At 42.5% G+C, this 122,903-nt stretch overlaps 2 protein-coding genes across 12 annotated transcripts; one reads left to right on the top strand and one right to left on the bottom strand.

Moving 5' to 3' along the window:
• Positions 1-1,418: 1,418 nt before the first annotated feature.
• Positions 1,419-110,439, bottom strand: LOC140467035 (transmembrane protein 243-like). 9 transcript variants are annotated; one of them, XR_011955331.1, is made up of 7 exons: positions 110,360-110,439; positions 91,590-91,834; positions 84,796-84,846; positions 81,677-81,781; positions 47,136-47,231; positions 44,730-44,796; positions 40,567-40,751 (listed from the first exon to the last, which is right to left on the bottom strand). XR_011955331.1 is itself a non-coding variant. In XM_072563083.1 (6 exons), the coding sequence occupies exons 2-5, from the start codon at positions 91,665-91,667 to the stop codon at positions 12,138-12,140; spliced, it is 252 nt and encodes an 83-aa protein (XP_072419184.1). In that variant the 5' UTR covers positions 91,668-91,834; positions 110,360-110,439; the 3' UTR covers positions 1,419-3,083; positions 12,122-12,137. The 9 variants fall into 9 exon arrangements, 7 of the variants coding, with proteins under 7 accessions (XP_072419184.1, XP_072419183.1, XP_072419177.1 ...); XR_011955332.1 differs by having other exon boundaries at positions 40,568-40,751; positions 44,741-44,796; XM_072563083.1 differs by lacking the exons at positions 40,567-40,751; positions 44,730-44,796; positions 47,136-47,231 and adding exons at positions 1,419-3,083; positions 12,122-12,155.
• On the top strand, positions 19,512-77,789 carry dmtf1 (cyclin D binding myb-like transcription factor 1). Of its 3 annotated transcripts, XR_011955330.1 has the most exons (17): positions 19,513-19,647; positions 21,492-21,623; positions 26,796-26,902; positions 40,678-40,795; positions 44,895-44,971; positions 46,419-46,576; positions 46,666-46,698; positions 48,238-48,347; positions 49,794-50,022; positions 52,935-53,086; positions 53,754-53,972; positions 56,850-56,935; positions 58,394-58,543; positions 67,954-68,349; positions 68,591-68,723; positions 76,352-76,451; positions 76,887-77,789. XR_011955330.1 is itself a non-coding variant. In XM_072563074.1 (16 exons), exons 1-16 carry the CDS (start codon positions 19,539-19,541, stop codon positions 76,961-76,963), a joined length of 2,286 nt encoding a protein of 761 aa, XP_072419175.1. In that variant the 5' UTR covers positions 19,512-19,538; the 3' UTR covers positions 76,964-77,789. The 3 variants fall into 3 exon arrangements, 2 of the variants coding, with proteins under 2 accessions (XP_072419175.1, XP_072419176.1); XM_072563074.1 differs by lacking the exon at positions 76,352-76,451 and having other exon boundaries at positions 19,512-19,647; XM_072563075.1 differs by lacking the exons at positions 67,954-68,349; positions 76,352-76,451 and having other exon boundaries at positions 19,512-19,647.
• Positions 110,440-122,903: the final 12,464 nt, after the last annotated feature.

Raw genomic sequence — 122,903 nt, 5'->3', positions numbered from 1 at the left:
ATAGATTCATTTTTAGAATGGATATTTAGCAATTACTTTCTTCAGATTAAGGGTGTGAATTTTGAATGAATATCCAGTATAGTGAAGGAAAGACCCCAGAATATTTAAGAAACAAATGGATACCTCAATTCTAATTAAAGAATTTCTCTAGTTGTATTAATGTATACCAAATTGCTTTATTAAACTTATATATTATCAATTTTAAAACGTATTTAATAAATGCAACTGGAAATCTGAAACAGATGATGTTGAATACACTCATCATCAGGTAGCATCTGTAAATTTGCTAAAAGATAAAAGCTTCCTTTTCTTCAGAGTCCTTCTAGTATCCAATTTTGTTTCAAAACGCACAGATCCTATGATTTTGTTTAAATCAGTTTGTAAGGAATGGCAGATGGAGTTTAGTTTAGATAAATGCAAGGTGCTGCATTTTGGGAAAGCAAATCTTAGCAGGACTTATACACTTAATGGTAAGGTCCTTGGGAGCGTCGCTGAACAAAGAGACCGTGAAGTGCAGGTTCATAGCTCTTTAAAAGTAGAGTTGCAGGTAGATAGGATAATGAAGAAGGTATTTGGTATGCTTTCCTTTATTGGTCAGAGTATTGAGTACTGGAGTTGGGAGGTCATATTGCAGCTGTACAGGACATTGGTTACGCCAATGTTGCATGTAATTCTGGTGTCCTTCCTATCAGAAGGATGTTGTGAAACTTGAAAGGGTTCAGAAAAGGGGTGGCACAGTGGTTAGCACTGCTGCCTCACAGCACTGGAAACCTGGGTTCAATTCCTACCTCAGGCAACTGTCTGTGTGGCGTTTGCACGTTCTGGTTTCCTCCCACGGTCCAAAAATGTGCTGGTTAGGTGAAAGGCTAAATGTAAGGGAACGGATCTGAGTGGATTGCTTTTCGGCGGGTCGGTATGGACTTATTGGGCCGAAGGGCCTGTTTCCACACTGTAAGTAATCTTTTAAAAAAAGATTTGCAAAGATTCGAGGTTTTGAGCTATAGGGAGAGGTTGAACATGCTGGGGCTGTTTTCCCTGGAGTTTCAGAGGCTGAGGGGTGACCTTATAGAGGTTTATAAAATCATGAGGGGCATGGATAGGATAAATAGACAAAGTCTTTTCCCTGAGGTGGGGGAGTCTAGAACTAGAGGGCATAACTTTAGAGTGAGAGGGGAAAGATGTAAAAGAGAACTAAGCGGCAACTTTTTCACACAGAGAGTAGTACTCATATGGAATGAGCTACCAGAGGAAGTGGTGGAGGCTTGTACAATTGTAACATGTAAAAAGCATCTGGATGGCTATACGAATAGGCAGGGTTTGGAGGGATATGGGCCGGCTGCTGGCAGGTGGAATTGTCATCCCATTCCTGCCTCAGTTGAAGCAACACGCTCAGGAGACACAGTATAGTTTTACCTCCTTCATCTTTATTTCAGTCCCTGAAGGAAAAGAGAACAACCGCCCACATGTACAGAGACATGAGTTCTCGGTCTTTTGTGGAATTGCAGTTTCTTAATGAATTATGTAGTCATTTTACAGGGACGACCATCCAGATAAGGCAACATACATATTGATTGGGTTACCGTTACAATCAGCGAGCATCAATAGTAAAGATTAAGTCATCTGCTGTTATACAATGAATGTTCTTAACCATAACTGACTTTACATAATGAATACCTTACACTTTGTTAACAGACCTTACATACTGAATGCTTCCAATATTGTTAAATGGCTCTACATAATGAATGCTTTTCGACCTTGTTAACCCATAATCCTTGCCACCAGCACCCCATTGTTAACTGCATGCTCTTATCTGATCTGAGTCATGCTCTGCTGAACCGCTTGTTTCTCAAAACTCAAAACTTAACTCTTTCCCTACTTGTTTATACCCTATACACTCTCTCAGGGCTACATTAGGTTGGGATATCTGGTTGTCATGGATGAGTTGAACCGGAGGGTCTGTTTCCATGCTGTACATCTCCATGTCTCTATGGGCTTATCAAATTTAGTTAAACCCCATATTTCTCCTCCACCTTTCACATAAAAATCTGCCAATTTATTTTGCTATTGTCAGATTGCTTATGATTCATGATAATAAAAATGGAAACATTTTTCAGGTCTGCCTATCACTGTGCAAAGAGATGTTGAACTGTTGCATCTGACTTTAACTCTTTGCAAGTGGATGGTTTTGAATTAGTTAAAATTTGGCTGAACTTTTCGGTGTTGACCATCTTGCATTCGAACTGTTCTCTGAAGGTCAACAATGCAAAACATTGCGGTGTTTTTCAATGTGATAGATGATACTGCTGGATTTCTGAGTCAGAGTTAGAAACCTTATGAAACAAATAAGGCCAGTTGGATCATAGAACTGAGAGCAGGAAATATAGAATGATTGCAGCTATCTAAGTGGGCAGGAGAGGTGACCAACAACCTGCCATTGACCATCTCTAACAAGATAGAATCTAAGCTTTGCCTCTCGGCCTTCAATGGCATTACCATTGCTGAGCTCTCCATTATCAATATCCTGAGGGGACCAGTGAAGGGTCAGCAAAGCAAAACATTGCGGTGTTTTTCAATGTGATAGATGATACTGCAGGATTTCTGAGTCAGAGTGACTGAAACTTATGGAAAACAATAAGGCGGGTTGGATCTGACAAGAGGATGGGTCGAATGATTGCAACTCAAATAAGTAAGTGGGCAGGAGAGGTCTGAGGAAGGGTCCACAGATGCTGCCACGACCTGCTGAGCTTTTCCAGCAACTTCTGTTTTTGTTTCTGATTGATACAACACCCGCAGTTCTTTCACTTTTGACTATGTACTGGGTGTCATTGGGCAATAATAATAAAGCACTCACTGTCACTGGGAAGTGGGTATTTGAGAGTTAGGCAGACGGTTGTGTGGAGATGCTGAAGGCTTCAATCGAGTGTAGGCCGCGTTGCTATGGCAGCTGGGCGGATGTGAGGTAGGGTGTGTTTCCGGTGGACGGAGGGAGAGGGAGCGGCCTCTCTCTCTGTGTGGGGTTTTTTTCTTTCCATCCTGGTATTTTGTCATCCTGGTCTCTTGGACGTTGTCAAAAAGTGCCCGTACTTCAAACAGGAAGTAAGTAAATGCAGCAAAGATTGTGATGGAGGCGGCCGGGGCCGAGACAGAGATAGACGGACACGGGGAGGGGGAGATACACAGAGAGAGAGAGAGAGACAGGCTCCGGGAGAGGGCGCGGGCGGATCGTCACAACATGGCGCCGGATGGCCGCCCGCTCCCCTCCATCTCCCTCACAACAGACCCACCGCCCGCACTGGGCCCCGCACGGACCCTCCACAACTCGGTCACTGTCAATCCGGGAGATGGAGTACGCCCCATTCACACACCCCCTCCCCCTGGGGTGACTGCCCATTCCCCTCCCTCCTCTCCTCTCCCCCCCCCCCTCTCCCCCCCCCCCTCTCCCCCCCCCCCTCTCCCCCCCCCCCTCTCCCCCCCTCTCCCCCCCCCCCCCTCTCCCCCCTCTCCCCCCCTCTCCCCCCCTCTCCCCTCCCCCCCCCCTCCCCTCCCCCCCCCCCTCCCCTCCCCCCCCCTCTCCCTCCCCCCCCCTCTCCCCCCCCCCCTCTCCCTCCCCCTCTCCCCTCCCTCCCCCTCTCCCTCCCCCCCTCCCCTCCCTCTCCCCCCCTCCCCTCCCTCTCCCCCCCCCCCCCTCCCTCTCCCCCCCCCCCCCTCTCCCCCTCCCCCTCCCCCCCCTCCCCCCCCCCCTCCCCTCCTCCCCCCCCTCCCCCCCCCTCCCCCCCCTCCCCCCCCCCCCCCCTCCCCCCCCCTCCCCTCCCCCCCCCTCCCTCCCCCCCCCCCCCCTCCCCCCCCCTCTCCCCCCCCCCCTCCCCCCCCCCCCCTCTCCCCCCCCCCCTCTCCCCCCCCCCCCTCTCCCCCCCCCTCCCCTGGGGTGACTGCCCATTCCCCTCACTCCTCCCCCTCCCCCCCCCCCTCACCCTCTCCCCCCCCCCACCCTCTCCCCCCCCCTCACCCTCTCCCCCCCCCCTCACCCTCTCCCCCCCCCTCACCCTCTCCCCCCCCCCCTCACCCTCTCCCCCCCCCCCTCACCCTCTCCCCCCCCCTCACCCTCTCCCCCCCCCTCACCCTCACCCTCTCCCTCTCCCCCCCCCCCCTCACCCTCTCCCCCCCCCCCTCACCCTCTCCCCCCCCCTCACCCTCTCCCCCCCCCTCACCCTCTTCCCCCCCCTCACCCTCTTCCCCCCCCTCACCTCTCCCCCCCCCTTCCCCCCCCCCTTCCCCCCCCTTCCCCCCCCCTTCCCCCCCCCTTCCCCCCCCTTCCCCCCCCCTCTTCTCCCCCCCCTCTTCTCCCCCCCCCCTCTTCTCCCCCCCCCCTCTTCTCCCCCCCCCCTCTTCTCCCCCCCCCTCTTCTCCCCCCCCTCCCCCCCCTCTTCTCCCCCCCCCCCTTCTCCCCCCCCCTCTTCTCCACCCCCCCCTCCTCTTCCCCCCCCCTCCTCTTCCCCCCCCCTCCTCTTCCCCCCCCCTCCTCTTCCCCCCCCCTCCTCTTCCCCCCCCCTCCTCTTCCCCCCCCCTCCTCTTCCCCCCCCCTCCTCTTCCCCCCCCCCTCCTCTTCCCCCCCCCTCCTCTTCCCCCCCCTCCTCTTCCCCCCCCTCCTCTTCCCCCCCCCTCCTCTTCCCCCCCCTCCTCTTCCCCCCCCCTCCTTCCCCCCCCCTCCTTCTTCCCCCCCTCCTCTTCCCCCCCCTCATCCCCCCCCCTCTTCCCCCCACCTCTTCCCCCCCCCCCTCTTCCCCCCCCCCCTCTTCCCCCCCCCCTCTTTCCCCCCCCCCTCTTCCCCCCCCCTCTTCCCCCCCCCTCTTTCCCCCCCCCTCTTTCCCCCCCCCCTCTTTCCCCCCCCCTCTTTCCCCCCCCCCGCTTCCCCCCCGCAATCCCCCCCCTCATTCCCCCCCTCTTTCCCCCCCCCCTCATTCCCCCCCCCCCTCTTTCCCCCCCCCCTCTTTCCCCCCCCCCTCTTTCCCCCCCCCCCTCTTCCCCCCCCTCTTCCCCCCCCCCCTCTTCCCCCCCCCCCTCTTCCCACCCCCCCCTTCCCACCCCCCCCTCTTTCCCCCCCCCCCCTTCCCCCCCCCCTCTTCCCCCCCCCCCACAAGCCCCCCCCCCTTCCCCCCCCCCACTTCCCCCCCCCTCTTTCTCCCCCCCCCCTCTTCCCCCCCCCTCTTCCCCCCCCCTCTTCCCCCCCCCTCTTCCCCCCCCCTCTTCCCCCCCCCTCTCCCCCCCTCTTCCCCCCCCCCTCTTTCCCCCCCCCCTCTTCCCTCTCTTCCCCCTCCCTCTTCCTCCCCCCCCCTCTTCCCCCTCCTCTTCCCCCTCCCTCTTCCCCCCTCCCTCTTCCCCTCCCCTCCCCCCTCCCTCTTCCCCCCTCCCTCTTCCCCCTCCCTCTTCCCCCCTCCCTCTTCCCCCCTCCCTCTTCCCCCCTCCCTCTTCCCCCCTCCCTCTTCCCCCCTCCCTCTTCCCCCCTTCCTCTTCCCTCTCCCCTTCCCCCCCCTCTTCCCCTTCCCCCCCCCCTTCCCCCTTCCCCCTCCCCTTCCCCCTCCCCCTTCCCCCTTCCCCTCCCCCTTCCCCCCTCCCCCTTCCCCCTTCCCCCCTCCCCCTTCCCCCCTCCCCCTCCCCTCTTCCCCCTCCCCCCCCCCTCTTCCCCCTCCCCCCCCCCACTTCCCCCACTTCCCCCCTCTTCCCCCCTCTTACCCCCCTCTTCCCCCTCTCTTCCCCCCTCCCCCCCTCTCTTCCCCCTCCCCCCCTCTCTCCCCCCCTCCTCTTCCCCCCCTCCCCCCCTCCCCCCCCCACTCTACCCTCCACCCCCCCCTCCCCCCCCCTCTCTTCCCCCCTCCCCCCCTCTCTTCCCCCCCCCCCCCCCCCACACTTCCCCCTCCCCCCCACTCAACCCCCCTCCCCCCCTCACAACCCCCCTCCCCCCTCTCTTCCCCCCTCCCCCCCTCTCTTCCCCCCTCCCCCCCTCACTTCCCCCCTCCCCCCCACTCATCCCCCCTCCCCCCCTCACTTCCCCCCACCCCCTCTTCCCCCCCTCCCCCCCTCTCCCCCCCTCCCCCCCCCCTACCCCCCCCACCCCCCCCCACCCCCCCCCCTCCCCCCCCCTCTTCCCCCCTCCCCCCCCTCCCCTCTCTTCCCCCCACCCCCCCCTCTTCCCCCCTCCCCCCCCTCTTCCCCCCTCCCCCCCTCTTCCCCCCACCCCCCCCTCCCCTCACTTCCCCCCTCCCCCCCCTCCCCCCATCCCCCCACCCCCCCCTTCCCCCCCCCTTCCCCCCCACCCCCCCCCTTCCCCCCCTCCCCCCCCCTTCCCCCCTCCCCCTTCCCCCCCTCCCCCTTCCCCCCCCTTCCCCCCCTCCCCCTTCCCCCCCCTTCCCCCCCTCCCCCTTCCCCCCCTCCCCCTTCCCCCCCTTCCCCCTTCCCCCCCCCTCCCCCTTCCCCCCCCTCCCCCTTCCCCCCTTCCCCCCTCCCCCCCTCTTCCCCCTCCCCCTCTTCCCCCCCCCTCTTCCCCCCTCCCCCCTCTTCCCCCCTCCCCCCTTCCCCCCTCCCCCCTCTTCCCCCCTCCCCCCTCTTCCCCCCTCCCCCCTCTTCCCCCCCCTCTTCCCCCTCTTCCCCCCTCCCCCCCCTCTTCCCCCCTCCCCCCTCTTCCCCCCCTCCCCCCCTCTCTTCCCCCCTCCCCCTCTTCCCCCTCCCCCCCCCTCTTCCCCCCTCCCCCCCCCCCTTCCCCCCCCCCTCCCCCCCCCCTCCCCCCCCCTCTTCCCCCCTCCCCCCCCTCCCCTCTCTTCCCCCCTCCCCCCCCTCTTCCCCCCTCCCCCCCCTCTTCCCCCCTCCCCCCCCTCTTCCCCCCTCCCCCCCCTCCCCTCTCTTCCCCCCTCCCCCCCCTCCCCCCTTCCCCCCTCCCCCCCCTTCCCCCCCCTTCCCCCCCTCCCCCCCCCCTTCCCCCCCTCCCCCCCCCTTCCCCCTCCCCCTTCCCCCCCTCCCCCTTCCCCCCCCTTCCCCCCCTCCCCCTTCCCCCCCCTTCCCCCCCCTCCCCCTTCCCCCCTCCCCCTTCCCCCCCTCCCCCTTCCCCCCCTTCCCCTTCCCCCCCCTTCCCCCTTCCCCCCCTCCCCCTTCCCCCCTTCCCCCCTCCCCCCCTCTTCCCCCTCCCCCCTCTTCCCCCCCCCTCTTCCCCCCTCCCCCCTCTTCCCCCCCTCCCCCCCTTCCCCCCTCCCCCCTCTTCCCCCCTCCCCCCTCTTCCCCCCTCCCCCCTCTTCCCCCCCCTCTTTCCCCCTCTTCCCCCCTCCCCCCCTCTTCCCCCCTCCCCCCCTCTTCCCCCCTCCCCCCCTCTTCCCCCCTCCCCCCTCTCTTCCCCCCTCCCCCCTCTCTTCCCCCCTCCCCCCCTCTCTTCCCCCCTCCCCCCTCCCCCCTCCCCCCTCTTCCCCCCTCCCCCCCTCCCCCCCCTCCCCTCCCCCCCCTCCCCTCCCCCCCCTCCCCTCCCCCCCCCTCCCCTCCCCCCCCTCCCCTCCCCCCCCTCCCCTCCCCCCCCCTCCCTCCCCCCCCCCTCCCCTCCCCCCCCTCCCCTCCCCCCCCCTCCCCTCCCCTCCCCTCCCCCCCCTCCCCTCCCTCCCCTCCCCTCCCCTCCCCTCCCCTCTCCCCCCCCTCCCCTCCCCTCCCCTCCCCTCCCCTCCCCTCCCCCCCCCCCTCCCCCCCCTCCCCCCCCCTCCCCTCCCCCCCCTTCCCCCTCCCCCCCTTCCCCCTCCCCCCCTTCCCCCTTCCCCCCCCCCTTCCCCCCCCCTTCCCCCCCCTTCCCCCTTCCCCTTCCCCCTTCCCCCCCCCTCTTCCCCCCTTCCCCTCTTCCCCTCTTCCCCCCCCCCCCCCCCCCAACACCACCCCCACCAGGTCACTGCCTGTTTCCACCCCCCCCCCCCAAACTGGAGTGTGTGCTCATTCTCCTTCCCAACCCTGCTTTCCCCATGCCCCTCACCTCCAGCCAAGGGGGTCTATACCTCCCCTACCCTCAGCCCACTCAGAGTGATTGCCCCACCTCCCACCCTCGGATTAGTGCCTATTTCTCCAACCCCACTAACCCCGTCCCTTGCGGGGTCCGTGCCCATTCCTCACCCACCCCAGGTCAGTGCCTCATCAGCTGCAATCTCTTAGTGGCTCATCTTCGGCTATACCCAATTTGACAGAATAAATGTTATTTTTGTGTTTGTTTTTCATGTGCAATAAAATTTGGTGATTAATGTACAATGTTTTGTTTACTTTATCCTAACATTCCTTATTGCAACTATTTTAAGATGTTTGTGTATTGTATTTATATGTACATTGATCATGAATGTTCATTTCAAACGTAAACATTTGTGCATCACATGTATTTGTGTGTCAAGATTTAGCAAAATTATACCTAGGCTCTCATGGATTAGTCTGCCTGGAACGTTATGAAATCTTGGATAGTATTTCTTTGAATGTAGAATTTTAAACTGTAATTGATTGACTTTTTTGAGGTTTTTAAGAGAATCTGGTGATTATTTTCCAGAGTTCAATAGAATCGGGGTCGGTTCCTGAGGATTGGAGGGCGGCTAATGTTGTGCCACTTTTTAAGAAGGGTGGGCGGGAGAAAGCAGGAAATTATAGACCAGTTAGTCTGACCTCAGTGGTGGGAAAGATGCTGGAGTCTATTATAAAGGATGAAATTACGGCACATCTGGATAATAGTAACAGGATAGGACAGAGTCAGCATGGATTTATGAAGGGTAAATCATGCTTGACTAATCTTCTGGAATTTTTTGAGGATGTAACTCTGAAGATGGACGAGGGAGATCCAGTAGATGTAGTATACCTGGATTTTCAGAAAGCTTTTGATAAAGTCCCACACAAGAGGTTAGTGAGCAAAACTAGGGCGCACGGTATTGGGGGCAAAGTACTAGATTGGATAGAGAATTGGCTGGCTAATAGGAAACAAAGGGTAGTGATTAACGGCTCCATTTCGGAATGGCAGGCAGTGACCAGTGGGGTACCGCAGGGATCCGTGCTGGGACCGCAGCTTTTTCCAATATATGTAAATGATATAGAAGATGGTATCAGCAATAACATTAGCAAATTTGCTGATGATACAAAGCTGGGTGGTAGGGTGAAATGTGATGAGGATGTTAGGAGATTACAGGGTGACCTGGACAAGTTAGGTGAGTGGGCAGATGCATGGCAGATGCAGTTTAATGTGGATAAATGTCTGGTTATCCACTTTGGTGGCAAGAACAGGAAGGCAGATTACTACCTCAATGGTATCAATTAGGTAAAGGGGCTGTTCAGAGAGATCTGGGTGTTCTTGTTCACCAGTCAATGAAGGCAAGCATGCAGGTACAGCAGGTCGTGAAGAAGGCTCATAGCATGCTGGCCTTCATAACAAGAGGAATTGAGTATAGAAGCAAAGAGGTGCTTCTGCAGCTGTACAGGGCCCTGGTGAGACCACACCTGGAGTACTGTGTACAGTTCTGGTCTCCAAATTTGAAAGACATTCTGGCTATTGAGGGAGTGCAGCGTAGGTTCACGAGGTCAATTCCTGGAATGGTAGGATTGCCTTACACTGAAAGACTGAAGCGACTGGGCTTGTATACCCTTGAATTTAGAAGACTGAGAGGGGATCTGATTGAAACGTATAGGATTATGAAAGGATTGGACACTCTGGCAGGAGGAAACATATTTCCGCTGATGGGGGAGTGCCGAACCAGAGGACACAGCTTAAAAATATGGGGTAGACCATTTAGGACAGAGATGAGGAGAAACTACTTCACCCAGAGAGTGGTGGCTGTGTGGAATGCTCTGCCCCAGAGGGCAGTGGAGGCCCAGTCTCTGGATTCATTTAAGAAAGAATTGGATAGAGCTCTTAAAGATAGTGGAGTCAAGGGTTATGGAGATAAGGCTGGAACAGGATACTGATTGGGAATGATCAGCCATGATCATATTGAATGGCGGTGCAGGCTCGAAGGGCTGAATGGCCTACTCCTGCATCTATTGTCTATTGTCTATTGTCTTATCTATCTCTGTTGGTTGAATACAGAATTCAAGCCAGACACCTTTCAGAAGTGTAACTTGGAAACGCTTCACTATATATTGGATTGTACAAGTTAGAACTGTCTTCTATATGTGGTGTTCAGTTATTAATGTTAAGACTCCAGGTTGTTTGAAATGCAATTGAAATATGTTAAAAGCCAAGATTATAGAATTAAGTCAGAGATGAAGCATGGTCTGATTAACAGGCTTGAGGGGCAGGTTGTTTAATAGAATAATTGCTTGTCTTGGTATTTGATCACTGTTCTAAGTGTACTCCTGATGACACAAGTTCAAGATGCTCAAGTTTTTAAGTTTATTCCAGAACTATGTTAATAAAGCGACAAAGGCTGAAATAAAAGCAGAAAATGCCAGAAAAACTCGGGTTTCGACATCAGTGGAAAGAAAGAGAGATACCGTGTTAATTTTTGAGTCCGAAATGACTTGTCTTCAGTTTTGGAAAAAATTTTGGACTCTGTTACTTCTGATTTTCCTGACTACAAAAGCCCCCAGGCTTGCTGAGTTTCTTCAGCGCTTTGTTTTTATTTCAGATCTCTAGCATTCTCTGTATTTCAGTTGTTTGAATGCAGAAGGCATTTGTTTGCTCAGGAACATTAAAAAAATCTGTAGCAAGTTGATTAGTGTCTCAAAAAGTGCCAACTTGGGAAAGTTTTGTCAGACACTCTTTTGGAGACCATTCTTTTATTTGCGAGAGAAGGATATCTAGTTCGAAATTGATTTGTATCCAGATTTCTTCTCAACATTTTTATAAATAGGTGGATGTTAAGTTTAAGATATTTATGGTTTTTAATCAGACGTATTTGAGAGATGAGAAACTGCTTGAACCGTAGGGTCACATCACTGCAGTAAAATTGTATAATATAATAAATGTTTCCAAGCAGTACATCAAGAATATATATTAAAAAACTGGACATTAAGCATGCGGTAGAAAGATTAGTCTGGTGATTAACCCCAAGTAATAATCACAGGCTTCTGAAAGAATATTCAATGGGGCCAAGATGTCTGAAGTTGAAGTGAGGGAAGGCATTAAAGGTAATCAAATTGGTGAGCAAATTATTTGTGCAGGAACGAAGTGAAACAATCTTAAGGTTTCAATATTTAAACAAAAATATTCCTCTGTCTTATGCATAATTAGTTGGTGTAAAGAAAAATAACTGGCTAATATTTAGTTCTCCAAAAGCCTCATAATTGCTCATATACTAACTGCAGTTCTGGGTCAGATCTAAACTTTGTCATGATAAAACATTGTCACTTTTTGCAATGAGAACCGCTGTTTGTTGTGTACAGTAGTTAATAATATTTTTGGAATCATTGAACTGATTTCACTGTTATTGGTGCTTGTTAAAATATCCCAGCAAAGATGAATGTACTTTTGAATCTAAGATAGTTAATTTCATTTTATTACAATTTTGTTTATTTTGGCTTTGGCAATTTCATTATTACTGACATTGGTTGTTGATGCTTATATAAAAGCATCAACCTTTTAATCAGCAAACTAAATCCTAATAATTACTAAATCACTTGATTCAATTGCAACTTGTGGCAGGAACTTCAATTATACTTGCTGGCAAGCTGTTCTCAAAATTTTTATAATTTACAGTATGTTAACAGAAGAACTCTGGATAATACACTCAAGAGGGGTTGAAAAATCATTGGAAGTATACTAATTTAATGTGATTGTATTCAGATGGCTTATGGCTCCATAGACTATATAGTACTGTTTCACACATATACATTATGAAATAAAAGAAGAAAATACAAGTATCTTTCATTCTCCGTCCCAGAACAATGATTGTGTTCTCCCTGTCCACATCTTCCACCTTATCAGTTTCATATTGATCAGATTATCCTCCATCATTACTGCTACTTCCATTATGATTCCACCACCATCACATCATGCCTATCAGTCCTCTCCCTTTTCAGCATTCTAAAGGGCCATTTACTATACAACATCCCAATCTGCCCTTCTGGCATATCTATTCATACAGTCCTATGGTGCCCTTCCATGTAGGTACAGGCAATCCAAAATATTCCCTTTTACCTTGTCTCTTCATTGTTCAAGGTCCCAAACGCACCTGCAAGATGAAACAGCAATTTTGTAAACACATTTCAGTTTAGTTTGTATTTGCAGCTCAAGTACAGCTGCTCTGTGCTGTGGAAAACCAACACACAGGCAACTGCAGAAAGCCCACTGTTGTGGTCCGAACTTCTGCTCGTGGTATTTTATGAACATATGAATTTAGGAGCAGAAGTGGACTACTCAGCCTTTCAAGTCTGCTCCACTTTGCAATAACATGGCTGATATGTTTACATTCTGAATTCCACATACCCATTGACCCTCAGTAGCTTTCTATTTCATTCTTTCTGCCAAAGTGAACAAATTCTCATTTTCCCAAATTTGTGCTCCATCTGTCAGATTTTATTTCTTCACTTGCTCTGATTATGACCTCTCTGTCCTCACTGTTGAGTTGTGTTTCACTGTGGATCATGCATGCTCATGGAACAGTGAAGTCATGGAGATGTACACCCTGGAAACAGACACTTCAGTCCAACTCGTCCATGCCAACCAAATATCCTGAATTAATCTAGTGCCATTTGGCACATATCCCTCTCAACTCTCCCTATTCATATACCCATCCCTGATGCCTTTAAAATGCTGTAATTATGCTGCCCTCCACCACATCCTCTGGCAGCTCATTCCATATACTCGCCACTGTCTGCATGAAAAAGTTACCCTTTAGATCCTTTTAAATCTTTACCCCCTCACCCTAAACCTGTGCCCTCTAGTTTTGGGCTCTGCTACACTGGGAAAAGGACCTTTTCTATTTTTCCCTATCTATGCCCCTCATGATATTATAAACCACAATAAGGTCACCCCATAGCCTCTGAAGCTCCAGGGAAAATAGCTGCAGCCTATTTAGCCTCTCCCTATAGCTCAAACCCTCCAACCCTAGCAGCATCCTTTATAAATCTTTGCTGAACCCTTTCAAGTTTCAGAACTCCTATACTAAATGCTGAGTACTTTATGTTTTGTTTGGGTGCTTTGCAATATTCTGGGTTCAACGTTTTGTTCAGTAAATTCAGTCTATAATCTCTGTCCGCATTTTGTTTTTTAATCTTCACACAAGTGTTGATATATTCCTTTCACATTTCCTTTCTTCTTGATTTGGATGTCAGCTGTTCCTCAGACGCTATAATTCATACCTCCTCTTTACACACCCTGTTTTCTAACCCGTCTCTCCAGTTCTTGGTCTTGCACTGCCAACTCTTTGTCATTTAATGTCTCCCAGCCACCAGCTATCATGGAATTTTTCTTTTGTTCTTATTTTGTCGTTCTCTTTTCAACTGCTAAATCCTATTACTGCTTTTTCCCAGTTCTGACGAGAGGTTATTAACCTTCAGTATTAACTTTGTTTCTGTCTCCACAGATGCTGCCAAACCTGCCAAGTATTTCCAGCATTTTCAATTTCAGTTTCAGATTCATAGCTTCAGCATTATTTTCTTTCTTATGAAAGGTGGCTTTGGTAGTTATTGCAAACATTGCATAAACTGTAAAAGGCACTTGCCTGATTTTACAAACCAGTTACTCATGCCAAAAGACGTCACAAAATTTCCACTTAGATGTTTATCAGAGTTTCGTGTTACATTACAAAAATTCATAACCTAACATGCAACTCTATTATACAGTTTCTCAAATATTTTCTCAAGAAAAGGTATAGAGTTATGTCTTCCATTTAGACAAATGGAATTATCTGTTTGGACTATGGTGAACACCAGAGGGAACCAGAACCATGGGGTCTTTAACTGCCGGCAATGGCTCAGCATGTAGCACACACTTCTGAATCCAAAGATTGTGGTTTCAAGATCTCCTCCAGAGTCAGTGCTGCACAGAACAGAAACAAACTCTTTGGTCCAACTCGTCCATACCAACCTAAATTAATCTAATCCCGTTTGGCCTATGTCCCTTTAAAACCTTCCTACTCATGTACATATCCAGATGCCTTTTTAAATGTTATAATTATACTAGCAACCATACTCTGCTTGAAATAGTTGCCTCTTGGATCCCTTTTATATCTTTCACCTCTCACCTTAAACCTATGTCCTCTAGTTTTGGAACCCCCTACCCTGAAAAAACCTTTTGCGCCCACACCTCCCCCCCCCCCCCCCCCCTTCCCCCCCCCCCACCCCCCCAACTTCCCTCCCCCCACCCCCCCAACTTCCCTCCAAGGCCCCAAGGGATCCTTCCATATCTGCCACAAATTCACCTGCACCTCCACACACATCATTTACTGCATCCGCTGCACCCAATGTGGCCTCCTCTATATTGGGGCGACAGGCCGCCTACTTGCAGAACGTTTCAGAGAACACCTCTGGGACACCCGCACCAACCAACCCAACCACCCCGTGGCTCAACACTTCAACTCCCCCTCCCACTCCACCAAGGACATGCAGGTCCTTGGACTCCTCCATCGCCAGACCATAGCAACACGACGGCTGGAGGAAGAGCACCTCATCTTCCGCCTAGGAACCCTCCAACCACAAGGGATGAACTCAGATTTCTCCAGTTTCCTCATTTCCCCTCCCCCTACCTTGTCTCAGTCCCAACCCTCGAACTCAGCACCACCTTCCTAACCTGCAATCTTCTTCCTGACCTCTCCGCGCCCCCATGCCCACTCGGGCCTATCACCCTCACCTTAACCTCCTTCCACCTATCGCATTTCCAACGCCCCTCCCCCAAGTCCCTCCTCCCTACCTTTTATCTTAGCCTGCTTGGTACACTCTCCTCATTCCTGAAGAAGGGCTCTTGCCCGAAATGTCGATTCTCCTGCTCCTTGGATGCTGCCTGACCTGCGCTTTTCCAGCAACACATTTTCAGTACTTATTCTCATGGGTGGGTGTTAAAGGTCTTTCGACACTATTTTGACGGAATGCTGCTGAGTTACACTGCGATCCTCGCCAATATTTATCCCCCAATCAACATTGCAAAAATTAATTATTTGATCATTATAACATTGTTATTTGTGGTAACTTGCTGTGAGCAAATATATTCAGTATTGTAAGTACAGCAGCATTTTAGAAATTTCAAAGTATGTTTGTTATAAAGTGTCTTGCGACTCATGAAGTCTTGAAAGATGTCATATAAACAAATTCCTTTCTCTCCTTTTAACACATACGCTAAACCATTAATTATTCATTTGTCTTACTTGCTCAGTATTGTATTCAGCTTCTCAAATCAAAGATTTCTTCAACTTGAATCTAGACCCATGATTGGCTGGAAAGTTGGTTTTGTTGACCATTGTTTGCAAATAAACTCTTGTTGATATCTTGAAACTACCATTCGCAAATTAAGCTGTTCAATGGAGTCAATTAGAATGATTTTGTACAAGACATTGGTAAGTTAGATAAACCTTCAACTTCCCAGTCAAAGGATTCTGACTGAACAGAGTTCCCAGAGGACTGAACTGTTGATTTATTGTAATGCTTTAATGAAAAATGAGCCAACAACTTGGCCATGAAATGGAAACACTTTGATGAATGAGGGAGATCAACCAACATTTTTTTTTTCACAAAGAAGTACACCCTTCAAGTGTGAAAGGACAATGTCAGTTCCATCTTCTACATGAGATTCAGCTGTATAGTTCTTAAACTGACTCTGATGTGAACTATCAAATTTGTTTCCAATGCTACACTGGGCTTTACTATTCCTAATGAAATAGATGGAACTGTAGGTCACACTTTCTTGACTGGATGAAGTTTTTTGTGAAATAAACACTTTCTGAAGTGATGCCGAAAGCCATAATTATCCTGGATTGTCCAATTTGCCTGTTATAATAAAAAGAAGCAAATTTTTGATGTACTCTGAAATGAAGTTGCCATGTCTCAGGGCTGCTCTCTCATTACAGAGAGATGACTGATAGTGGGTTGGTCATGTCTCGGATGAGGGGCAAGCTTTAGAAGGCAAGACCTTCATGACAACCTCAGTCAGTGTGGGAATCGAATCTGCATTGTTGGCATCATTTTGCATCATAAACCAGCTGTTAAGCCAATTAAGCTAACCAACCCCCTTAACCTGCAATACTGAGCTATCACTTTATCTTAGTCTTGATCTGTTTTATTACAGCGGTAGACATCGTTTACATTATTTCCATGTGGTAGACTAACTAGTAAAGCAAGATCACGTGGAATTCGGGGTGAGCTTGCAAATTGGATGCAAAATAGGAGAGAGAGTGGTGGTGAAGGTTTGTTTTTCAGATTGGAGGCCTGTGACCGGCAATGTTCCAAGTGATTGGTACTGGGTCCGCTTTGTTATTCTTTAAATAATTTGGATCAAAATATATCAGGCATGGTTGGTAAGTTGGAAAAGCTCAGCAGGTCAGGCAGCATCTGTGAAGAGAAATCAGGGTTAATGTTTTTGGTCCGGTGACTTTTCCTCAGAACCTCATCAGACCTGAAATGTTAACTCTGACTTCTCTTCCCAGATGGTGACATGTCTGACAATAGACAATAGGTGCAGGAGTAGGCCATTCTGCCCTTCGAGCCTGCACCACCATTCAATATGATCATGGCTGATCATCCTTAATCAGCATCCTGTTCCTGCCTTATCTCCATAACCCTTGATTCCACAATCCTTGAGAGCTCTATCCAACTCTTTCTTAAATGAATCCAGAGACTGGGCCTCCACTGCCCTCTGGGGCAGAGCATTCCACACAGCCACCACTCTCTGGGTGAAGAAGTTTCTCCTCATCTCTGTCCTAAATGATCTACCCCGTATTTTTAAGCTGTGTCCTCTGGTTCAGCACTCACCCATCAGCGGAAATATGTTTCCTGCCTCCAGAGTGTCCAATCCTTCAATAATCTTATGTCTCAATCAGATCCCCTCTCAGTCTTCTAAACTCGGGTATACAAGCCCAGTCGCTCCAGTCTTTCAGTGTAAGGTAATCCTGCCATTCCAGGAATTGACCTCGTGAACCTATGCTGCACTCCCTCAATAGCCAGAATGTCTTTCCTCAAATTTGGAGACCAAAATTGTGCACAATATTCCAGGTGTGGTCTCACCAGGGCCCTGTACAGCTGCAGAAGAACCTCTTTGCTTCTATACTCAATCCCTCTTGTTATGAAGGCCAGCATACTATTAGCCTTCTTCACTACCTGCTGTACCTGCATGCTTACCTTCATTGACTGGTGTACAAGAACACCCAGATCTCTCTGTACTGCCCCTTTACCTAATTTGATACCATTGAGGTAGTAATCTGCCTTCCTGTTCTTGCCACCAAAGTGGATAACCATACATTTATCCAGATTAAACTGCATCTGCCATGCATCTGACCACTCACCTAACTTGTCCAGGTCATCCTGTAATCTCCTAACATCCTCATCACATTTTACCCTGCCACCCAGCTTAGTATCATCAGCAAATTTGCTAATGTTATTACTTATAACATCTTCTATATCATTAATATATATTGTAAAAAGCTGCGGTCCCAGCACTGATCCCTGCGGTACCCCACTGGTCATTGCCTGCCATTCCGAAATGAAGCCATTTATCACTACTCTTTGTTTCCTGTTAGTCAACCAACTTTCAATCCAAGTTAGTACTTTGCCCCCAATACCATGCGCCCTAATTTTGCTCACTAACCTCCTATGTGGGACTTTATCAAAAGCTTTCTGAAAGTCCAGGTACACTACATCTACTGGATCTCCCTCATCCATCTTCAGAGTTACATCCTCAAAAAATTCCAGAAGATTAGTCAAGCATGATTTACCCTTCATAAATCCATGCTGACTCTGACCTATCCTGTTACTACTATCCAGATGTGTCGTAATTTCATCCTTTATAATAGACTCCAGCATCTTCCCCATCACTGAGGTTAGACTAACTGGTCTATAACTTCCTGCTTTCTCTCTCCCATCTTTCTTAAAAAGTGGTACAACATTAGCCACCCTCCAATCCGCAGGAATTGTCCTGAATCTATCGAACTCTGGAAAATAATCACCAACGCATCCACGATTTCTCGAGCCACCTCCTTCAGTACCCTGGAATGTAAACCAGGAGGCGTTGATTGGGAGCAAAACCCAAACACAAGCATTCGGTTGCATTCTAAATAATCTTGGACAGTAATAGAATTAACACTACAACTGTATAAGCAAATCTCGAAAGTATATTTTCTTAAAAGCCATAATGTTTGAAAAATTGTTTACATAATGTGTAATGATTGTTTCATGAAACATTCAACTTGATCTCTCTGGCAGTTACAAGGCCTGTTTCACTATGCTATTAAAATTTGTTGCTGTTAAGTCGAAGACAATGCCTAGTGGTATTATTGCTAAGCTACTAATTTAGAAACTCAGCTAATGTTTTGGGGACAAAAACAGAAGTTGCTAGAAATATTCAGCGGAAAAACCGTATTCTGAAGAAGGGTCATTTGATCCAAAATGTTAACTCAGCTTGCTGTCCGTGCTGCGGCTGCCAGACCTGCTGAGCTTTTCCATCAATTTCTATTTTTGTTTCTGATTTCCAGTGTCTGTGGTTCTTTCTTTTTTTTTGTTTAATGTTCTGGAGACCCTGGTGCAAATCCCACCACAACAGATGGGGGAATTTGAAATCTTTTTTTAAAATCTGGAATTAAGAATCTACAGTTGATTGTGAAACCATTGCCAATTGTCAGAAAAACACATCTGGCTCACTAATGGCCTTCAGGGAAGGAAGTCTGCCATCCTCACCTGCTCGGCCGACATGTGACTGCAGATCCACAGCAGTGTGGTTCGCTCGCAACTGCCTTTTGAAATGGTCTAGCAAGCCACTCAATTGAAGGGCAATTAGGAATGGGCAATAAATGCTGGCTGGCCAGTCACATCCATGTCTCATGAGTAAATAAAACAAAAGTATCTTCTCTTTATAAGAGATACTTGTTAGTTTCCAATATAATGTTCCAGAAATTTTAAAAAAACCTAAGGGGTAAATATTCACCACTTAATGTACTGAGGGTCAACTATCTTCTCTCAAACTGTCAATAATATATGTCACCACCTCATGGAGGGAAGGAATTATGTATCTGAATGTTGTTATGATATCTCCAGAATATGGTAGTCAGTTGTACGACTAAGTGTTACTTTGGCTGAAAGTGTCACAGTCGGTTTTGATGAGAATGTCAAAGGCCCACTCCAGAACTTGATCACGTCGTTTCAGTTCAGTACTGAAAACATGTACATTCTCAAAAGGTAATACCTTTTGAGAGAACCTTTAAACCTAGACTACATGGAACATCATAGGTGGTCAGCAAAATTCCTATTTATTTTTCTGATAGGGAAATAGGAAATTCTGCTGAATTCATGCCAACATTTAATTTTGAACTAGCAATAACTTTATGAATATCTTATTAAAGGTAACAAATAAATATCAAATTATTTCCAGATACATCAATATTAAAATCTTTCCTTGTATTTTGTTCAGATTGAGTATGAACACAATTGAAGACGAATCTGGCACAGTTACCTTGGAAACAATCAGAGCAGTAACCATAGGCCAGGATACAGAAGGCAATCTGATCTTACATTGCCCTCAAAACGGTGAGTTGAATTATCCATTTTGTTTTCATTATATATACTTATTTTTTAAAACTCAGTTCCTTTGTTAATTAAGTTTTAATCTTTCTCCTGTTTCCATTTCTTTTCCATCCCAAATATTTCTTGAAGGTGGTGATCTTTAATTGTAGCAGGATAAATTTATGCAGGCAAAATACATGCTTAAAAGTATGACTACCAGTGTGAAAGTTGGTGAATACAAAAATAGAGTTGGAGGATTAGAACTCGTGGAGGTGGGAGCGGTAGGGCTGGAGGAGGTGATAGTGACAGCAGAAAAATAAGGATTAAAAATGTTGGATATCGTAGGAGTTAGTATCAGTCAACAGGTATTGGCAAGTGTATGGCAAATGGAACTTGGTATCAGACAGGATATGACTAGCATTATTATGGCTGAATTGAGAGTGGAGAATGGAAGACTATCTGGCGGCACCTTTAGAGTAGTGAAGTCTAGAGGTGACAAAAGAGATGGTTGAGAGTTTCGTCAGCTGGACTGAAGTAAGTGAAGACTTAGGTGATGTTACACCTGTGAAGGGCAGTGATGTACAGCGTTTGTGGTTGCAATCTTTTAATTCAAAATTCATGTGCTTTCTTTGAAAGCAATTTGAAACAAATTCACAACTTCTGGACTTTCTGTCCCTGACTAGAAGGGATTGAAGTTTACAAATAATCTGTATCAGCATGTTTGCTGAATGTTCTTAAAATTCAGGAAAGTTTGGCAAGCTACAGGCAAAATTCTGAGGGAGGAGCTTGCTGTGATTGATATGACAGGACCCAGTCAAGACAGTTACAATGAGAATAGTCAGCTAAAACCAGCCAGGACTTCAAATTACAACAAAATATTCCAAATTCAAGACTCAATGCAAGGATAGGTCTGCCTGTAAATCCAGTGGTTTATAACAATATATGGTGACTCTAAGTAAGAATAGCAATTGTATCTTGATGAAAAAAAGAGACTATTTGTCAAAGCATTTCATCTTGCACTGATCAGATCAACTTGAGAAATACCCATGTAAAGAAAATGAGCCAATTTATACTGTATGAGTAGAAAGTGATTGGTTGGCAAGTGCATTCTGATTAGTCCTGGTATTGCCATAGAATACCTGTTGGATGTTAACTGTCAGGCTTTTCAAAAATTATCATCCAGACAGTTCGGCATTGGACTGGCCAAGGCACAAACCTGAGAAGTGAACCAGAGGATGGCCGTCACTTATTGTGTTGTATGCATTATAGACACACTATGTATAATTGTTCTTTCTGTCTAAAAGCATTTGATGTAATTCTGTGATTGGGCAACATTTGTTAAATAGTCCTGAGTATTCTAAGAATAGTTGGGCTTGCTGTATGGCATACTTGTAGTGTAGCACACTGGAAGCTACATATGTTAATTGACAAGGCCTTGTCCTTTGCAGACAGGAAGAACATGTGCGTACATTGTGCCTGTTTCAACTCAATAAAACAGGTAACAGCTATTTTCGAATTTATGTCTCAAGGCAATGATTTAACCAAAAAGGCACCGAGCCAAGTTAATTTTGATCCAGATACTTTTTCTCCTTGCAAGTTTCCCCATTCCTTGTAGGAAAGATCACAATCTTCCCTTCCAGCAAGAAAGATTATGGTTTCTTCGTATATTTCCTGATTCGGAAGCATATCATTTGTTTGAATCAAAGGAGGTTGTGATTATGCATCGTCTATTATTAGAGCACTGCCAATCCTGCTGCTTATATTTAATATTGCTATTCTATTATCAGTGATAATAAAGGTTATCTAAAATTTATTACAATATTATTTTTCATTTACCTTATTATAAGTATTTTATCTATTAAATGCAGATTTAGAATCTGAGGACAATCAAGAACCTCTACACAAAAGGCTTTGTTTGTCGACTGAAGATGATGCTAGTCTTGAATCTACAGGTATTGCTGGTCCATTTGCAGCTGTACAATCAGTTGTTACGCTTCCAAGTAAGATCATTAGAAATATTTGCTGTTGTTTATTAATGTTGATTGCATAAATTATCTTGTATGTGATTAACTTCCTTTGATCACCAAATAAAGTCTCTAAATTCTTCTGTCCATTGCAATTTTGTACCAGGTTGTATAAGCTGTCTGTTCAGCCATATCCTGTAATGAGCTACATTTCAAATTATATTATTTTCAGTAACATTACTTTTTAAAACTGTGACTCTGCGTTGAAAGTGACTATATAAATTAGTACTTTTATTCAAAACAGAGTCAAGAGTGTGGTGCTAGAAAAGCACAGTCAGTCAGCAGCATCCAAGGAGCAGGAGAATTGATGCTTCTGGCATAAGCCCTTTGTCAGCCTGAAACATTGGATCACCTGCTCCTCGGATGCTGCCTGACCTGCTGTGCTTTTCCAGCATCACACTCTCGACTCTGATCTCTAGCATCTGCAGTCCTCACTTTCTCCTCCTTTTTATTTAAGAGTCTAATATGTTTTATTTTAGTATTAATGACAGATATGAATTTTAGTTATTATGCATTAAATAAGAAAACAATTTTGCTAAGTTTTTGCTGTGAGGCTTTGAGGTTTACATATTACTGATTCTCACCTCTTTTTGCATTATAATCAATCTGATGTGTTGCTACTTCTGAACATGCGTGGGAACAAGATAGTGAGTTCTAAAAACAATTTGTCAGAAATCTTCCATCTGGAAGGTCAAATTCAGAAACCCTCGAACTAACCGTTGTCAAGAAAGATAAGGTGTAATTGGAAGATAGCCTTGAGTGTCAATCCATATTACCAGTTATACATATAATTGTACAACTGCGTATGAACAGAATGTGGAGCAGGATGTACAAGTGAGATTTACTCAGTATAATCCAAAATAAATTTCTACCCCCACATATTCTAGCCTCCTAATGAAAATAAAGTTAAAATTCTACATCAGGTGTTGCTGTTTTTAAAAAGTGATGTGGGGTGGCGCCAGGGACCTGGGTTCAATTCCAACCTCTCTGTGTGGAGTTTGAACATTCTCTCCGTGTCTGCTTGGGTTTCCTTTGGAAGCTCTGGTTTTCTCCCACAGTCCAAAGATGTGCAGTTTAAGTGAATTGGCCATGCTAAATTGCCCATAGTGTTACGCTAGGTGCATTGGTCAGGGGTAAATGTAGAGCAAAAGGGTCTGGGCAGGTTACTCTTCAGAGGGTCGTGTGGACTTGTTGAGCAGAAGGGCCTGTTTCCACTATGTAGGGATTCGATATTTGATATTTGTGAAACAAATGTCTGTGATCTTGGAATATAAGCATTTCAGTTTATAAAATAGCTGGTCATTTCTACACATAGTGACTGTATATTAACGTACCTGAATAATATAATTGCAGAAATTTGCTTTGGGGAGTAGTGTGGTATAGCGGTAATATCATTGGATTAATAACCCAGAGGCCAAAGTTACTGTGAGGATATGGTTTCAAATCCCACCACATCAGCTAGTGTAATTTAAACTCAGTGAGCATCTCTGGAATTGAAAGTTAGTAATCATGAAATGATTGTTGTAAAAACTTGTCATTGCTACCTGATCTGGCCTACATGTGACTCCAGGCACTCAGTACTGTGGTTGAATCTTAGCTGCCCCTCAAATAGGCTAAGAAGGTGCTCCAGTCAATTGGAGGTGGGCAGCAAAGATCTCCACTGTGAAAGAATGAAAGAAGAATTTTGGTGCCAGCACCAAGTTAACAATTCTTACCACTGACGTTGAAGAATGCTTGAAGATATAGCATCTTTGGTACAGATTTCATCTCCCAGTCCTGACTGACTTCGGGGGTTAGCTGAAGAGGATCTGCAGTATCTTTATCCAGTAAAAGTGATATCATCAAACTGCCTAAGCCAAACATTGGAGAATTCGAACTGACAGAAACCCAGAAACTAAGAATCACTGATTATCCTTCAGACTTTATGCCTTTGAAAGACATAAAAATAAAAGATTGGAACACATGTATGGAATAAAGATTGAAGATGAACTGTAATAAACCTTTAAATTATTTTTAATTTCATCAAAACTCTTTTTTTATTATAATGGAGAAATTTGACCTTCCACAAATATAAAATCAGTTGTTCAAGGCCAGAGAGGCTGCTCAGCAATAATTATGACTTAGTGCAGCATTAAAACACATTATCTGGAAAAACTTTAACAGTACTCCCCATGGTAAAGCACAGATTCACAAACAATAGTCTTCTGGACTTCTGTGATTAATGGTGCATCTGCAGGTGCCAACAGACACTGTTTCACAGGTGTGACAATGCACTCTTACAGTTTCTTGTCATTACAACTGCAATGCCTGTTCATTGTGTTCACAGCTCCAAACAAGCAGCAATATGACAATCTCGTAGAATCTTGTAAGGTTGCTGCTCAGAACCCTTTGGATTATTTATTGCTAAAGTGAATACCTGAACTTTATTTGAAAAAGTGTCTACCCTTGCCTTCCACACTACCCACAAGCATTGTTCCTGTTGGATAACTATTCCAAACTGGTTTTGTCAGTAATTACCCTGCAAGGCATTTTCCACAGAATCAATACTGTGAGCATCTCTGTTCGAGCAACAGGGATAAATTAATAATGGCATTTCATTATTTTTTGTTTCATTATATACTTATTGAGTCACAGAGATGTACAACACAGAAACAGACCCTTCGGTTCAACTCGTCCATGCCAACCAGATATCCCAACCCAATCTAGTCCCACCTGCCAGCACCCAGCCCATATCCCTCCAAACCCTTCCTATTCATATACCCATCCAAGCGCCTTTTAAATGTTGCCGTTGTATTCGTCTCCACCACTTCCTCTGGCAGCTCATTCCATACACGTACCACCCTCTGCATGAAAAAGTTGCCCCTTAAGTCCCTTTTATACCTTTCCCCTCTCACCCTAAAACTATGGCCTCTAGTTCTGGACTCCTCCACTCCAGGAAAGAGGCTTTGTCTATTTACCCTATCCATGCCAATCATGACTTTATAAACCTCTATAACGTCACCCCACAGCCTCCAACACTCCAGGGGAAAACAGCCACAGCCTATTCAGCCTCTCCCTACAGCTCAAATTCTCCAACCCTGGCAACATCCTTGTAAATCTTTTCTGAACCCTTTCAAGTTTCACAACATCGTTCCAATAGGAAGGAGACCGAATTGCATGCAAAATTCCAACAGTGGCCTAACCAATGTCCTGTACAGCTGCAACATGACCTCCAAACTCCTGTACTCAATACTCTGACCAATAAAGGAAAGCATACCAAATGCCGCCTTCACTATCCTATGACTCTACTTTCAAGGAGCTATGAACATGCACTCCAAGGTCTCTGTTCAGCAACACTCCCTAGGACCTTAACCATTAATTAGTAAGTCCTGCTAAGATTTGCTTTCCCAAAATGCAGCAACTGATTTATCTGAATTAAACTCCATTTGCCACGTCTTGGCCCTTCTGATCAAGATCCCATTGTAATCTGAGGTAACCCTTCTCGCTGTCTACTACACCGCCAAATTTGGTGTCATCTGCAAACTTGCTAACTATACCTCTTATGCTCACATCCAAACCATTTATATAAATGGCAAAAAATGGTGGTCCCAGCACCGATCCTTGTGGCACTCCACTGATCACAGGCCTCCAGTCTGTAAAACAATCCTTCACCACCACCCTCTGTCTTCTACCTTTGAGCCAGTTCTGTACCCACATGGCTAGTTCTCCATGTGTTCCATGAGAGCTAAACTTGCTAACCAGTCTCCCATGGGGAATCTTGTCGAAGTCCATATATATCACATCTACCACTGTGCCCTCATTGGTCCTCTTTGTTACTTCTTTAAATACTCAATTAAGTTTGTGAGACACGATTTCCCATGCACCAAGCCATGTTGACTATCCCTAATCAATCCTTGCCTTCCCAGATGCATGTACATCCTGTCCCTCAGGATTCCCTCCAACAACTTGCCCACCACTGACGTCAGGCTCCCTGGTCTATAGTTCCCTGGCTTGTCCTTACCGCCCTTCTTAAACAGTGGCACCACATTAGCCAACCTCCAGTTTTCGAGCACATCACCTGTAACTATTGATGATACAAATATCTCAGTAAGGGGCCCAGTAATCGCTTCTCTATCTTCCCACAGAGTTCCAGGGTACACCTGATCAGGTCCTGGGGATTTATCCACTTTTATGCACTTCAAGACATCCAGCACTTCCTCCTCTGTAATATGGACATTTTACAAGGTGTCGCCATCTATTTCCCGACATTCCATATCTTCCATGTCCTTCTCCACAGTAAACACTGATGCAAAATACTCGTTTAGTATCTCGCCCATCTCCTGCGACTCCACACAAACACCACCTTGCTGATGTTTGAGGGGCCCTATTCTCTCCCTAGTTACGCTTTTGTCCTTTATGTATTTGTAAAAACCCTTTGGATTCTCCTTCTCTCTATTTGTCAAAGCTATCTCATGTCCCCTCTTGCCCTCCTGATTTCCCTCTTAAGTATACTCCTACTGCCATTATACGCTTCTAAACTGTTTTACATCCAGGGCAGTTATTTGGGTTGAACTGAGAAATAAGAAAGGGATGATCACCTTATTGGGATTGTATGATAGACCCCCTAATAGTCTGAGGGAAATTGAGAAACAAATTTGTAAGGAAATCTCAGTTATCTGTAAGAATAATAGGATGGTTATGGTAGGGGATTTTAACTTTCCAAACATAGACTGGGACTACCATAGTGTTAAGGATTTAGATGGAGAGGAATTTGTTAAGTGTGTACAAGACAATTTTTTGATTCAATATGTGGATGTACCTACAAGAGAAGATGCAAAACTTTACCTACTCTTGGGAAATAAGGCAGGGCAGGTGACTGAGGTGTCAGTGGGGGAGCACTTTGGGGCCAGTGACCATAATTCTATTAGTTTTAAAATAGTGATGGAAAAAGATAGACCAGGTCTAAAAGTTGAAGTTCTAAATTGAAGGAAGGCTAGTTTTGATGGTATTAGGCAAGAATGCTCAAAAGCTGGTTGGAGGCAGATGTTCACAGGTAAAGGAACGGCTAGAAAATGGGAATCCTTCAGAAATGAAATGTTTTTGTTTTTCAATTTACTTGATTCCTTTGTTGTAATGTTCTGGGCTTTTATACATGTGTTATCGTAACAGTTTCAGACAATGACCAAAGTTTTGAGGTAACCGTGACAGGAGAGGCAGCATCCGAGCTGGCTCATGCAACCGAAATTGAAGACAATGAAACCGTTACTCAGATACAGGTAATTGGTCTTTCTAAGAAATGACTCCAGTTCTAAACCAATATTTTTTTTAAAAATTATGCAATTAAACTTCAAACTCTAAAGTGAACATCCATCTCCTTATCATCTTGTCACTTACTTTTGCTCCGACTTCAAAATTAGCAATGATTAACATTCAGTTTACACTATGGGGCAAAAAGATAAACAATTTTTACTTAATATCTGACATCATTTTGAATTCTGTGATGGTGCATAAAGTGGTTTTGTATTTAAAAATCTAGCTGATTTGAAGAATAATTGACGCAGTTTTTAGTTATTATAGCTGAAGACAGACACCTAAGTCTGTGCTGTTCAGTTCTAACTCTTTGCTGGTCACAAATCATCCATAGACTTGAAAGAAACAAAAAGTGTTAAAAGAACTACTTTAAAGATAATTTCGCCTTCTAACAAATAAATTTCAACTCTGATCCCTTTTTATTTGGTTGCCCTACCTTACCCTGTTATTTCTGAGTCATGAATTCAACTCCCAGTTCAAAGACTTGAGCACAGAGCCTGCATAGACATTCTTGATCAACCCTCTTTTGATTAAAAAGACGCTCCATCCATCCATTCAGTTCAAACATAAATGTTATATCATGCTATTCAATAAAGAGCAATGGAATTCGCGTGATATCCTGGCATACATTTATCCCTCAAGTAGCACAGCGCAAGCAGCTTGTCAGTTTGCTTAATTAAAGGAAACTACTGTGGATGCTGGAAGTCTAAACTAAAAAGAGAAAATGCTGGTGAAATTCAGAAGGTCTGGCAGTACCTGTGGAGAGAGAAGTGGACCTGCTATCAGACCTGTAGAGTTTCTCCAACATTTTCTCATTTTATTTTTGGTCATTTACCTTGTCTGCCTGGCCTTGGGTACACTTATCCTATTTTAAACAGAGTTTACTCCTTCATTTACCTTGTCTGCCTGGCCTTGGGTACACTTATCCTATTTTAAACAGAGTTTACTCCTTCATTTACCTTGTCTGCCTGGCCTTGGGTACACTTATCCTATTTTAAACAGAGTTTACTCCTTCATTTACCTTGTCTGCCTGGTCTTGGGTACACTTATCCTATTTTAAACAGAGTTTACTCCTTCATTTACCTTGTCTGCCTGGCCTTGGGTACACTTATCCTATTTTAAACAGAGTTTACTCCTTCATTTACCTTGTCTGCCTGGCCTTGGGTACACTTATCCTATTTTAAACAGAGTTTACTCCTTCATTTACCTTGTCTGCCTGGCCTTGGGTACACTTATCCTATTTTAAACAGAGTTTACTCCTTCATTTACCTTGTCTGCCTGGCCTTGGGTACACTTATCCTATTTTAAACAGAGTTTACTCCTTCATTTACCTTGTCTGCCTGGCCTTGGGTACACTTATCCTATTTTAAACAGAGTTTACTCCTTCATTTACCTTGTCTGCCTGGCCTTGGGTACACTTATCCTATTTTAAACAGAGTTTACTCCTTCATTTACCTTGTCTGCCTGGCCTTGGGTACACTTATCCTATTTTAAACAGAGTTTACTCCTTCATTTACCTTGTCTGCCTGGCCTTGGGTACACTTATCCTATTTTAAACAGAGTTTACTCCTTCATTTACCTTGTCTGCCTGGCCTTGGGTACACTTATCCTATTTTAAACAGAGTTTACTCCTTCATTTACCTTGTCTGCCTGGCCTTGGGTACACTTATCCTATTTTAAACAGAGTTTACTCCTTCATTTACCTTGTCTGCCTGGCCTTGAGTACACTTATCCTATTTTAAACAGAGTTTACTCCTTCATTTACCTTGTCTGCCTGGCCTTGGGTACACTTATCCTATTTTAAACAGAGTTTACTCCTTCATTTACCTTGTCTGCCTGGCCTTGAGTACACTTATCCTATTTTAAACAGAGTTTACTCCTTCATTTACCTTGTCTGCCTGGCCTTGAGTACACTTATCCTATTTTAAACAGAGTTTACTCCTTCATTTACCTTGTCTGCCTGGCCTTGGGTACACTTATCCTATTTTAAACAGAGTTTACTCCTTCATTTACCTTGTCTGCCTGGCCTTGGGTACACTTATCCTATTTTAAACAGAGTTTACTCCTTCATTTACCTTGTCTGCCTGGCCTTGGGTACACTTATCCTATTTTAAACAGAGTTTACTCCTTCATTTACCTTGTCTGCCTGGCCTTGGGTACACTTATCCTATTTTAAACAGAGTTTACTCCTTCATTTACCTTGTCTGCCTGGCCTTGGGTACACTTATCCTATTTTAAACAGAGTTTACTCCTTCATTTACCTTGTCTGCCTGGCCTTGGGTACACTTATCCTATTTTAAACAGAGTTTACTCCTTCATTTACCTTGTCTGCCTGGCCTTGGGTACACTTATCCTATTTTAAACAGAGTTTACTCCTTCATTTACCTTGTCTGCCTGGCCTTGGGTACACTTATCCTATTTTAAACAGAGTTTACTCCTTCATTTACCTTGTCTGCCTGGCCTTGGGTACACTTATCCTATTTTAAACAGAGTTTACTCCTTCATTTACCTTGTCTGCCTGGCCTTGGGTACACTTATCCTATTTTAAACAGAGTTTACTCCTTCATTTACCTTGTCTGCCTGGCCTTGGGTACACTTATCCTATTTTAAACAGAGTTTACTCCTTCATTTACCTTGTCTGCCTGGCCTTGGGTACACTTATCCTATTTTAAACAGAGTTTACTCCTTCATTTACCTTGTCTGCCTGGCCTTGGGTACACTTATCCTATTTTAAACAGAGTTTACTCCTTCATTTACCTTGTCTGCCTGGCCTTGGGTACACTTATCCTATTTTAAACAGAGTTTACTCCTTCATTTACCTTGTCTGCCTGGCCTTGAGTACACTTATCCTATTTTAAACAGAGTTTACTCCTTCATTTACCTTGTCTGCCTGGCCTTGGGTACACTTATCCTATTTTAAACAGAGTTTACTCCTTCATTTACCTTGTCTGCCTGGCCTTGAGTACACTTATCCTATTTTAAACAGAGTTTACTCCTTCATTTACCTTGTCTGCCTGGCCTTGGGTACACTTATCCTATTTTAAACAGAGTTTACTCCTTCATTTACCTTGTCTGCCTGGCCTTGGGTACACTTATCCTATTTTAAACAGAGTTTACTCCTTCATTTACCTTGTCTGCCTGGCCTTGGGTACACTTATCCTATTTTAAACAGAGTTTACTCCTTCATTTACCTTGTCTGCCTGGCCTTGGGTACACTTATCCTATTTTAAACAGAGTTTACTCCTTCATTTACCTTGTCTGCCTGGCCTTGGGTACACTTATCCTATTTTAAACAGAGTTTACTCCTTCATTTACCTTGTCTGCCTGGCCTTGGGTACACTTATCCTATTTTAAACAGAGTTTACTCCTTCATTTACCTTGTCTGCCTGGCCTTGAGTACACTTATCCTATTTTAAACAGAGTTTACTCCTTCATTTACCTTGTCTGCCTGGCCTTGGGTACACTTATCCTATTTTAAACAGAGTTTACTCCTTCATTTACCTTGTCTGCCTGGCCTTGGGTACACTTATCCTATTTTAAACAGAGTTTACTCCTTCATTTACCTTGTCTGCCTGGCCTTGGGTACACTTATCCTATTTTAAACAGAGTTTACTCCTTCATTTACCTTGTCTGCCTGGCCTTGGGTACACTTATCCTATTTTAAACAGAGTTTACTCCTTCATTTACCTTGTCTGCCTGGCCTTGGGTACACTTATCCTATTTTAAACAGAGTTTACTCCTTCATTTACCTTGTCTGCCTGGCCTTGGGTACACTTATCCTATTTTAAACAGAGTTTACTCCTTCATTTACCTTGTCTGCCTGGCCTTGAGTACACTTATCCTATTTTAAACAGAGTTTACTCCTTCATTTACCTTGTCTGCCTGGCCTTGGGTACACTTATCCTATTTTAAACAGAGTTTACTCCTTCATTTACCTTGTCTGCCTGGCCTTGGGTACACTTATCCTATTTTAAACAGAGTTTTCTCCTTCATTTACCTTGTCTGCCTGGCCTTGAGTACACTTATCCTATTTTAAACAGAGTTTTCTCCTTCATTTACCTTGTCTGCCTGGCCTTGAGTACACTTATCCTATTTTAAACAGAGTTTACTCCTTCATTTACCTTGTCTGCCTGGCCTTGAGTACACTTATCCTATTTTAAACAGAGTTTACTCCTTCATTTACCTTGTCTGCCTGGCCTTGGGTACACTTATCCTATTTTAAACAGAGTTTACTCCTTCATTTACCTTGTCTGCCTGGCCTTGGGTACACTTATCCTATTTTAAACAGAGTTTACTCCTTCATTTACCTTGTCTGCCTGGCCTTGGGTACACTTATCCTATTTTAAACAGAGTTTACTCCTTCATTTACCTTGTCTGCCTGGCCTTGGGTACACTTATCCTATTTTAAACAGAGTTTACTCCTTCATTTACCTTGTCTGCCTGGCCTTGGGTACACTTATCCTATTTTAAACAGAGTTTACTCCTTCATTTACCTTGTCTGCCTGGCCTTGAGTACACTTATCCTATTTTAAACAGAGTTTACTCCTTCATTTACCTTGTCTGCCTGGCCTTGAGTACACTTATCCTATTTTAAACAGAGTTTACTCCTTCATTTACCTTGTCTGCCTGGCCTTGGGTACACTTATCCTATTTTAAACAGAGTTTACTCCTTCATTTACCTTGTCTGCCTGGCCTTGAGTACACTTATCCTATTTTAAACAGAGTTTACTCCTTCATTTACCTTGTCTGCCTGGCCTTGAGTACACTTATCCTATTTTAAACAGAGTTTACTCCTTCATTTACCTTGTCTGCCTGGCCTTGAGTACACTTATCCTATTTTAAACAGAGTTTACTCCTTCATTTACCTTGTCTGCCTGGCCTTGAGTACACTTATCCTATTTTAAACAGAGTTTACTCCTTCATTTACCTTGTCTGCCTGGCCTTGGGTACACTTATCCTATTTTAAACAGAGTTTACTCCTTCATTTACCTTGTCTGCCTGGCCTTGAGTACACTTATCCTATTTTAAACAGAGTTTACTCCTTCATTTACCTTGTCTGCCTGGCCTTGGGTACACTTATCCTATTTTAAACAGAGTTTACTCCTTCATTTACCTTGTCTGCCTGGCCTTGAGTACACTTATCCTATTTTAAACAGAGTTTACTCCTTCATTTACCTTGTCTGCCTGGCCTTGGGTACACTTATCCTATTTTAAACAGAGTTTACTCCTTCATTTACCTTGTCTGCCTGGCCTTGGGTACACTTATCCTATTTTAAACAGAGTTTACTCCTTCATTTACCTTGTCTGCCTGGCCTTGAGTACACTTATCCTATTTTAAACAGAGTTTACTCCTTCATTTACCTTGTCTGCCTGGCCTTGGGTACACTTATCCTATTTTAAACAGAGTTTACTCCTTCATTTACCTTGTCTGCCTGGCCTTGGGTACACTTATCCTATTTTAAACAGAGTTTACTCCTTCATTTACCTTGTCTGCCTGGCCTTGAGTACACTTATCCTATTTTAAACAGAGTTTACTCCTTCATTTACCTTGTCTGCCTGGCCTTGAGTACACTTATCCTATTTTAAACAGAGTTTACTCCTTCATTTACCTTGTCTGCCTGGCCTTGAGTACACTTATCCTATTTTAAACAGAGTTTACTCCTTCATTTACCTTGTCTGCCTGGCCTTGAGTACACTTATCCTATTTTAAACAGAGTTTACTCCTTCATTTACCTTGTCTGCCTGGCCTTGGGTACACTTATCCTATTTTAAACAGAGTTTACTCCTTCATTTACCTTGTCTGCCTGGCCTTGGGTACACTTATCCTATTTTAAACAGAGTTTACTCCTTCATTTACCTTGTCTGCCTGGCCTTGAGTACACTTATCCTATTTTAAACAGAGTTTACTCCTTCATTTACCTTGTCTGCCTGGCCTTGGGTACACTTATCCTATTTTAAACAGAGTTTACTCCTTCATTTACCTTGTCTGCCTGGCCTTGGGTACACTTATCCTATTTTAAACAGAGTTTACTCCTTCATTTACCTTGTCTGCCTGGCCTTGGGTACACTTATCCTATTTTAAACAGAGTTTACTCCTTCATTTACCTTGTCTGCCTGGCCTTGGGTACACTTATCCTATTTTAAACAGAGTTTACTCCTTCATTTACCTTGTCTGCCTGGCCTTGGGTACACTTATCCTATTTTAAACAGAGTTTACTCCTTCATTTACCTTGTCTGCCTGGCCTTGGGTACACTTATCCTATTTTAAACAGAGTTTACTCCTTCATTTACCTTGTCTGCCTGGCCTTGGGTACACTTATCCTATTTTAAACAGAGTTTACTCCTTCATTTACCTTGTCTGCCTGGCCTTGGGTACACTTATCCTATTTTAAACAGAGTTTACTCCTTCATTTACCTTGTCTGCCTGGCCTTGGGTACACTTATCCTATTTTAAACAGAGTTTACTCCTTCATTTACCTTGTCTGCCTGGCCTTGGGTACACTTATCCTATTTTAAACAGAGTTTACTCCTTCATTTACCTTGTCTGCCTGGCCTTGAGTACACTTATCCTATTTTAAACAGAGTTTACTCCTTCATTTACCTTGTCTGCCTGGCCTTGGGTACACTTATCCTATTTTAAACAGAGTTTACTCCTTCATTTACCTTGTCTGCCTGGCCTTGGGTACACTTATCCTATTTTAAACAGAGTTTACTCCTTCATTTACCTTGTCTGCCTGGCCTTGGGTACACTTATCCTATTTTAAACAGAGTTTACTCCTTCATTTACCTTGTCTGCCTGGCCTTGAGTACACTTATCCTATTTTAAACAGAGTTTACTCCTTCATTTACCTTGTCTGCCTGGCCTTGAGTACACTTATCCTATTTTAAACAGAGTTTACTCCTTCATTTACCTTGTCTGCCTGGCCTTGGGTACACTTATCCTATTTTAAACAGAGTTTACTCCTTCATTTACCTTGTCTGCCTGGCCTTGGGTACACTTATCCTATTTTAAACAGAGTTTACTCCTTCATTTACCTTGTCTGCCTGGCCTTGAGTACACTTATCCTATTTTAAACAGAGTTTACTCCTTCATTTACCTTGTCTGCCTGGCCTTGGGTACACTTATCCTATTTTAAACAGAGTTTACTCCTTCATTTACCTTGTCTGCCTGGCCTTGGGTACACTTATCCTATTTTAAACAGAGTTTACTCCTTCATTTACCTTGTCTGCCTGGCCTTGAGTACACTTATCCTATTTTAAACAGAGTTTACTCCTTCATTTACCTTGTCTGCCTGGCCTTGAGTACACTTATCCTATTTTAAACAGAGTTTACTCCTTCATTTACCTTGTCTGCCTGGCCTTGGGTACACTTATCCTATTTTAAACAGAGTTTACTCCTTCATTTACCTTGTCTGCCTGGCCTTGGGTACACTTATCCTATTTTAAACAGAGTTTACTCCTTCATTTACCTTGTCTGCCTGGCCTTGGGTACACTTATCCTATTTTAAACAGAGTTTACTCCTTCATTTACCTTGTCTGCCTGGCCTTGGGTACACTTATCCTATTTTAAACAGAGTTTACTCCTTCATTTACCTTGTCTGCCTGGCCTTGGGTACACTTATCCTATTTTAAACAGAGTTTACTCCTTCATTTACCTTGTCTGCCTGGCCTTGAGTACACTTATCCTATTTTAAACAGAGTTTACTCCTTCATTTACCTTGTCTGCCTGGCCTTGGGTACACTTATCCTATTTTAAACAGAGTTTACTCCTTCATTTACCTTGTCTGCCTGGCCTTGGGTACACTTATCCTATTTTAAACAGAGTTTACTCCTTCATTTACCTTGTCTGCCTGGCCTTGAGTACACTTATCCTATTTTAAACAGAGTTTACTCCTTCATTTACCTTGTCTGCCTGGCCTTGAGTACACTTATCCTATTTTAAACAGAGTTTACTCCTTCATTTACCTTGTCTGCCTGGCCTTGGGTACACTTATCCTATTTTAAACAGAGTTTACTCCTTCATTTACCTTGTCTGCCTGGCCTTGAGTACACTTATCCTATTTTAAACAGAGTTTACTCCTTCATTTACCTTGTCTGCCTGGCCTTGAGTACACTTATCCTATTTTAAACAGAGTTTACTCCTTCATTTACCTTGTCTGCCTGGCCTTGGGTACACTTATCCTATTTTAAACAGAGTTTACTCCTTCATTTACCTTGTCTGCCTGGCCTTGAGTACACTTATCCTATTTTAAACAGAGTTTACTCCTTCATTTACCTTGTCTGCCTGGCCTTGAGTACACTTATCCTATTTTAAACAGAGTTTACTCCTTCATTTACCTTGTCTGCCTGGCCTTGGGTACACTTATCCTATTTTAAACAGAGTTTACTCCTTCATTTACCTTGTCTGCCTGGCCTTGAGTACACTTATCCTATTTTAAACAGAGTTTACTCCTTCATTTACCTTGTCTGCCTGGCCTTGGGTACACTTATCCTATTTTAAACAGAGTTTACTCCTTCATTTACCTTGTCTGCCTGGCCTTGAGTACACTTATCCTATTTTAAACAGAGTTTACTCCTTCATTTACCTTGTCTGCCTGGCCTTGGGTACACTTATCCTATTTTAAACAGAGTTTACTCCTTCATTTACCTTGTCTGCCTGGCCTTGAGTACACTTATCCTATTTTAAACAGAGTTTACTCCTTCATTTACCTTGTCTGCCTGGCCTTGGGTACACTTATCCTATTTTAAACAGAGTTTACTCCTTCATTTACCTTGTCTGCCTGGCCTTGAGTACACTTATCCTATTTTAAACAGAGTTTACTCCTTCATTTACCTTGTCTGCCTGGCCTTGAGTACACTTATCCTATTTTAAACAGAGTTTACTCCTTCATTTACCTTGTCTGCCTGGCCTTGGGTACACTTATCCTATTTTAAACAGAGTTTACTCCTTCATTTACCTTGTCTGCCTGGCCTTGAGTACACTTATCCTATTTTAAACAGAGTTTACTCCTTCATTTACCTTGTCTGCCTGGCCTTGGGTACACTTATCCTATTTTAAACAGAGTTTACTCCTTCATTTACCTTGTCTGCCTGGCCTTGAGTACACTTATCCTATTTTAAACAGAGTTTACTCCTTCATTTACCTTGTCTGCCTGGCCTTGAGTACACTTATCCTATTTTAAACAGAGTTTACTCCTTCATTTACCTTGTCTGCCTGGCCTTGGGTACACTTATCCTATTTTAAACAGAGTTTACTCCTTCATTTACCTTGTCTGCCTGGCCTTGGGTACACTTATCCTATTTTAAACAGAGTTTACTCCTTCATTTACCTTGTCTGCCTGGCCTTGGGTACACTTATCCTATTTTAAACAGAGTTTACTCCTTCATTTACCTTGTCTGCCTGGCCTTGAGTACACTTATCCTATTTTAAACAGAGTTTACTCCTTCATTTACCTTGTCTGCCTGGCCTTGGGTACACTTATCCTATTTTAAACAGAGTTTACTCCTTCATTTACCTTGTCTGCCTGGCCTTGGGTACACTTATCCTATTTTAAACAGAGTTTACTCCTTCATTTACCTTGTCTGCCTGGCCTTGAGTACACTTATCCTATTTTAAACAGAGTTTACTCCTTCATTTACCTTGTCTGCCTGGCCTTGAGTACACTTATCCTATTTTAAACAGAGTTTACTCCTTCATTTACCTTGTCTGCCTGGCCTTGGGTACACTTATCCTATTTTAAACAGAGTTTACTCCTTCATTTACCTTGTCTGCCTGGCCTTGAGTACACTTATCCTATTTTAAACAGAGTTTACTCCTTCATTTACCTTGTCTGCCTGGCCTTGGGTACACTTATCCTATTTTAAACAGAGTTTACTCCTTCATTTACCTTGTCTGCCTGGCCTTGAGTACACTTATCCTATTTTAAACAGAGTTTACTCCTTCATTTACCTTGTCTGCCTGGCCTTGAGTACACTTATCCTATTTTAAACAGAGTTTACTCCTTCATTTACCTTGTCTGCCTGGCCTTGAGTACACTTATCCTATTTTAAACAGAGTTTACTCCTTCATTTACCTTGTCTGCCTGGCCTTGAGTACACTTATCCTATTTTAAACAGAGTTTACTCCTTCATTTACCTTGTCTGCCTGGCCTTGGGTACACTTATCCTATTTTAAACAGAGTTTACTCCTTCATTTACCTTGTCTGCCTGGCCTTGGGTACACTTATCCTATTTTAAACAGAGTTTACTCCTTCATTTACCTTGTCTGCCTGGCCTTGAGTACACTTATCCTATTTTAAACAGAGTTTACTCCTTCATTTACCTTGTCTGCCTGGCCTTGGGTACACTTATCCTATTTTAAACAGAGTTTACTCCTTCATTTACCTTGTCTGCCTGGCCTTGGGTACACTTATCCTATTTTAAACAGAGTTTACTCCTTCATTTACCTTGTCTGCCTGGCCTTGGGTACACTTATCCTATTTTAAACAGAGTTTACTCCTTCATTTACCTTGTCTGCCTGGCCTTGAGTACACTTATCCTATTTTAAACAGAGTTTACTCCTTCATTTACCTTGTCTGCCTGGCCTTGGGTACACTTATCCTATTTTAAACAGAGTTTACTCCTTCATTTACCTTGTCTGCCTGGCCTTGAGTACACTTATCCTATTTTAAACAGAGTTTACTCCTTCATTTACCTTGTCTGCCTGGCCTTGAGTACACTTATCCTATTTTAAACAGAGTTTACTCCTTCATTTACCTTGTCTGCCTGGCCTTGAGTACACTTATCCTATTTTAAACAGAGTTTACTCCTTCATTTACCTTGTCTGCCTGGCCTTGGGTACACTTATCCTATTTTAAACAGAGTTTACTCCTTCATTTACCTTGTCTGCCTGGCCTTGGGTACACTTATCCTATTTTAAACAGAGTTTACTCCTTCATTTACCTTGTCTGCCTGGCCTTGGGTACACTTATCCTATTTTAAACAGAGTTTACTCCTTCATTTACCTTGTCTGCCTGGCCTTGAGTACACTTATCCTATTTTAAACAGAGTTTACTCCTTCATTTACCTTGTCTGCCTGGCCTTGAGTACACTTATCCTATTTTAAACAGAGTTTACTCCTTCATTTACCTTGTCTGCCTGGCCTTGGGTACACTTATCCTATTTTAAACAGAGTTTACTCCTTCATTTACCTTGTCTGCCTGGCCTTGGGTACACTTATCCTATTTTAAACAGAGTTTACTCCTTCATTTACCTTGTCTGCCTGGCCTTGGGTACACTTATCCTATTTTAAACAGAGTTTACTCCTTCATTTACCTTGTCTGCCTGGCCTTGGGTACACTTATCCTATTTTAAACAGAGTTTACTCCTTCATTTACCTTGTCTGCCTGGCCTTGGGTACACTTATCCTATTTTAAACAGAGTTTACTCCTTCATTTACCTTGTCTGCCTGGCCTTGGGTACACTTATCCTATTTTAAACAGAGTTTACTCCTTCATTTACCTTGTCTGCCTGGCCTTGGGTACACTTATCCTATTTTAAACAGAGTTTACTCCTTCATTTACCTTGTCTGCCTGGCCTTGGGTACACTTATCCTATTTTAAACAGAGTTTACTCCTTCATTTACCTTGTCTGCCTGGCCTTGGGTACACTTATCCTATTTTAAACAGAGTTTACTCCTTCATTTACCTTGTCTGCCTGGCCTTGGGTACACTTATCCTATTTTAAACAGAGTTTACTCCTTCATTTACCTTGTCTGCCTGGCCTTGGGTACACTTATCCTATTTTAAACAGAGTTTACTCCTTCATTTACCTTGTCTGCCTGGCCTTGGGTACACTTATCCTATTTTAAACAGAGTTTACTCCTTCATTTACCTTGTCTGCCTGGCCTTGGGTACACTTATCCTATTTTAAACAGAGTTTACTCCTTCATTTACCTTGTCTGCCTGGCCTTGGGTACACTTATCCTATTTTAAACAGAGTTTACTCCTTCATTTACCTTGTCTGCCTGGCCTTGGGTACACTTATCCTATTTTAAACAGAGTTTACTCCTTCATTTACCTTGTCTGCCTGGCCTTGGGTACACTTACCCTATTTTAAACAGAGTTTACTCCTTCATTTACCTTGTCTGCCTGGCCTTGGGTACACTTATCCTATTTTAAACAGAGTTTACTCCTTCATTTACCTTGTCTGCCTGGCCTTGGGTACACTTATCCTATTTTAAACAGAGTTTACTCCTTCATTTACCTTGTCTGCCTGGCCTTGGGTACACTTATCCTATTTTAAACAGAGTTTACTCCTTCATTTACCTTGTCTGCCTGGCCTTGGGTACACTTATCCTATTTTAAACAGAGTTTACTCCTTCATTTACCTTGTCTGCCTGGCCTTGAGTACACTTATCCTATTTTAAACAGAGTTTACTCCTTCATTTACCTTGTCTGCCTGGCCTTGGGTACACTTATCCTATTTTAAACAGAGTTTACTCCTTCATTTACCTTGTCTGCCTGGCCTTGAGTACACTTATCCTATTTTAAACAGAGTTTACTCCTTCATTTACCTTGTCTGCCTGGCCTTGGGTACACTTATCCTATTTTAAACAGAGTTTACTCCTTCATTTACCTTGTCTGCCTGGCCTTGGGTACACTTATCCTATTTTAAACAGAGTTTACTCCTTCATTTACCTTGTCTGCCTGGCCTTGGGTACACTTATCCTATTTTAAACAGAGTTTACTCCTTCATTTACCTTGTCTGCCTGGCCTTGGGTACACTTATCCTATTTTAAACAGAGTTTACTCCTTCATTTACCTTGTCTGCCTGGCCTTGGGTACACTTATCCTATTTTAAACAGAGTTTACTCCTTCATTTACCTTGTCTGCCTGGCCTTGAGTACACTTATCCTATTTTAAACAGAGTTTACTCCTTCATTTACCTTGTCTGCCTGGCCTTGGGTACACTTATCCTATTTTAAACAGAGTTTACTCCTTCATTTACCTTGTCTGCCTGGCCTTGGGTACACTTATCCTATTTTAAACAGAGTTTACTCCTTCATTTACCTTGTCTGCCTGGCCTTGAGTACACTTATCCTATTTTAAACAGAGTTTACTCCTTCATTTACCTTGTCTGCCTGGCCTTGGGTACACTTATCCTATTTTAAACAGAGTTTACTCCTTCATTTACCTTGTCTGCCTGGCCTTGGGTACACTTATCCTATTTTAAACAGAGTTTACTCCTTCATTTACCTTGTCTGCCTGGCCTTGGGTACACTTATCCTATTTTAAACAGAGTTTACTCCTTCATTTACCTTGTCTGCCTGGCCTTGGGTACACTTATCCTATTTTAAACAGAGTTTACTCCTTCATTTACCTTGTCTGCCTGGCCTTGGGTACACTTATCCTATTTTAAACAGAGTTTACTCCTTCATTTACCTTGTCTGCCTGGCCTTGGGTACACTTATCCTATTTTAAACAGAGTTTACTCCTTCATTTACCTTGTCTGCCTGGCCTTGGGTACACTTATCCTATTTTAAACAGAGTTTACTCCTTCATTTACCTTGTCTGCCTGGCCTTGGGTACACTTATCCTATTTTAAACAGAGTTTACTCCTTCATTTACCTTGTCTGCCTGGCCTTGGGTACACTTATCCTATTTTAAACAGAGTTTACTCCTTGAAATGTTTTTCACATCAAGAGGTCTTAAAATGATACTCAAGAGATTTGGTTCGTCCTTTATTTCTTGTTTGCATGTAGGTCCTGCACAATGAAGATCACATGGATGGTATTCCTCCTCAAAACAATGAAGATTTGGATCCTGTTAGTCAAGCCTGGTTTACAACAAAAGAAGATAAGGATACGCTACAGAACAAAGGTACGAATATTATCAAGTTCTCAAAATAGATTGTGATATTAATCTGAGCAAGTATAATTCACTAAGTTAATAACAATTGTGAAAATGCAAAATGGTAAACAAATCTGATGTTTAAAGTTCTTTCACCTTATTTGAGGCAAGTTATTTGACAATATACTATTATCATCATAGTCCTATATAAGACCATAAGACATAGGAGTGGAAGTAAGGCCATTCGGCCCATCGAGTCCACTCCGCCATTCAATCATGGCTGATGCGCATTTCAGCTCCACTTACCAGCGTTCTCCCCGTAGCCCTTAATTTCTCTAGACAACAAGAACCTATCAATCTCGGCCTTGAAGACATTTAGCGTCCCGGCTTCCACTGCACTCCGTGGCAATGAATTCCACAGGCCCACCACTCTCTGGCTGAAGAAATGTCTCCGCATTTCTGTTCTGAAATGACCCCCTCTAATTCTAAGGCTGTGTCCATGGATCCTAGTCTCCTCGCCTAACAGAAACAATTTCCTAGCATCCACCTTTTCAAAGCCATGTATTATTTTGTACGTCTCTATTAGATCGCCCCTTAATCTTCTAAACTCCAACGAATACAATCCCAGTATCCTCAGCCATTCCTCATATGCTAGACCTGTCATTCCAGGGATCATCCGTGTGAATCTCCGCTGGACACGTTCCAGTGCCAGTATGTCCTTCCTGAGGTGTGGGGACCAAAACTGGACACAGTACTCCAAATGGGGCCTAACCAGAGCTTTATAAAGTCTTAGTAGTACATCTCTGCTTTTATATTCCAACCCTCTTGAGATAAGAGACAACATTGCATTCGCTTTCTTAATCACAGACTCAACCTGCATGTTTACCTTTAGAGAATCCACGACTAGCACTCCCAGATCCCTTTGTGCTTTGGCTTTATTAATTTTCTCACCATTTAGAAAGTAGTCCATGCTTTTATTCTTTTTGCCAAAGTGCGAGACCTCGCACTTGCTCACATTAAATTCCATCAGCCATTTCCTGGACCACTCTCCCAACCTGTCTAGATCCTTCTGTAGCCTCCCCACTTCCTCAGTACTACCTGCCTGTCCACCTAACTTCGTATCATCAGCAAACTTCGCTAGAATGCCCCCGGTTCCCTCATCCAAATCATTAATATATAATGCGAACAGCTGTGGCCCCAGCACCGAACCCTGCAGGACACCGCTCGTCACCGGCTGCCATTCTGAAAAAGAACCTTTTATCCCAACTCTCTGCCTTCTGTTAGACAGCCAATCCTCAATCCATCCCAGCAGCTCACCTCGAACACCATGGGCCCTCACCTTGCTCAGCAGCCTCCTGTGTGGCACCTTATCAAAGGCCTTTTGAAAGTCTAGATAGACCACATCCACTGGGTTTCCCTGGTCTAACCTACTTGTTACCTCTTCAAAAAATTCCAACAGGTTTGTCAGGCATGACCTCCCTTTACTAAATCCATGTTGACTTGTTCTAATCAGACTCTGCTCTTCCAAGAATTTAGAAACCTCATCCTTAATGATGGATTCTAGAATTTTACCAACAACCGAGGTTAAGCTGATTGGCCTATAATTTTCCATCTTTTGCCTTGATCCTTTCTTGAACAAGGGGGTTACTACAGCCGTCTTCCAATCATCCGGGACCTTTCCTGACTCCAGTGACTCTTGAAAGATCTCAACCAATGCCTCTGCTATTTCCTCAGCAACCTCTCTCAGAACTCTAGGGTGTATCCCATCGGGGCCAGGAGATTTATCAATTTTAAGACTTTTTAACTTTTCTAGCACTATCTCTTTCGTAATGGCAACCATACTCAACTCAGCCCCGTGACACCCTTTAATTTTTGGGATATTACTCATGTCTTTCACTGTGAAAACTGACGCAAAGTAATTGTTAAGTTCTCCTGCTATTTCCTTATCTCCCATCACTAGGCTCCCTGCATCAGTTTGAAGTGGCCCAATGTCTACTTTTGCCTGTCGTTTGTTTCTTATGTACTGAAAGAAACTTTTACTATTATTTCTAATATTACTGGCTAGCCTATCTTCATATTTGATCCTCTCATTTCTTATTACACTCTTTGTTATCCTCTGTTTGCTTTTGTATCCTTCCCAATCTTCTGATTTCCCACTGTTCTTAGCCACTTTATAGGATCTCTCTTTTTCTTTAATACATTTCCTGACTTCCTTTGTCAGCCAAGGTTGTCTAATCCCTCCCCGGTTAATCTTTCTTTTCTTGGGAATGAACCTCTGTACAGTGTCCTCAATTATCCCTACAAACTCCTGCCATTTTTGCTCTAGTGTCTTCCCGGTTAGCCTCTGCTTCCATGTCATCTTGAATGTTAATTCCTCATCAAATATCTAATGTGAAATGTAAATTTACCCTTTTCTGAAAAAAAGTAAACATTTTACATCTTCTGGTGTTTCAAAATGTTTCTTGTACACCACTTTGCATGTTGGATAGCTCAGTGAGTCTCTGTTTAACTTTCGACAAAAGACCAAAAGAAGCTTGGTTTATACTTTTCCAACCTTTCTTTTACATTAGAAAAAGAAGCTGATCATTTTGAAGCCTGGCTGCATAATATTAGCAAGTTTTATCCTGAGCCTTATGCATAGAAATTGAATTTGGACCAAAACTATTTATTTTAAATTTTTACAGCAATCATTCCAAAGATAAGAGTACAGTGTTACTCGCTGCCTCAGACAGGCTGTAAGACAATTACTTTTTAAAATCTTTTTAAAAGTCTGCAAGTATTTTCAAGGCCGAGAGTTCTTAAATCTTTTGAGCTTTTGAGTTTGTAATCGTGCAAACCCTTTGAGAGTCCTAATTCCTTTAAATAAACTCTGAGCTTTCTCAAAATAAGGGGTTATCATAATTACAGATGCTTTCATCATTTTCTGGTTTGAAAAATACCTTCTAGAGGTCATATTTTCTTTTCTGTGTAATTTGTTCCATTAGGCATTATTTCAACACATTATTCTATTATAATGAAAGCAATGATTCCTTATTATTTTACTTCCACCCTTCAACCATTGCCATTAGTCTTTCCATTAGAAGCTGCAGTGCCCTGTTAATTTGGAATGGATAGAATTATTCCATAACTGTTGAATGGTATGTCTATTTAAAAGTTTTGTAACTTTCCATTCGAATAAGTTTTGCTTAATTAGGAAGAAAGCTTGTATTTAAATAGCACATTTCACAACCACCTGATGTGTCGTCACTCTTGTAGTGTAGGCAAAGCTGCAGCCAATTTGCACACATCAAACTCTTAAACAATGATAAGTTAATGTTCAGATTGTCTTTTTTTATTTGTGATATTGTTTGAGGGATAAACATTGATTTGTAACATCACAGATTACTCGTCTGCATGTCTTTGAAATAGTGTGTGAGATCTCTTATACCCATCCAATATGGCATATAGAACCTCAGTTTAACATCTCATCTGAGAGATGGCACTACCAACAGTACAGCATTCCCTCGGTACTGTTCCAGTTCTCTGGATTGTCAGAGTGTTTGTTTGCTCAAGCTCTGGAGTAGAACTTGAATCTACAAAGCAGAGATACTTCAAATTAAATGGAGAAATGAGGCTAGAAAGGTAGAATGGCATGTTAATCTAATTTATTTACTTTGTTATAATATATTTGGGGATTGTGGGTCTGTATGTAATTTTTCAAAGTTGATAAAACGTGTAAAATGAGGAAAATAATGTTTCTGTGATGCATGACTGCACTTATTTTAGCTTGTACTAACTATTTGTGCAATAGTTATTACTTTTTGCTGAATTTATTTGAAAGTTACTGCCTCTAAGGCACTTTTCGGGTCTGTGTATGTCTTGCAACACCATGTTACAATAAGAACCAATTATTTACAACCATCTGCCAGGACCTTATTTCTGAACAACCTGCTACGAGAGATCCCAGAAGAACCTGCAGTGTTACCTTTTGTTTACCTTGCTCCCTTGACAACTGACTCTTCCTTGTGTTTTTCCTGGTTGCATTGCAAAGACTGCAATTAAAATGAGAAATTGTTAATTTGAATCTGTGGCTTGTTACTCACTGCAAAACCATTTAAATATTATTGAAAGCAAACGTTTTCTTAAACAGGCCACAAATGGAAGCAGGGGATGTGGTCAAAGGAAGAAATAGACATTTTAATGAGCAACATTGAAAACTACCTACAGGTGAGAAATAATGAAAATAATTAGATTATTACCTGAGACTATTATTTTTAAATGGCTTTCTTCCTGTTGTGGTTCTGTTCGCCGAGCTGGGAATTTGTCTTGCAGACGTTTCGTCCCCTGTCTAGGTGACATCCTCAGTGCTTGGGAGCCTCCTGTGAAGCGCTTCTGTGATCTTTCCTCCGGCATTTGTAGTGGCTTGTCTCTGCTGCTTCCAGTTGTCGGTTCCAGCTGTCCGCTGCAGTGGCCGGTATATTGGGTCCAGGTTGATGTGCTTATTGATTGAATCTGTGGATGAGTACCATGCCTCTAGGAATTCCCTGGCTGTTCTCTGTTTGGCTTGTCCTATAATAGTAGTGTTGTCCCAGTCGAACTCATGTTGCCTGTCATCTGCGTGTGTGGCTACTAAGGATAGCTGGTTGGAGGAAACCACACAGAAGCGCTTCACAGGAGGCTCCCAAGCACTGAGGATGTCACCTAGACAGGGGACGAAACGTCTGCAACACAAATTCCCAGTTCGGCGAACAGAACCACAACAACGAGCACCCGAGCTACAAATCTCACTTCCTCTTGATCTTGGCTTCCTCTTGATCACTGTCTATCCCTTCTCTCCGATTGCCATCATGTCCTGTTTCCTGGTCATGTCACCTGTTCATTCTCCACTTCCTTTACATACTGAACCCATCTGCCAATGAAATTCTCATTTTCAGAATCTCAAAATTTTTACAGTGCAGAAGGAGACTATTCAGCCTGTTGTTGTTCACTGGCTTTCTGAGTGATTGTGATTTAGTGTCATTCTGCTGCTATTTCCTTACAACCCTGCACGTCATTTCTATTTAACTAATCATCTAATGCTTTCTTGAATGTTATGATTGACCCTGCCTCCTCTATATTTCCAGGAAATGGAATGACCAAAAATGCTCATTGTGTGAAAAAAATGTTTTCTCATCACCTTGACTTACTTTATAAATTACTTTAATTCTCTACACTCTCATTATTGATCCTTTTATGAAAAGGAACAGTTTTTCTCTATCTACTTTGTTAGATATTAACAATGTGTGTTTTTTGAAAACTTCAGTCATCAGGAGCCTCATCCTTTCTGTTTTTTCTCTAATTTGTTCTAGCCCAGCTGGATCTCCAGATCTCTTCGGTCCATTGACTTGGATTCATATACACGCTCCCACACTTGCACATCTCATCCTACCATTGCAACAGCTTTCAACAATCAATGCCCATACTTTCAAATTTACATCCTGTACCTCTCTGTGCATTCTCAAAATTTTCAGTTTGTTAACAGCATTATATAATTGCACTTTATTACATAAAGGAAAAATGCCAATGTATTTACAATCCAAGCTATAATAATTATGGCAATCAGAACTTCTGAATAATGCGTTATGTTGGTACACCGAAATCATTGTTTGCCCCTTATTTCCTGGTCTTTCTGTAGATACATGGACTGAGTGATGCCACAGAGGTCATATTTGAAATGTCAAAAGATGAAAGAAAGGATTTCTACCGAACCATAGCGAGAGGTCTTAATCGACCATTGTTTGCAGTTTACAGACGTGTGCTTCGGATGTACGACAATAGAAACCATGTTGGAAAGTATGAACAGTTTATCTTTTATAATTTAATGTGATATTTTAACATTAAGATAATTGGTTTTCTTAACCATTCTGAACTTTTCTTGTCAGGTATACACCACAGGAAATTGAAAAACTTAAGGAGTAAGTATTTTGTTCAGCTTTGTTACAATAATCATTTTAACTTTTCATCTAGTCTATCCTGAACATCTCCTGTCGGACTAAACCTTCCTGTCGCAAAAGAATTTTCTCTGGTCTCCTGTGATGTTATTGCCTTGCTAGCTAGTCTAGCATCGTGTGATCTGCTACTGTTTCCCCCTGTCTACAAGCTGTCAGCTTAGTAAGCAAGTTGTCTGTTTGCTGCTGTCTCTAATGGGATATGTTAAAGTTGAAATGACGCTTGAGTCCAGCATTCAAATCAATGTTTTATTCAAACAGTTCAGCTGGGCATTGTCAGATTGTGTGAACAGTTTGCCCAAGTTTCTACCTTTCCTGGTTCTGCTGTGAAATAATTATCAAAGTGATGCCTTCATAATCCGAACTGTAATTAAAGTTTATCTTCCAGCTTTTTGTTTTTTTACCTTGCATTTTCACAACTGCAGGATCCCCCAAAGTGGTTTTCAGCCAAAGAAGTACCTTTGAAGTATTATCATTGTGCAATTTGGCTGTTGTGTTTCCTGTAGAACAACATAAAAAGGATTTGCAAACAACAATGTCATAATGACGAGATTATTTACTCTGAAGTGACGTTTGTTGAAGAATAAATATTGGCTGGGACACAACAAGAATTCTCCTTGCTGTTCAAAATAGAGAAATGGACTTTTTACATCCATTTAAGAGGGCAAATGCAGCCTCTGTCTAATATCTTAGAAATAATGCTGCCTCTGACAGTGCAGCGTTTCCTCTCTATTATACCAAAGTTATCCTGAACTTTGTACTCAATCTCTAGCACAGGACCTAAGCACATAAACTGAGGTGAGAGTGCTACCAAGTAAAGCATGGCTGGTGCTTTCCGTGAGATGGTATGAACTTTGTGATAGATCCATCAGCTAGGCATGCTCAGTTGCTAGGTTGTGGGAACTGATTATTTTAGATTAAGCTGAGAACATCTGAATGATACTTTGCCAAACATGTTGTGCATATGCTAACAAAAAAACAATTGACAGTATCAGTGTTGGAAATTAAACAACTCTGCTTTGTGTTTTTGCTGAGGACAATTTAGAGAAGATATTAAGAATCAAATTGATTTGTGGCTTTGGATGAGCTGTAAATAAACCTTTAACTGATTTAAAATATATCTATTTTGATAGCCTTCTATAAAATATGTAATTAAATATTGGATTATTTGTCATTTATATTTCTGTATACATCACTGTTTCAGGAAATATTTAGAATGTTATTGTGAGCACTGGCACATATTGATCTACAATTATAACATTAATTGTAATTCAGTTCATAAAAATAATCACTGAGAATTGTCACTCTCTAATCATAATAGGAAAGTAATAAGTTCATAGCTTAATGTATTAAAAATTAGTTTACAATTCTCAAACTCTCCATGGCTCTCAAAAAGCTGCTATTGAAATACTAATGGATTTTTTGAAGATTTTTATTTTATTGTATATCTTTTGATGTAACCTGTAAGGTTAAAAAAAAGTTTAACCTGTTTTGCGTGTTATTTAGGCTACGTTCTAAGCATGGTAATGACTGGGCAACTATAGGGGCAGCTCTGGGAAGGAGTGCCTCTTCAGTAAAAGACCGGTGCAGGTTGATGAAAGACACTTGCAACACAGGTAAAGCTAGACAGCAATACGCATTTTGCATATATAAAATCCTGCGTAAATTCCTTTTGTATTGTACAATTGTAAGGTCAGTAATGCTGTTTTATCATGCTAGTGCTCTGTGTTAACATAAACCATGCAGAGAAGGCATACATTGTTTAGAATTCCTCGCTGTAAATGGAAGTGGTTATTCTGAATTAGATAAAGTGGGGTCACAGTGTACCATTACCTCTTACAAAAAAAAAATTGGAGGAATATATAAAAACCTAGAATGTGGAAAGTAAAGTTTTGACAGCTTGACTTTAAATGAAGGCTTTGGCTTTCTCACTGTAGTCTCTCCTGTTGAAATGTTGCTTTCCACGTTAATCACATTAGCATTTGATCTAAAGATTCTTCCCTATCAGATTCAAAACGGTCAGGCAGCTTGTTACAAATCTGCTGTAGCAACATTTTTTTAAAACTGTGCAAAACTGTAGTTTATAATTATTTCCTTAAAAGGTAAGTTTAGAACAAAAATTGTCAGATTCTCTGTAATGGTGAAAACAACCATGAATTACAGTCAAGCATCATAACGCACGAACTGAGTAGAATGAATGGAAGCCTAGAAATCACTTACAGTGCTTAAAGTTAAGGGCAATTTCTAGGTGTTTATCTTCAACAGATTTTCCCAATTTATTTTATATCTAATAATGTTTGCTATTATCATCCTTGATTGTCTGCTTTTTTTTTAAACAGAAGGATGCATCTCTTTCGAAGTTTATAAAATCTATTCTGATTGCATTTTAGCTCCAAGTTCTTGCTTTGTATGTTTCCTACATTGTTTAGTTTGAGAAGTATTTAATTTGGAATATGGACTTGATTGTAACATAATTAAATCACCACAAAAACACAGTTGTAGTGAAGTGGAACAGACATAGTTTGTTCTGTTGGATTAGTCTTGTGGACCAGTTTGCTTTCATTCAAAACTTATCTTTATTTGGTTCCCTGTACATCAGTCCCTCACCGAGAGGGATAGTGTGTGTGTGTGTCTCAGGTCTTTGCCAATTTTATTCCTAAAATAGTTGGAAAGTAGTATGTTAAAGTCGTTAATTAATGTAAATTTCAATTATTCATTTGTTCATAAACATGTCCCTCCTTCTCTTTGGTAAGTGATATGACTGAGATAACTTATTTAGTATTGAAGAATCACTTCCAAGCAAAACCTAATTCAGTACATTGAAGCACTTTGTTCCTAACTCGGAACATTTTGTCATTGTAATTCTTGTTCCAGAATATTTGTTCTTTAATGTTGTTGTGGGAAAATTGGGATCAACTGTGGCTCTGAGGCCATTATAAATGCATTTCTCACTTTCTTTTCCCATTTTTTGTTGTAGCATGTGAAGAGGCATCCATAGCTAATGTCCAGTGACCCATAGCTGCTCAAATTGCACAAACGTTTTGTTACGTCTCATTTTCCAGGTAAATGGACAGTTGACGAAGAAAAAAGACTTGCAGAAGTGGTCCATGAATTAACTGCCACAGATCCCGGTGACATTGTCACTCAGGGTGTCTCCTGGGCTGCAGTGGCTGAACGGGTGGGCACCCGTTCTGAGAAGCAATGTCGTTCCAAGTGGCTGAATTACCTCAATTGGAAGCAGAGTGGAGGGACAGAATGGAGCAAAGATGATGAAATAAATTTAATTTTAAGGTATACTAATTCACTTGCCATGAATGGGAGTTTCAATAGGAAAGCAAGCGACCTGCAATCAAAAACCCATAAAGCATATTTTGCTAAATTTACATATCTAAGACTGTATCCATTAAATTACCTATAGAGCAGCTTTCTATCTATCATCTTCAGGTTCAGTCAAATTCCGTTAAGTAGAAGGCCCCACAGCGTGCGGATAACAGCTTGGGAGAGTTGTAAACTGTAAGGAGGACAGTGTAGAACTTTATGAAGTCTTTGACATGTTAGTGAATGGGTAACAGATATCCAATATGGCAGAGAGTGAGGTGGGTGCACTTTGGTAAAAGGCACGTAGAAAGACAGTATAAATATGAATTTTATTCTAAACGTTGTGCAAGAACAGAGACACCTGGGTGCATATGTACATAAGACATTAAAGGTAGCAGGACAGGTAAGAGAGAGAACTTTCAATAAAGTGTACACTATTCCAAACTTCATAATGGGGCCATATACAAGAGTAGGAGTTATAATGAAGTTGTGTAAGACATGTGTTAGACCTCAGCTGGACTGTTGTGTACAGTGCTAGATGAAGGGCTTTTGCCCGAAACGCCGATTTCGCTGCTCGTTGGATGCTGCCTGAACTGCTGTGCTCTTCCAGCACCACTAATCCAGTACAGTGCTAGATGCCATGCTGTAGGAAGGGTGTGAATGCACTGTAGAGAGTGCAGAAGAGGTTTATGAGAATGGTTTCCAGAGTGGAAATCAATTCTGAGACAAGATTGGACTATTTCTCTTAAAGAGGAGAAGGCTAAGATGAGACTTGATAGAAGTTTTCAAAATCATGATGAATCTGGACAAAGTGGATCAAGAGAAACTGCTTCTATCCATAACCAGATCTGGAATCAGAGGAGACTGTTTTAAAATATTACGCAAAAGAAAAGCAAATGCAAGGTGAGAAAAGCCTTTTTCACACAGCAAGCATTTAAGATATAGAATGCATCACCTGGAAGTTTGGTGGAGGTGGGTTCACTGGGGCACTCGAGAGAATTGAGTGATTGTTCCTATAACAACAATGTCCTGGGGTAAATACAGGAGATTATGTTAAACTGATGTTAAGGGGCAGCATGGTGGCTCAGTGGTTACCGCTGCTGCCTCACTGCGCCAGGGATCTGGGTTCGATTCCAGTCTCTGGTGACTGTGTAGAGTTTACACGTTCTCCCCCTGTCTGCGTGGGTTTCCTCCGATGCTCTGGTTTCCTCTCACAAATCTAAAGATGTGCAGGTTAGGTGAATTGGCCACGCTAAATTGTCCATCGTATTCAGGGATGTTTAGGTTAGGTAATGTTCATTGTTGTAATTTGATTGCACATCAGAAGGCCAGACTAAATTACATTCTCAATATTTGGTTTCAGACGAATTCAATTAATTCATTCCTTGGAACCAATGAATGGAACTTATAGACTACAAGTCTTGGGTTTGATGAGACAATGCCACGGCAGATATTAACAACAGGCATAGAACCATGCAACTATATAGCTTTATAACATGGGAGGTATTTGGCCGAATGTGTTAATGCTAATTCATTGCTAGAGTAACACCAAATTAACCCGAAACATTGAGGTAAATGTGGAATTAAAGGGTAGGGGAATGGGTCTGGGTGGGTTACTGTTCGGAAGGTCAGTGTGCATTTGGGCCAAATGGCTTGTTTTCACACTGTAGGGATTCTATAATTATCATTAAGTAAAAATATTCAAAGAGCCTGTGCAGACATAACTGGCCAAATTATCAGCTTTTGCATTATAACAATTCTGTGACTCAGAGCCATACGTCATTAAAAATGTATTAATTTCTCCTTGTGTTTAAAGTGAGGAAAGATAAAGAGAGTGAGATTAATTTGTTATTAGGAGACAGTGAGGTCTACAGATGCTGGAGATCAGAGTTGACAGTGTGTTGCTGGAAAAGCACAGCTGGTCAGGCAGCATCTGAAGATCAGGAAGGTCAATGTTTCGGGTTAATTTGGTGTTACTCTAGCAATGAATTAGCATTAACACATTCGGCCAAATACCTCCCATGTTATAAAGCTATATAGTTGCATGGTTCTATGCCTGCTGTTAATATCTGCCGTGGCATTGTCTCATCAAACCCAAGACTTGTAGTCTATAAGTTCCATTCATTGGTTCCAAGGAATGAATTGATTGAATTGGTCTGAAACCAAAGATTAAGAATGTAATTTAGTCTGGCCTTCTGATGTGCAATCAAATTACAACAATGAAAGATTTATGGAAAGGACTTATAATTTTGATCTTACAATGGATTAATGAATGCACTGACACCATACCATAAGTGAAATAGAACAAAGTTGTTCAAAGGAAATTATTCTGATATAATCACTGAAGAAATTACAAGTCATCACCAATTGATTATCAATATTTAAAAGATCCCACGGTCCAGAAAGTTGCCTTTATTGTTAAAAGTACTGTCCAGGAGTGGGACTAACTACCATCAAATTGGTATGGAGGTGCTAATGTTCGACCGAGATGGACAAAGTTAAAATTCACAGAACACCAGGTTATAGTCCAACAGGTTTATTTGGAAGTTCAAGCTTTTGAAGGGCTGCTCTTCCAAAAAAAACCTATTTGACTATAACCTGGTGTTGTGTGATTCTTAACTTTACGATCAAATTATCAGTGGCACTTGGAGTTAACTAAGAGCTGAATGTATTACAGTTGGTCTGTATATGATCAGTGTTGACTGGAAGATATGCATTCCTTTTGAAATCACAGATTTTTAGACATCAGTACTTTGAATTATACTTGCATTGGTTCACATATAAAGATGGTGGATCAAGAGACAGTGCCTCTCATCCTGCTTAGATTTGAAAACATTCTTTATAAATTGCTGTATGTAGTAATATATTTTAACTATTTTGTGTAGAATTGCAGAACTCAATGCAGAGGATGAGAGTGAGATTAATTGGGATATCATGGCGGAAGGCTGGAGTAGTGTCCGATCTCCCCAGTGGCTGAGAAGTAAATGGTGGACCATCAAGCGGCAGGTCACGAACCATAAAGATTTAACATTTGCAGGTACAATATTTCCACAACTATAGCATTACTTTTGCCATGATTTTATCTACAGCAAATAAACCATTATCATCACCTTTGCATCATTATTGCACGCTTTGTAAATTTAAATAGTTTCAGGATGTTATCTGTGAATAGTAACAAGAAGTTGTGTGACACAAACTGTAGTTGCTAAATATAATATTTTGGTTGCTAGGTTCTTCTGATTTCTATCTAACTGCAATCGTATGTGATGAAACAGATATCATATGATTAGCTGTTCAGTGATGTTACAGGTGAACATGTATTCTTATTTAGATCATTTATGTTGGAAAGTTTTATAGTTTTTATTCAACAATGAAGATCAAGCGATGTATATACTATATAGGACATCTCTTGCTTTTCAGTCAGAAATAAGGAATACAGAAGTTATTCTCATTTTACACTCAAATCTTAAAAACTGACAACATATCTGCACAATATCTATGTTTTTGTTGCTCTGCTAAACACTTTTTTATTAAGTAGCTCATATATTTTAAATACCAGTCGCCTTCATCAATTTGTACATACTTCTCTTGGTAATGACCACCTGAATTTGCAGCGTACATAATCTTATTTCAGTTGTCTAATGAAGTTATTATTTGTCAGTCTTCCAGTTCTACCAGTACTTTTTTTCTGTTTTCTGTGGCAGAATTGGTAGACAGTTTGAGACAATTGGTAGAGACCCTAAAGCAACCACACGTCCCAGTGCACCAATTACCCGAGTGTCCATCTGGAACAAGTTCACGCAATTCAAATTCATCCTCTGTTCAGCATCTGCGGGTTCGATTAGCTCAAATGGAGGAAAACAACAGTGTCCTCAACAATCCAGTAGCTGCTCTGCAGATTCCTGTGCAAATTACTCATGTTGGTATGTCTTGAAAATAATGTGGTTGTATAGAGGTGGCTCTTCAATTTATGACCTTGCATTTCTAACAGTTTGTAGCAAAAATATTTTGTGTGTCGTATGAGCTGACAAGCGGCAAGTTTACACCACACAAATGTCAGGCAATGATGATCTCCAACAAAAGACAATCTAACCATCACCCCTTGACATTCAGTTGTGTTACCAACACTGAATTCCCCCACTATCAACATCTTGGGTTACCTTTGATTAGAAACTCAGCTGGTCACAGTGGCTATAACAACAGGTCAGAGGATAGGAATATTGTGGTGAGTAACCCATCTCCTGACTCCCTAGAGCTTGTCCACTATCCACAAGGAAGATTCCCCATTTACCTGGATGGGTGCACTTCCAACAACATTTGAGAACATTCCAACACCATCCAGGACAAAGCAACCTGCATGATTAGCACCACATCAACAACATCCATTCCCTCTATCACTGGTTCTCCGTAGCAATGGTGTTTACATCCTAAAAGATGCACTGCAGAATTTCACCAAAAATTCTTAGACAGCACTTTCCAGATACACAACCACTTCTATCTAGAAGGACAGGGGCAACAGATACATGGGAACACCACCCCCTGCAAGTTCCCCTCCGAGCACTCACCATCCTGACTTGGAAATATATCACCGTTCCTTCACTGTTGTTGGGTCAAAATCCTGAAATTCCCTCCCGAACAGCATTGTGGGTGAACATATAGCACATGGACTGCAGCGGTTCAAGAAGGCAGCTCATCACCAACTTCTTAAAGGGCAACTAGGTGTGGGCAATAAATGCTAGGCCCAGCCAGAGATGCCCACGTTCCACAATAAATAAAAAAGAATACAATTATAAACTCATCAAAAACAGGAAAAATATGTAAATATTGAAACTTGAAATACTTGCAAGTCTATCAGTATCTAAAATTGGACTCCACGTGAAAATACTTTTTTCAAGGCATTCTGTTTCTTGAGTTCATATTTATACTTGATACTGTTTGGGAATAGTGATGAATATAATCTAATGGGTAGACGTGGAAAAAAGTCCTGTGTGTCTGAATATCAAGCATCTATTCTGTCAGTAATCTAATTAATCCAATCCTATTTTCCAGCACTTGGCCCATAGCCTTGCATGCTACTGCATTTCAGAAGTTCATCTAAGTACACAGTCCAAAGATCTGCAGGTCAGGTGAATTGGCCATGCTAAATTGTCCATAATGTTGGGTGCATTAGTCAGAGGGAAATGGGTCTGGGTTGCTTACTCTTCAGAGGGTCGGTGTGGACTTGTTGGGCCAAAGGGCAAGCTGTAGAGAATCTAATCAAAAATGTTTTAATGGTTCCTGCCTTTACCATCTTTTAGGCAGTGAGTTCCAGACACCTGTCACCCTTAAGTCATGCCTTAAATCCCCTCTAAACTCCTGTTTCTTACTGTAAACCATTGCCCCTCAGTTATTGACCCCTCTACTAAGGGGAAAAGTTTCTTCCTCTGTGCCCCTCATAACTTCATATATCTCAATCAGGTCCCCACTTCACCTTCCCTGCTCTAAGGAAAACAACATCAGCCTACCTAGTTTCTCTCCATAGCTGAAATGCTCCATCCCTGGCAACGTCCTGGTGAATTTCATCTGAACCCTCTCCATGAAATCTCATCCTTCCAGTAGTGACCAGAATTGCACATGGTGCTATAACTGTAGCCTAGCTATAATCATATACGGCTCTATCAACCTCTTTTGCTCGTGCATTTAATGCCTTGATTAGTAAAAGCAATAATTCCATGAGTCTTTGGATTATGAAATCTGTAATTTGAATCACAGTTGCTGACTTGAATAGCCTGTTTTATTTAGTACGTATGCATGTTTTTCATATTAAGATCACTTCTTTATTATTTTGAGCAGCTAACCTGCGGTTCTCTGCATGGGAAAGTCTAAAACCAAACACAAAGAAAGTGTAACGTTTTAAACAGTGTACAACCCACTCTGTGCTCTCTAATTCTGTAATTAGAGTGCTGTATGACTACTGTAAATTGGACCATCATCCCATTATCTCTCGTAGCACAAATTTGTATCACTCTTTATGCTTATGTCTACATGATTGTTGAGTGATGATAGCACTGAGCTGAAAAATGTGTTGCTGGAAAAGCACAGCAGGTCAGGCAGCATCCGAGGAGCAGGAGAATCGACGTTTCAGGCATAAGCCCTTCTTGCGGAACGTTTCAGAGAACACCTCTGGGACACCCGCACCAACCAACCAACCCAACCGCCCCGTGGCGGAACACTTTAACTCCCCCTCCCACTCCGCCAAGGACATGCAGGTCCTTGGCCACCTCCATCGCCAGACCATGGCAACACGATGCCTGGAGGAAGAGCGTCTCATCTTCCGCCTAGGAATCCTCCAATCACATGGGATGAACGCAGATCTCTCCAGCTTCCTCATTTACCCTCCCCCCCACCTTATCTCAGTCCTAACCCTCAGACTCAGCACCGCCTTCTTGACCTGCAATCTTCTTCCCGACCTCTCCGCCCCCACCCCCTCTCCAGCCTATCACCCTCACCTTAACCTCCTTCTCTCCTCCTTGATGATAGCACTGAGGAGTGATGCATGTTCCAAATTTGTGCAGTTGTTGAACATTGACAAATTTTCTACATGATCCATTTCCTACCTCTTTGACCAAAGTTAATATGAAATTAGAGGCCATTTTGTAGTTTGCTGTTGTGCCCAAAGTTTCCAAATGATAATTTTTAAAGCTCTCGACTAATACAAGTCTGTCCTAATGGAACTTCTGGATTTTCTAAGTATTGTCGTATGTGTACACAAGAATGAAATATGTTTGCAGTCGTTCACTTACATATTGCTTTTTGTGCAGCATCTAATGATTCCTGTGGCAGCAGTACAGATTGTGAAACAATAACGCTAAATGCGGGGACTCTACAGAGATTCGAGTTCCTACCTGTAAGTAAAGAACATCAGGACCTACACCTGCGCGTCATGTCACAATGAAACCTATATTCTCCTAGAATCATTAACAGGCATCAAACTAATGGATGTGAGATGGTTTTGACAGGAGACTTCCACCAAAAAATAAAGAAGTTCACAAGTTTAAGGGCAAGTAACAATGACTGGATTAAAGTTGACTCTGGTTAATTAAATTTCAAACCAGGCAGGTTGATTTTATGGTTATAACCTGTTTTGTTGAGTTGAAACAATGCTGTGCATGTGTGACAAAAATAGAAATTGCTGGAAAAGTTCAGCAGGTCTGGCAGCATCTGTGGAAAGAAATCAGAGTTAAAGTTTCAGGTCAAGTGATCCTTCCTCAGAACAGAGGTCTGATGAAGGGTCACTTGACCAAAATGTCAACTCTGCTTTCTCTCCACAAATACTGTCAGACTTGAGCTTTTCCATGAATTTCTATTCTTGTCTCTGATATACAGCATCCACAATTATTTTGGTTTTTATTGTGTGTATGTGTTTTCTATCTGCAAACACTGGAGACCAGAATATTAATATGTAGTTTCTAATAAACAGAAGTGACAGTTACTTTTGGTCTAGTCTGTCTGAGATTACTCTGGAAGTATGTTGTATCTCACAGGTATGGGTAGCAGGTGAAGTTAGCTGTTCCATGCTGCTACTATGCAGCAGCAACAAGAGCAGTGTTCAATACCAGCGAGTTACTGCCGTAAAGCCAAAAAGACATTCCACTGATTTCACAAAGAAGTGATATGGTAGATGAAGTTCACTGTGATGCCAGCTGCATGTAGGCCATATGACCCAAAGACTGGCAGATTGTATCAAATATCAGATTCCTCAGGTGTTGGAAACAAATGAGATACTGACTGTACACAACCAGCCCATACTTGCAAAAAAGGCATCCAATATTAGAGATCATTTGCAAAATAATCCTGGGTGTGAAATATTTTGACAACTAATTTAGAATTGTCATTTGCACTTGCAATGTGGCACACTTATTGTAATGGAAACTACAGAAATTACACATAGGAACCTGCTTTTTTTGGTCTGAAAGAACATGTATGCAGATTGTGGCCTCTTTTAACTCAACAAAATAAATTATGGCTATTTTTCCAGGCAGTGCTGTGATCAATGAGAGTAAACCTTCCTGATTTAAAATTTAAACACAGCCCAACAGTTAACTTTCAATTATCATCAGTGGGTGCATTCTCGATGGCAGTGTCTCTACCAATCAGAGTCCATTTGTTGACCAATCAGTACTTTCTCTCATACAGTATAAGTATTGATATTATTCCTTAAATTGGTATTCTTGTGAATTGTCATGGTGAGTAAAAGATAAAAAGCTTCAATGAAACGTGTCTTTTACTCAACAATATGTATTTTTAGAGAGTTGATTTGCTATTTTATGTGGAGCTCACCTTGCTGCTTTTTCTCTCCCTTTAGTCTTTCCGGTTACAGCCCACAGGCACACCAGGAACTTACCTGATCCAGACTAGCTCAAGTCAAGGTCTTCCTATAACACTGACAACAAGTCCAACAGTCACCCTCACCTCACCATCCTCTCCAGAACAGATTATTGTGCACACACTCTCAGTAAGTATGGATTTATGAATCTGTTCATGTAGCTTTGAAATATTAATACGATAATGCAGTTTATAAAGTAATTAATGTAATGATCATCATGTAATCTTGATAGTGATTGTAATTTACCTCCCTCTTAGCATGAAATATTTCTATTTTGAACAAGGTATAGGTGTTCTGCTGTAATGCAAATTCACTGTAACGCAATTAATGAATTGTGGACAGTGTTTCTAAAGCGTAAACTTTTAAAACATGTGTTGGCTGTAACGCATTTACATCACCAACAGTTTTAAGCGCTGTTTCTAAGGTTTAGTTTTCCTATAACACACGGTTGCACAAGAACACAACCATCACATCATAGAAGAACTACCTGTATCTTGATTATTTTTCTCTTTCAAGTTAACTTGGTATTGATGAAAAAGAGCACATTTTAGATTCCTGTCTGCACCTGGTGATAACACAAAATATCACTAAGTCAAGTCAGGATTTGTAAGCTTTTGGTAAACAACTTCAACAGCACAGCTAAATCTTACTGCATTTTGTGCCAAATACCTTTCTGCACCTTGGTTGTGAAATTAGTTGGAATTGAGATGACATGAATGCACCTGGATTCCATACCTATGTCCCTGGCAAATAAATTAAGGATGCCTGTGGTATGTTCAGTGATGGTTGTCAAGTATCATATAGATGGAGCTTTATAGGACATTGATTGGAGCACAACTAGAATATTATATGCAGTTATGTTTGCCACACTAAAAGGATGTGATTGCTCAGGCAACGGTGCAGCGGAGGTTCACTGGAATGTTGCCTGGGCTGGAGCACTTCAGCTATGAAGAGAGACTATATAAGGTAGGATTATATTCATTGGAGAAAAGGCTGAGGGTAGGACCTGATTTGAGGTCTACAGAATTATAAAGGACATGAATCAAATCAATAAAATTAAACTTCTCCCTTTAGTAAATTGGTAAGTTTCTAGGAGTAAGAGGCCAAGACATGATTTAAGGCAAATTTTATTCTCCTAGAGCATGGTGGGTCTAGAAACGCTTCCTGAAAAGGTGGTGGAGACAGGAACCATTGCAGCATTTAAGAAGTACTGTATTTAGGTGATCGCTTGAAGTGCTGCAGCATACAAGGCTATGGACCAAGGCTGAAAAATGGGATTTGAGTAGATAGGTGCTTGGTGACTGGCGTAGACATGATGGACTGAAAGGCCTATTTCTAATTTAAAGTCCTACAGGCCCTGTGGCCCAAACTGGTCCATGTCGACCAAAATGTCCATCCATGCGAACCCCATTTCCCTGCACTTGGCCAATATCCTACAAAGGAGAAAGTGAGCCCTTCCTGATGAAGGGCTTTTGCCCAAAACGTCGATTTTCCTGCTCTTCGGATGCTGCCTGACCTGCTGTGCTTTTCCAGCACCACTTGACAATATCCTTCTAAACCTTTCCTATCCATGTATTTGTCCAAATGCCTTTTAAATGTTGTTAGTGTACCTGCCTCAACTATGTCTGCTGGCAGCTCATTCCATATGCATATCAGCCTCTGTGTAAAACAAAAAAAAATGTTGCCCCTCAGGATCCCTTTTATTCTTTCCCCTCTAACCTTAAACCGATGCCCTCTAGTTCTCGATTCCCCAACCCTGGGGAAACAACTGAATGCACTCACTCTATTCTGGATTAGTGGTGCTGGAAGAGCACAGCAGTTCAGGCAGCATCCAAGGAGCTTCGAAATCGACGTTTCGGGCAAAAGCCCTTCATCAGGAATAAAGGCAGTGAGCCTGAAGCGTGGAGAGATAAGCTAGAGGAGGGTGGGGGTGGGGAGAAAGTAGCATAGAGTACAATGGGTGAGTGGGGGAGGGGATGAAGGCGATAGGTCAGGGAGGAGAGGGTGGAGTGGATAGGTGGAAAAGGAGATAGGCAGGTAGGACAAGTCCAGACAAGTCATGGGGACAGTGCTGAGCTGGAACTTTGGAACTAGGGTGATGTGGGGGAAGGGGAAATGAGGAAACTGTTGAAGTTCACATTGATGCCCTGAGGTTGAAGTGTTCCGAGGCGGAAGATGAGGTGTTCTTCCTCCAGGCATCTGGTGGTGAGGGAGCGGTGGTGAAGGAGGCCCAGGACCTCCATGTCCTCGGCAGAGTGGGAGGGGGAGTTGAAATGTTGGGCCACGGGGCGGTGTGGTTGATTGGTGCGGGTGTCCCGGAGATGTTCCCTAAAGCACTCTGCTAGGAGGCGCCCAGTCTCCCCAGTGTAGAGGAGACCGCATTGGGAGCAATGGATACAATAAATGATATTAGTGGATGTGCAGGTTAAACTTTGATGGATGTGGAAGGCTCCTTTAGGGCCTTGGATAGAGGTGAGGGAGGAGGTGTGGCCGCAGGTTTTGCAGTTCCTGCGGTGGCAGGGGAAGGTGCCAGAATGGGAGGGTGGGTTGTAGGGGGGGCGTGGACCTGACCAAGTAGTCCGGAGGGAACGGTCTTTGCGGAAGGTGGAAAGGGATGGGGAGGGAATATATATCCCTGGTGGTGGGGTCTATTTGGAGGTGGCGGAAATGTTGGCGGATGATTTGGTTTATGCGAAGGTTGGTAGGGTGGAAGGTGAGCACCAGGGGCGTTCTGTCCTTGTTATGGTTGGAGGGATGGGGTCTGAGGGCGGAGGTGTGGGATGTAGACGAGATGCATTGGAGGGCATCTTTAACCACGTGGGAAGGGAAATTGTGGTCTCTAAAGAAGGAGGCCATCTGGTGTGTTCTGTGGTGGAACTGGTCCTCCGACGCATCTCGTCTACATCAAGAAATTGAATGGTGACATCCTCCAAGACATTAGCCATGTACAGAAGTTCCAACGAAACCTTCAAGAACAACCGCCTCAGCAAATCCCATCGTCTGTAGAAGAATGCTGGAATCAGTTAAAGAATGCTATCCTCACCCCCTGCAAAGAAACAGCTGGGTTTCAGACGAAAACCCATTAGAATTGGTTTGATGATGATAAACTACTGCAACAACTTATCGACAAAAAGAGAGAAGTTTTCATCATCTTACATTCCTGATAGCGTTTCCTTTTGGTAACTGATTGGGGTCATTTTGTAAGGCTGCAGTCCAAAAAAGCACCCAAAACCTGAAAAACCAACGGTGGAGGAAGAAAGTTCAGGAAATCTAACAACTAGCAGACGCCAATGACACATGAAGCTGCTTCAACGCAATGAACGCTATTTTTGGCCCATTCATTCACGGTCAAGCCCCCCCTCCAAAGCAAAGATGGTCCAGCCATCCTGAAGAGCAATGCTGACATCAGTTCTAGATGGAGGGAGCACTTTGAAGATCTTCTAAATCACTCTGTCCCATTTGACAGGAATGTGATCAACAACGTTCCAAAACAGCCCATTGACGACTCCCTAAGCAAAATATCAACACTTGAAGTCAAGGAAGCCATCAAAACCTTGAAAAAGAACAAGGCTGCTGGACACGATGGAATACCAGCTGAAGTCTACAAAGTTTGAGGTAACCAGCTTCATTACCAAATGCATCAATTTCTCATCAAGATCTGGCTAAATGAAGATGTACCAGCAGGCTTTAGAGATTCAGCAATCATTACCATCTACAAAAGGAAAGGCGATTGATCTGAATGGGGAAACCACCATGGAATTTCCCTGTAAGCAAAAGCAGGAAAGATCCTCACCCGCGTCATAAGCAAGCCTTTAGCCGAAAAGGCTTCTGGAGACTCAAGCCGGTTTTAGATCATCACGTGGAACGATTGACATGATCTTCACTATGCGACAACTACAAGAAAAATGTCATGAACAACTTCAACCTTTGTATATGGTATTCATTGACCTCACCAAAGCCTTTGACTCGGTATCAAGGGAGCTCCTATGGGATGTTCTATCTACCTATGTACCTTTCGAATCCTGAGATTCCTTCACAATGGCATGCTTGTCAGTTATGGTCAGCAACAGTAACAGTGAGCCTTTTCAAGTCCGATCAGGAGTAAAACAGGGATGTGTGATTGCCCCAACTTTATTCACCATCTTTACTGCGACGAACATCCACATCACCAAGGACAACCTACCCCCAGGAATCGAAATTGTCTACAGAACAGATCACAGACTTTTCAATCTTGCCTGTCTCAAGTCCAAAAACAAGACATCTGTGCGTTCACTCATCAAGTTCCAATATGCAAATGACAACTTTGTTGCAGCTCTCTCAGAAAAACCACAGATTCTGACTGCCTTCAGCCATGCATACATGAAACTTGACTTACCGTCAATTCCAAGAAGACTCAGACCTTCTATCAACTGTCACCGACTGAGACAAATTGGGTAGAACCATCAATTCAACTCAGCAAGACAACACTGGAAAACGTGGACCATTTTCCATATCTTGAAAGTCACCTCTCCTCCAATGTCAACCTTAATGACGAGATCCACCATCGTCTAAAGTGTGCTGGAACAGCTTTTGGACATCTCCAAACAAGAGCCTTTCATGATCATGACATTCGGACAGATACCAAAATGTTAGTGTACAAAGCAGTGGTGATCCCAGCGCTCCTGCATGCATCAGAAACTTGGACAACAAACCGATAACATCTGAAGGTGCTTGAAAAGTTCCATCAACACTGCCTTCGAAACATCTTGAGTATCAGGTGGGAATGTAGAAGAACCAACGACAGCGTGCTGAATGAAGCAAAAAACAACAAATGTTGAAGCCTACATCAACAAGAACCAACTAAGATAGAATGGTCATGTTGTTTGGATGAAAGACTAATGTCTGCCAAAACAATTCTACTCCCAGCTTAAAGAAGGCAAACGCAAAAGAGGTGGACAACAGAAGAGATTCTAAGACATTTTAAAAGCCAAATGAAGAAATGTAACATCAACATCAACAATTAGGAAACCAATCCCAAGGACAGGAAACACTGGCAAACCATCATCCGAGAAGGAACAGCAACTTTCAAAGCCAACAGATGTGCAGAACTAGAAGAAAAGAGAAGACAATGGAAACCGAGGCAGCAACACCCAAAGCCCAATCTGCCATCTGGAACTAGTTGTCCTGAATCCGGAAGAACGTTCAAAGCCAAGATTGGTCTCATAAGCCACCTGAGAGTCCATAAATAGGTCAACAGAACCAAGACCATCATCCTTGACCTCAAGGGATAGCCACAAAGACATTTCTATAAGATCCCCCCCCTCAGTCTCCTATGTTCCAAAGAAAAAAGTCTGAGCTTGTCCAACCTCTTAAGTCCTGGCAATATCCTTGTAAATTTCTTCTGCACTCTTTCCAGTTTAATAAAATCCTTCCTACAGCGAAGTGACAAAAATTGAACACACTACTCGCAAGTGCAGCCTCACCAATGTCCTGTACAACTGCAACATAACTTCCCAACTTCTATACTCAGTGCCCTGACTAATGAAGGCTGGTGTACCAAAAGCCGCCTTCATTGCCCTGTCTACCTGTGACTCCACTTTCAGACAACAGTGTGACTGAACTCCAAAGTCCGTTAAGGCCCTACCATTCACCATGAAAAAGGGACTTGAGTGAACCAGATGGGCTTTTCCCAACAATCAACAAAGGATTCATGGTCACGATTAGACTCTTAATTCCAGACATTCATTGAATTCAAATTCCACCATCTGTCATGGCAGGATTGGAACCTGGGTTCCCAGAACATTACCTGGCTCTCTGGATTAACAGTCCACTCGCCCATTACCTCTCCAGCAAATTCTTCCAACTCTGAAATTCTTGGCAAATAACAGCCTTGGAATAATAATATTTTATTGCTTCCCTTAAGTAATATTCCAGTAACTAGGAACTCCTGTAGTGTTAAATGCATTATTGACAAGACCAGAAGTTATAGGAGCAGAAGTATGTCATTCGGCCCTTCAGGTCAACTCTCTCAGTAAGACTCCTTTCCTGCCATTACCCCATATCCCTTGATTCCCTTACTGATTAAAATCCTGTCAGTCTCAACTTTGAATATGCTTCTACAACCTTCTGTGGTGAGGAATTCTACAGATTCACTACTCTCTGAAAGAAGGAATTGCTCCTCATGTCTGTCTTGAATGTGAAATCCCTTGCCTTGCTGAAATTATACTCTGATTCTAGAATTTTGCACAAGATCAGATAACCTTTCTGCATCTACCCTATCTTGCCCATCTCTCATTTACAATACAGAAGTGAACCCCTCTGCTAATTGAACCAAACACCCAGAAAAGCTCTCCTCGCCTTGTAATCTGTTAAAGTATGAATGACAGAATTCCCAACTTCCACTATTTAAAGGAAAAATATCAATTTGTTCTTTAATTCTAAAAGTGAACATTAAACAACTATTTACAACTCTAAACCACCTTCCTCTTCAATGCTTGTTATCTACCTCTCACTTGATAACAATATACTGATCCAATAAAAGTTTCAATTAAAATTACACCAACTTAAATTTCAAAACCAGGCCAGCGGCGTTTGTCTCCCCTTCCTCCGGCTGTACATATCCCTGGGTCATCTTCAGTCTTTTGCTGCAAAGATGTTTCATATGAAAAAGGTACCTTTGAGAGAGAGTGTTTGGCTGGCGTTTACTCTAACGATGGCAGTTGGTCACTCTGTCTGGCTAACTTCCAAAATACCTCTTTTTTTTATAAATCTCAAACATCAAATCGTCTCATTGGTTTGATGTTGTCAAAACAGTAAAATTCCGATTCAATTGGGTTTTAGTATTCTGGGGCATAACTTAAACTGGTTACATTTGAGTTGTTGGAATGGAGCAGCACAGTGGCTCAGCGGTCAGCACTGCTGCCTCACAGCTCCAGGGTCCCGGGTTCAATTCCCACCTCGGGAGACAGTCTGTGTAGAGTTTGCACGTGCCTGTGTGGGTTTCCACCAGGTGCTCCGGTTTTCCCTTACAGTCCAAAGATGTGCAGGTTCGGAGAATTGCCTGTGCTAAATCGTCAATAGTGTTCAGGGATGTATAGGTTAGATGCATGAGTCAGGGGTAAATAATGGGGAATGGGTCTGGGTGGGGTACTCTTCGGAGAGTTGGTGTAGACTTGTTGGGCCTAATTGCCTAATCCATACAGTAGGGATTCTTGTTGTGAAAACATAGGAACCAAAAGTCAAGTGTTTATTTCACTGCCAAATGCTACATATTTTCATTTTTCCAGTACACTCTGAGACTGGTAGTCAGTCACATGACATGTGTCTGCAAGCTCTGCAAAACAGAGAATTAAGGACAATCCAAAGGGTTTTTATAAATACATTAAAGGCAAAAGGGTAACTAGGGAGAAAATAGGGCTCCTCAAAGATGAGCAAGGCGACCTTTGTGTGGAGTCGCAGAAAATGGGGGAGATACTAAACGAGTATTTTGCATCAGTATTTACTGTGGCAAAGGATATGGAAGATATAGACTGTAGGGAAATAGATGGTGACATCTTGCAAAATGTCCATATTACAGAGGAGGAAGTGCTGGATGTCTTGAAATGTGTAAAGGTGGATAAATTCCCAGGACCTGATCAGGTGTACCCTAGAACTCTGTGGGAAGCTAGAGAGGTGATTGCTGGGTCTCTTGCTGAGATATTTGTATCATCAATAGTCGCAGATGAGGTGCCGGAACACTGGAGTTTAGCTAACGTGGTGCCACTGTGTAAGAGGTGTGGTGAGGACAAGCCGGGGGACTATAGACTAGTGAGCCTGATGTCGGTGGTGGGCAAATTGTTGGAGGGAATCTTGAGGGAGAGGATCTACATGTATTTGGAAAGGCAGGGACCGATTAGGGATAGTCAACATGGCTTTGTGTGTGGGAAATCATGTCTCTCAAACTTGATTGAGTTTTTTGAAGAAGTAACAAATAGTATTAATGAAGGCAGAGCAGTAGATGTGATCTGTATGGACTTCAGTAAAGCGTTCGACAAGGTTCCCCATGGGAGACTGGTTCTCAAGGTTAGATCTCACAGAATACAGGGAGAACTAGCCATTTGGATACAGAACTGGCTGAAAAGTAGAAGACAGAGGGTGGTGGTGGAGGGTTGTTTTTCAAACTGGAGGCCTGTGACCAGTGGAGTGCCACAAGGATCGGTGCTGGGTCCTCTACTTTTTATCATTTACATAAATAATTTGGATGCGAGCATAAGACATACAGTTAGTAAGTTTGCAGATGACACCAAAATTGAAGGTGTAGTGGACAGCGAAGAAGGTTACCTCAGATTACAACAGGATCTTGATCAGATGGACCAATGGGCTGAGAAGTGGCAGATGGAGTTTAATTCAGATAAATGCGAGGTGCTGTGTTTTGGGAAAGCGAATCTTAGCAGGACTTATACACTTAATGGTAAGGTCCTAGGGAGTGTTGCTGAACAAAGAGACCTTGGAGTGCAGGTTCATAGCTCCTTGAAAGTAGAGTCGCAGGTAGATAGGATAGTGAAGAAGGCGTTTGGTATGCTTTATTTTATTGGCCAGAGTATTGGGTACAGGAGTTGGGAGGTCATGTTGCGGCTGTACAGGACATTGGTTAGGCCACTGTTGGAATATTGCATGCAGTTTTTGGTCTCCTTCCTATCGGAAAGATGTTGTGAAACTTGAAAGGGTTCAGAAAAGATTTACAAGGATGTTGCCAGGGTTGGAGGATTTGAGCTACAGGGAGAGGCTGAACGGGCTGGGGCTGTTTTCCCTGGAGCTGAGGGGTGACCTTATAGAGGTTTACAAAATTATGAGGGGCATGGATAGGATAAATAGACAAAGTCTTTTCCCTGGGGTCGGTGAGTCCAGAACTAGAGGGCGTAGGTTTAGGGTGAGAGGGGAAAGATAGAAAAGAGACCTACGGGGCAAGTTTTTCACACAGAGGGTGGTACGTGTATGGAATGAGCTGCCAGAGGAAGTGGTGGAGGCTGGTACAATTACAACATTTAAGAGGCATCTGGATGGGTATATGAATAGGAAGGATTTGGAGGGATATGGGCCAGGTGCTGGCAGGTGGGACTAGCTTGGTTTGGGATATCTGGTTGGTGTGGACGGGTTGGACCGGAGGGTCTGTTTCCGTGCTGTACATCTCTATTACTCTATGACTCTCTTAAAGGTACTGTACATGCCTTCAACTTCATAACAAGTCTCTCATTCTTTTTAAACTGCAGTGAGTATATGCCCACCTATTCAACCCCTCAGGAGAAAATTCCTCAATAACCAGAATTACCTTAGTGGACTTTCTCTAAACTTCGTCTAAAACCAATATATTTTTCCTTTGCTAAGGTGACCAAACCTGTTCACAGGATGCCAGCTACAGTCCAACTCGTGCCATGTATAGTTTTAAAGACCTTCCAATTTTTACTCTGTGACTCTGTAAAAGCTTACAGCAAATTTGTAAGCACTTTTATATTTTACTTTCATAAAAATATTATTGGAAAAAATATTTTGTTGACCCACACAACTCTGACATCTCTTCGCAGCCTGAGGCTCTTCTTCCCGGTACTAACGAAAACGTCAGTGTACAAATGACGCAGCCAAGTGTCATCATCCATGCCGTTGCCACTGATGACATCACTTCTTCGATAACCCAAGCTGAATTGACTGTTGACTCCACAATTGACAACACAGATTTGACAGAGAATCAGATTAATTCCACCTCACTTGAAACTGATGCCTACAGTGAGATTGATGAGGCAAAGTTAACTGAAGACCAAAGCACAGTTCAGACAGACCTTACTGAAACGGAAATTTCCCAATCAAACCTAAACTCTGATAATAGTGAAGATGTGATGGGTTCAGATGTAAATATTAATGAGTCAGATCTCAGACAGGACGTTGAAGTGCAATCTGATCTAAGTGGTGCTTATGTAACTGAGGTAAGAGCTGTAAAAGTCACATCACTAAATTAAGCACAGATTGAAGATGTAAAATATTATTGTGTATTTGTAGATCTTTCAAAGGAATAATCATAGAAAGTGCTATATGACACAAAAGAGGATGAATTTCAGTAATCAGCTTTAATATTCATATGTTGTATTATCACGTAAAATATTTTCACATTTAAGCACCCTCAGGGTGTAATTTGTATGATTCTCAGGAACTGTTTCTATTCAATAGGCTCTAGGTTCTCCCACTATTGAATCGGGCATTGACGAAGAAACAACACTTATTGTTTCATCGGATCATGGGTTTATTCAATCAACAGATGATATTGACAATGACTCGGTTTTGCCATTAACAACACTGACTGGTAAGGGATTTATTTTTTGTACGGGTAAATGCAAATCCATTTCTTTAAATATGTATCTGCAATTATTAAAACCACAAAGAAACAAATTCAATAAAAACGTGTTTGTATTTCTGAGAAAACAGTGACTTTAAAATGCTGGGTTTTTTTTGAAATAGTTTCATTCATTTATAAGCAAAGCAGCCAGGGATCACTTCTAGGGCGGCTGCTTTTCTTGGCGTTTATTGATGACTTGGACTTGATGTGTGGTAATTTATGCATAACAGTCACCCACGTTAAAAGGTTGTACGCACAGTCATCTTTCACCCCCTCAAAAGGAAATTTGGGACCTGGAACATCAGGACCCTCACGGAAAGCCCAGCCTTTCTAATATTTCCTGCTGCTGCATGGACTTCTGGAACCGGATGTCAGTGTGTCTGCAAGCTAATCAGTGTAGCTTAGAGAGAACATTGGCCCCAACAGTGACAGGCCTGAACATCCTCTGCTATTATAGCCCGTGATATTGATATCTGTTCCCTGAGTGAAACCTGGCAAGCAGGCAGGAGAACTCAGTTCAAAGAACAAGGTGTCATAAGGATATCAAAGGAAGAATGAATATGCAGTGGAAATGGATTTGTCAAAAAACAAGCTTTGAGCGTCTGAGTTCCTTTGTAGAATAATGAACCTCTCAAAACCATTCCATTCACCTACTCCAGTCGTTAGTGTATGTGCCCCAAAGTGGAGTTCGGCTCCAAGCTTGTTCTCCTGTGTCCCAAAGGGAGACAAATTGATTCTCCTTGGTAGTTTCAAAGCCAGAGTTGGGAGGGACACAAACCTCTCAAAAGATGAGATTGGCAAGGAAGGCATAAGGAAGTGAAATACCCCTACCATTCTCCTAACAAAGATGAGAACAGAGCCTAGTCTTAACAATTGCCCTATTTTATCAGAGAAATTACAAGAGCCTATGCAAATACCCTCATCCAGACAGGGACACCGACTTGAATACATCATTGTTTGACTGAGAGGCTTGAAAGATGATGGACCACCAGGGCCAGGACAAGAGCTGCTGATTGCTGGACCAATCATTGTCTTAGCTGCTCTAACATCTACATCAGAAGTACTGTTACAGGAAATTCAATGTTGATAGACTCATTGACTTTGTTAAGAAAGATCTACTCAGATAGTGCCTCGGCTAACTTGGTATTGCTTAAGGAAGCCTCAAAACCTCGTCTGCCCTTAAATCCATTATAAAAATAATTTATGAGGAGACTTTTCAGTTTCTCTACCGGATAAATCAGGAATGGTTTGATCAGAATGACCAGAAGATCCCGGAGCTACTAAATCACAATCTAAACAGGAAATGTCACCTCAACGTGAATGAAAGAAAGCAAGTCTACAAATAAAAGAAGGCCAGGGTCCAACAAAAAAGTGATCTAAAGAACAGAGGGTGGGCAGAAAGGATGCTAGATATCCAGCAACTCACTGACAGTCATGACATGTGTGGATTCTTCAGCACATTTAGGGGCCATCAAATCTGCATTGCCATTTGATCATGACTGACATGTTTCTCAACCCCATTCTCCTGCCTTCTCCCCAGAACTCTTGATCCCCTTACTAATCACAAGCCTATCTACCTACCTCTGTCTTAAATACACTCAATGACCTGGCCTCCATAGCCCTCTGCAGCAATGAGTTCCACAGATTCACCATCCTCTGGCTGAAGAGATTCCTCCTCATCTCAGTTCGAAAGGGTCAACCCTTCGTTCTGAGGCTGTGGCCTTGGGTCCTCCTCTCTCCTCCGACTGGAAACATCTCCACATCTGATCTCTCCAGTCCTCTCAATATTCTGTAAGTTTTAATGAAATCCCCTCATCCTTCTAAATTCCATCGATTATAGGTTCTGAATCCTCAACTGCTCTTCGTTCCTGGGATCATTTTTGTAAACGTCTTTTGGACCCTCTCTAAGCCACCTTACTTGCCACTATGTTGAAGAAAGGAGAAAAGACTAATTGTGGAGACTGGGCGAGGGGGGGGCTCCCTGCTGTCTACCACAGGGCAGGTTGTTGCATAACCCCCTTGGTTGCCTTTACAGCTGCTCCTGCAGATGTAGTGCAATTTCATCCATAAAAAGACATGGTGGAAATGATCTTCACAGCAAGACAAGTCCAGAAAAAAAATCAGGGAACAACAGTAGCTTTTTCTATGTGGCCGCCTTCAAAGGCTTTCAGTTCTCTAAAACCAGGGGCATTTGGAGCATCCTCCTGAAAATTAGCTCCCCACAGACATTCTTCACCATGCTCAACCTGCGATGCAGAATAATGCCAACACATGGGCCCAATTCCAGCACCAGTTGAGGTTACAATGAAGGACACTTCTTCTCAATTTCTCCCCTCACTTGATGCACAGGTTAAACCACCACCAGTTATCTCTCTCTATTGGGAGAGCAGCTATAGGACTAAGGCAACACCCGGTACCTTTATTCCTCATGGGCCAGCAAATCAAGCATCAAGGCTGTGGTTACTGTAAGGTGCATTGTGATAGCTACATCATCCACAAGCCTGATGCAAGACCCTTAAAACAAGCTGGATTAGTGGTGCTGGAACTCCATCACAGCAAGCAGTTACTAGGAGGGCAGATAAAACACAAGAATGTCCTCAAGGCTGCATTGAAAAAATATAATCTCTGCCGCAACATGTGAGAATCTCTTGCCACAAACCAAATAAAACTGGAGATGGAGCATCCATAAAAGTGCTAGCTACCTTGACCATCTTTAGCAGGACAAGGTGGAGACTAAATACAAATAACAGAAGGACCATGGGAAAACCTGAGGATCCCACTCACTCATCTCACCAGTGACTGTGTGCAGATCCAGCATTAGACTGTTTGGTCACCTCTTCCATGGTGGAAGGGAGTCACCTTTGGAAGGCCAGGTTGGTGGAAAGGACAAATACTTGCAGAAAAAAATTAAGGCGGAGAAGTTTGAAGAATGAGGAGATTAAAGACTAATTTATATACTGTAGTGCTTTTCAGAACTTCCAAGTCCCAAACCACTTTATAGCTAATGAATGCAGGAAATATAGCACATATTTTGCAATCAAAAACACTAATAAGCAGATTATTCTGGTGATATTGACTGAGGCCTCACATTATCATTTTATCCAACAAACATCACCAATGTGGTATTCCGTCAGTAACTGCGCTGGAGAGTTAGCCTTGATTTTGTGCTCAAGTTTGGAGGGGGACTTGAACCCTGAGCCTTGTGGCTTCAAGACAACAGAGCCACAGCTGATCCACAAGAGGAGGCATAGTATAAACAGTTCAATTCTGAAAGGGTACAGAAACCGATATTTAAAGGTACATGTGAACAACCTGAGAAATGAATGAAAAGGCATATACGACTATAGAAAGTACAAAAGCAAGAGGGGATTTTTTTTTAAAAGTGAAAGAATGTGGACACTGGAAATCAAACACATATTGCTGGAAAATCTCAGCAGGTCTGGCAGCATCTGTGGAGAGAAGCAGAATTGATGTTTCAGCTTCAGTAACTGATGCTACCAAGGAATGAAGTTGCTTTTCTTATGCAGAAGATAGGATGGGGAATAAAATGTAAATAATAGGTAGAGATAGAGCCCAAAGAGTGAGAAGAACAATTAAACAGACAAAGAAGTGGATAACAGTCAGCCGAGAGAGACTACCCCTATTGAATTACTCACCATTTCAAGACTGAACTAAAGCAGCTCAGCGAGAGAGCTGACCATATTAATGATATAGAGGATGGTATTAGTAATAACATTAGCAAATTTGCTGATGATACTAAGCTGGGTGGCAGGGTGAAATGTGATGAGGATGTTAGGAGATTACAGGGTGACCTGGACAGGTTAAGTGAGTGGTCAGATGCATGGCAGATGCAGTTTAATATGGACAAATGTATGGTTATCCACTTTGGTGGCAAGAACAGGAAGGCAGAGATTGTGGCAAGAGATTCCGACATGTTGCGGCAGAGACTATAATTTTTCAATGCAGCCTTGAGGACATTCTTGTGTTTTCTCTGCCCGAGATGAGACTTCAGGTTAAAGTGGTCATGTTTTAGAAGTGACCTGTATAATGAAAGGGGACAATAGACAATAGGTGCAGGAGTAGGCCATTCTGCCCTTCGAGCCTGCACCACCATTCAGTATGATCATATGGGGACCAAGTGGCTAAGAATGGGTTGTGTATAAAAGCAAAGTTCTGCAGATGCCGGAATCTGAAACCAAAAAGAAAAATGCTGGAAAATCTCAGCAGTTCTGGCAGCATCCGTAAGGAGTGAAAAGAGCTGACGTTTAGAGTCTAACTGACCCTTTGACAAAGCTAAAAAAAAGGGAGAAATAGGGAGGTATTTATACTAGGCTGAAAGAAGGTGAGTCATGGCTCCAGAAGCAAAGGTAGCAATAAGAGGTGATAATGACAGCGCAAAGAGAGATTATAGGGCGATTAGGAGCTGTAAGTGACCAAGGCTGCAGCCAGTGATGTGTGACAAAATATGTGGGGGATGGGTGAAGCAGAGACAAAATGGAAAACAGGGGAGAAGGGTAGCAAAGGGGGAAGAGGAGAGGAAAAAGGTGATGAGAGAGTGGGGAGCGAGAGAGAGAGAGAGACAATCAAGAAATAAGAGGTACAGAACAGGCTGCCGGTCTCAACATTGAATTCTAGGAGAAAGTGAGGACTGCAGCTGCTGGAGATCAGAGCTGAAAATGTGTTGCTGGAAAAGCGCAGCAGGTCAGGCAGCATCCAAGGAGCAGGAGAATCGACGTTTCGGGCATGAGCCCTTCTTCACGAATCCTGAAGAAGGGCTCATGCCCAAAACGTCAATTCTCCTGATCCTTGGATGCTGCTTGACCTGCTACGCTTTTCCAGCGACACATTTTCAGCTCAACATTGAATTCAACAACTTCAGATGATTATCCCATCTCGACCCCTCTGTTTTCATTCTGCTCCGTAATTTTATTTCATTTATTTTTGTTTAATTTTTTTTTCACTGTTCTGTACCTCTTATTTCCTTTCTTTCTCTCGCTCCCCACTCTCTCATCACCTTTTTCCTCTCCTCTTCCCCCTTTGCTACCCTTCTCCCCTGTTTTCCATTTTGTCTCTGCTTCACCCATCCCCCACATATTTTGTCACATAGCACTGGCTTCAGCCTTGGTCACTCACAGCTCCTAATCTCTCTATGCACTGTCATTATCACCTCTTTTAATGCTACCTTTGCTTCTGGAGCCATAACTCACCTTCTCTCAGATTCGTATAAATACCTCCTTTTTTTTAGCTTTGACAAAGGGTCAGTTAGACTTGAAACGTCAGCTCTTTTCTCTCCTTACAGATGCTGACAGACCTACTAAACTTTTCCAGCATTTTCTCTTTTGGTAATTGGTTGTGTATAATAGCTGACCACGTGTTGAAAGTAGAGAGTGTGGTACTGGAAAAGTACAGCAGGTCGGGTACCATCCAAGGAGCAGGGGAAATCGACATTTCGGGCTAAAGATCTTCGTCAGGAATCAGGCTTATGCCCAAAACGCCGATTTTCCTGCTCCGCTGATGCTGCCTGACCTGCTGTGCTTTTCTAGCACCCCAATCTGATCTCCAGCATCTGCAGTCCTCACTTTCTCCCATGTGACATGGGAGAAGGTAGGTCAAGCCCTATAATTGTTGAACTCTATACAGAGTCCAAAAGATTCTAAAATTCCCAAGCAGAAAATGAGAGGCTGAGCTTCGCTAGAATACTGCAGTAAGCCTGAGACTGCAATGTTGACCAGGGAACAAGCTGTGTTGAAGCGGCAAGGCACTTGGAAGCTCAGGATCTGAGACAGAAACAAAAGAATTATGTTGAATCTTTATAGATCACTGAGCTGACCTAGATAGAGTATTTGTCTAGTTCTGAACATTACACAGAGGAATTTTGTAAATATTAGAAAGGTTACAAAAATAGATTGGAGGAAAGGTTTCAGGGATGAGGGATTCAAGTTCAATAATGGATTAGGGAGCTGGAACTGTTACCTACCAGAGGATCAGAAATGGAAATTGCTGGATAAGCTGACCAGGTCTGGCAGGATCTATAGAGAGAAATTGAGGGACCTTTCCTCAGAACTGCCAGAGGACGTTTGATTGAATGTTCAAAATACAAGAGGTTGGACCTTTGTAAATTTAAAAAAATAGGTTGCGTTGGCTGATGGATTAAAAACCAGGGAAGACAGATTTTAAAAGTGATCGGTCAAAGAACCAAAAGGTAACATGAGGAAAAAGGATTTTTTTAAATATCAAGTGACTTAGGTTCTGGAATGCACTGCCTCTAGACAAGGGAGGCAGATTCAAGGAAATTGGATGATCACCCAAATGGAAAATACCTGCAGAAAAAGGGCAAGGAGCAGAACTAGCAGAGGTGCTTTTAGGGAACCAGTATGAGCTGAACGGCTTCTTCCAGTGCTGTAAACATTCTTTGTTACGTTAACATGATATGCTTATGCTTGTGAACATGCAGCCATTTTTTACTATTGGTACTCAGTAAGTGAAAGATGTCAATGCTGGAGAATGGACACCTCTCCATTTTGTGCACCCAATGTCAGCATCATATACAAGCCCAGCTTGGTAATACAGGGTAAACTTCAACAATAGGCTGTGTGTGTGTGTGTCACTGGCAAGGTCAACCTTTGTCTTCCCTAATTGCCTTTAGTGATTGTGAACCACCTTGAATTACTGCTGAATATCTGAAGGTACTCCTGCAGTGTTCTTGGAGATTAGAGAGAACTGAATTTTGACAGACAATGAAAGAATGGTAATATTTCTGAATCAAGATAGGAGACTTGGGAGAGAATCTTGCAGGTGATGTTCCCATGTGCCAAACACCCTTTACTTTCTCAGAGGTAGAGGCTACAAGGTGGGAGATGCTGCAGTGCGTCTTTACAAACGTTAAGCACTACAGCTACATTTGGTCAGATGAATGTTTTCAGACCTTATTCTATCACTCCTGACTCATACCTTGTACACTGTAGTTAGTCTCTAAGTTTTGGAGTCAGCAGTTGAGTGAATCAGCACGAAGAAAATGCAGACTTTTTTTTAAAAAGTCAGATTTTTTGTAGCTGGTCTGATTATGTTCTAGTTAATGGTGAAAGAATCAAAATGGTAAAGCCCGTGAAGTATTATTGCAAATCTTTCATTTCCTGCCACGTAAGCCTGAATGTTGTCTCAGTTTGCTGCACAGGGGAATGTCTGAAACAGCCATTACTATAAGGATTATTAAAGTATGAGGGAACTATAATGTTCACCATCTTTTCAATAAGACAAGCACCCAACTGAATCCTTCCTTACTCTGTCCCTTAAAAGAGACAATTGGTAAACATCCAGAAAAGTAATCATTTCATTAACTTTCCTGATCAGTGTAGGTAGCGTTAAAAAAAAGTCCCATTTTACATCCTTTGTCTCAGCAGCACAAATGTCCTCCTCATCCTTGTACCCTTTTAATTTTTTATTTTAAAAAATCAACTTTGTGAAGACAATCTACATGGTATTAAAGTGTTTTTACAAGGAGTCTATTCCACATAATAATTATTTTGGGGAACTATTCTCCAAATCACTAGTCTTGCTCAGAACTTGTTCATCTTTTTTTTACTCCTGCCTTCTAGTTGTGTGACTTTTATCAGAACATTGAAATTGAGCCAGGCTCCAGACCTCAAAACAACCTTGATCCAGCCATGGACGCACGAGCTGAATACCAGAGATGAGGTAAGAGGAGCTGTCCCTGACAGCAAGGTATCAGTCAACCAAGTACGGTACCAAGGAACCGTAACAAAACTAGACATCATTTGGGGGTCAAAGGGAAAACTCTTCAATGGTTTGCATCATACCTGGTACAAAACAAGATTGGTCTTTGATGAAGCCAGTCACTGCACTTTCAAGTTCCTGTCCAATTCAGTGGTTTGATACAGTTTATACTCCAGAGATTGGAGCTGAGGCAGTGCAAACTAGCTGTGCTGTGTATTTGAACCCTTACAGGGAGTGCTTGATGCTGATATTTGGGTTTCTGAAATGAAGAGTGTTCCATCTCTCAGCACTAACTACCCTCATCTAGATGAGTACTTTAAAAATAAAGAATTGTTAACTTGCTGGTGGATAGCCTAATTTACAAAACACTGATGGAGATTCAAATTCTCTTTTCAGATCACATTTTACAACCCCAAGGTGACTGTTCAGACATCATTGGCTCATCATTGGAAACCCCAGATACTGATGATTGAAGAGAACTTATGTATACCTGTTGTGCTGTCTTTAAGAGTGAACAATCCAAAATTGTTCACCAGCTATGAAATGTCAATAATTAATGCTCTTGATAATTCAATATTTGAATGTATGGTGCTGCCTTTGAGACAAACTGTATAAAATGAATAGAGTAGGTTTAGAAACAATTTAATTTCCTATGGTGCAAGTTTACTCAACAAAGTAAACTAGACAGTGGCACTATGCCAGACACCAAATTTCTAACTCTTAAGAAAACTGCATTACCTTTCCCTTCAAATTAAGTCAATGTAACAGTATTATATTGAGTTGAGGAACTGCTTCTAAAATGGGAGTAAACAGGTGTTAAGTATTTTTTAAACTAGATGAACCATCACCAAGAAAAGTGTTGAAATAACAGCTAAGTTTTTTTTTAAATCCTGTAAGTCAAAGATATTGAACCAAGTTGCACATTCTTTGAGTAGAAAAGGGATTTTTGATATATGTAATTTTTAAAAGTAATGTGGTTAAAATACAAGTTTCACACATCTGTTTAACTTTACAGAATTTCAGAAACATGTATACCAATACTTTTTAGTGGTATGGGGAAAGAGCACGCCCTTCTCTCCCTCAAGGAAACTACTTTTCACTATTGTGTAGGTGAAGTTCATGCATGTATATGCTCGTGGCCTAGACTTAATTGAGAGAGAAAAACTTACCTACCAAAAGCAAACTTGCACTAACGTGACAATAAATTTGATACTTGTCAGAATGGAGACCTCCAAGAATCAATTAGTATTCAACTTATTTTTGTGTACAAATAAAAAGTGTAGACAAGTTCAGTGTATATAAATTATTTTATTACTATTTATTCTTTAAAACAAAGTCAATGCTTTCTTACAGTTGTATTGTCTAGTATTGGTTCACAGGCTTAGTTTGGCTATTTTATTGTAAAACTCCAGTAGTTAAGTGGCTGCATAGTGCAATTATTTCATTACTTAAGACAAAATAAAAGTATATTTGTCCTGCAGTATCTTTATTTCTACTTCTGTGTTGTACTTTAACAGGTCATTGTCCTTCAAGTGCTTTATATAATTAAAAAAACAATTTGCACCAAAGAAAAAAAAAACACCCTTTTACAAAAAAAGAGAATGTGTGATCTCAAAACCTTGGCAAGTCTGGAATGTTCATTTTAGTGCAAGTCTTAAAATGTATTTTGGAAAACAAATTGCATTAATGTTTGTGGCATCAATCCCAGCTCATGTCGGACAGAGTCTGCATCCGGTATGTATGACAATACGAAGCTGGTAAGGAAACTCACTCCAGATTTACAAAAGATTCTTCCTTGCTGTGCAAACCAGAAATTCCATTTCTACTTCAGGAAAACTTCATTCGTCATCTTCATTTATCAACACGTGATAGACTGCAACTGAATTTGAGCCAGTACTGAAAAGTCATTTACCAACATCATGGAAGTATAAGTTGGCACATATGCACAGCAAAAGGATGGAAAATAAATTATAGTAGATTAGATTCCGGAATTTAGGTTCCAAGTCACCTTGTCGATACCAGAAAATCTGAAAAATATTAAGGCTGGACTCAATGTCAGATCTACTTTTCCTTAAGCTGCTATAAATCGTTGTGTATGGGATGTACAAGTTCCCAATGCAATGTGGATAAGTTTTATAAATTGATATTTTACATAAATATCTGGCCGCTGGCATGCAAAGAACCCAGTGCATACATAGCTTCCCATGCCTTTATCTAGAAAAAGTGGTTTAAACAACATTTCAGTTCATGTCTATGTTTGGCTTGTACGCAGGAGATCAGAGATCCAAAAGAGAGCATCAGTCAAGCAATTTCTAAGTCTTCGAAATGAAACCCTAAGTCTACAACAGATTTATGAAAAATTATGAGCTTAAGTCAGCTCTGCTGAACACAAGAATAGTAGGATCAGTTGATTTATATTCCTTCAGGGCATGAGCCCGTCTTCAGGAATGATTCATGCTCATGCCCGAAACGTCGATTCTCCTGCTCCTTGGATGCTGCCTGACCTGCGCTTTTCCAGCAACACATTTCAGCTCTTATCTCCAGCATCTGCAGTCCTCACTTTCTCATACAATAGAAGGGGGAAATTCAGCATGTTTGTAGACTGTGTCACTGTCAAAAGGTGTACTCATGAAAGCAATTTAGTCAACTTTCTCAAAGGGACAATAAATTCATTTGGTGAAAGCAGTCCACAAGACCATAAGATATAGGAGCAGACTTAAATGGACTATTCAATTGTAGCTAATGAATTTCTCAACCCCATTCTCTTGCCTTCTCCCTGTAACCCTTGATCCCCTGACTGATCAAAAACCACTGTCTTGAATGACTCGGCCTCCACAGCCCTCTGTGGCAATGAGTTCCACAGATTCACCAGCCCTCATGGTGAAGAAATTCCTCCTTCATCTCAGCTCTAAACGGTAATAAGTTCTGATCCTAGGATGACTAGTCTTTCCTGCATCCTGAAAGCTCACAGTTAATGAAAATCTTGGAATTGGGAGTCTTCAACTTTGTTCCGCTTTTTGACAGCAGAGGTGCTGTCAAACATGGCCACAGGTATTTTGGGCAGAGACCCAGCATTTCAGAGTCCAGCTCGAATCTCTGTCCTTGCTGTACCTCAAGCAGTAAGTTATACTGCCATTCTGACATTGGGCCACAAGAACTTGGGAGCCCAGTAAAAGGTCAAGTTTTTAAAAATGTACAAACTGAATTAGGACAAAAAAAAAGTGTGAATAAATAACAAGCATTTGAACTTGGCATTAATAAGCTACAGTAAATTATCGCTAATTTTTTTAGTTTCATCTCTTCTCCAGGGTCAGTGTCCAATTTATTTTAGAAAAGTGATCTTGCTGACAATTTTCACTATGCCTACAGACAGTAAGGGTTAAATCTAATATTAAAAATAGCAGAGGGTAGCGACTGTTGTGCTCTTAAATCAAGAAGGGCTGCAAAGTAAAACCTGGGAACCATGTACCAATAAGTCTAACATCTGTGTTAGTTGAAGATTCTGAGCTATCGGATATACATGCATTTGGAAAGACAGGGATCGATTCCTGGCTTTGAGTGGGAGATCATGCCTCTCAAATTTGTTAGAGTTCTTTGATGAAGTGACCGAGAAGGTTGACGAAAGTAGAGCAGTATAAGTAGTATAAATGGATTTCAGTAAGGCCTTTGATAAGGTTCCACATGGCAAGTTACTCTGGAAGGTTAGATCGCATGAAATCCACAGGAACCTGGTAAATTGGATACACAATTGGCTTGATAGTAGAAAGCAGAGGGTAATACTGGAAGGATGCATGTTGGACTGGAGGCCTGTGACTAGTGGTGTACCCCAGGGGTCAGTACTGGACCCATGACACTGTTATCCATATCAATGAATTGGATGAGAATATGTAAGACATGATTAACAATTGCAGATGACACTAAAATAGGTGATAGTGTGGACAATGAGGAAGATTATCAAAAATTACAACAGGACTTTGATCAGCTAGGGAAGTGGGACAAGAAATGGCAAATGGAGTTTAATTTAGATAAGTGTGAGGTGTTTCGTTTTGGAAAGTCAAATCAAGGTAGGAGTTTCATAGTGAATGGGAGGATCTTAAGGAGTGTAGAAAACGGGGACCTTAGAGTTCAGGTTCACAGTTCTCTGGAAGTGGTGTCACTGGTAAACAGGGCAGTGAAGGTGGCTTTTCGCACACTGGCCTTCATCATTCAGGGTATTGAGTATAGAAGGTGGGAAGTTATGTTGCAGTTATACAGGATATTGGTGAGGCTGCACTTTATAGTATTGTGTTCAGTTTTGGTCACCTTGCTATAGGAAGATGTTAAACTGGAAAAAGAGTATAGAAGAAATTTACGAGGATGTTGCCAGGACTCAAGGGACTGAGTTATCGGGAGAGGTTGGATAAGCTGAGACTTATTAGAGTGTCGGAGACTGAGAGGGGGTTTTACAGAAGCGTATAAGATAAATGAGAGGCATGAATAGGATGAATGCATTGACTTTTTCCCAGGGTTGGGGAATCAAGGACTAGACTGCATCAGTTTAAGGTGAGAGAGGAAAGAATAAAAAGGATCCTGAGGGGTAACATTTTTCCAAAGATGGTGGTATGCATATGGAATGAGCTGCCACCAAAGTAGTTGAAGCAGGTACAGTAACTACATTTAAAAAGGCATTTGGACAAATATAAGGATAGGAAAAGATTTAAAGGTTATGGGCCAAGCGCAGGGAAATGGGGTTAGTGTGGATGGACGTTTTAGTCGGCATGGACCAGTGTGGGTCAAAGGGCTTGTCTCAGTGCTGTAGGACACTGAATCTCAATTTCAAAACTTATATTTCCCAAATCATTTAAGAGCAAAAGAAAAGCAAATACTACCCACTGTTGTTCTTACTGCCCCACAGACACTCAATATTCTGTTTTTGTAAGTTATAAACTGTCTGAACAATAGTTAACTCCCAGCTTTTCAAATTCACTGTCCTTCCTGAAGACCCTGTAACCAGTAATATTTCATTCCTAATCACATCAGGTTGTACATAACTTTTGAAAGACCGTTACAGCAAATCCTGTTTAATATGAACTTACACTTCAAGCAATTCATTAAAACAATTAGAATTATTCATATGCAGCCAAACTTCTATACAGTAATAATAAAATGCTACCACTTTTGAAAAACATTACAAAATTAATACTTACAAGAACACCAATGGAGGCGCAAGTCAGCAAGATGCAGACAACAAAGAAAACATTCAGTGGTTTTGGAGGTAATTGTGGGAAAACAAAAGCACTAATAAAAGTTACCTGCAGAACAGAATTGGAAAAACTGACATCAGACAGAACCAAATGTTTACTTCCCTTCCAAAGTAAGTGAAGTTTGTACAAAGAAAATTGCAAGATCACCAAATTTCTTTGTATGACTGGAAATCAGCAGCAGCCAATTTCATTTCTCCCTCCTCCCATTGGCTAGTCCATCTTCTTTCTACCCACAATAACACCTTCATAGTTTAATGACTTGATGAAACAGGTAACATTTGAAATGACACTGATCATTGAACCGTTCTCTCCCTAGTGGCTTGAGAGTTATGTCATCGGTTTAATGAATAGAAATGAGGAACATTTTGGAAGAAAAGAAAACTACAGTTTCTGAATGGCAAAACATAAAAATGAATAAAAGTTGGAGGCTGCAAATCCGTGACTCTTTAAAAGTCACAGCTGAATATAAAAAAGTCTTGGTGAACTGAGATTTTATAAACAGTCAAATCCAAATAAATCTACTTGACTATACTTCCACCCTGCTTCCTGAAAAGGACTCTATTCTATTGTCCCTGTTTCTCTGGCCCAAATATGCAAACTTACATCTCAGTGTTTCTGTTAAGTCTTCCTTCCTCCTTAACAATGGAGGCGATCCCATGACTGTTGATGAGGCTCTCAACAGAGTTCTTTTCATTATTAAACTTAACAAGCTCAACATCAGCTCTCAAACATGAAACACCGCCCTGGTTTTCAACATCCAGCCTCAATATTCATTGACCACTATTTTCAATTTCTCTAGCATGCTATAACCTGCAAATATTTTCCCCTCCAAAGATTCTGAAGCAATCTTTCCTCACATTGCCTTCGCATGTCAGCTTTCCAAGCAAGCCAGAAGGTACAACACATCCACATAATAATAAACAAGGCCTTTTCACGCAAATAAGCATGTACCCTCATTTCTTTCAGTTCACTATATTGTATTCATTACGCACAATGATATCTTCTAATATTAAGGCAACTGAAAGCTGATCAAATGACTATTTTGCAAAGCACCTCCATTCATTCTGTAAAGGGTCTAAGTTTCCAATCATCTGTCATTTTAATTATCAACCCTATTCCTATTGTGACCTCTGCCTTCAGCACCTCATTTTTAAAATCAGGTGCTTTACAGAATTCCAGATTGAACACAAAGTTCAATTTTGGATCATAATACTTTTTCATTTCTTTGGAATAGTATTTGTCATAATACTTCTTACCCATTTAAACATTCTTGATACACTGCTTGTTTCTTGTCCTACTGGGATCGGATTTTGCCTGGCAGCACTGTAATTCAACCTCCCTCCATTTCTTCTCCCTTCAATTCTTCTCTACTTGCTAAAGCCTGTTATGTGTTTTATGTTTCCCCAATTCAGACAAAGTCATTGACCTGGCGTCAATGGTTCCTCTATCCATAGATGTTCCTAGAGTGTTTCTAGCATTTCCTGTCTTATTCTGAATGAGACTACAACTAAAGCAGAACATGAAACCTCAAGAATATTAAACGACAAGTTCCAATCCTTGTGCTTGAACTGTATAGTTTCGTATCCTTAAAAACAAGCTCAGTTAACTACTTCTTTTCACCATATTGAACTTCACAGCTCGATCCTCAAAGTGATAAAACAGGCAGCAACCAGAAGCAATTATAACAATGGCAAATATTTGAAGTTTGAACAAATGGCATCAATGCAGAATCTGAAGAAACTGTCCTGCACTACCCACACACAAATCAAAGCATCACTGCATGTTCCAGCACATGAATCAAGGCCAAAAGGCTTGCACACTGCATTTTCATATTTATCTCTCATACTTTTTGCCCAGGAAGCTAAGTGAACATCATGGGAATCAAACTCTTCAGCAGAGCTGATATTTCCAAATTCCAACTTAGGTAAACAAGGCAAGGATAATTTTAAGTGAATTTCCATAAATGTCATCCTTCTGCTGGCTCTTACAAAACTCTACTCTTAAAAGATTCACCCATCACCTGTATCCTTTCCAATCTCCAGTGACGTCTGGTCCTCCTACACCACAAACAGATACACACAACAAATCAGACAGTTGAGATCCAAGGTGGTGGAGATGAAACAGAACTGATTCTCAGTGTACATTGAGCCAGAGGGGTTTTCAGGACATTTCTGAGGGGTAGCATGGAGATGAGGAGGATTGGGAAGAAGATTCCTTTCTAATGACTGCACCTTTTTCTTTGAACAATGCTATATTTTGATTTGCAACAGACTGGATTTAAGTGGGTCACTCAACTTTAAAAAGGGTACCCTACACCAAGAATGATTTTCTAAACATCTCAAAACAAGCTGTCAAGAGAAGACTCTATTCTTGGAGTCATCATACCTTCAGCTCAAAGTGAACCAAAGGCCCAGCTTCCTATCGTGATGGTACAGAACCGCTCCATGGTGTTAAGAGCAGGCTATTCTGATGTGCTGATCAACTTATTTGCCCAACAAATATCCTCCCAACCTTCACTATCAAAAAATAACTGATCATTCAGTTTGCTGTTTTATTGACAGTTGCAACACAAACTGTCTGCAAGACATTCAGAGCACTGCCTCCAATCTGTCTGTGAAGTATGTTTCACCATGAAAAAAAACTGCAAATAAATGCACACATTCATAAAAACTAAGATAATTCTGATATAAATAGGATTACAAGTTGAATACCTTTGAAAGATGCAAGTACTTCAATATCCAACTAATTTGCTATCCAGTTGTCAGTGTGCTGCCTGATTGTTCAATAGATAAACACTCACAAACACATTTGATAAACTGCTTCCAGAACACTGATGCTAATATTTTCACATTTACAGCAGATGGGTATTTCATAGAAATCAAATAATCTGGTCTTAACCACCCTCCCTGGCAATCTGTTCCATAGCATGTGGAAGCACAAGTCTGCCTACACCTTGCAGCTACATGCAGTTACTTTCTCCAAAATACTGCAATGGTACCTATATAAAGTATCAATTTTACAAAAAGGTAATTACCAATAAGATTTGAATTTTTTCTACTTACTATCAGCAATAAAGATGTGAGGACACCAACAACAATGTTGATAATTCGATCCTGAAAAAAATACCATAAAATAGATTGAGGTGTATAATCCAAGTATTAAAATATTTTAAATGCCCTTTTAAATTGTATTGTACTTTTCAAAAGAAAAATATGTAGGCAAAGACTAAAGATTTTAATTACTTCCTTTAAATATCAGTTACCAAAAACTTGATTAAAATATTCCTGGTTAGCTAAGATTTTAAAACATGCAATGTGTCTTCTTGATGAAAGCTGACCAAAAAACTGCATTAATGGGGTCAATTCTTCCATGCTCATGGCTCTTCATGGACTTACATGTCATGGTTCAGACAGATGTTTATTGTGACATCCATACCCTGTAAATATTAAGCATTTTGGGACTGGCAACTACAACGTTAAGAACCACTATAATGTTAAGCTCACTATTTTAAGGGCAATTCAGTCAGCAACTCCACTTCCCGTGAATTAATTAAAAAGAAATAAGTACTAATGCTAAATAGCAAACTTTGAAAAGGTAAATCAAAAGAAAGGCTCAAAAGGAATTAACTGGAAATTATTGATTGAAGAGATAACTAGTTGAGAATAATTAATGACAATAAGATAACAATCAGCATTTATACTCCAAAGTTTATAAATCTCTGGAACAGCCTCTTGTGGCACAGTGGTAATATCCCTAACTCTGAGGCAGCAGGCCTGTACTGAAGGTGGGTAACAGCATTTCATAACAATTTGATTAGAAAATATCCAGAATGTTACTGGGTAGGCTGAACTGGAAAATTGTGGGCTATCCTGGACACCATAGTTCAGAAAAACCTTAACAAAGGTTTAGTTGAAGTTTACCAACAGATTACCAGGAATGAGGTGTTTCAGTTACCTGGAGAAGTTCAATTAGGACTATTCTCCTTGGAACAGTTAAGGTGATGAGGCAAATAACCAAGGGTTTTCAAGTTAAGAGATTTTAACAGATCAAGAAAACTATTCCCTCTGGCATGTGGATAAATAGGCAGAGGTCATAGATACAAAAATCATTGGGAAAAGCACCTCAGAGGATCTCAGGTGAAATGTTTTCACTCAGTTGTCAGGATGTGGAACACACTACCAGAAATGGTGATGAAAGCCGACTCCATGACTGATTTTCAAAGGAGATCAGTGAGGTTTGAAGCTGTGGACCTTGTAGGATTAAAGACAGATGGTAGTGATGGGAGGCTAAATACAATTGCTCTTTCAATTAGCCAGCATAGGCACGATTGGCTGAGTAGCCTCATTTTATGCTGTAAATTTCTATGCGTCAATGAAATAAGAACTAAATGAGCCATTTTCAAACAGACAGACAGTAGGTACATCCACAAGCAAAAAGGATTTCTGCAATGATAGCAAAATTTAAAGGGATCTCAAAGATGCATTATTATACACAGCAGACAGCAAGTGATATTCTGATAACTTGCACCCAATTATATTATACCCAGAGATAAAACAGGTATCACATTCGAAATGTGGAGAACCAGCCAAACAGCACTCTTGCCAAATTTCTACGTCCAACCATTCATTTGTTACCAGTTTATCAAAATAATGTCAGAGGAAATACAGCCACTTGATGTTTCAACTATACACAGGAACTAGTGCTATAACATACTTACAAGGCAAAATAATGGAATTAATGCAGAGACAGAAACTAGGAGGAGAGTCTGTATTTAAACATTCAAAGTGTAGTTCAAAGCAGAAGGTCCTCTTGCCTGACCACTTTAGGGATATCACAGATTAAATAATGTGATGCTTCAGATGTGATGTTTAGAAAATTGGAAAAATGTATACACAATGAATAGAATCTAATTAACATGACAAGTTAGGAAGGGAGGTGACAGTAATAGTCACCCAATAATCAAAGTGAAGCAGGAAAAGCTAATAGAAAAATACCAGTTAGCAGATTTAGAAAACACAGCTGACCATATAGTAAATTTTGAGCACTGTAGATATAACTATAAACAAAAAAAGCAAGCTTATGCAGAACATCAAAACGGTTTCAGTTTAAATTTTGGATCAATGAAAAAAGATTTGCAAAGCTTGGACAGTTCAAAAAACAGTATCTTCACCAAAATATATAACAGACAATACATGAAATCTATATTGATTCAAAAATGCACCAAGACAGACCACAGAAGTCAAATGGAAATTAGCAGAAACAAACAAATTTGTTGTTACAAACTCCAGAGTTCAAATTTAATCCCACCTTTTATCACATTTCCCATTGAAATCAAGACCTTCATTACGAAAAATATAAGTACTAGTATTGCTCATTTTCAAGTTTGCAAACTATTCATTTCCATCTTTTTCAGGGTCTTCTGTTTCCCAATTATTCCTTGCCCCCTTTGTATCGAAAAGAGAGGGAGGTGGGCAGAGGGAGCGGGGTTGCCCTATTAGTTAAGAATGAAATTAAATCTATAGCATTAAATGAGAGAGGGTCAGATGATGTGGAGTCTGTGTGGGTGGAGTTGAGGAATCACAAAAGGCAAAAAAACCATAATAGGAGTTATGTACAGACCTCCCAGCAGTGGTCAGGACCAGGAGTGCAAGATGTACCAGGAAAAAGATAGGGCATGTCAGAAAGGTAAGGTTATGGTGATCATGGGGGACTTCAATATGCAAACTGACTGGGTGAAAAATGCTGCCAGTGGATCCAAAGAAAGGGTATTCATGGAATGCTTCCAGATGGCTTTTTGGAACAGCTTATGATGGAGCCTACAAGGGATCAGGCTATTCTGGACTTAGTGCTATGTAATGAGCCAGACTTCATAAAAGATCTTAAAGTCAGGAACACTCAGGAGGCAGAGATCATAATATGGTTGAGTTCAGTTTGCATCCAAAAGAGAGAAGGCAAAATTGAATGTAATGGTGTAACAGTTAAACAAAGGTAATTACAGGGGCATGACAGGAACTGACGAAAACTGACTGGAAACAGAGCAATGATGGCAGGAGTTTCTGGGTGTAATGGAGGACACAGTACAGCGGTTCATCCCAAAGAAAAGAAAAATTACCTGGGAGATGGTGGTGTGTGTTGGGGTGGGAAGGAGGGGGGGGGGTGGGGAGAAGGAGGATTAGACAACCATGGCCAACGAAGGAAGTCAAAAGATGTATCAAAGATAAAGACAGCCTATAAAGTGGCCAAGAACATTGGGTAATCAGAAGATTGGAAAGACTATAAAGACAGAGGATAACAAAGAAATAAGGAAGGAGAGGATCAAATCTGAAGGTAAGCTAGCCAGTAATATTAGAAAGGATAGTAAAAGTTTCTTTCAATACATAAGAAACAAATGAGATGCAGGAAGGCTAGTGATGGGAGATAAGGAAATAGCTGAAGAACTTAATAAGTACTGTGTGTCAGTCTTCACAGTGGGAGACATTAGTAATACCCCAACAATTAAGGAGAGTCAGGGAGCTGAGTCGAGTATGGTGGCCATTACAAAAGAGAAAGTACTAGAAAAGCTAAAAGGTCTAAAACTTGATAAATCTCCTGGCCCCGATGGGCTGCATCCTAGAGTTCTGAGGGAAGTGGCTGAAGAAATAGCAGAAGCGTTGGTTGTAATCTTTCAAAAGTCACTGGAGTCAGGGAACGTCCCGGATGATTGGAAGATCACTGTTGTAACCCCCTTGTTCAAGAAAGGATCAAGACAAAAGATGGAAAATTATAGGCCGACTAACCTAACCACGGTTGTAGGTAAAATTCCAAGATCCATCGTTAAGGATGAGATTTCTAAATTCTTGGAAGTCCAGGGTCGAATTAGGACAAGTCAGCATGGTTTTAATAAGTTAAAAATCACACAACACCAAGTTATAGTCCAACAGGTTTAACTGGAAGCACACTAGCTCTTTCGGAGCGACGTTCCTTCATCAGGTGATAGAAGGAGCATCGCTCCGAAAGCTAGTGTGTTTCCAATTAAACCTGTTGGACTATAACTTGGTGTTGTGTGATTTTTAACTTTGTACACCCCAATCCAACACCAGCATCTCCAAATCATGGTTTTAGTAAGGGGAGGTAGTGCCTGACAAACCTGTTAGAATTCGTTGAAGAGGTAACAAGTAGGTTAGACCAGGAAAGCCCAGTGGGTGTTCTCTACCTAGACTTCCAAAAAGCCTTTGATAAGGTGCCTCACGGGAGGCTGCTGAGTAAGGTGAGGGCCCATGGTGTTCGAGGTGAGCTACTGGCATGTATTGAGGATTGGCTGTCTGACAGAAGGCAGAGAGTTGGGATAAAAAGGTTCCTTTTTGGAATGGCAGCCGGTGACAAGTGGGGATCCCGCAGGGTTCAGTGTTGGGGCCGCAGCTGTTTACTTTATATATTAACGATCTGGATAAAGGGACTGGGGGCTTTCTGGCAAAGTTCACCAATGATACAAAGTTAGGCAAACAGGCAGGTAGTTCTGAGGAGGTGGGGAGACTGCAGGAAGATTTAAACAGTTTAGGAGAATGGTCCAAGAAATGATTGATGAAATTCAATGTGAGCAATTGCAAGGTCTTGCACTTCGGAAAAAAGAACACAGGCATAGACTATTTTATAAACAGTGAAAAAGTTCATAAAGCCAAAGTACAAAGGGATCTGGGAGTGCTAGTGCAGGATTCTCTAAAGGTCGACTTGCAGGTCAAGTCCGTGGTTAAGAAAGCACATGTAATGATGTTATTTACTTCAAGAGGATTGGAATGTAAAAGCAGTGATGTGCTATTGAGACTTTATAAAGCTCTGGTTAGGCCCCATCTGTGGGCAGCACGGTGGCACAGTGGTTAGCACTGCTGCCTCACAGCGCCGGGTTCAATTCCCACCTCAGGTGACTCTGTGTGGAGTTTGCACATTCTCCCCGTGTCTGCATGGGTTTCCTCCGGGTGCTCCGGTTTCCTCCCATACTCCAAAGATGTGCAGGTCAGGTGAATTGGCCATGCTAAATTGCCCGTAGTGTTAGGTAAGGGGTAGATGTAGGGGTATGGGTGGGTTACGCTTCGGCGGGGCGGTGTGGACTTGTTGGGCCGAAGGGCCTGTTTCCACACTGTAAGTAATCTAATCTAAATCTAATCAGAATTCCGTGTCCAATCTTGGGCCCCACACCTCAGGAAGGACATACTGGCACTGGAGTGTGTCCAGCAGAGATTCACATGGATGATCCCTGGAATGGTGGGCCTAACATACAATGAACAGCTGAGGATCCTGAGATTGTATTCATTAGAGCTCAGAAGGTTGAGGGGAGATCTAATAGAAACTTAGAAGATAATGCATGGCTTTGAAAGGGTGGATGCTGGGAGGTTGTTTCTGTTAGGCAGGGAGACTAGGTCCCATGGGAACAGCCTTAGAATTAGAGGGGGTCAATTTAGAACAGAAATGAGGAAACATTTCTTCAACCAGAGAGTAGTGGGCCTGTGGAATTCATTGCCACAGAGTGCAGTCGAGGCCGGGATGCTAAATGCCTTCAAGGCAGGGATTGATAAATGCTTAATCTTAATACGGGGAATGTGCGGGCAAGTAGCACTGAAATGCCAACAGCCATGATTGAATGGTGGAGTGGATTCGATGGGCTGAATGGCCTTACTTCCACTCGTTTGTCTTATTGCATCAAATTTTGGATGGTAAAAATTAAAAATTTGGAGCATTAGATCAGGAAAAGGGCAAGAAAAACAACAGAATCCCACTTGAGTGGAAGCAGGCGATTCAGCCCATTGAGTCCACACGGACCCTCCGAACAGCATCACACTCAGTCCCAGCCCACTACCCTATTCTTGTAACCATGCATTTCCTATGGCTAAGCCCTCTAGCCTGCACATCCCTGGATACACTGGACAATTTAGCATGGCCAATCCACCAACTCTGCACATCTTTGGAGTGTGGAAGGAAACTAGGACCCAGAGGAAACCCTCACAGACAAGGAGAGAACGTGCAAACAGCCACCCAAGAGTTGAATCGAACCTGGGTCCCTGGCGCTGTGAGGCAGCAGTTCTAACCACTGAAGCCACCATGATGCCCAAGTAGAAATAATTCAAACTTCCTACATGACAGCTGAATTCCTAAATACAAACATCTTTCCAAAAGTCTAGAAATAATACTTAACAATAAGTTTGCTTTTTCTTGCTAACTGTCCTACAATCTGGAGAGACACGCTTGAATATACACAGTTTACGATTCAGTTCCCTTTAAATGAATGGACACTCCCTTGATAGTTCGGTGACGGCATGAAATTAATTTAACTGAAGCTTTCAAATCTAAACAAAAATTTTTAAATGGTGCTCCACAATTGTGAAAATTCAGAATGTACAAACATACATTAAATTACTGTCCCATTATTTACAAACTGCAGTCAAAATAACTTTTATATTAATTATCCCCCATGTACCTGCAAGGGAACAACCTACTGCAGATACAGGAATCTCGATGCATCTAGATGACTTCACAGCTTGAGGTTCAGCTCTAACAAAGAGACATCCAGACTTAAAATGAGAGCTTGCTCTCTCACCATGGATGCTGCCTGACCTGCTGTGATCACCAGCATTGGCCGTTTTTAGTACACCAGATATCTGTTGGTTTTTCACCACTGTCACAATTTATTATTGACTCAAAACATTGTAAACCAAACTTAAGATAGGTACTAAATGAGAGAAAAAAAATCATATTACTTTGGGCTTCAATGGAGCAGCAAATTTGAAACAATAATACTCAGATACCCAAATCCAGCTTGAAACCAGCTTTGAATCTCTAAAAATCAGGAGATCACAGTGAATTACTGTCTTCCCTATGCCCTTACCCTTGCTGATGTCTCTCCAAACAAGGGCCTGTTGTCCTGCACACTAGTCCCATAAGTCCTTGTGGTGTACTCATCCATCGCAATTTCATACAGCGCACTTTCACGCAGACCAAAATCTTGCTTGTGCTCTCATATAAAGAAGCTATCCGGCATACATTGTGGAAAATATTTTCACTCATGGAGATAGCTAATGGACCACATTTCGGCTGCTGACTACTTCCACTTGTTTTTCATGGTGAATGATTCTGAAATTAAAAAATAGTAATGAGTGAGTCATTATGAACTTGTGCTCCTACAGCTCTTTTGATTTGCTTTGCCTTGTGACAAGATGAATGGTTTCCTTTGTACAAGCCAACTGTCTCCTAACAACACATGCCATTGCTTAGATCACATTTTTTTCATGCAACTTAATTTTAGTTACATTAAACTATCAAGCACTTCAAATACACTTAACACGTCGCAAAGACATTTCCTCATTAATGGCAACAGCAGACAAATAAACTTCAAAATCTAATTTTCTACAAAATGAAACCCAAGCCAAGATTACCAGCTTTATCAAGAGTTATAGTTCAGATTTTGTTTTAAAAATTATATTGGAGCAGATTAACTCAGAGCAAAATATACTGTAAATGCTGAAAAGCTGAAAACCAGAAAGGACAGAAACACTGAACCGGTTTGGCAACTTGTATGAAGAGAAAAAACAAGAGCTAACAATTTGTCTCGATGGATCTTTGGCATGAAATGTTAACTGCACTGCTTTCTCTATAGCTGCTGCCTCACTTACTTAGCATTTCCAGCATTTTTCAGTGTGAAACTCTAAAAGCATCTGAAAGCACTGCAATTGGTTAAAACGGTGTTGTGAAAATGACCGATATCTTCATGCAGAATATTACATCAAGATGGCCTCAGCACAATCACTAAACTCATACAAATAGTCAAAACTTCACTGCTTGATATAGTGCAAGATTCAATTTCCTCAGCAACACATGATGTGGAGGTGTCAGTATTGGATTGGACTGGACAAAGTTAAAAATCACAGCTTTACATGGAAACTAGCTACCTGAAGGAGCAGCACTGCAAAAGCTCGTACTTCCAAATAAACCAGTTGGACTATAAGCTGGTGTTTTAAGATTTTTAAGTTGGTAAGACAGACATAGACAGATATAAACAGCATGTTGGAAAAAAAAAGTGTTAATTTCACCTCCACAACTTCCCTTTTCAAAGCAAGATATTTTACCCTGAAGTCTATCATTGTGTTGTAGCAAAGGACAGCAAATTCCACATGAAGGGTCAGAAATCTTTGGTTTAAATATAGTATAACAGCTGCTTGCTTGCTCAGTACAAGTAGAGATTTTCAAAATCCAATGATCTGACATTCACAAAGATCCTTTCTCAGAACCCAAATATTCCAGGGCGACCAACTTTAAAAAGCAAAGGCTGCTGAAAGATATTGGAGATGTGCATTCTTCCGATTGACAGAAGTGACTCACCTCCATGTGCCATTTCTTCATTTAAAAAGCTAGCTTTACACACTTAACATTCATATTGCCAAAAATCAAAATTCTGGGAATCAAGTTCTATTTCTTGTACAGAATTTCCTTCAAAGACAAATTTCAAATTAAAGACCGGCTTTCATCATCATATAATGTTCTATATTGAGCAGGATTTTGGGGTCAGCATGAAGCAATGTTATTTACCACTGACCTGGAAGAAAGTTGCCCACAAGGATTAATACTCGCGGCAAGTTATCCTTCTTTTCCAACTTGATTTTGACCCTGGCACCAAGTCAAAACCAACTTCTGTTTCAAGCAGCTTATCATATTAAAACATTCTCACAGATGGAGAACAAAGGAAGTTAAAAGCAGATTCTGGTGAAAGATCACAACCTCTTGCTTTCTCGCTACTTCCTGTGTTTTCTGTTTTTATCGAGTTGAAAAATGTGGTGCTTGAAAAACACAGCAGGCCAGGCAGCATCCAAGGAGCAGGAAAATCGACGTTTTGGGCATAAGCCCTTCTTCAGGAGTGAAGCTGGTGTGCCAAGCAGACTGAGATACAGGGGGAGCGCGCTGGGAATACGATAGGTGGAAGGATGTGAGGGCGAGGGTGAGGGTGATAGGCTGGAGAGGGCGTGGGGGCGGAGAGGTCGGGAAGAAGATTGCAGGTCAAGAGAGCGGTGCTAAATCCAGGGGTTGGGACTGAGATAAGGTGGGGGGAGGGGAAAATTAGGAAGCTGGAGAAATCTAAATTTTCTGTTTTTATTTCAGGAAATTAAAATCACTGATTCACATCTCTTTCTAATATTAAAATATTATTTCAGGAAAGAAAATTGAAGATTGGGATATACACATTGGATTCAGTTTGAATTTTAAATAACAAACTTTTAAAACTATTAAAATCAGAACTTTATAATTTTACATTCCACAAATAAAAAAAGCTTTAAAGATCAAAGTTTGTTTGGCACCAGGTATCGAATTTGACACCTCACTTGACAAGCCATAACCTCAGGGTTTTTACTATGACATTACAGCATAAAAGCAGATATTCACTTCAATTCGATGATTTTTACCTGGCTACATCCTCAGGGATTTCAGTCGTGTACCCTTTATAGAATCATACTCTCAGAAAGCAGTTTCTGGATTGCCATATTTAATTGGGCTCCAGAGGAAACTGCAATTTCAGAGGGACAAGGACAGCAAAGTTTCACAGTTATTACTGCCAACACAACCCCAGCTATTGCATTATTGTTCATTTGAAAAGATGCACAACAGGCCAGCTCAATTCATCTGACAGTTTTTCACTAACTAAACCTTTCCCAATATTCTAGGCCATACCAGACAGCAGGCTGGTATGAATAATGGAGTGCAGCTAGGATCAGTGCTGGGGCCTTCGGTTTTTACAATCAATATTAATAACTTAGATAAATTTACCTGGTCTCTTCAGTTTGGTTTCCTAATGATAAGAGCTAGATGGAAGATGGGGAGGAAAGAGAAAAGATGCAAAGAGATAAAGAGAGATTATATTCATGGGCAACAAGGAAATATAATGTGGATATATCCCAGTAAGAAAGGAGTATTCTCAAAAGGGGATAAATCAACTATGATGAACCAGAGATGTTAAGGACCATATCAAATTGAAAGAAAAGCAAAGCAGCAAAGATAAGTGGTAAGCCACAGGATTGGGAGAGCTTTAAAAACTAAGAGATTAAAAACAAGGGTAAACATGTAAGTTTAACTAAACAGACAGCAATAGCTTCTGTAAATGTATAAAACCACTGACCAAAGTGAACAAAACTCCTTAGAAAATGAGGGTGCAGAACCAGTAATGGGTAATCAGAAAATGGCACAGGAGTTGAATAAATACTTTACATGTCTTCATGGTAGAAGCCATTAACAGGACTACAAAGATACTAAATAACCATAATCAAGGGGCCAAAGGGGAGATTAAATAAAGGCTAGGTCAGTAAATATATTCAAGGATGAACTCGAACATCAAACTGTACAGCACAGGACGGTGCGCTATGGCCCACAATGTTTATCACTAGAAAAAAAGCACTAGGAAAATTAATAGGGATTAACATCAAGTAGTACTCTGGACCTGATGGATACATCCAGAGTTATTAAAAGTAGCTACAGAGATAGTGAATACACCGAATCCTTCGAATGAAAGTTCTGGAAGACTGGGGAACTGCTATTGCAATACATTTCCTTCAAAAAGGGGAGGAGACAAAAAGAGAAACAGTAACTATAGACCAATCAGCGTAACAAATGTCTTTAGGGAAATCAAAAGAGCATTATAAGGGAGAAAAGGAAACATTTAGAATTTCATAACATAATCGAGCAGAATCAACACGGCTTCATGAATAAGAAATCAAATGACAAATTTCTTAAAATTTTCTGAAGTAACAAGTAGGATATGTAGATGTGATAGATTTGGATTTTCACAAGGTGTTTGAAAAGATAACACACATTACGCTACTGATAAAAGATAACAGCCCATTGGTATTGGGGACAGTATATTAGCATGGATAGAGAAGTGGCTAATAGAAAATGGAGTCAGGATAAGTTGGGGGGGGTGGGGGAGGGGAGAGAGGAGAAGAGTTCAAGATGGTAACCTGTAATCACAAGAGTGCCATGGTGTCAGTGCTGGGACCATAATTATTTCCAATATATTAAATAACTTGCATTGACTTGAATTGAATTAGCTTTTATCGCATAGGTGCAGTGAAAAGATTGCAAGTTGCCACTTAAGGCACCATCTGTGACAATAGTGGTGTGGAAGGATCTTACGAGGATAGTTTGAGTAGGTTAGGCCTGTATTTGTTGAAATTTAGAAGAACGAGGCACAACCTGATAGAAACACACAACACCCTGAGGAAGCCTCACTGTGTAAATGCAAAGGTCGTGTCCCCTTGTGGTGTCAAGGCATAATTACTGAGTAAGTGGTCATCCAGTTTGGGCAGTAATTGGGTGGAATTTCTTCTCCCAGAAGGTAGTAAACCGGTGGAATTCTTTAGCACAGAGGGGTGTGCATGCTGGGTCAATAAATATATTCAAGGATGAACTCGAACATCAAACTGTACAGCACAGGACGGTGCCCTATGGCCCACAATGTTGTTCCCAACATGATGCTAAATGAAACCAATCTCTTCTGCCTGCCCTTGGTCCATATCCCTCCATTCCTTATATATTCATGTGCTTATCAAAAAGTCCCTTAAATGCCCTTCTTGCATCTGTCACACCACCACACCTGGCAGTGCATTCCAAACTCCTACCACACTAGAAAACTTGGCCCTCATGTTTCCTTTGAATTTTCCCCCTCCACTTTAAATACATGCCCCCTAGTATTAGACATTTCAACTCTGGGAAAAGATTCTGACCATTAACCCTATCTATGCCTCTCAATTTTATTAAGTTAAAAATAACAACACCAGATTATAGTCCAACAGGATGAATTGGAAGCACTAGCTTTCAGAGCGCTGCTCCTTCATCAGCTGGTTGTGGCTCGAGCAGCGCTCCGAAAGCTAGTACTTCCAATTAATCCTGTTGGACTATAACCTGGTGTTGTGTGATTTTTAACTTTGTACACCCCAGTCCAACACCAGCATCTCCAAATCTCAATTTTATAAACTTCTATCAAGTCTTCTCAACGCAAAGCTTCTATCAAGTCTCCGCCACTCAAAACAAATTGAGTTTTTCTAGCCTGTCCTTGTAGCTCATACCCTGTAATCCAGGCAGCATCCTGGTAAACCTCTACTGCACCTTCTGCATTCTTCCTGTAATGGGGCAACCATAACTGACGCAATACTCTAAGCTGTAGCCTAAGCAAAGTCTGCCTGACTCTTGTACCCAAGTCCCCGACCAATAACGGTAAACATACCATAAGCCTTCTTTACCACCCTATCAACTTGCGAGGCCACTTTCAGGATACTATGGACTTGAACCCCAAGATTCCTCTGTATATTAATGCTGTTCTGTCCTGCCATTAGCTTTATACTTGTCCTTAACATTTAATCTCCCAAAGTGCAACACCTCTCACATAACCAGATTTAACTCCATCTGCCCTATCTGCACCCATATCTGCAACTGATCTATATTCCTCTGTACCCCTTGACAACCTTCAACATTACCCATAACTCCATCGACCTTCGTTTGGTCTACAAACTTATTAAGCCACCATCTATGTTTTCAAAGTAATTTGCATACATGACAAATAGCAGAGATCCCAGCAGAGATCCTCATGACTACCAATAGTCACAGATCTCTAGCCTAAAGCACACCCTTCCACCACTACCCTGTGTTCTATGGGAAAGCGCATTGTGAATCCACGCGGCCAAGGTACTGTGGATCCTATGCATCTTAAACTATTGGATGAACATTCCACTGGGGACCTTGTCGAAATCCTTAGTAAAATCCATATAAACAGCATCCATTACTCCACCCTCATTGATCACCTTCACACCACCTTGAAAAATTCAATCAAGTTAGTAAGACATGACCTGCCCTGCACAAAGCCATGGTGACTGTCCCTATTTAGGGCATGCTTTCCTAAATATCTGTAAATCCTACCCCTAAGAATTCTCTCCAATAGCTTCCCAACCACTGATGTGAGACTGACTGGTTTGTAGTTTACTAGATTATCCCTGTTTCCCTTCTTGAACAGAAGAACACTAGCTACTCGCCAGACCTCCAGGACCTACCCAGTGGCTAGCCAGGATACAAAGATCTTTGGTCAAGGCCCGAGCAATTTCCTGTCTTGCCTCTCTCAATAACCTGGGATAGATACCATCAAGCCTGGGGACTTATCCACCTCAATGCTCTTCAAGAAATTCAATACCACTTCTTTCTTGATCTCAAAATGCCCTAGCATATTAGCATACTCCACACAAGTCTCGATCCTCCATATCCTTTGGTAAACTTTGCTTTAAAAAAAGATCATTTTCTTTAAAATCAGTAAGGAAATCAAACAGGACAATGGGGTTAAGGATTATCAGATTAGCCCATGATCTTATTGAATGACAGACCAACGTGATGGGCCCAACGGCCCACATCTGCTCTATTTAAAAGTGCAGAAACTTTCAGTAATACCTGGAACATACAACGTAAATGCTGCTTAAAAACAACATTCCAATATGTAACGGTAACACCCAAAAGTTGAAGGATCATGCATATATCTGATTAACACAACCTCATACATTTATTCTTCTCATTTATTTGACCGCAGAGGTCAAGGATCAATGACATAACCACAATAACTGTCAAGATCGATCACATTCTCTTGCACCAACGTTACAATGTAAGGTCAGATTTGCACATGGTTCTACCAAATAGACTATAAGTTTGCCAGAAGTACCAATAATTGAGTTTTATTAAACACAAAAGCAAGACTAAGAAACTATTAAAGCGAGAATAGAGTATGAATGTGACCTCTCAAAAAACAAAAATGCACTATAAAAACTTCAATAGATACAGAAAAAGGAAGATTTGGCACAAGTCTGGGTCCACGAAAGGCTGAATCAGGAGAATTTATAATAATGGGGAAGCAACGAAATAGCAGAGAAGGTAATTGACTACTTTGTTTTTATTGAAGAAGATACCTGAAATCTCCCAGTAGTAGCGATCCAAGGGTCTTGGGAGAATGAGGAGTTAAAGGAAATCATCATGTGTAAGCTTATACTAACAAAACTAACAGGGTTGAAAGCTGTTTGATGCCTGCACCTTCACCATCCATAGTTGCAGGCTTCAAAATGTATGAAAAGCACACATTGTCACAGCAATCTAACTGTGACATTTGTAACACACAATCACCTCTCGTACATGCAGAACACCCTTCATGCCTACTACCCTATAATTAATTGGGCTTTCTCCCATAAACCTGATTAACAATGGCCTTTTGGTCACCACACTTGCTGATTTTCCAAGATCTACAAAGCCTACATTCTTTTTAATCTCCACACTAAATGCTCACTGGAACCTTTATGTCCTATGGATTTGCTAGAAGAATTCCAGACCCTAGGAAAACTTCTTCCAATGACAAAGGAAAGGAAAATATTTGCAAGTTTAAAAATAAGTCAAAATCAACAGTATTACTTCAAGACCTTAAAAATTACTTTGCATGCAGCACAAAAAGTAAAATAAACTGCAAACAAACTGAAAGTGACATAGTTGTACACTTCAACGATAATGAATTGTTGCTGCTAATAGTACGTTGCCAATTTTCTTAACACTTTACAAAATAAACATACAAACAGTAAACAAGACAAAATAGATTAAAGAGGAAGCGAGATTATTCTGCTATCTGGGTTTAAAGATGTTTTTCCTTTCTAACATGCTTCCTTTGGTATCTGAAGATATGCCACACAGTGATGCTAGAAGCAATGTAATCAACATTTTATGGTCAGGATCTATGCCTGGGAGGCCTGTGGTTTCCTTTTCCTGTTGACTGAAATCTGGTAACCCATTTACACAACCTGTTAAATCAAGTTAGAAGATTTAGATATAGCAAATACAGGGCAAATTACAAAACTACTCTTCCAGAGAACTGAATGGTTGAGTTCTTCAAACCTGGATGGTTACATATCCCAATAAATAAACAATGGAAACGATATCAAGTATACTTGATATCAGAGTCACTGGCTTACACTTCACCTGGCTTTTGCCCGAAACGTTGATTTCAAAACTCCTTGGATGCTGCCTGAACTGCTGTGCTCTTCCAGCACCACTAATCCAGAATCTGGTTTCCAGCATTTGCAGTCATTGTTTTTACCTCTACACTTCACCTCCATCAGTCAGCTCATTCATTGCTCTGTCGTCTACTGGGGCTCAGTTGGTAGCATTTTTGTTCAAGCTTCACTCTAAAAACAGAGCACAAACTCTAATAGGACATTTCAGTGTAGTACATTTGGATGCGCCACCTTCAGATGAGACATTTACCCGCCATCCAACGCCACAGAAACAGAACATGGGACTGGAGTATCATAGCAATTACGGAAACATGGCTCAGGGATGGGCAGGACTGGCAGCTTAATGTTCCAGGATACAAATGCTACAGGAAGGATAGAAAAGGAGGCAAAAGAGGAGGGGGAGTGGTATTTTTGATAAGGGATAGTATTACAGCTGTGCTAAGGGAGGATATTCCCGGAAATACATCCAAGAAAGTTATTTGGGTGGAACTGAGAAATAAGAAAGGGATGATTACCTTATTGGGATTGTATTATAGACCCCACAATAGTCAGAGAGAAATTGAGAAACAAACTTGTAAGGAGATCTCAGCTTTCTGTAAGAATAATAGGATGGTTATGGTAGGGGATTTTAGCATTCCTGAAGAAGGGCTTATGCCCGAAACGTCGATTCTCCTGTTCCTTGGATGCTGCCTGACCTGCTGCGCTTTTCCAGCAACACATTTTCAGCAGGGGATTTTAGCTTTCCAAACATAGACTGGGACTGCCATAGTGTTAAAGGTTTAGGTGGAGAGGAATTTCTAAAGTGTGTACAAGACAATTTTCTGATTCAGTATGTGGATGTAACTACTAGAGAAGGTGCAAAACTTGACCTACTCTTGGGAAATAACGCAGGGCAGGTGACTGAGGTGTCAGTGGGGGAGCACTTTGGGGCCAGCAACCATAATTCTATTCGTTTTAAAATAGTGATGAAAAAGGATAGATCAGATCTAAAAGTGGAAGTTCTAAATTGGAGAAAGGCCAATTTTGACGGTATTAGGCAAGAACTTTCCAAAGCTGATTGAAGGCAGGTAAACAGATGCTGGAAAATGGGAAGCCTTCAGAAATGAGATAAGAATCCAGAGAAAGTATATTCCTGTCAGGGTGAAAGGGAAGGCTGGTAACTATAGAGAATGCTGGATGACTAGGGAAATTGAGGGTTTGGTTAAGAAAAAGAAGGAAGCATATGTAAGTTACAGACAGGATAGATCGAGTGAATCCTTAGAAGAGTATAAAGAAAGTAGGAATATACTTAAGAGGGAAATCAGGAGGGCAAAACAGGGACATGAGATAGCTTTGGCAAATAGAATTAAGGAGAATCCAAAAGGGTTTTACAAATATATTAAGGACAAAAGGGTAACAAGGGAGAGAATAGGGCCCCTCAAAGATCAGCAAGGCAGCCTTTGTGTCGAGCCACAGAAAATGGGGGAAGAGACTAAATTAATATTTTGCATCAGTATTTACTGTGGAAAAGGATATAGAAGATTATAGACTGTAGGGAAATAGACGGTGACATCTTGCAAAATGTCCAAATTAATGTCCAAATTACAGAGGAGGAAGTGCTGGATGTCTTGAAACAGTTAAAGGTGAATAAATCCCCAGGACCTGATCAAGTGTACCCTAGAGCTCTGTGGGAAGCTAGGGAAGTGATTGCTGGGCCTCTTGCTGAGATATTTGTATCATCGATAGTTACAGGTGAGGTGCCGGAAGACTGGAGGTTGGCAAACGTGGTGCCACTGTTTAAGGGCGGTAAAGACAAGCCAGGGAACTATAGACCGTGAGCCTGACCTCGGTGGTGGGCAAATTGTTGGAGGGAATCCTGAGGGACAGGAAGTACATGTATTTGGAAAGGCAAGGACTGATTCGGGATAGTCAGCATGGCTTTGTGCGTGGGAAATTATGTCTCACAAACTTGATGGAGTTTTTTGAAGAAGTAACAAAGAAGATTGATGAGGGCAGAGCAGTAGATGTGATCTATATGGACTTCAGTAAGGCGTTCGACAAGGTTCCCCATGGGAGACTGATTAGCAAGGTTAGATTTCATGGAATACAGGGAGAACTAGCCATTTGGATACAGAACTGGCTCAAAGGTAGAAGACAGAGGGTGGTGGTGGAGGGTTGTTTTTCAGACTGGACGCCTGTGACCAGTGAAGTGCCACAAGGATTGGTGCTGGGCCCTCTACTTTTTGTCATTTACATAAATGATTTGGATGCGAGCATAAGAAGTACAATTAGTAAGTCTGCAGATGACACCAAAATTGAAGGTGTAGTGGATAGTGAAGAGGGGTACCTCAGATTACAACAGGATCTGGACCAGATGGGCCAATGGGCTGAGAAGTGGCAGATGGAGTTTAATTCAGATAAATGCGAGGTGTTGCATTTTGGGAAAGCAAATCTTAGCAGGATTTATACACTTAATGGTAAGGTCCTAGGGAATATTACTGAACAAAGAGACCTTGGAGTGCAGGTTCATAGCTCCTTGAAAGTGGAGTCGCAGGTAGATAGGATAGTGAAGGCGGCGTTTGGTATGCGTTCCTTTATTGGTCAGAGTATTGAGTACAGGAGTTGGGAGGTCATGTTGCGGCTGTACAGGACATTGGTTAGGCCACTGTTGGAATATTGCGTGCAATTCTGGTCTCCTTCCTATTGGAAAGATGTTGTGAAACTTGAAAGGGTTCAGAAAAGATTTACAAGGATGTTACCAGGGTTGGAGGACCTGAGCTACAGGGAAAGGCTGAACAGGCTGGGTCTGTTTTCCCTGGAGCATCAGAGGCTGAGGGGTGACCTTATAGAGGTTTACAAAGTCTTTTCCCTAGGGTCGGGGAGTCCAGAACTAGAGGGCATAGGTTTAGGGCGAGAGAGGGGAAAGATATAAAAGAGACCAAAGGGGCATCTTTTTCAAGCAGAGGGTGGTACGTGTATGGAATGAGCTGCCAGAGGATGTCATAGAGTCATAGAGATGTACAGCATGGAAACAGACCCTTCGGTCCAACCCGTTGATGTGGTGGAGGCTGGTACAATTGCAACATTTAAGAGGCATTTGGATGGGTATATGAATAGGAAGGGTTTGGAGGGATATGGGCCAGACGCTGGCAGGTGGGACTAGATTGGGTTGGAATATGTGGTTGGCATGGACGGGTTGGACTGAAGAGTCTGTTTCCATGCTGTACATCTCTATGACTCTATCTGGTCATTACCACCATACTGTTCGTGGATGTTTGCTGAAAACAAAATGGCTGCCACACAGACTTATACAACAGCAAGTGAACTTTCAAAGTATTCATCTGGTAGTAAAGCATTTTGGAGCATTCTACAATAGAAATGCAAGTCTTCCTTTTGATGTTTTGTTTCTTTTCAGGTATTACACAGCATAAAAGCACTCGATGCCAATCTCAGGGTGGTATACCTTTGGGTCAAGCAGCTATGCAACTGGCCACAACAGCAAATCAAACAGCCAAAACAATTGGTTACATAGGCAGCACATTGCTCATTGGAAGTTCTGGACACTTCCCTACTAATTAGAGCAACAATGCTGCTTCAAAGATTGTGCAGATTACATCATTCATTCAAAAAAACTAAATAAGAAATGTGACAAGATTGCAAAGTTAACTTTGCAAAGTGAATGTCTAAATTTGAAGTTGGACAGATTTCTTTTAAGAAACTTTTTTGTTCCTTAATTCTTCAAAAGCTTTTGCCAACTTGTTTGGCATTACTTTTCAAATTTACCACTTCCGCCCACACTCCAGTCCCACAAAATTTCACAAGTCTGAACAAATATGACAAAGAACACAAACTTTCCCATTCTTGCAACTCTCCTCAATCTAACTTTGTAAGATTGCAATCACTTAGGGCCATGTTTACAGTCAAACTCTCAAGTCAGTGAGGCAGCATTTGAGAGAGAGCTCACTACAGAGTCAGTTCAGACCTCAACACTTCATCTGTAACACCTAACCTTTGCACTAAACCAGTAGTGTAATCATACCCCCAAAAACAGGATTGTCCACTTAGCATCCTGAAAGATTGAGAATGTATGGGATGACTGGGACCCTCAAGTGCTGCTGTCTTTTGGTTTAAAAAAAAGCTCCTGCAAAATCTTCCACCTCATAATTAAAGTACATCTGATGATGCCCACAATCAGTAACTATTGAACTTTGAGCCCATAAATTACACATTGGTTACCAGGAGATGGAAGAGAGTAACAAGACTTATCTCTGCAGTTCAAGGTTTGACTACTGCTGAATATCTAAAAATACAAAGTTTAAATTTCAACATCACATGCAAGAAAACAAATGCAACTAATTCTGCTAAGACTCCAAACATAAATTGCAGATAATGGAGTAACTCCATTATCAGAGGATGTAACTCTCGAGGATGGACGAGGGAGATCCAGTAGATGTAGTCTACCTGGACTTTCAGATAGCTTTTGATAAAGTCCCACATAGGAGGTTAGTGAGCAAAGTTAGGGCACATGGTATTGGGGACAAAGTACTAACTTGGATTGAAAGTTGGTTGGCTGATAGGAAACAAAGAGTAGTGATAACCAGCTCCATTTTGGAATGGCAGGCCATTCCAGTGACCAGTGGGGTACCACAGGGATCTGTACTGGGACCGCAGATTTTTACAATATATGTCAATGATAGAGAAGATGGTATTAGCAATAACATTAGTAAATTTGCTGATTATACTAAGCTAGGTGGCAGGGTGAAATGTGAGGAGGATGTTAGGAGATTACAGGGTGACCTGGACAAGTTAGGTGAGTGGTCAGATGCATGGCAGATGCAGTTTAATCTGGATAAATGTATGGTTATCCACTTTGGTGGCAAGAACAGGAAGGCAGATTACTACCTCAATGGTATCAATTTAGGTAAAGGGGCAGTACAGAGAGATCTGGGTGTTCTTGTATACCAGTCAATGAAGGTAAGCATGCAGGTACAGCAGGTAGTGAAGAAGGCTAATAGCATGCTGGCCTTCATAATAAGAGGGATTGAGTATAGAAGCAAAGAGGTTCTTCTGCAGCTGTACAGGGCCCTGGTGAGACCACACCTGGAATATTGTGTGCAGTTCTGGTCTCCAAATTTGAGGAAAGACATTCTGACTATTGAGGGAGTGCAGCGTAGGTTCACAAGGTCAATTCCTGGAATGGCGGGATTACCTTACACTGAATGACTGGAACGACTGGGCTTGCATGCCCTTGAGTTTAGAAGACTGAGAGGGGATCTGATTGAGACATAAGATTATTAAAGGATTGGACACTCTGGAGGCAGGAAACATGTTTCCGCTGATGGGCGAGTGCCGACAGAGGACACAGCTTAAAAATACGGGGTAGACCATTTAGGACAGAGATGAGGAGAAACTTCTTCACCCAGAGAGTGGTGGCTATGTGGAATGCTCTGCCCCAGAGGGCAGTGGAGGCCCAGTCTCTGGATTCATTTAAGAAAGAGTTGGATAGAGCTCTCAAGGATTGTGGAATCAAGGGTTACAGAGATAAGGCAGGAACAGGATACTGAATAAGGATGATCAGCCATGATTATATTTAATGGTGGTGTAGGCTCGAAGGGCAGAATGGCCTACTCCTGCACCTATTGTCGATTGTCTAAATTTTGGCTTGTGAACGGCACCTTAAACTTAGGAATCTGAAAATAAATGGAAATGGATTTGTTGGTTTTACCAATGTAAATTGGCAAAAACCTCAATTTCTGGCTACCTGCCTCACTGGCAGCAACCTTGGCCTTTCAGTGGGAAATGGTAATGGCAACCTCTATGGATCAGGAAAACATCCTGGTAGGAAAGACACTCACACACCTAGTGGAGAACCAATTCCTGCAGAGGTAGCTCACAGATAGTCCTGTGGTTAAAAACACAATTTGTGCATAATCTGTATTTACAAAACAGACAAGATCCAAACCAACTTTACACCCTGCACAATGCAATGTCCAGATTTACGCTCTGACGCTGCAATAAAACTAGCAGGGCTATGATTGCACAAACATCAACATACAGCAGCATTAGCTACAACTTTGTTTTATCACTGGGCACTAATTTTCTCACATTATTTAAATGCCCAGATCAAACAAAAAATAATTTGCAAGTTTCAATTAAATAAAAAAAAAGTGACTTCTCTAACAATTCAACATTTTTCCAACACAACTGTGCAAAATTATCCAAAAAAAATTACTTGCATTTATATAGCACTTTTTGCAACCACAAGACAGGTCATGATTCCTCACAGCCAATGAGGCACCTTTTGATATACTGTCAGTGTTTCAATATAAGAAACATTTAATATTTTCATGGAACTAAGTGATCTTGAAAAAGAAATTTAATGCATTTAAATTAATAGATGCATGAACAGATTTCATGTATCTTTTCAGTTTGAAAAGTGTTTAGAAATCCTAAATACTATATTAACTACAGTATTGAAAACTGACATTTCTAGATCTCAACCAACAATACTGGTTTAAAACAAATCAGTATTCAACTCAGGCAACACAAGTGTGATTAACGTAACTTGCGAGACCGTGGCATAATACTTGCAAACAGTTACTTTCCAAAGCCACAATGACATCTGAAAACTTTTATGACTCTGGTCACAGGTAAATATACACTTTTAAATCTAATATTTCATGTGTAAGGCAGTGCTCTAGTACTCCACAAGTTACACATTACAGTTCACACCATAACTGAGAGGAACAGCAACAAGGGAAAGAAGAGGGAAAGAAGAGGGAGAACCTGGGGAAACAAGAGAAACGAAAACATGTCTCTGAAAATAAATGGTAGTGGGATGTTAAATCTTTTAATTACTCTTTGCCATTTTATATACATAAATGGACAGAGGCAAGAGAAATATTGGACAGCGTGTGCTAACAAAACATTCAATGCCAAAATAATTAATCAGCAAAAATCAATCTCCTGTCTTTCGAAAGCCAGTCTTCCCAAAACTGGGGTCAGGAGCACAATCCACAGCAATGATTGCTGTGGGTCTCCAACCAAGAAACAAGAGCCCACTCTAAAAGCCCTCGCTCTCTCATCGAGGGGCTGTCACAAACCTCAAAATGATATCACAGGTTTTGGTCGTTCAGACTCTGGCACTTACTGGATGAACTATATTTTCGAAGGCGCACCAACCGTATGACATTCCCTCATGCTTAAAGCATTTTTACAAATTCTCCCTTGAAATTGTAGCTGACAGTAAAAATTATCCACCATTAGCTGCACCTACAATCGTAAAAGGCCTCTCATGCCTCATTCTGAGGGGATGGGGAGCAGTCAACAGACATACAGCATGGAAACAGACCCTTCGGTCCAACTCATCCATGTCAACTAGATATTGGTCTAGTCCCATTTGGCGCATATTCCTCTAAACCCTATTTCATATATCCACCCTGATGCCTTTTAAATGTTATAATTGTACCAGCCTCCACCTCTTCCTCTGGCAGCTCATTCCATACACACACCACCCTCAGCATGAAAAAGTTGTCCCTTAGATCTTTCCTCTCTCACCTTAAATCTATGCCGTCTAGGTCAAAAATTTAAAAAAATCACAAAACATCAGGTTTAGTCCATCAGGTTTATTTGAAAACACTAGCATTCGGACAACTGCTCAACTGAAAGGTGCAGCGCTCTGAAAGCTAGTGCTTTCAAATAAACCCATTGGACTAGAACCTGGTGTCATGTGTATTTTTGATCTTTCCCAACCCAGTCCAACACCAGCACCTTCACACTACGCCCTCTAGTTTTGGACTCCCGCGTTCCCTGGGGAAAAGACCTGACCATTCAACCAATCCATGCCCCTCATGAGTTTATAAAACTCTATAAACATCACCCCAGCCTATTCTCCCTATAGCTCAAACCCTCCAACCCCAGCAATATCCTTATAAATATTTTCTGAACCCTTCTAAGTTTCTCAACATCCAGAATTGAACACAGTATTCGAAAAGCAGCCTAACCAACCTCCTGTCCAGACGCAACATGACCCCCCCAACTCCTATACTCAATGCAGTGATCAATAAAGATAAATGTACCAAACGCCTTCTTCTACCCTGTCTACCTGTAACTAAACTTTCAAGGAACTATGAACCTGCACCCCAAGGTTTCTGTTCAGCAACACTCCCCAGGATCTCATCATTAAGTCCTGCCCTGATTTGCCTTTCCAAAATGCACATTTATCTAAATTAAAATGCATCTGCCATTCCTTGGCCCATAAGATCGAGGTCCCATTGTATTCCGATGAAATTATCTTCCCTGTTGACTACAGTACCAATTTTGCTGTCATCTGCAAACTTACTAACCATATCTCCTATATTCAGTCACTTTCCTTGCAGGACTTCCAGAGTTGCTATGACATGCTCTGCTTCCATCCAGCTTCAGGATGAGTGGAAGACTGAAGTAGAAACATTGTAATGGATTGTTGGTATCTGACAACTCCCAGCACAAGGCAGCACATTTAAGCCAAAAGGAGCTGAGCAGACAAGGTGATTTTTTTTTTGAGTTGGGGTGGGGGTTCAGGAGAAAATAAATGCACACCTTTTGTGCAAACAATAAAATAATAATCACTTCAATCTATTATTATTTCTCATTGTAAACAAAGTGCTGTTTTGCTCCTTAATTATTTCCTAACAGCTAAATTTCAATATGTACCTAATATTCCCATAGTCCAAAAATTCTTCAGAGGGCAACAAACAGCCCAAACAGACCCAAGAGTTGAACAAGTTGATACATCAAGTCAACATATAGACAAACTGTGGTAACATTTTCAAATAACATTTGCTTTTGTTGTGCATGTATACTCCTGTGTACAGAACAAACATTGTTGAAGAGACAAGTTGCTGAAGCATTTTGTCTTGCACTCATCAGGACAAATGCAAGAATACCAACTTCAAACAAACTATCACAAATTATACAGCAGAAGATAAGGCTACGGAATTGTTACAGAATTTGATTGACTGACTGAGACATGAAGAAAACATCAGGAAACTATGGGTTCTCAGAGCTTTTCAACAATTCAAAAAGGCTCAAGACTTTCAGATATTAATTTTGTTCAAAGAGAACAGGCCTCTAGCTATGAATGTATACTGTTTCTAACAAGTGTAAATGAGGCATTATGATGTCTATTAATGTCTTAAACTGATTGTTCAGTTAGCTATTAGCACACTCAGGATTGTTTATCAAGTATAGGCCAATCACAGAATTACATTTAACAGTAAAAATGTTTTGTGGATTTTGCAAATAGGACCTGCTTGAGTACACACTGTACTCCTGTCCATTACATACAGAACATAGAGACTGATTTGGTTAGCTAATGGTTGGAACCTATCAATATGCCTGGCAATGCATCTGACCTTGCTCAATTCTGCGGTAGGCAAAGTATTTTTAGATTGATGGCAGCATCCGGTTAGTGGAAAGTACCACTTGTGTAACAACTGCTTTACAGAAACATGAAAACACAGTCATATTTTTTTAAAAACTTTGCATACAATCCTTGCACCGACCCTCTGCCTCCAATCCCCTCCTATCCCTCTCCACCTGCCAACCCTCACACTCCAGCCCCCCACCCATCCCTCGACACCACACCTCCCATTCCTCCACACCCTCTCTCCAACTCCATCGTCGCCCCCTCCCTCCCTCCCCCTCACCCCTCCTATCCCCCACACTCCCTCCCCTGCCACACGACCCCGCACCTCCCACGCGCCCTCGCCCCCACCCGCCCACCCCCTCCCCCGCCACACACGCCCACCCCTCCCCACCTGCTCCCCTCCCCCACCCCATCCCTGCTCCTTCCCACACGCCACCGCGACCTCCCCTCCCCTCCCCCCACACGCACTCCCCGCCTCCCACACGCTCCCGCCCCCACACGCGCCCGCCCCCTTCCCCACCCCCCCCACACGCCACCTCCCCCTCCCTGCCCCCTCCCCTGGCCCCTCCCCCCACACACCCCCTCCCCTGCCCCCTCCCCCTCCCCCCACACACCCCCTCCCCTGCCCCCTCCCCTCCCCTGCCCCCTCCCCCCACACACCCCCTCCCCTCCCCCGCCCCCTCCCCCCACACGCTCCCTCCCTCCCCCGCCCCCTCCCCCCGCTCCCTCCCTCCCCCGCCCCCTCCCCCCACACGCTCCCTCCCTCCCCCGCCCCCTCCCCCCACACGCTCCCTCCCTCCCCCGCCCCCTCCCCCCACACGCTCCCTCCCTCCCCCGCCCCCTCCCCCCACACGCTCCCTCCCTCCCCCGCCCCCTCCCCCCACACGCTCCCTCCCTCCCCCGCCCCCTCCCCCCACACGCTCCCTCCCTCCCCCGCCCCCTCCCCCCACACGCTCCCTCCCCTGCCCCCTCCCCCCACACGCTCCCTCCCCCCACACGCTCCCTCCCCTGCCCCCTCCCTCTCCCCTTCCCTCACCCCCACCCGGTAATGGCGGCTTGTTCAACACCGATTGACCAGCTCTGACCGTGACCGAGGCCCAGCCCCCGCGGCTCCTGCCCCTGCGCCCCCCCCAAACGGAGCCGGAGGATCCCCGCTCCCTCCTTCCCTCAGTCCCTCAGTCACTCCCTCACTCACTGACTAACCGGGCCCCGCTCCCGCTCCAACCGCCGCCGCCGCTGTCCACGAACTATCGGCCAAACACAAACTGCGCAACGTCAGCAACCCTTAAAGGGGCGGTGCTTAAAGGCAACGTCTCCAGGTCACTGCTGCTCAGGTGTGTCCTCCTCCAGGTTTGTCCTCATCCTGATGTGTCTTCCTCCAGGTATATTCTCATCCAGGTGTGTCCTCCTCTGTGTGGGTCTTGATCCAGGTTTGTCCTGATCCAGGTGTGTCCTGATCCTGGTGTGTCCTGATCCTGGTAGTGTCCTGATCCAAGTTTGTCAAGATGAAGCATTCCTGATGAAGGGCTTCTGCCCGAAACATCAGTTTTCCTGCTCCTCGGATGCTGCCTGACCTGCTGTGCTTCTCCAGCACCACTCTAATATTGACTCTAATCTCCAGCATCTGCAGTCCTCATTTTTGTCAAGTTTGTCAAGGTCCAGTTGTTTTTTAATTCCAAAATATACATTATTCATATAAAATATTTGTATACATACATTGTCACAAATGCAGTTCAGTTCTGTACAGTTACATATCAAATAAACAAACAAAATATTAGACTTTGACTCTATCCAAAAAAAAAGTCTGCTCTTATCTTCATTTTATCCAAGAACAACAGGCTAATGAGGGGACATTTTGTCTGGGAGGCCTTAATATGTAGCCATATTGATGCCGGGTCCTCACAAGCCTAGTCACTAATAAAGGATAGAAGGGAACTTAATTGATATCTTTTAATATCCGGCAGATCCACTTCCCCCTGCCCATGAAGCAATTGCAATTTAGCTAGCTTGATAAAAGTTTGCCTATGGCACCAAATAAAGGAGCTAAACTATCCATTAAGTCTCCGGAATGTTTGCCTAGGAAAGATTAAGGGGAGTATTTGTATAGGGTATAGAAAACGGAGAAGGACATTCATTTTAATAAGAGCTACTCGGCCGAGCCAGGGTATTGGAAGCGCCTTCCATTGCTGGAGAACTTGTTTAATTCTGTCAAGCAAATGGGCAAAGTTGGCCTTAAACAACCGCTCGAAGACAGAAGTAACAAAGATACCTAAATAAGGAAACCCTCCTGTGACCATTGAAAGGGGAGCTGTGATTCACCCTCCGCATCAAATATTCTCCTAAGAGCCCCCTTATAGGCATGGCCTCCAATTTTGAGAAGTTAATCTTATAACCTGAAAAGGAGCCAAATGAATTTATACATTGTAACAAATGGGGTACCGAGACCACTGGATTCAACAGGAGAACAAGAACATCATCCGTGTGTGACATGATCTTATGCGATTTTGATCCTACTTCCGGGGCAACTATATTAGGGTCCCTAAGGATAGCCTCCGCCAGGAGCTCAATCACCAATGTAAAAAGTTAAGGTGAGAGGGGACAGCCTTGCCAACTGTCCCTACAAATATTAAAATTACTAGATCTCACACCACTGATGAGAATCACTATAGAGGACCCTCACGCACCTAACAAAAACCTCACCTAAACTAAATTGTTCAAGGGTATAAAAAAGATATGACCACTCAACCCAATCAAATGCCTTTTCTGCATCCAAGGCGATCACTAATCCCGAACCGACTGCTGCTGACACGCTTGCTTCATATTCAGCAACCTCCGGACATTATTAGAAAATCTACGGCCTTTTATAAAACCAGTCTGGTCATCTTTAACAATGAAAAGCAGTACAGTTTCCAATCTTAACACAAGAACCTTAGACAAAATTTTAAAATCAGAACTTAAAAGTGAGATGGGCCTGTAGGAGACACATTCCTCTGGGGTCTTCCCTTTCTTAAGAATGAGAGAAATATTAGCCTCTCTTAAGGATGACGGGAGGCAATCGTGGTTGTACGAGTAATTATGCATGTCTAACATCAGTTCTGACAATATATGTATAAATTCTTTGTAAACCTCGCTAGGAAGACTGTCAGAGCCAGGCGCCTTTCCACTCAGCATCTATCTCACAACCTTCTGTTCCTCTTGCACTGTTAAAGGGGCATTAAGGAAAGACGCCTGCTCAGAGGTAACACCTGGAAGATCCAGGTTCTTAAAGAAGGACTCCATCTTAGCCCATCCATCCTCACAACGTTCAGACTGATATAATACAAAATAAAATTTCCGAAATGCAACATTGATCTTTTTTGAATCACAAGTGACCATCCCAGTCCCATCCCTAACTGAGGTAATGGATTGGGGGGCATTCTTTCTCCTGGCAAGATATGCTAGCTGCCTGCCTGTCTTGTCACCATGTTCAAACAGTCTTTATTTTGCAAAGGAAAGTTCCTTCCTTGCTGTCTGCGTAAGCGTGGAGTTCAAGGTGGACTGAAGAGCTGTAACCTGCTGCAGCTTAGCCACCAATGGCTTATCAAAATACACCTTCTTGGCTATCTTCAGCCGTGCCTCAGGCAGGCAGTGCTGTTCCCTCTTCTGTCATTTCTAACAGGCAGAGTAAGAAATAATAATCCTCCTGGCGTAAGCATTATCAGTCTCCCGGAGAATAGACAGGTTAGTGACCGTATCCACATCCGTGTCTAAAAATACTTTAAATTCATTGATAAAGTTTTTGATGAACTTACCATCCTTAAGAATAAAGGGATCCATTCACCAGTGTCTAGAGCCTGTAACATTGCCCTTAACCTCAGTCTCTAAATATACTACATGGTGGTCAGAAATAGCGATATTTCCAATTGTACAGGATGTTACTGAATCCAAGGATAATGCAGCGGTTAGGAAAGGATCAATCCTAGTATGACATTTTTGTGAATTAGAAAAGAACGTAAAGTCCCTACCCGTGGGGTGAAGACACCAGCAGACATTCACCAATCCCAGTTCAGCACATAAGTCCACTAGTTCCTTAGATTGTAAAGGAAGTGTTGAGGAGCCTCTAGGCATTCTATCCACCATGGGATCCATGAGGCAATTGAAATCTCCCCTATAATTATCTGTTGCAGCGCAAGAGCCATTAGTTTGGAGAATGTGTCTGTCAAAAATATAAGGGGGTGCGCTGGGCGGCAATAAACATTCAAAATACTATACACTTCTCCATGATTTGAGGCTTTAAGAATGACAAACAACTAATACTCATCTTTAATCTGATCCTGCAACTTAAATGAAAGATTCTTCTAATAAGTATGGCCACTCCCTTGCTCCTAGTATTGAAGGAGGAGAAATATACCCAATCAAACCCATTCTGCTGCAGTTTCAAATGTTCCTTATCATCGAGATGAGGGTCTTGCACTCTCTCCTTTCTAAGACTAAAAAGCACCTTTTTCCTCTTAACTGACAAATGGCTCCCTTTAATGTTCCAGGTACACCATTTGAGGACACAGTTAGCTATAACTCTCTATAACATCTTTTAAACTTCAAAAAGATGAATTCAACTTACAGGTTGCTGAGCATTAACAAAAAAAGACTCATGAAACCTAAATATATATAAACTAAAACTACTACAACTAACATACTAGTAACTACAGATACAAAAAAACCCAACAAACTAAACCAAATACAAGGCACTTAATGAGGGGCTCTACCCTCTGCCCACAGGGGGCACCTACATATCCCTAAAACACCTTTATAACTCCTTCCAGCCTGAGCTACATCCCAGACCAAGGCCAAAAAAGCAAAGAGAAAAAAAAATTAACAAGGAAATTAAAAGTAGGCACTCCACCCATCCCCAAATATACATTAACAGCCATTAACATCAGAAAAATTTCAGCAACATTTTCTTTAAGAAAAGAGAGAAAAGGAATAAGAAACATTATTATCCACATCCTTTAAGTTATCCAATCTACTTTATAGCATCCAAAAAGTTTTTCACTTCTTCTGAAGAGTCAAATGAGTGCACAGACTCATTCACAGAAGTGAATCGAAGCACCATCAGATACCTCAGGGAATTCTAGATACCAAGGTCTCTCAGTCTTCTTTTGACTTCATCAAAGGACTTCCTTTTACGAATTACAGCTGTAGAGAAGTTCTAAGAGAACATTATCTTGGAACCTTCATAAGTTAAGGCCTGTAGATCCTTTCCCTTTATTCTGGAGGCTTCCATAACTTTAACTTGTCCCTATAATTGTGGAGGAGAAAGTAAGGACTGCAGATGCTGGAGATCAGAGCTGAAAATGTGTTGCTGGAAAAGCGCAGCAGGTCAGGCAGCATCCAAGGAGCAGGAGAATCGACATTTCGGACATAAGCCCTTCTTCAGGAATGAGGAACGTGTGCCAAGCAGGCTAAGATAAAAGGTAGGGAGGAGGAATTTGGGGGAGGGGCGTTGGAAATGCGATAGGTAGAAGGAGGTTAAGGTGAGGGTGATAGGCCGGAGTGGGGTTGGGGGTGGAGAGGTCAGGAAGAAGATTGCAGGCTAGGAAGGTGGTACTGAGTTCGAGTGTTGGGACTGGGACAAGATGGGGGGAGGGGAAATGAGGAAACTGGAGAAATCTGAGTTCATCCCTTGTGGTTGGTGGGTTCCTAGGCGGAAGATGAGGGGCTCTTCCTCCAGTCGTCATGTTGCTATGGTCTGGTGATGGAGGAGTCCAAGGACCTGCATGTCCTTGGTGGAGTGGGAGGGGAAGTGAAGTGTTGAGCCACGGGGTGGTTGGGTTGGTTGGTCCAGGTGTCCCAGAGGTGTTCTCTGAAACGTTCCACAAGTAGGCGGCCTGTCTCCCCAATATAGAGGAGGCCACATCGGGTGCAACGGATGCAGTAAATGATGTGTGTGGAGGTGCAGGTGAATTTGTGGCGGATATGGAAGGATCCCTTGGGGCCTTGGAGGGAAGTAAGGGGGGAGGTGTGGGCGCAAGTTTTGCATTTCTTGCGGTTGCAGGGGAAGGTGCCGGGTGGAGGTTGGGTTGGTGGGGGGTGTGGAAGTTGACGAGGAAGTCACGGAGGGAGTGGTCTTTTTGGAACGCTGATAGGGGAGGGGAGGGAAATATATCCCTGGTGGTGGGGTCCATTTGGAGGTCCCTCCTCCCTCCCTTTTATCTTAGCCTGCTGGGCACACTTTCCTCATTCCTGAAGAAGGGCTCATGCCCGAAACGTCGATTCTCCTGGTCCTTGGATGCTGCCTGACCTGCTTTGCTTTTCCAGCAACACATTTTCAGCCCTGTAATTGTGGACTTGAACTAGGACCGTGCGGGGGCACTGGTCTGAGCTGGGCCTGCGCACCGCTACCCAATGGGCCCTTTCAACTCTCACCCGGTCCGATGTGACCTCGAGGCTGAGAAATCACGGCAGCCGGCTTTCAAAGAAGCTCGCTGGCTGGTGACCTTCTCCTTCCCCCGGCAGCCCCACAGCACAAATGTTCTTCCACCTACCGCTAAACTCGAGATCATCATCTTGCTCCTGTAAGGTAAGGATCTGCTTCTCCAGTACTCAAATTCATTCCTTTGAAGAGTCAATCGCAGTCTCCAAAGCTGCGGTCCTTCTTTCAACTTCTTCCATTCAGCGTCCAAGGCCTTCCAGCTGCTCCTTGTGCTTGTGGAGGGTGGCCAAGATCGGGTCCAGCCTACCATGGAACTTCTCCTCAATTGACGACTCGATCATGCCTCGCAGTTTCGTGAACTCCATAGCCAGGGCCTGGTGGGTGAGCAACTCCAATGGACTAGTGGAGGGAGCTGTAGCTGCGGCCGTGGAAGTATCCGACCTCTCGGTTGAGTGTACCGTGTGCTGGGACTTGCTGGAACTTTTATCTTTTGTCATATTTCTTTAATAGAACAGACTTTAAGAAATTTGTGTAAGTTTTATACCTCTTTAAATGCCGAAATTTTGCAGAAATAACTTAACTGGGGAGGTGAGAGTGCTGCTTTGCCTAGTCTGAAATGCAGAGCTCAGCAAAGCAGACCTCTCATATTACCGCCATCTTGGATCCCCGACCATACCAACTTAATGATGCTGTCCCAAATACTTGCAGCAATCCCCATAAACACCCCTTGGCACAGAAGGAAAAGGCAAACCCAGAGTCTTACTGGAGAGATGTCGGATAGAGAGTACCAACATGGACCTGTGTCTTTGGGTCCAGCAGCTTCCAAACTGCCTGACTGCTTTCAGTGAATAGCCAGCTGCCCAAAAAAACCAAATCCAACCAGAGAAAAGCTGAGCTGGGAGAACTAGCCACTCCCTTTTATTGTACAAGTGATTTTTTTTTAAAATGTGAAGACTTTTGCCTGGGGCAGTATCTGTTTGGATATCTGTTCAGGATCAAATTGGTTCTAAAACCCTTCAGCTTTGACCTTTTAGAGTCTGTGTCTTTTACAACCTCTCTGAAAAAAAAGGACAACATAACCTTGTTAAAGGAGCAGCATTGTCACATACCCAGCACTTATATTCACCCATCGCTACTTCACTATTCCAACCCACCCCCTCCCCCACCCACAACCCTCCCCCTCCTCTTTATCTGCAGCTCCAACCTACCCTCACCTCCAATCCCGAAGAAGGGTTCCACCGAAAACATGAACTTCTCCAGCTCTTGATGCTGGCTTGTTGTGCTCCTCCAGCCTCCTGCTTCTCACCTACAGCAAGAGGAGGAGCTACTTAGATTTCGTGAAGATGTAAATCCAGATCCTGAACCCTTTCAAAAGATCCGTTAATGTTGGGAGATAGGGTGATTGACTTTTTAAAATAATGTTGTGGAGTATTTTATTTACAATATTGATAATTGTTTTATAATGTTGTCAAATTACTCAGCATGGTTCTGCGATTTGTCACAAACATCATAATTTGGGCAGTGCTGTCAGAGCAGCTATGAATTGGAATAAAGTATCTCCATCAGATTGAGAATATTAACAAAATAATAAGATTTGTTTTATTCAAGGGAAAAATCTAATGAAAGAGCTGTGTAATTGTAATGATGTTAAGTTAACACAGTGGGGTGGATGTGTGCATTCTACTTAATGTCCTCCTAACTTGTTCTGCAATTTTTTTGAATTTGCCTTTGCAAAAAATTCACTTTTCTCCTAACATTTATATTCAAATCTCCTCTCAACCTCCTCCTTTCAAAGCTGAAGCACCCACAATTCTCCCTTCTTATTTCCATCTTCAAACCTCTGATGCAAACTTTGTGATATTGAGCTCTGTGTTAGATATGCTTCTTTGTGTTTCATTATGCAGGCATGGGTTTTATATTCATTGCAGAAACCATGCCTTCAGGGAAAGAAATAAAAATGGAAAAGCTTATAAAAATAATTGAAACACAGTAGAAGTCCATTATTGTATAGTTGGTGAAGTCCAAAATGAAGCGATGTTAAAGCTAGACCACATTAATAAGAAAACTTCTGTTGTCTCCTATTTTTAACAAGAAAAATGAAAATTTAAATCAAGAGTTATCTCTTTTGGAAGCTATTCCCTAGAAGCACATTCCCAAAATATAAGAAGACTGATAAGAAGGCTTTTCCTCTTGGAGAGAAATCACTAGATGGTTGACTAATTTTAGGATAAACATTTTATCACAAGAGACCAGATATAGCATTCTCAGAAGTTAAGTAGGTTTTAATTTTAAAAAGAACCTAGATATCCCAGAAACATTCTTGAATGTAATGTAACATGTCTTAAATTGTACTGCCATATGTTGTAAATCCTGGGAGTGAGATTCTGTTTGCTCTGAGTGTGTTTTCCATTTGTTGCTTTTCACTGGAGGTGTCCAGGCACACCACACAATTCAATAAACCTGAGACTACCTTCTTTATCAGCCTTCAAAAGGTGAAAGTAAGTTAAATCTGTGTTGTTTTTATGATTGTTCATTTCAAATTCCTTTGAAGAGTCCACTGTCTTGCATGCAACCGCTTAGAAAAACAACTGATGTATTTATTTTTATTGCAAGGAAATTGGAGTACAAGAGTAAGGAAGTTTTGCTGCAATTGTTCAGGGCTTGAGTGGAACCACACACCTTGAGCACTATCCACAAGACAAGTCAGATCAGTTTGTGTCGTTCTTAAGTTTAATTGGCTTTTCCTTCTGGGTTCAGTCATACTGCATAAAGATGCCAGAAAATCAGGCCCATCAGCTCACTCCAGTATAAATGCACCAGTGGGAGTATTGGCCATGGCTGGTACTGCACTAAGGCAGCGAGCTGCTATGTGTCGGCACTTCATAAGCAAGTGGGGACAGTGCATCTTGAAGGCACAGTCAGTGAGATGGGTGCAGCCTAGAGTTTTGCCCACTCCATTTTTATACCAAACTGGACAAGGCCAATGTTAAAATTCAGGCAAAAAGTACAAATGTCCGAGACCTCTTTAAGTATACCAGTCAGGCTGCAGTGACATAATTGCTGAAAAGCTGGGTGGGAGGGTGAGCTGTGGAGGAGGATGCAGAGATGCTTCATTGTGATTTGGACAGGTTGAGTAAGGGAGCAAATGCATGGCAGAAACAGTATAATGTGGGTAAAGATGAGATTATCCAATTTGGTAGCAATAACAGAAAGGCTGATGATCTCAATGGTGATAAATTGGGAAAGGGGGAGATGCAACAAGACCTAGCAGTGTTTTACACCAGTTGCTGGGAGTATGCATGTGATGCATCAGATAGTGAAGAAGACAAATGGGATGTTAGCCTTTATCGTGAGAGAATTCGAGTACAGGAGCAGGGTTGTCTTGCTGCAATTGTATAGGGTCCTGGTAGAACCACACCTGGAGTACTGTATGCAGTTTGGTTCACCTTATCTAAGGAAGATTGTACTGGCGGTGGAGGGAGTGCAATGAAGATGTAGCAGCTCGATTCCTGGGATGGCAGGACTGACAATGTAAAGAGAGATTGGATTGTTTAAGACTATACTTACTGGAGTTTAGAAGAATGAGGGCGATCTCATAGAAGCCTATAAAATTCTTTCAGGACTAGACGGTGTAAACACGGAAGAATGTTCCTGATGACCATGGAGTCCAGAACCAGAGGTCACAGTCTAAGGATATGGGAATTTAGGAAGGAGGTGAGGAGAAATCGACTTCACCCAGAGAGTGGGGAGCCTGTGGAGTTCTTTGATACAGAAAGTGATTGAAGCTAAAACATTGAATTTTTCAAGAAGGAGATAAATATAGGTCTTGGGGCTAAAAGGAATGAAAGGGTATGGAGAGAAGGTGGGAACAGGGGACTGACTTGGATGATCAGCCATGATTATTTGAATAGTGGAGCAGGCTCAAAGGGCTGAATGGCCTACTCCTGCTCCTATTTTCTTTGTTTCTATATTAATATCACTGGGAACCAATTCATCATTTCAATCGAAGGCATAAACCCTGAGAAGCTAAATATTAATTTTAATCTATAATCTCTTTGTGAATCAAAGCAGCCTGATACTCGGTTATTTTATCTGGAGAGAATGAGTCTGGATTGCACTGTCATGGTGCTCAAAGAGAAAGCTACAAGGACACTCTGAAAGGGTTCTTTCAAAATCTTCAATATCATCTCCAGATCCTGGAAGAAGCTCACCCAGGATCGCTGCACCTCTAGCTTCCTTAGAAAGCAAGAGCCTGTCAGACACAGGGAGAAAACAGAAGGAGAGGAATTCTGAACAATTCATTCAATACTCCATTATCTACATTGTCCTGTTCTATTTGGAGCAGAATTCCCTTGAGCAATTTTGCCTTTGCAGTCACTAGAACAGAATCAAACACACCAGATGCTGAACATGGTCATCTTCTCATCAAAGAACAGAGTGGAAAAATGAAAACTGAGGGTGATACAAGCCTTTAAAAGGATGTAGCTGTTTAAAGGGTGGACGCAGAGGAGATGTTTCTACTTGTAGGGGATCCACAAACTTGGGACATAAATACAAGACAGTGAGAAATAAATCTTACAGGAATTTCTGGAGAAACATCTTTATCCAGAGTAATTGCAAAGTAAAATAGTGATAATAGGAGATACTTGAGATGAGCAGCCTGCTTGAATTTAAGGGAAAAATAAATGGAAGAGAGGAAGCAATAGAAAATGATGTTCATAAGCCCGATAAATAGGGGAGGAGGGGGCTTCTGTAGAGCATAAAAACAGGCATAGACCACTGGGCTGAATGGCCTACTGTTGTGCCTTTTTAAATTAGTATAATTCTGTGTCGCTGTCAAAGAGGGTATGAGTCCACAGAGTTGGATAGAGAGTTGTCCTCTCTAATATGTTATTCTAATATTCACCATAGAACTGTCACAGAAAGTGACTGAGGTAAAAACAATGACTGCAGATGCTGGAAACCAGATTCTGTATTAGTGGTGCAAGAAGAGCACAGCAGTTCAGGCAGCATCCAAGGAGCAGAAAAATCGACGTTTTGGGCAAAAGCCCTTCATCAGGAATAAAGGCAGTGACCCTGAAGCATGGAGAGATAAGCTAGAGGAGGGTGGAGGTGGGGAGAAAGTTGCATAGAGTACAATAGGTGAGTGGGGGAGGGGATGAAGGTGATAGGTCAGGGAGGAGAGGGTGGAGTGGATAGGGTGGAAAAGGAGATAGGCAGGTAGGACAAGTCCGGACAAGTCATGGGGACAGTGCTGAGCTGGAACTTTGGAAATAGGGTGAGGTGGGGGAAGGGGAAATGAGGAAACTGTTGAAGTTCACATTGATGCCGTGGAGTTGAAGTGTTCCGAGGCGGACGGTGAGGCATTCTTCCTCCAGGCATCTGGTGGTTAGGGAGTGGCGGTGAAGGAGGCCCAGGACCTCCATGTCCTCGGCAGAGTGGGAGGGGGAGTTGAAATGTTGGGCCACGGGGCGGTGTGGCTGATTGGTGCGGGTGTCCCGGAGATGTTCCCTAAAGCGCTCTGCTAGGAGGCGCCCAGTCTCCCCAATGTAGAGGAGAATGCATCAGGAGCAACGGATACAATAAATGATATTAGTGGATGTGCAGGTAAAACTTTGATGGATGTGGAAGGCTCCTTTAGGGCCTTGGATAGAAGTGAGGGAGGAGGTGTGGCCGCAGATTTTACAGTTCCTGCGGTGGCAGGGGAAAGTGCCAGGATGGGAGGGTGGGTTGTAGGGGGGCATGAACCTGACCAGGTAGTCACGGAGGGAATGGTCTTTGCGGAAGGCGGAAAGGGGTGGGGAGGGAAATATATCCCTGGTGGTGGGGTCTTTTTGGAGGTGGCGGAAATGTTGGCGGATGATTTGGTTTATGCGAAGGTTGGTAGGGTGGAAGGTGAGCACCAGGGGTGTTCTGTCCTTGTTACGGTTGGAGGGGTGGGGTCTGAGGGCGGAGGTGCGGGATGTGGACGAGATGCGTTGGAGGGCATTTTTAACCACATGGGAAGGGAAATTGTGGTCTCGAAAGAAGGAGGCCATCTGGTGTGTTCTGTGGTGGAACTGGTCCTCCTGGGAGGAGATACGGCAGAGGCGGAGGAATTGGGAATACGGGATGGCATTTTTGCAAGAGGTAGGGTGGGAAGAAGTGTAATCCAGGTAGCTGTGGGAAACGGTGGGTTTGTAAAAAATGTCAGTGTCAAGTCGGTCGTCATTAATGGAGATGGAGAGGTCCAGGAAGGGGAGGGAGGTGTCAGAGATGGTCCAGGTAAATTTAAGGTCAGGGTGGAATGTGTTGGTGAAGTTGATGAATTGCTCAACCTCCTTGCGGGAGCATGAGGTGGCACCAATGAAGTGATCAATGTAATGGAGGAAGAGGTGGGGAATGGTGCCAGTGTAATTACGGAAGATCGACTGTTCTATGTAGCCAACAAAGAGACAGGCATAGCTGGGGCCCATACGTGTGCCCATGGCTACCCCTTCGGTCTGGAGGAAGTGGGAGGATTCAAAGGAGAAATTGTTAAGGGTGAGGACCAGTTCGGCCAAACGAATGAGAGCGTCGGTTGGAAGGGTACTGTTGGGGACGTCTGGAGAGGAAAAAACGGAGGGCTTAGAGGCCCTGGTCATGGCGGATGGAAGTGGAGAAGGATTGGATATCCATGGTGAAGATGAGGCGTTGAGGGCAGGAAAACGGAAGTCTTGGAGGAGGTGGAGGGCGTGGGTGGTGTCTCGAACGTATGTGGGGAGTTCCTCAACTAGGGGGGATAGGACAGTGTCAAGGGAGGTAGAGATGCGTTCAGTGGGGCAGGAGCGTTCAGTGGGGCATTCAGTGGGGTGGGGTCATGGTTGAGGGGCCGGTAGGAAGAGGTGTCCACATGTTGGCGTTTGGCTTCAGCGGTGTAGAGGTCAGTGCGCCCCCTTTATCCGCTGGCTTGATGGTGAGGTTGGGATTGGAGCAGAGGGATTGGAGGGCTGCGCGTTGTGAGGATGAGAGGTTGGAGTGGGGGAGGGGGGTAGACAGGTTGAGGCGGTTATTGTCCCGGCGGCAGTTGGAAATGAAGAGGTCGAGGGCAGGTAATAGGCCAGCGCGGGGTGTCCAGGTGGATGCAGTGTGTTGGAGGTGGGCAAAGGGGTCCTCGGAAGATGGGCGGGAATCCTACCGCACCCTCAACCATGACCCCACCCCCCATCACCAAACCATCATCTTCCAGACCATACAGAACCTCAGCACCTCAGGAGATCTCCCACCCACAGCTTCCGGGAACCCCGCACTGCCCGGTTCTATCTCCTTCCCAAGATCCACAAGCCTGACCACCCTGGCCGACCCATTGTCTCAGCA

The sequence above is a fragment of the Chiloscyllium punctatum genome, chromosome 44, assembly GCF_047496795.1.
Source record: "Chiloscyllium punctatum isolate Juve2018m chromosome 44, sChiPun1.3, whole genome shotgun sequence".
In the NCBI taxonomy this organism is placed as follows: Eukaryota; Metazoa; Chordata; class Chondrichthyes; order Orectolobiformes; family Hemiscylliidae; genus Chiloscyllium; species Chiloscyllium punctatum.
Note: the sequence above shows the minus strand (reverse complement) of the source record. Positions and strands in the feature narration are given on the sequence as shown.

What these genes read in the sequence shown, in the direction of transcription:
- dmtf1 (XM_072563074.1), top strand. Translation starts at nt 19,539, where the DNA reads ATGAACACAATTGAAGACGAATCTGGCACAGTTACCTTGGAAACAATC. An exon ending in TGTGCAAATTACTCATGTTG is followed by an intron (nt 53,973 to 56,849) that starts GTATGTCTTGAA and finishes CTTTTTGTGCAG; the next exon opens with CATCTAATGATTCCTGTGGC. An exon ending in TTATTGTGCACACACTCTCA is followed by an intron (nt 58,544 to 67,953) that starts GTAAGTATGGAT and finishes ATCTCTTCGCAG; the next exon opens with CCTGAGGCTCTTCTTCCCGG.
- LOC140467035 (XM_072563076.1), bottom strand. Translation starts at nt 91,667, where the DNA reads ATGGATGAGTACACCACAAGGACTTATGGGACTAGTGTGCAGGACAAC. An exon ending in TTGGAGAGACATCAGCAAGG is followed by an intron (nt 84,847 to 91,589) that starts GTAAGGGCATAG and finishes TATTTTTTTCAG; the next exon opens with GATCGAATTATCAACATTGT. An exon ending in TCACATCTTTATTGCTGATA is followed by an intron (nt 81,782 to 84,795) that starts GTAAGTAGAAAA and finishes TCTGTTCTGCAG; the next exon opens with GTAACTTTTATTAGTGCTTT.